Consider the following 144,179-nt stretch of genomic DNA (forward strand, 5'->3'; position numbering starts at 1 on the left):
GATCACAGTGTGTATCCTATATTCGTAAGCAACTGTACTCTGCATCATTCAAAGCCAGATTCTTCTCAGCATGCTGCTATCGGACAGGACGTGCTAGTAAACTGTGTACAGCTCAGTAATGATACTCATCACTTAACACAACCTTGTACTTCCCTTCATGTGTTATTTTTCATGCTCTTAGCAGCAATGACAAGTCTGAAAGGTAAATAACGTGAAGACCCAGGTCTACAGGGAAGGATTACTTGATTCTCATGCAAAATTGGACAAGAAACACCACAAATGTCTTCTGATTTCCACATATATAAGACATTGTTCATGTCACAGTCACGCCAAGCTCAGGAAGATAAAAAATGCTGTTTTCTTTTTAATATGGTACTTGCATTTTCTCTCCCAGGCCACCCATATAGTCCTTAAATATAAACTTCTTTTCAACAAAAGAATCTTTTAAATTCATTAAACATTTCCCTGCCCTTTCTATCTGATTGGAATAACCAGCTATGCTCTTTGGCAGCTTCTCTGAAAATAAATGCTATTCCCTGAACCGTAGTGCCTATAAATGCCTTCTCTGATGAGAGCCCACCATGTGGTGGGAAGAGACTACTTCTTTGAAAGTTGCTGCAGGACTTAGCTCCTTACAAATTCTTAAGGAGACTATACTAAGATTATTTTTCTCTAATTATTTTTACATTTAACATACAACGACGTTGTAAAGACTTGCATATTATTCTGAGATTGCTGTGCAGTGTACTGAATGAATTGTTCATGGTTCCTGTTTCCAGGGCTGCTCCAGGCTGCCAGGCTTGCGTGGGGCTCCCTGACTCGGCTCGGCTCGGCTCCTGCTCTGACTCTGAGGCTCCTGAGCTGGCTTCAGCTCCAGGATTGGAAACCCCTGCGCCGGCACGAGGGGGCTCCCCCTTGCGCTCAGCTCCCACGGGCAATGCAGGTGCAATGCTCTGAAACCACCTGGGACCACTCGCTGGAGCGCAAACACAAGCACAGGTACAAATGCCATGCAGGCATTGTGTTAGAGACCATCATTTCCATATCAGTATATCACTAGCAGGACCCTGATGTCCGAATAAGTAAGGAGAAGTTGCCTCTCATTATTTAGTGGTGACCTCTATATATCCAGCCTCCATTCTGCCCAAGGTAAGGATGTAGATCAAACTTGGATTTGGCAAAATAAAAGATGGATATCTTTTATTTAGGAGGAAATAAAGTGTAAGAAATCCTTAGGCTGTCAGAGTGAGGCAAGAAGACTGCCTTTTATATGGCTGTGAGGCAGTAGAGATACTTAGGAAACTCCGAATAGGTTTCTGGAAGATACTCCTGTTCTGCAAGAAGAATTTTGGGGAAAATTGTGCTTATTCAGACTGTCTTGATTTTATTTCAGAAATAAAGTAATGATTACACAGTCTTCTCATATAAACATTTTATTTATTTTTAAATTATATAAAATATTCATGTTCGCATTCTACACTTATTAATAAAACATTAATGACTCATTTATGCACTTGGTTCAAAACTAACCATTTTTAGAATTTTTTCCTACCCTTTGGAAACTTGGCTTTTCTTTCCAGTTTGTCAGATTTTTTCACCAGAATAAAAATTCCACTTTCCTTCAGTGTTACAAGGTATAGTTTGGCAAAGCAAAATAATGATGATTGATAAAATATTATTCCATTACTTTGATTAAGCCTGTTCGTTTTTATCTACTAACTTAGTCTGAGGAGGTTTGTCTTTCTTCCTGTGGTGTAATTGTTGCTTTTGGTACTGAAACACAAATAATCGAGACTTGTAGATACCAGCTCCAGCTTTTGGAAGCTCCTGTCTGCCTGCTAGTTGAGACAATTATTTCATTAGTAGCACTAGCAGGAGCAGTACAGTTTTCCTTACCCGTGTGGAATGATTTCTTTTTGGCTGGATAGTTTCACTGGTGTAAATAGAATAATGTAAGGAAAAGCAGTATCCAGTAAAAGACTGAAGAATCTGAATGGGTTTGTCCTAGGGCATAACAATTCTAAACTGTTCTCGCCCTGGGCGTCTGGAGGGGGGGGTTTTGAAGGCCTGGCTCTTCAGTGTGCCATTTTAAACAGCTCAACGTTATTGTGTGTTTTGAGCAGATCAGAAAAAAAGTACAACATTTTTAATGGAAGATGAAAATTACTGAAAATGATAATAGGTTTGGTGTGCAAGTTTAAATAATAGTTTGAACATGTCAGTTAAGGTCCAGAAATTTGCTTTGATGCCCTCAGGGGCACATCTTTGCAGTAGCACTACATAGAGATAAGCAAGGTACCATGAGAATGAGCTTGTGCTGCTATACCTACAGTAATTTGGGTTAATTAGGGCAGGCTCTGCACCACCCTGATGCTGAAGAGAAAGTTGCACAGAAATTCAAAGGAACTACCCTGTCAACTTCAGTAAGTTTCTCATCCAAAAGACCTCACTCACAGTCACCTATGGAAAAAAGATACTTGCACAGGCAGGCCATCTTGAAAACATCCAGATCCATGAAAAAATATTTCAGTACTGAAGAAAAGGAGATTTTTAGAACTTCCTGCCAAACCCCCCCTTGTGATGCAGGCAGGGTATGAAGGCTGCTGACAAGCCTGACTGCTGGAGATATGCCTCCCAGGGGACACACCGAGGGTCTCGCAAACCCCGAATTGTCTTGTCTGAATGAGTTTCTCTCACAGAGCAGTCAGGTACTTCACTTCTAGTGTCTCTTCTGCCCAGCACCCAAACCCAGCAGTACCTGAAAGATTAAAAGCTAAGATCTGCCCTTGGTTACGACACTTTCCTCCAGCCCAGCCCAGCGTACACATAACTCTAATGTCCCCTGGGGCTGCCTGAATCATCACTGCAGTACCAGTATCTGACACTTTGCTTTGCAAAGCATTTGCTGTTTAATGCCTGTCTCTGCTCCAGTTCCCAGTTTGTTGAAATGACGAAACCCTGCACAACATCATCCTGACATGGCTCCTTTCTCCTATAGAGGATTCATTTGTTGTATTGACAAAGTTGCCAGGTATGTGGAAGGGGAAGGGCTAGGGCTGTGCTCACATGCTCCAAAGGCAGTTGAGAAACCTGAAAACATGGCACAATATCTGATGTAAACAAACAAGTTCTGCATATTCTCCTTTCCCAAATATTCAGAAGTCTTAAAAGAATTGGGTGTGTAATTGAAAGTAGCCAAAGGCAGCTTTATCCTGCGCTACCAGCACTTACGCAGCCGATCATCCAAAGTTTCACTTGGCAGGATGACAGGGGTTATGCATTTTCACATGGGTGAACAATTCTTTAACAAAGCATTGCAGACTGAATAACACACAAAACCACATCATCTTGTTGCACTGATTTTTATTTCAACAGTCTGGAAGAGAAATTTCCTTTTTGACTTTGCCCCAGCCCTACTGTCAAGCCCCTTGTCTGATACAACAGCTCTCCAGCACCATAAACCTATTATTTTACTGTTTGAATCTCACCTACATTTTCTTTGAGAGGTGATAGAAGTGATCTTTCCTCTATAAAATCCCTTGTGGTCTTTTCCATGTTCTCTGTAGGCAATTTTGAAGCCATCATACTTGATGTCACAGGACCCCACCATCAGGAGGGGATCCTGCAGCAGCATTGTGAAGAATGGAAGTCACTTTATCAGAAAATTTGGCACTTGAAGGGGATGCAATGGTTCTGAGAAATGGAGAACATTTCCCTGTAAACCCAACCACTCTCAGAACTAGTGCTCCAGGGAATAGTGCTGGCACTGATGCCAGAATACCATGTTGGTTTCTTTGCATGCTAAGACCTGTACTTTTCTCTTATGGGCCAGGGAAGAAAATCATTCCATGAGAGAGAGGCTCAGCAGGCAACACGTTACTGAACACACCATTGAAGAAGATGAAGCTTTTCTACTTCTACATTTGAGGAAACAGAAACTTGTCCTTTACACCATGGAAATTCAATAGCTCTCTTCAAAAATTGTGAGTTTCTCATCTTTTGAGAAAAATTGTCACCTCCAGTGGCTTTGTTCCAGGCTAAAAATCAACTTTTTATTGAAATGTGACCGGATAAACAGAAAACCCCAATATACCAGCAGAAACTACATCTATTTCACAATACAAAAATCTTTTGCTTTTTCTACTGCTATCGCCATTTTGACTCATATAGCTACTATTCCCTTCCTACTATACATAATTTAGAAGTACACAAAAGTAGCAGAATAGGTGAAGCTCCTGCGAGCTCCATCCTGGAGAAACCGTGTAGGTGCTGAGCTCAGAGAGAAAGAGTAATTATCCTGGCTAACTTCATAATGAGCTCTCATTTACCTCAAAAAAAAGAGGGGGGAGGAAAGAAAGAAAAGAAAAAGGCTCTTCTCACAGTTGGTTTGTGTTATGCAGAAAAAAAAAAGTGCTTTTCTCAATTGTCACTCTTGTGAGAGACAGAAAAATCCACCTACAATACAAACCATATCATTTACCAAAACCACAAATGAATGCATTTCTGGTTCCTTCTGTGGCAAGCTTTGACGTCGAGTGGCATTCCCAGCAAGGAGACAAATTTATTTATTCATTAATTTAATATATTCAATAAACCAACCAGCACACAGACTTATTCTTTACAAGTAATTAGAATGTATTACAAGCATACAAATGTGCCTAAGATTGAGAACTTGGGTTATAATCTAATGAAAATATTGTCGCTGAATTAATTTCCTATGTGGTGCCAGAGCCATGGAATAAAAAGTATATTGAAAGTCTTCAGAGACCTACTGTCAACAGCCTAGCACTACCTCTATTTGCAGTTGGAGAAGATTAGATTTCAAAAGCCTGTTCTTTTTCATGCATGTTCTAGTTGTCTTACAGGAATCTTCCAAGCTTGAAAGGCCTCTCAAAAGTTTGAGAGATTAAGAAAGTGAAGAAACAGGCAATTTCTGCTACACGTCATTAAAATGCATTAGGCTCACAGAAATGCAATTCAAATGTGGATTTTTCAGGAACTTGAAGCATTTGGTCCTCTCTGTGCCAAGTTGCATTCTATTAATTGTTGCAGATTGCATCATCGCAGTGATTGATAATTATACTGTGTCTCACTACTCTTGGCTGTACATGCATTCTCTTTTTTATCAGAACTGCAGCAGTATAATGCACCAGCTGTATAGGGAAGGTCACTGCTGCCTCAGTTCTTCTAAAAATGACCACAATTCATACTTGCCTAGCATTTTCATATATATTTTCGTATATATTTTTAAGAATGGGACACGTAATTGCAATAACTCAAAACATATAAAAAATTTTGGAGCGAACTGGGACAATGACAAAGACTATGTTTGCTGGTGTTTTCAGGAGAATAATTGCAAACTGGAGGAAGAAGCAATCATGAATTACAGCAGTTGAGGCTCATCCTTTCTCTTGCCATTGGAAGCTGGACAGACAGACAGATGAACTACAACCAGGATATTGGTTCTGTCTTTCTAGTTCAATTCACTGATTTAGACGGTCAAGAGAGCCAAGCAGAAATAGCCCTGTCTGGGTACATGGATTTCGGATACAGGCTGTATCACAGGATGAAGCAATGTTTCCAATGTATCCCTGGATTTGTCAGCCTATTAGCTACCGCCTTCAAACCTGCTTTTGTGTCTTTCCACCTAGTGTAGAGGTCTTGGCACTTCTCCCTCTTTAATAGTAATGAACAAAGGAGATCGGGTTATCCAGGTCGTCTGATTAATTTTTTTAATCACACATTGCCTGCTTCAGTAAGCAGTGGCTTTCCATTGCTGTGTCCTTCATGAGAGACTGTTGCCACTGGGAGTGTAATTATCTGGTTCCTCCACTCAGTCCTAAAGGAAAAGGTTTTAGCATAGCGCTAAGGTGTAAGGAAAGATCAAGGGAACATGCACAGGTCCCTGGGAGCGCTTCTGTGCAGTGCTTATCAGCAGCGCCTTATCGACGGCAATCTGACAACACAGGTGTGGGGAATGCCACAGCTGGTGCGAATCGCTGCTAATCTGATCGGTAGTAACTCATTGTGCTGTGCTGGACACCAGCTACTTGTTACAGGTTGAACAAAGGCACAAATTAACAGTGTTGGTGACAAGGAAGGTGTGGAGGGGAGCCTAGGAGGGAGCCTTCACTGTCTGTAGGTGTGCTGCTAATGATGGTTGCTCAACACCCACAGACACACTTCCCTGCGGGGGAGAGGGCACCGTAATTATGGCATGGGTGTTTGAAAGGAAAAGGCATTTCATATGCCATGTTCCTCATTTTAATAATACAGACTGCTGCGTTGTGAAACAGCTTCCTTAGGAAAGCATTAAGCGCTCTGATCCCCGTCCTTGTCTGCAGCAGCGAGCATGCCGGCCGAACCAGGATGGCGCCACACGAGCATGCCCGGGGATGCAAACTGGGCTGTCCCCAGGGCTGGGGGAGGCCAGCTTATGTGTGCAAGGGTCAGTGTCAGCCTGGGGCCGGACAGCAGAGCAGAGGGTGTCCTGCAGCCGCAGGCAGCGGGGTACCTGCCGCTGCTGCTGGCGCTGGGGCAACGTGCCCAGCAGCGTGCTCCCTCCTGGCCACCGTGCCGGCTCCTCAGAGCCAGCCCCACCAGCAGCCCCAGCCTCCAGGGCCACGCGCCTGGTCCCGGGGCTGAGCTGACCCCCCAACACTGGCATGGCACTGCACGTTTCCCTTTCCTTGTATCCTTGGTGGTTTCTCTCTTAACGTGCCTCTGCATCAAGGCCTCTGCCATCCTGATCCTCTTCGCAGCCGAACCGCTCTCCGTCCCCCTCTCCATCCCAGTCCTCATCTGCTCCAGCAGCCCCAGGCGAGACCCAGTGATCGTGTCCATCTGCTGCTGTGGCACGTCCGGCCGGGCAGCGCGTCCAGCTGGCCAGTCCTGGGCCTTTCCGCCTGCTCCGCACCTAGCCCTTCCCCTCCCGCAGTCTCCGCGGCCACCCCCAGCCACCCGAGGCGGCTTCAGGCCGCCCCCCAGCCATCCCTTGTTCTCCGAAGCCCCAGCATGGAGGATGCCCGCGCCTGGATTTCCAGCCTCACGGCGCCCCGTCTGCCAGGCACGGCCCTTTTACCTCACGCCCCAACCTCACTTTTTTGCCCCCATCACCTCGGTTTCCAAACTGGCACCTTGAACGCTGACATGAAGCAGTGACGGAGCTAGAAGTACTTTCAGAAAGCAGTGTCTTGAGGCTGTCATAGTCCTGAACCACTGAAAGGAAGGGGATTGCTTGTGCAAGAAATAATATTTCAGGTGGAAAAACCTAAGCAATACCTCAGCACATATTACCCTTTTCTATAGCAACTCCTATGAAAAAACAGACCAACACTGGCAAAACCACTTTAATTCTGAATAAGCCTTTTTATAAGCAAAGTGTAGCAGCATACAGAAAGATTTATGATGTGGAAGGGGAGGGACAGACCAGCAGGAGACAATGAGAAAACCAGTGTGTCCCGACAGAAAGCACCACAGAGAGGCGCGAGTGCTGGAGCCAGGCCCCCAGCCGCCGCTTGAGCCCCGCCGCCGCCTTGTGCCTCGCGCCGCCTGGTGAACGCTCGTTGGAAGGGCCTTGCCTTCACCTGCCCCTTGAAACCCTCTTTCCTGGTGCTGTGCCCCGACTGTGCCAGCGTCAAATCAGGCCGCGTCACCGGCCGCCGGGCGCGGGGTGGGTGTGCAAGGCCGCCTCGTGTGCGCAGCGGCCAGCTGGCAGGGTGGCGGGCCGACCTCTGGGTGCGCGGGTATCGCCTCAGTTCCCTGAGCACGCCTGGCGGCACACGCCAGCCAAAGACATACAAAAAATGTCACTCCACTGCCTCTTTTTGGGATAAAGAAGAGAGAATTTAATGCTCTCTAATAAGTAAAGGTCAAAGTAGCATCACTTAATGTCAACTCAGAGGATAGAGATGAGCAAAAAGGAAATAAATATTCTATCATCACTGGCCATTAAAATACCCGTTGCTCTAATTCCTGTGGTGTTTTATGTCATGCTCCACTCAGTATTACTCTCTTTCCTCTGCGAGCAGACGCACATTCTCTGCGCTGCTGGTAGCGTGCTCCTCAGAGAGCCCGCGACGGGCAGCCGCAGCACGGCCGGGCGCGGGGCTCGGTGCGGCGCTCGGCGAGCCGGCAGTGAGGGCTGGACTCAGAGCAGAGGCATGCGCTGGGCACGGGTGGCACGCGCTGCTTGTAGTGTGCCCCTCGGAGAGGCCACGGCGCGGTGCTCAGTGAGCCGGCAGCGAGGGCTGGACCCAACCCCGGGCATTACCGGTGGGAATTATCAGGCCCAGGTAAGGAGCCGTGCAAAGGAGATGATGGGTACAAGTAGATCATTTCTGAACTCAAGGTCTCCCAGGTACAACCCAGGACTTGCTTTCACTTCATCCAAGTAATTCGTATTTAGTTCTCAACATCTGAGAAAAAACAGTCCGAGAATGCAAATAGTGGCTGTTGCATTCGTGAATATTACAAGCCAAATTCATTAGTGGGCTTTCAAAGAGAATTGTTTTGTTTTCCCATCAGGAGTAAACAAAGAAATAGCATTCTTTAGACTCGTGTATCAAAAAGTACCTGCTGGCTCAAGTGATAATTACTGTGTTCCTTCTTTGATGGAAAATAGCCCCAAAGAATGTTAACTGCAAAATTTGGTAGTAAGATAGGAACGGTTTTCTGACAATATAAAAATGTATTTCATTCTTACTGAGTAACTGGTTTGTTCTTTAATATGAATGAGAGGCAGGTATGCTATTTGCTTAATAGCATTTAATGTATGATCATTTTATACAATGGGGCTATATTCATAATGTTTCTCTTATGTTATTAAAAATATTGATAAAGCACTAGACATTCATTAGTTACACCATTTCCAAGTGCACAGAAAAATGAACAAATGTGTTTTCATTATAAGAGGTAATAATAATTAAGAGTGACAGCACCTTATCCTCAGGATCTGCCTCCCAGCAGCAGTTTGGCTGATAAAAAAACAGAAGTTAAGATAAGGCAGCAATTATTAAGACAAATCTTTTGAAGGGCTGTTTGAACTCCTGTGTCCAGCAGATAATCTGATTTTACAAGGTGCTCCGAGGGGGGTAGACTGCATGGGAAGCAGTACCCAGGTGCAGGCCTTTAGCCCTTTGCACCGGCATTTTTACCTCTAGCCATTTCCCTGGTCTCTTCTTCTTTTGTTTGCTACAGCTGTGGCGTATAAATCAGTCTTCATTCTGTGTCTCTGACACCAAAGAGAAACACAACACAAACAATGCAGAACACCAAGCCCCAAATGTATTAATCATCATTTTTTTTTCTTTTTTGCTGATCCCTTTCACCTATCTTTTTGGGGAGATTCAGAAACTGCTATGGGCAACTCAGCAGTAATTCTTCCTTCATAAATATTAGATGCACGCAGAGCATGAATATTTGAGCAGCTAACTCTGACTTAGGTGAAACCGATTGCTAATGGCAATTCATTTTTCCTCAGTGACATTCCACCAATAACAAGCATGGGGGTATAGGATGATGCAATTTGGAGCTGGACAGCAAATCAGAAAGAAGGCACCTGACTGGGAACAAAGAAGCTTTCTTGACCAGGCCTTTAGGTACAACGCTGGAGTGTATCTTCCCTTTGGAGAGAGTTTGAACAGATAGACCAGTGCTCAGCAGTTACGTGGGTATCCTTAGGGACAAATTAGCAAATATTAAAAAAAAATGTTAAATACTTAAGACTGTGATTTTTATCATGTCATTGAGCTACCACCTCTTGCCATATAATGCCTTGCATGGCATTGCACACATTATGTGCAAATGGCAAAGGGAAAGACAGCAGTTCTCAAATGTCCTGGGGCATATCACAGCTCTGCTGGTAAGTCTGTGGCTTGCCATGGGCAGAGACAGGTTGGTTTGCCTCAGTACAGTCCCAGTTCCCCTGTGCATTCCTCTTCCCTCAGTGACTTACAGCTTAAGTCAGATTAACCAGCTGTTCGGGGGGAAACATTTTCATTTTGGTCCATCATGAACCGTTTTTTTGAGCTAGATGAAGTCATCCTGCTGCATGATTGCTGCAAAAGAAATGCTGATACTATGACTGGTGGGGTATGGGAGGGAGGAAATGGGGCTGTCCCTTTTGGTGATACCAGGTTAGGTGTGAAACTACACCTTTTCATTTTTAAAAGAAATTGCAACTTTATGCTGAGGCATAGAAAAATGTAGTGTCTCCAGACCCAGGGAATGGCAATTAGCAATCAGATGTGACCAAATCAAACCTCAGCTGAAGTTTATGTTTACATTCCCCAAGAGACACCGGCATTTATCTATCATTTTATATTTGTCCCAAATTTGCCATTACTAAGAGAATACCTTATAATCCATGGGTAATATGTATATATGCTTGCCTGTTTTGGAACATGGCTCTCTTTGCACACATTTTGCCCCAAGAGAAGATCCCGTTAGATCTCTCTGGGATCATTACAACCTCCTCTCTCTATTTTCCTACATATGGTCTTAGGGGTTCTGTCATGTAAATCCACATCTAGGCATTGCTGATGATAGGGATTTTCAGTACAATAGATTCTCCTGGCTTGCAATCCAGCCTGAGAACAGTCTGTAACTTACAGATAAATGCCCTGAAAGCACCTGGGTTGGCCTGTCTATCCACTGCATGTGTGTGTCACTCTCAAGCCTTGCTTGGCAAAACAAGCAGGCTAACCATTTCAGCTTTGGTACAGGGCCTCGCTTCTCATTCCAGATAGATCTGCTTTTATTCATTCATTGGAAATACCATTGAGAATACCGAGCGCAGCTTTAGCAGGAGCCTGTAAAGCAGCATGTGAAGAGAGGATCATTTCTGAGGAATGCAAATACAAAAATGTACCTCTTTGGACACTTGTGTTGAAATTCTCTGGGGTTGCTGGCTGTGCTCCTGCCATTCTTCCTGGCAAACCTCGCTGACCGCACAGACTTTCTGATAGTACAAGACAACATGGAGCTACCTGGGATGCTCAGGGGACCCACAGGCACGCGGTCCTTGGATAGGGCTGTAATGCTTGGCTGGTCCCTGTGCGCTGCCTGTACATACCAGAAAAAACTGGCAGCAGAGAGGAGGTTCTGAGTCCAAATATCGAGGATACTAGTACTCTGTTTTCCAATATGAACACTCCACGGCAGGAACTAGCACAGCAGCACGTTTTTGTCTGCCAAGAAAGGTTAGGCGAGTGCTGTTTGAGTTGGCTCTCTTTCCCCACGCACAGCAAGCTTGAGGAGCAAAACCTGCTCAGGAAACTGGCCAAGAGTCCCGGGCAATATCGTGCTGGACTGTTGGGTTTTCCTCATTCCCCTGCAGCTCTGCTCCTCTCTTGTGCACCTCCGAGTCAGCAATACTGCTTGTTTTTCACATGGTTAGGCATTGGTTAGGATAATAAAAAAAATAACTACATAGCCACTTCCATGTCACTTAAGCAGAGAAAAAGAGGTTAAAAACCTTGGTCCAGATTATCCAGCTGCCTAATTCTGGAGCTGATTCATGTACCATGCCTGCATTTGCTCTGCTTTCCCTCCCTTTAAAGAATCTCTCTCTCTCAGAAAATGTTCTTTTCTCAGAATTTCTCTTGATAAACTAGCAGATTTTGGTCAGAAATTTTCCATATGAGACATTTTAGTGCTCTCAAAAATCAAAACTTTCTCTGGAAAACTGAGTATATGCTTTCTGTGGGTGAAAAACAGCTTTTACCTGGAAATCTTAATTCTCAGTTTAAAAATAATTTCAATGAAAAACTTTCGAGGGAGCCTATTAACAGTGTCTAACCTGCCTTACAACAGAAGTGGCCAGATAAGACCGTATCATGTCTCACAAAGCAAGTATCCCATTGGTGCCTGTTGCCAGTAGCGAAAGAGCACAGGCACAGCATCTGTACAGAATAATCCCGCGACAGACCGCCAAACAGCAGGACAGTGGGAGGCTGCAGTTAGAGCATGGTCGTTGACAGCAACAAATAGACCTTACCTCCACAAGCTTGTCTGACTCATGGACATCCGTTTAGGCTGGTGGTCTCCACAGCATACAGTGGTGGTAAATACCGAAGTCTTCCCCTGCAGCAGTTCATGCAACCACGGAACCGCTGTGAATCCTCCAGCCCTCTGCTAACCAGCAGATGAAATGGAGGGCCAGTGAGCTGCTGTGCTCTTGGTGTGAGCTGTGTTACTGTAATGAGCAGATAGTTCTCCTTCTTCTGTAGCTGCACCTGTGGCTGGTGGCAGCGAAGGTGCATCTAGGTTTGTCATGATCCCAATACACTACCAGACTTAGTGCAGTGACTGGTCATATTCATGTGCTTGAGAATACGTACTGGAAAGCTAGAAACAGGCTAGCTGGAAGGGGGGGGGAGAGAACATGTTAGTGAATGGGCAAGAGCTTGTTTCTGCTCCTTCTGGCACTACCAGGAGCAAGCAGTGCCTCCCACACGCACACTCCTTGGTCCTGACAGCTACAGCAGCGCATGCAGTTTGGCTGCACCACCTTTAATTCTTACAGACCTCTCCTATCCTAAGACAGGCCATGCCAAAATGGCTGAGGGCCACGATGAGACTGTCTCCACCCTACAGAAGAGAACTCAATCTATGGGGGCCAAGAAACAGTCTGAAAGGACAGCCTGTCATTTCCTTTGCTGCATCTCCCCTTGGAAGAAAGGAGGGCAGCCACTGACGGTCTTGGCTACTGTTTTTCATTGCTAAAAAAAAAAAAAAAAATTAATGCTCTGCTCAGTTGTCAAGATCCCCTGGATTTCCTGCCTGAGAAAACAGTGGTGCCATCCCCCAGCATGCAAAAGCACACACTTTGTCTGCAAAGGCAGAGAAACAACTGCACACTGAAAGAAGTTCCTGCTTTGTTTACAGGTTGCTTTTATTTACAAATATACTGAAGTGTAATCTCTCTCTCTCTCTCTCTCTTTTTTTTTTTTTTCCTGTTTCTATTTTTGGTGGGGGGTGTGTGTGTGTGTGTGTGTGTGTGTGTGTGTGTGTGTGTGTGTGTGTTTATGTGTTTCACGTGCACTTGGGAAGAAGCATAATGTATGAGAATCTCGTGTATCTTAGCTGCCAGGCAATGGTGGCAGGAAAAAAAAATGCAGTGAAATGAAATTTAAAAACACTAATAAATAATTTAACAATGACAAGTAATTAAATTAAAAAAAAAAAATCCAATCTACATACATTATGGTGGTTTGCTACCAACACAGAGGGAAAGGGGCATGAAATCTACTGTGAAAGGCAGATGGTTAAGTATGAGAGAGCATATTCATATTTTTTTACAAGTTAAACAAATTGTAACAGACAGCTACAAAATACTACATTTTGATAACATAAATACAGAATATATAAATATACAAGTAATACAGCCATACACAGCTAAAAAATAGGGCGTTCACTTAAAAACAGAGAGTTCCCAATGCAAAATATCTGGCAGTCCCTTCACAGTCACTGCTAAAACAGAACAACAGTGTGCAGAACCAAGAGGACCCAGGCTGTATCCTTTAGGAAGGCAATAGTCATCAGTTTATTCAGGTAGGCCTCAAATGAGCAAGAGAGTGTGTAAATCCCACTCAAGTCAACAGACTTTAGGTACTTGCTAAAAGTTAAGCAAGCACTTAAGTACCTGCCTAACAGGACCAAATACAAACCTGAAGCCCTAGCTACATGGTCGTGGGTGTGCTGGTCAGTTGTCCGGTGCTACAGGGGCCACAGGAGGAGGGAGGGTGGGCGAGAGGCAGACTGGCACGGCGCCTGCTGCTCATGAATGCATGAGGGGTTTGGGCATGGGCTTGTGTGAAGCTCTACCCTGAGCACTTGGGACTTTGAGTATTGTGGCACCAGCTTCCACAGCTTTGATGTGCTTTAATATGCTCGCTTTCCTTTCACTGTTGCAACAAAACTTTGGGTTTGTAAGGATCCTTCCCTTCCTCCTTTATTCTGTTGTTAATTTTTAGTGAGTTTTTGGGACAAACAGAATTATTGAGACATGGTTCAAAGGAGGTGCTCTCACAAACACCATCTTACCCAGCCAACAGGAGCGCAGGATTCCCTGGGGCACTGGGGAAGTGGTTTGGGATTTCCTCTGATCATTAGGAACCTGGAAGGGAGTCCTGAGCACAGTAGGAAGAGGTAACTGGGTTCGCATTAGCCCTGGAAGGTTTGCCAGCATGGAGGACCTTCCCCATGCAATGACAGCACAGCGAGGTGGCCGAGTTGCTGCTGACAGAGTGGCAATGACCTCCTTAAAAGACCTGGAAACATTCATCAGACATGCAGGGTGAGTCTGAAGATCCACTCAGCAGCCATTGCGAAGCCAATATGTGGGCCAAGTCTTGGGCATGGTTAGCAGCAACTGAGCCATGTGATCTGCATGTCATTGATGACAGCGGTTAAAGAAGAAAACAAGATCAAAAGTCCCAGGATGATGCTTCAATCTTAGTGATGGCAACCAGCATATTTTACTTACAGCAACATAATTATCTTCCACACACTGTCTGTACACCCACCACTGACTGCTTAGAATATAGGTCTTAATCCATAGTACTGTAGTAAACACGGGGCTGAGGAGGGCAGTACATGGTGGGAGTCCTTCCCTTAACAGCCAGCCAGGCAATGGAAACAAACATGCTACTGCTCAGCCAAGAGCCGGTCAGGCTGTTTAGTGACCACTCTCCTCAGCAACCATTTCCAAATGCAGGAAAATCTCTGTGTGCTTCCATTGCTTTTGCAAACAGACCTGGTAATTGCACAATAAAGACCTCTGAGGAAGCTGTTACTTAGCATATTCATTCTGAACTCACAGTCATCTTTTTTTGAACATTATTGAGCAAACACTGAAACCCAATCAATCATCTTTTACTTAATTGCATCTTGTCACCACTTTAGCTTAACATGTATTCCTTGCTTAGGCAAAACAAGATGATGGAAACACTGTGAAGAGCTCACTTGATGCATTTATATTAGAATGGGGTTAATTTCCTAGGGAAAATGATCACTGTAAGGTGCATGTAATAAACTGCTGTCATGACCTCTAGCCTCCAAGCTCCCATATGTGCAATCATTGTTTGTGGTTTCTGTGGAAGTGCCAGATGCTAAGAATTTTTGGCAAGAGTATATCAATTTGACTCAGTGTAAGATATTACTGTGATATGGCCCATTAAACATTTTACTTTCACCTGATTGGTGACATTTCCCTTGACAATAGAAGAGTAAAGCAGAAATCAAAAAGGTCAGAGGTTGCTATATAATCTTTTACTGCAGGTCCCAGGTTAAAACCACAATGATCACACTCCAGTGGGATAATTCATTCGACAAAAAAAGTGACATTTATTTTACTTTAATGAACTTTGGCCTTTGCCAGATATAACGGGTCCGCTGGAAGTCATTGGCTATGCATTCCTTCCCTTGATCAGCAGCAACCCACAGTGGCATGGGAAATGCTGTTAAGCATGCCAGAGGGCTTGACTGTGTAGTGCACATGGCACCAAAGTCAGTAGAATATGGGGGAACAAACAGCTAAGGCATCATCATACAACACACCAAGGGAAGAGGTGAAGGTATGTACAAGTACATTATGATACAAAAAAAAAAAAAAAGAAAAAAAAAGAAAAAAAAAGTGGCAAACAGACATCCAAAGAACAGCAAAAGATTATGGATACTTCAGCTACAAAATGGAGTATCTGATTCTTTCCTTAGAAAGAGGTAGAGTTGCGGCAAGGCAGTTCTCCAAACTGTGGGTCACATTACAGTTCTCATATAAGTCCCTGTATGCACTAAATATGCCATTTTGATCCTGCCAGCAATGACGAAGGAGGCAAGGCTGTGACTCTGCAAACCTGGTATGTTTGAGATGGTGAAGATGATACTTTTCTATGACTAAAGTAGCACAGAAAAAAAAAGTGGGGGGTGGATGAATCCCTTAAGATTGGAGGTTAAAAGTGTTTTTAACGTGCCATATGAAATGTGCGTGCCTTCTGCCCTGCATGCAGTACAGCTCACCTGAGTTCTTTATAGAGATTTGCTATCACGCAGAGGGAAAGGAAATTAATATTTATTTTGGAACACAAGAAAAGGGAAAACTAATTGGGGGAAATGGGTAAGAAAAGAAAATTATTCCGATTGCAGAACATATCCAGGGGTTCACAGCCTTCAACTGAAAAAGCCACACCCTTGTCAGAAAGGAGGAGAATGGTCACTAACAAAAGCATACGGGTGTAATGGACCCATATCCCCAAGCCATGGCTGCGGGGGGCACGACAGCCTGCAATTCAGGCCACGTCCGCCGAGATAAGAGCTGTCAACCTGCTGGGAGGGGAGCATTATCTGGGAATCTGCACAGGGACATTGGTTCCTTCATGCACAAAAGGCTCTGCACAAAGGAGAGAGTCTTTCTGTCACTGTGCAGCAGCAGGAAGGTTTTACCTTGAGGGCTGCATCTCTACGGCCCGCACTGTACAGTCTTCTCTCCCTAGTGCTTCCTCACCTCCACACAGTCAAAATGCACAGGCTTATCTTGCAGATGAAGTTTGATTTCTTAAGAAATCTCTAAAAAGCTAGGTGCATATTTCCATACTGGAGAGGAACATGATTTTATTTTTTCCCTTGGACCTATCATCTGACTCTGGCTGCCCACCCCTCCCTCCAGGACACAGAGGAACTTCCTGCACCAGCCAAGGGGCATGCAATGGCTCTGGAAGCTCCACAGCAGGACCCACCTCTCCTCAGGGACCTCCAGCAGTGCTGCGAGGTGCTCGGCGGAGCTGGCCCCATCTCCAGCGCTCAGGAGAGGCCGAGGTCACCCAAGCCCTACTGCAGCGCTTGCCCCTCAGCCACGTCCTGGAGCCTGGGAGCTGCTCAGGGCTGCAGAAGACTCAGAGCCCCCCGTGCATCTGCAGTGCTGACGCCTGACCAGGCTTCAGCCTGAAGGAGTCAGACTAACCAAAATTTTGAACTTGGTTTTGGTTATTATGGTCAATATATTAAAGGCATTTATTTAAGAAAGGGCCTATCCTGCCAATCTTTCCCCATGAGCTCTATTTTGAACACACCCTATAATTACTGATATTACCCTGGCAAATTTTCCCCATGAAGTTTTCTCTACTAAGAGCCATGACCATACTTGTCTGCCTCTCCACATTATAATGATCACCAGGCAATATTTATAACTACATTATTATTATTTATGATATTTTATGCCCTATGAAAACCTATATGACATGTTCTCAAACTTCAGCATCTGAGATGTTCAGCCTTCAGTTGGGACATTCCCTTCAATTTATGGACTAACAATCTTGTTCTTCTTTCATTTGCACTACTAATAGGTTAGTTGGAGTACTTATCATAAATACAGGTGTCCCATCAGTGTGAAACCTGCAGAATTCAGATTAGACTCCAGTTCAACATTTCTAAACCTCCCATTGTGATTTCTCCTGTGCTTTTTTTCCCAGTTGGTGCACATTTCAGGACTTCTGATGGCTGAGGCTAGAGCTGTATACCATAGATTCTTGCTGAGGCAAGATAATTAACTAAAGGAGTGCTTAATTATTCCAGATGGACAATGGAACATAGCACATTTATGCCTCATGCAAAACATAAATAAACAGAACAGAATGAACAACACATTTGCCAATCATAGTCTAGACTTGAAATTTGGCACTGAAATACTTACAAACAAAAGTAAATGTTTTATTCTCACACTTCAGAAATTAAATAAAACTCTGTCTTGTAAGCACCTTTAGTTTTAATTATTTGAGATCAATACTAACCTAAATGCCTCTGCCCCTAACATGCATCACCTCTCTAGGGTCATAGAGCTTTCCTATTATGAAATCACTGGCTTTCTCCACAAATGTTATTGTTAACCAGTTTCCTCAGTATCATATGTATAAGGGCTATAAACTAATGAGCAGATCTAGGTTATGTAGAAAAAGTGTAGAAAGGAAACAAATGTTGAACGTCACACTTACATTAACTTCTCACAGTTCAAATGGCAATTTGTCCACAACATAGTATGAATCATGCAGTAAGAAAAGGGAGGAATCTCCAGTTTCTTTGATTTATTTGTCATATGGTCGACTGATGTCAGTATCAGTGGCTTTTAAAAAAAAGTTTAAACATCCAAAAGAAAGGACTAGAGAAAGGAGGAAAAGGTCTAGCTTTCTGTAAAATCCATTTCCTTTACAACGATGAGCTCAAACCAAACCAAACCAAACCAAAGGCTGCTGAAGAGCAGGGTCTTCTATTCCTTCCATGCTTGTCTCTTGGTCTGGTGCAAGCTGGGTAATCAAGGGTATGGGACTGGAGGATGGTTTTTTTGTTTATATATATATATATATATATATATATATATGCACGTATGTGTGTGTGTGTATATATATATATGTATGCATTTATATATAATGTGTGTATGTATACACACACACACACACACACACACATATATACACACATAGTCTTCCTAAAAATGCTCTTTGCAGTCCAGAGGCAGCAGGAGTCACTGTGAAGGAAGAGCTGGGCAACATATGGCTGTAGAGTCTGCACTGGAAAAAGTCACTGGCTAAATATACGCCGACTGTTTCTTTTCTTTTATTTTCATGAGGCGAAATATGAGCTCTGCATAGAGTACAGCCTGTCAATGGGGTTTCCTACTCTAGCCTGCATGGAGTTAACTTCGGAAGAGGCAAGAAAACAGTCGCTCAAGCTAGTTAAAGAGGTATCACTGTCGATATCATGAAAAATGGAGTCGTTTCCTGCAAATGAAATGTATATGTTAAGCTGGATTCTGTGCAGCAAGAAGGACACAGTACACAGGGATGCTCATATGTTGCACACTGCAGCAAAAGGGAACAGTTTTCTTTCTGTTTTTACACGCTAACATTATTTCACTCCTAGGGTCTGCTCTCTAAAGAGACAGACTAGCAATCAATTCACAGAGATCCACTGGCAGCAATGCCACTTGGAAGTGTGGAAATCTGCCAGTATTTAATTTATACTCTAGTCATCAGCACAAAAAGAGCGCCTTGGCTGACTGACACAAGTAAACAGTGGCAGGAGAAGGAGCAGGTCCCTTGTGCTTTATGCGCTGGGAGCTGGCGTTTGAGGGGGAACCGCGTGCTGTCCAGGAATGTGGGAGCAAACACCGAGTGCCCAGAATGGGGAAAAGCGATCTGAGACCCATAATAAATAACAGTCTTCATTTACACAAAAGGCGGTAAAAGACGGATCTAAATCCGATGGAGCCCAGGAGGAGGCCCAACTTTCCTGAGCTCAAATGATCTATAGCTGTAAACATGTTTTCATTTTAGAAAATCCCACTCTTTTTGGGCTGGTTTGGAACGGCACCTTTTATTTCCCTTAGCAACTAAAATTTCAACTTATTTCAACTCTTAAGTTACCAGAAGGAGCTCTAGTTCAAGTACTAAGAGCACTAAGAAAGTGTTCCTCTGGTTCTTTTTTATATATCCATTTAAAATGGCTTTGTGTCATATCCTGCGTTGGTTTTGAAACACAGAACATGTCTCCAAAGGAGTTTTGCTTAGAAAGCCAAGCAAACTGTTAGCAACAAAATCACAAGCCATCTAATGCTCATTCGAACTTCAGATATACTCATGAAATACGCTTGAAGCTTCAGCTCCTTACAGCGTTTACCAAGCTGCCCGGAGTGCACCACGGACTTGTAATAGCATAGACTCAAGCCAGATTTCCTGTTGGTCTGTGCATGATGCTCTCGTGAAAGAGATGTATGCATGTAACTCTGCAGTGAAGTGCTCCTGGTCCACAGAAAAGTCTGATGTAACCAGCCCTCGTGGACTACAGCAAGGCCAACAATCACAGTCTGAGAAATCCTCTTAAATTTAATTTAAATGCCACACTGCAATTATCCAGAATGAATTATTAGGCATTTAATGTTTGATATGCACTTGGCGTACCTATCCACTTTATGTTGTGTGATTGGGAAATCATAAAAGCAAACCATCATCTTGATTTTGGGCAGAGTATAAAATCATGCAGGAGAAATGTTCTGTGGTGACACATCTCCCAGTAGCTCAAGAATGGCTCTTTAACAAATCCATGTATCCAATTTGAGGGATCTTAGACGGATGGATATTTATTTTGGAACCAACAGATTACTTCTCTTTATTAGACCACTTTTCAAGGCACTTTTTCCTCAAAGCTTTTAGGAAAAAGGAAAAACTTGTGAGGGAGATAGAGAGAAATTGGTAGTGTTTATTTTTAGATGTCTTGGACAGTAGTTTAAAAACTGGAGCTGGAGCACTGATGTTGCTTGCTTTATCATTTATAAGAATTATACTGTGAAATAGTTCTGAAGGGTGTCCAGAGCCTGGGATGAGCTCTCTTCTACCCACTTATGTGTATATGAAAATACACACATGAAACTGACTGATTCAACATATTACTGGGTACAAATCCCAGAAAATATATTATAAAAGTAAGTCACTCTACTGAGCCTTTGGTGTGTGAACCAGCATACGAATCCTGCTATTTCTGATGTGGCAGAATGATGCATGCCTTACCATAAGGGTTCATGTGGTCGCCTGGCATTTGTGGCGGGGTAAGACCCTGCTGAAACGGGTCTGTGCCATAACTACTTTGATCCATTGCTACAATCTGCTGCTGTGGAGGTGCAAGCGGTGTGTAAGATGTCATCATCCCTTCCATTCGGTTGGACATCACTTCTGCAAAGCAAACAGCAGGGAACGGTCACTGCTTGGCAATGAAGAGGCTGCAGACAGTAGCATCAGTGGCACTTACTGAACCTGAGAGCAGAGCAACTGCAGCTAGGTGTGTCCTGTCATTCAGAGGAGCCCTCCAAACCCTTGTCTGAGAGTACAACCCAGAACAGTAAGCTGAAAAATTTGTGATTTCTGACTATATCATTTCTGGAGCTCCTGGGGGCTGTACCATATCTTCCTAAGGACTGTTTCATGCCTGACATAAGCTCTTATACTCTCCAAGGACTGTTGGTGCCAGCCTAACACTGGCAATGCAGCAACAGTACAGTAATTCCCTAAGGTGGTGTGGACATCCCGTCGAGCAAGCAACAGCTGCTTCCTCGACGGCAGCTCTGCAGGACACAGGGCAGCCCCATGTCCCGCTCACAGACCATGGTCCCGAGGGCCAGGCCAGTTTTTGTGCTCTGGGTGAAGAGGACAATTTGAGGCTGCAAGGCCTTGGGAGGAGGAGAACCTCAACAACACCCGTGGAGCAGAAGGGCAAGCCCTGGCACCCCAGGCAGCTCCTGCCCCTTGCTCCTCGGTCAGCTCCTCTGCACTACACGTTTCCTCTAGGAAGGAGGTGACAGCTTTTGCGTAAGGACCTCCAGGGTCTGGCTGCAGGGCAGAGGTCTGGGATAACCCCAGGATGGGACTTGGACACAGAACCTCTGCGTGTTTCTACTGATTATGGCACACATTATCCACAGACTTGTGGATACCATACGTGGCTGTACGCAGATGTTGTGCACCCATATGGGAATGGCGCTTCCAGAAACCTTACAGATTCCTTTCCCCTTGCTTTGCCTCCATCACAAGTGCCCTACCTTGCCCTAGTCGCTGAGAGTTTTGTTGCTCCTGCTGCTGCTGATGCCTTCGTGCTAGTTTTTTCATCTGAATGAAAGAGGAAGAACAGAAAAATCTCATGGGTCTGAATGGAACAATTCCGTTTCCTTACAAAACTCTCTGCAAACATCAAACCAGTTAATACAGACCATGTATATTCATGCACACACCACTGTGGGTTCAGTTTCATTCCTAAACTTAAACATTCGGGTTTCCAGTTCATATTTGCATGCAAAATCTACTCCCAACCTCATGCTGCTTTGAACACACTAACTTAATGTCTGTGTTTGAAAACAGCCCTTCTCATATGGATGTAGACAGCAGTGCATGCAAAATATGCACAGGAGTGGAGCAAAAATGCATCAGATTTTCTGAAGGTTAGTCCCTGGGATCTTTGTGATACGTACTACATCTAAAGGGAAAGAAAATCTCTGTGCTGGAAGATGATTTGTGTTTTACGTTTGAGAACTTGACAAACAACCTACCTTTGCTCTTTGGTTTTGAAACCAGACCTGGACAACTCGCACACTGAGTCCTGTTTCAGCTGCTAGTGTTTCTCTGACCTACAGGAGGAAATGTTTAATGATGTAACTTTTTTTTTTAAAAAAAAACATCTAACGTTATGTTAAGAGGAAGATGTCTGTACTTACAATAAAATGCGCATGGACAGAATTAGTTTTAAAAATCCCTCAGATTTTTGCAGAGTTTGTGCAAGTTCCACCTTTCATGTCACTACCAGTTTCATAAGTATTGAATAAATAGTCTGAGTTGTGTAATGTAAATGTGTTAATCATTTTATGATTATTTTACCCATAAAACAGGTCTGTGTAAAAAAAATGTGAATTTGCTATGAATAATTTTTATATTTTTCAAATACAATTTCATACTTTAAAAAGGCAAAAAGACACATTATATTGTCCCAATAAATATACTTGCTGCATGGGCAGGTGAATGCCACTTTTTGCAATGATGACAGCTTTCAGGATGAAACTCCATCTCTGTCCACTCAAACTTAGGAAATGGACATCTAGGTTGCTTTACATAAAGATCTGATTTGCACCAGTTTCACCACTGAAGCAATATATTACACCCTTCCTTAGCTTCTATAAATGAGATCAGCACCATGGTCAAGTTTCATAAAAACATGAGACTCATAAAAAATGAGACTTGTCCTTACCACCTCTGTGGCGGGAAGGACGAGAACAGGAAACGCCTGCGCACCAAGGCTCTAAAGGTCAATGACTGCTTTATGTTTTAGAAGAAACAACCAAAGGAATCAGTCACGGAGCTGGTACTATACACAGTGGGCGAACATCCTTGAACATAACATTCAGCAGCTCCCAAGCTACAAGTTGCTCAAGGCTGAGAGAGCATCCAGGAAGGCATCGCCATACGCTGGCCGGGTTCTGGTGTTCAACCCGGGCACCGGTGCTGGCCCGGACACACGACAGGGTCCTGTCTGGACTGGTGGTCTGACCCTTTCACCCTCAAGGCCGGTGTCAGAGCGGACTGCGGGTCCCTGCTGAAGCGCCTACCTTCCTACACGGCTTGGAAGACACTTCAAAGGAAGCTTTGAATGCTCGTCTCTGCTGCGTCGTAAGTATTGTCCTTGGTCGTTTAGGTCTCCTTGGATCCTTCCCATCATCACTTCCTTTTCCTTGGGTTACTTGTCCTTTGGTGGGTTTAACATCCCCATCCTCATCATCACTTTTAACTAGTGAAAGAAAACAGGATATAAAATCATACTTGTTCCACCGAGATAACAGGGTGTTTGAGGACTGCTCCACAGCTGCCAAACTAGTTCACAGGTTCAACTATTATCCTACATCTGTTTGACTAAATTCACCCTCAGCAAGAGGAGATCATCATAGACTTGTGTACGCTGCCTAAACCAAATTCCACGAAAGCATAAAAATGTGTTTAATTTTTAATTGAGAGCATTGGGACAATGTGTCTATATGTGCATGCACGAATTTCTCTTTCTTGTTAAATACATACAAATATGTATGTGCGTGTGTAGAGTAAATAGATCATTTGTATTTTCTACAGTTAGGTTCTGAATAATCTTATCATTTAGTGATATTATGTGCATTAGTACCTTGTACTGGGAAATCTCAATCTCAGCACCAATGTTTGACAAGTAAGTGCATATTTCATTCTGAAAAATAACTTTTCAGCTCATTGTATTTTATTTCACCAGGCTACTGATTTTTCTTTCAGAAAACATTAATATACTATTCTGGAGAACTTTAGCATTAAGAAACACACTGCAATTTTGGTATACTCAAAGGTTACATTTGGGGAATTAGCAAATTAGACTTTTAATTCATTTTAGGGTCTGATTATTATGCACCTAGCAATCTAATCACCTTTTACTTTAATAAGCATCTTTTGCATAATGATTAAAGAGAAGTTCAGTCATTTTAATAACCATGACATTATTAACTTTCCAGCATGCCATTTCTAAGGAAAGGTTTGTGAGGATTAATATTGCTCATTGGAGAGTTACTTTTGTGTCCAGTGGATAAATATTTGATTGGAGAAGGACGCATACTCAGCCAGAGCTATGTGAAATCATTTGCACTCACAAAGGCATTTGGGAGATCTGTGTTTTCACTGTATTAGACAATGGGAGACAAAACATCCCATTTAATTCGTCAACTTGTTTTTCAGGTTTGGGTTTGGCTAAGATAGAGAATAATGAAGAAAAAAAAAAAAAAGAAGCATCTCCAGGAGTAAGAAACTACTCGTGCCAAGGGGAAATGAAATCGAAACCAAGGTTATTTTGTGCTGCTTTGGTAGCTTTCTGCCCAGCTGATCACAAAACACAGGCAGAATCTGGTAGCAAAGGAGAGTGCATCCATGCCAAAAGCAGATCTCAAATACACCTAGCTGGCAAATAGGAACTGCGAGTCCCTGCTGTGGTGAGATTGCTCACCACGGGCCAAGGAAAGCGGGGTGGAGGATCGCCGTGCATGTTGCCGCTGGGTGGCCAAGTGTAAGGATGGGGACAGCCCGCCACACGGGGCTTTTCAAGGAGGTTTGTCTGGATACAGAATGGGTACGGACTGACTGGGGGCTGCTGGAGGTGGTGGTGAGGGGGAGAGTGTGACATGCTGAAGGGCAGAGGGAAAGTCACATGCCCCAGGCAAACTCACAAAGAACCCAAACCCTGTGAGATGAGGTTTACAGAGCAAAGAGGTCCTGCAAATACAGTATGGCAATAAATAATGTCCTGCTCCAAGAAAGGCACGGGAGCTGCACGTCCTGCTGAGTCAGCAGTGACCTTTGTCTTGCCGCATTCTTGACATGAAAATATAAGTTTGAGCAACATGGTGAATATGGCTGTCAGATTAGAGATTAAGGATAATTACCATTCCTAGTTAAACTGGGAATAATATATTTTCCCATAAACCAGAGGTGAACATTCATGTCATTTGTACACTTAATGGAATGGTAATTGTTGATTTTTTTAGATGCTTTCTAGGGAAATAAATGAGCGATTATGATGGCTGGCAGCAATTTTTGTACACACTGTCTCTAGTCCTCGAATCAGTCGTGCACACTGGCAGTACAAGGTCTCCAGCCTCCACGAGTGGATACAGCAAAGGAACGAGGAATCATGTGTCTTCTGGAACTGCAAGAGCTTGTGAGCCTGAAAGGCAGTCCTCACCGTACCCACAGCTACAAGCTCCAGATTTGGGACTGGAAAACCCAGACTCAGGGTGTGATATAACATTTGCTCTGTGCATAGTATATGTTCCCTCCTGGCCCTGGGTGGAGAGCAGGCAGTTTGCTAACCCTCTTTTAAAACTTCCCCTGGAAGTGGGTGGAAGGAAGTATTCTCCTCCACATCACCATGCAGAATTTGGGGGACACACCAGGCAGCTGCTATTGCTTGTGAGGTTCCATCGTCTTCTTTATGAAAGGACAAAAGCTCTACTTATACAGTGTGGTGACTTTGTGCCTGAATTCCCAGGCCAAGCGGTGCACGCTCTTGCAATCATACTGTTCAAGTTGTAGGTCCCGCTGAAGAGGGAGGTGGCATTCACACTGCAGATAAACAGTAGTGCATTTTAGTAAGATATCTAGCCCTGAACCTGCACAGTACGAACCGCTTTAGTTTAATCATCAGGAACAGTGTAGGACCTTCTGAGAAACCCTTAGAGACCTGCAACAGGCCGGGGTGGCCAACCTTGCATGCTTCATGCCTGTACTCTACATAGCACGTGAACCATAGCATGGCTCTCCTTGGGTCCACACCTAGGAGATCTCCCAGGTGTATACCAGGCTGGGGCTCAGATACAAACCAACAGGCCTGCAAGGGCGATGATCAGATACTGGAGCCTTAGCAGCAAGGAAGAGACACTGCCAGAGAGAAGTCTGGGTGAAGTCAGGAGAGTCAAGCTTTGTACCTGGCTTGAAAGCATTAGAGACAGTCTCCACGAAACACCTTGTTCAAGTTACTACTTTTAATTTTTCTTTTTGTGGGAGCCCCCTTGCCTGCCCGAACAGGAGCGGACTTGTGGACAGCCTTGCCAAGCATCCCTGGTGGCTGCTGTGGCTTTCTCTGCACTGCACATGCCATTGCTGGAACGCAAAACCCGTTTTGCCATTTCTGTCAAATTCACACTTGTAGCTTTTCTTAAAGTTACCATTTGTGATTGGCAGAGAGAAACACATTTCAGCATACTCTGGAAAATCATATTACTACTTTGCCCATTTTCCTAGCTCCCTGCTGAAAGCATAGAACTCCCGTACTCAAAGCAAAAAAATACTTAAGTGGATGGAAGAATGCCTATGGAAAACAACACACTTTGATCAAGCCCCAGGTAACCGAAATCAGTCAGATTCGCTCGCTATAATTTTATAGAAAAACATAATCTTGACAGCTTGCAAAAAGTTTTTGTCCTTTACTAAGACAGCAGCAAACTAAGGAAGGGAGTGAAGTTAGGGAGGAGCCTGAAAGCAGGGATTTTAGCTGTGCCTGCTAAGAGCTGTAATTTGCATCGGTGGTGTGTGTACGCAGACAGATGGATGTGCAAGTGGATACACATTCTATAAGAAAGCTCTGCAAACCCTTGTGGCTTTTCTAGTTGAAAGAGGTGTGGGAAAAGCTCACCTGAGTCCGAGTCGTCTGGGCTGACTGAGCTCAACAAATCTTTCTCTTTTTCATAGTCACTTTTGCAGAGCAACTGTCCTTCCTTAAGAACAAATTCGTCCCCTTTCCTCAGCTGTCGTTCACAAACGCAGCAGCAGAAGCAGCTTAAGTGGTAAACACACTCCAGGGCTCTCATCACAAACTCTGTCGGGGCGATCTTCTCCATGCATCCACTGCACTTAGCAGCAAACAGCCTGAAGAGAGAGAGTCAAAGGCAATGTCGGATCATCCACCGCATGTATTTAAAAACAACAAACTGTTTAATTTAACTACCGATCGGCTTGCCATGCACATTGGCACACTGGGAGACTTGCGCCCGGAGTCTCGGAAACATCCAAGGCATGCAATTCATGCAAATCTCAACCCCTTTGGTCTAGAGAGTCCCAAGCCACCTTTGCCTTGACTGGGTAAGAAATACTAAGATTTGTCTCTATCTTGCTGCTTTGTTACTCTTCAAAAGGAGAAACAAAAAGCAGCTCTCAGAGTCTGGATAATGTTGTTCAAAAACAAATTCATTTTAATTCACATTTTAGAGGAAAGGCTGAGTCACAATTTTTTTTATGCAGGCGCTCTGATATCATCACTTAAAACCCGTCCTGAGCAGAGTTCATGACTTTCCCTTCTCAGTATTGTCTGTCTCCGAGGAGGCACAGAAACAAGCAGGGAAACTCAGTGCTGTTGCTGAAGAGAAGATGACACACACATGCAATTGATAGAGAGAGGAGTGGAATAACATGGCTTTTCTTTGGATGGTGAGTTATTCCAGAACAACCTGTCTCTGAAGAGAGTACTGTGCATTTTAAATGGTGTGAAACCTCCTTTGGCAGAGAAAGGCAGTGATACAATCAGCTAAATTACCACTATAATCACAGGCTCTAGAATATACACTATATTACAGACTAGTTCTTATTAAACCTTCATAAACCCCCTCTTTTATCCATCATTAATTTTCTAAGATAAAGTTTGAATGATTTAGATTAATTTTATTTTGCTTTTCTAATGGCAACTGGGAATCTCCCTAAGTGAGATTTTAAGAGGAGTGCTGTTTCAAATAAAGATGAATAGCTAAGTTATGTCCCTGCATCACACAGTGGGCTTGGTGATTTGAAATTCAGTGTCTTTTATGGCAATACATCAAAGTGCAAGGTGCATTAATATTTACATGTTTGCAATGAAAGGAACCCAACTGCACTGCTGTGCCTTTTAGATGGGGTGCTCTGATTTTTTTCATCATCAAAATTATCACCTTTTAGATAAAAGGCAAACATCATCTATTTGAGAAAGTGAAGCCTGTGGTAGCCTGAGTCCTCCAAAGACTCCATTTTGTCTGAGCTGAGAAAATACAGCAAAATGGCAGTCACCTGCTCTTCAGCAAAATGATGGAGTCACAAAATGGGCAGGAGGAAAAGGAAACATTTACGTTTGCATGCTAAATCCAAAGAAAGGCTGAGTGCCCAAGAACTTGTTTTTTTCCGTCTGTATCTTTTGATCTAATAAAAGCGATTTACTCTATTACCCTTGGTGGCTTGGTGCGTGTCTTTGCACCATCCCAGCTACAACATGACAGCTTTGCATTGTACAAGCCGCTCAGGGCAGACTGAGCAGCTCTTTTTTGCGTACATAATGAATTAAGTCTATTAAACGGAAACTGAGGCCCTTGGGGACCTACGGCCACCACTGGTAAACAGGCCATTTTATTTCCAACTGTCTATTGAGTTTGTCTACAACTTTTTTTGCTGTTTTGCAAAATTAACGGAAAGAGAAATATGATTTTTATACTTCAACTAGTAAAGTTCACAAAAATATTACAATGCTTTAGCTAGCAAATTCCTATGCAGTAAATATTTTTATGCATACATAATAACATATCTGATAGGATTAAAACACAAAGGGGAAAAAAAGAGCAAACATTTTAACCACATTGAAATGTTGTTTCTATTTAACTGCTTAAACCTATCTGAATAAGTTTAATTAAGCTTGTATCTTTTGTCTAAAGAGTGTTGTTATGATGTAGCACACTTAAAGAAGCTGAAGATTAGCAAGTCTGGTGTGAAGGCATCCGTCTCCCCTAACCGGCATCAGTTCATTTACACTAGTGTGACAGTTAACCTGTGTACGCTTCAGTAAAACTCAATTGATGGCTATCAGGAGGGACAGGACGAGCCCTCCGTGCGGCAGCAGCGCTGATGGGCTGCAGATGTAGCAGCCGGGCTGGGAAAAGCCGCTGCGGCTTCTGCTCCTGCAGCCTCCAGGTCCCTGGCTTCATCTGCATTTCAAATCAATGCTGCTCTTCAGAAAAATCCTAAAAAGAAACTTCAGAAAGGGACCGTGATCCTGCAGCTACTGGGACTGAGATGCTTCTAAAAAATCTTCGTGGTACTGCTGTGGCAATAATGATAAAAATGCCGTGGTTGTGCTGTTAATAAAAATGGAGCTGTGAACGATCAGCGTACTTCATACTGTTTTTTTCCACAGAAAGAGTTAACGTGGGAGGCCCGTTCCACCAAACCTCTCTGCAGTCAGACCGCAGAACCAAGCTGGACAGGCCCCGAGAGCACAGGGACCCTTTTCCCTTTGAAAAGAGGATCCAGCAGGGATGCTGGCTCCACGAGGCTGTGCATGAAGCCTGTCTGAACCAAACCCGTCCATACTGCAAACCAGCTGATGCAGCACCCAGCTTCACAAGAGGAGCCGCTGCAGGATCCCCGGGGCAAAAGCAGTAGATGGGCAGGTCCCTCCACCCTTGCGGAAGAGGAAGGGGAGTTTTCCCTGGAAACGGTGCTGGAGCCAGGCTGGCAAGGGCTCGCTACAGACTTTTTGCAAAGGGGATGGCACATAGGTACTTGTGGGCCTCTGAAAAAAATGGGACTGATACTGCACAAACGGTGCATTGCATTAGGTAAGACCATAAAGTCTTCTCCCAGGCAGAACCATCTACAAGCAAACCACAAAATCTGCCATCAGCCAGTGAAAGTAAAAACACAAATGTAATATGGTTAAAATAGGAAAGCATATACCTTCCCCACTTTCATATTTCTTCAACTGGGACTAAGAACAATCTACTTTCTTTCTCCTATTCTTGTGCTATGGAGTGTAGTGTTTACCTGAGTAGTCCCTTCTATGCCATATTGCTTTATCAAGTGCTTTTTTCTCTTTTTCTTCAAAATAAAAGATGTTCAACATAAATAGAAAATAATACATGTTATTTAATGGCAATTGAATATAGCCAGAAAGATGGTGCTTTCATAGTAATGCTACCAAAGGCAGTCTTTTAGTTATAAAGAATTATGTTGCCATCAATGTAGTATTAACTCATTCAAATTAGCAGTTATATTTCTGACAATACTGCATGAACTTCCTGTCTTTAATTTGTCCTTTGTCAACATAATAAAATCCCATAATCTGCACTCAGATACTCTCAGCATTATAACATGCACTTACACCACACACAGATTGCACTGTGTAGGATTTAATTTTGAGATTATGAAATCTTCATTAAATTTATCTTATAAAGTGTTTATACTTTCTTTTTCAGCTTCCAGAGAGTAACCCAGGGTTATGCACTTTTTTTGCACAAGGCAATCTCACAACAGGAAACTAATCTTGACAAATGACCAGACTTTGATATCTGTGATCTAAAACACTGCTCATTAGACTGTTCATTTTATAAACGAATGGTAATAAACCTGTTGAGAAGTGTAGGATAGCAGGAATACTTTACAGATCACCCCTTTACAGGTTTCCATCAAAGCAATAAATTTGAAGGGGAGCATGCAGATATTCTGTGCTGAGACAAAGACTCTGTCCCACACCAACCACATTTAAAGAAATATTTCTTTTGCTTTCTATACGTTTTACAAATAATTTGCATAACTCTGCCTTTTTACCCCTATGGCTGATTATCTCCAGCTCTCTTAAGTTAATGTCAAACCTCAAAATCCTTGGACTTGTTAAAGTATGCAGAGAGTGGAAATCAAATGCCTTTATTAGAAGCCCCGGGAAATCTCCGACTCCTAAGCACAACGAAAACATTCCAAAGAAAATTGTTCAAAGAGGACAAAGGAGAAAAGCAGAACAAGAAAACCTTGTTTTGAATCAATGATTGCAAGAGTTTTATAAATAAATTCTGTTGCCTGGACAATTCTGAAAGACAACTCAATAGGTTTAGGGGTTTTTAAGTGTGTTTGCCTCTATGCCTGAAACACTTAGCGGATTCAGCTGAGCTAAAGCTTGGAACAATGGGCTGCTTTGTTCATTTGAGTATTTGTAATAATCACTGTGAAGCAACTTTACAGTACTAGATAGCAAAAAATATGCACCACTTAAAAATGGGTGAAATTACCAAATTATTTTTGCATATATTTTAGGGGCAATGAAATCACTAAGACATGTGGTCCTGTCTTTAAACAGTAGATGAAAATGTTCGCTAGCGGAAGAGGCCATAAAGATTTTATTTGTTAGGATATCCCTGTGAAGTCAGGCTGAATCAGTAATCCTTACAAACACAACCACAGTTACATGATCCATTGTGCCTTCCTGCATGGGCACAACCATCTGGTGTTTAATACGTACTACTGATTTATTATCTCTAGCGCAGTTATCTTGCTGTAAGTTTGACCCTGCTCTGCTCCTGAGAATCACTGTTCTGCTGTTTACTCTTATAATGTCCTGACAACCCGCCCTTTACCTTTCTGCTGCTCACCCAGGTCCTTCATTTCCTCCTGTTTGTAGGCAAATAGATTCTAATTGTTTTATTATAACTAATTTAATCTGTGCTGAGAGATCTCAATGTGCAGTGTGAAATTTGCTGTTCATATTAAGTGTGGTTCAAGAGGTTTGTTATACAGGACAGAGGTATAAAAATAGACTAATTCAGTCCATTTGTTTATTTACTGGACTTCTGCAGTGAAACAGTAAATAGGAAGTTATTAAGCCATGTTTGATATATGCTAGAGGACAGATGCTGCTGTCTAACTATCAGAGATGTTCAATCACGTTCTTCTCTGTGCAATTCTGACATGTTGGAAGAAACCACAGCAGATACCTGGCTTTTCTTTATGTACTAAATATGCAAAGATGGTGGTCACCAGCTTTGGAAAATATTGTAGGCAGTCTTTAGGTCTGATACTTTTCTTTCTGACACTAGCCCGTATATGACATCCTTATCGGGCCTATACATCCAGCAGGGAGTTCGCTTGGCACTCACATAGTACGAAGTATGTTAGAACTGAAATAAAATATATTATGCTTTTCACACAACTGAATTTTATTAAAAAAAGAAATTAAATTACTAACGAATGACATCTGTTGCTTGTTCTTCAGGAGAAATTTTGATACTTCCATGTTCTTTAGATGACATAGAATGGGGAAAACACTATGCATGCTTTTTTTTTCCAATATAGGACTTTTACATTTTTGCAGTGTTTTACAGCTCATGGGTGCATATAAAAAAGAAAAACTGTTGCTTGGTTACACTAAATTCTGAACATTCAAAATATCTCAAATGCACCAAAGCGAAACAGAAATATTATAATTTTATGGTTTGAAAAAAAGAAACCCTAAAATAAGAAACAATCCATTTTAAATATTTTCCCTGCAGAAAAAATAATTACATACTTTATTAAAGCCAATTTTATAGCTGAAACTTCAGTAAAAGAAAGCTAATTCCCTTTCACAGAGTGGTAATAAAACATGCATGAAAATTAAAAGTTTCTATAAAAAATGGAATATTTAGAGCGAAAGTAAAACAAAGGAAACCTCTTTCTACAACGAGAACTAAGGAAAACATTTATTAATGCCTGCACACAGGTACTGCAATAAGAATGCCAGCGGCCGGCCAACGCTTGCACCAGGCGGCACGCGCCCGGACTGGAAGACGCAGCACCGCGTGACGTCAAGGCCCTTCTTCCTCCCCGTGAACAGTTTACCTGTTTTCGCGAGAAGCACCGTACGGCCGTGCAACGACAGCCCCATGGACAGGGACGGCACGCTGCCACACGCCGAGAGCGCTCTTGCTCGCGGCTGGCGGGAAAGTTGCCGTCAGGAGGGAGACGAGCGTCGCCGACCGCCTGCGACGGCCACGGCCGCACAACGCTGCCCAGCGATTACGTGGCCTCCTTCCCGCCAGAAGGAGAGAAAAGCCCCACGGCCTCAGGAGGAGGAGGACGACTCGTGCCCCGCGGTGCAGGGACGAGCTCGGCGGGCGCCGGTGCCCGCACGGTGCTCCCGCCGCCCCAGCGGCACCATCCCGGAGCTGCAGACGGCGGGGCCGGGAAGCCTGCTGCCCTACGGCTCGGTTCTCTACACGTAGAGATTCAACAGCGGGAAACCCCGCTGCGGGCAGCGAGCCGATGTCCTCCCGGGCAGAGCTCGGGGTCTGCGCCCCGTTCCCTCGCCAGCCGCCCCATCCCCTCGGCCCCAGGCAGATGAAGAAGGCCCAGCTAACGGGTGCAGTAATGTGCATAAAGACACATATAACCCAAAGCGGCCGTGCTAAGGTAACTTGCTGAAGTGGGGACAGAATGACCTAAAAAGTTATATCTTCCTTAACTATCAAGTAAAACATAAAATGTAAAGTGCAGAGGAGTTTCTTGCTTCAAGCAGAATGTGACAGAATGGATTCTTTTCTTTGCTTAATTTTCAGCCCCTAATTGACCACTTTGTTCAACTGTCTTCCATCACTGCCATGCAGTTCTATTTTATAGCATTTTTCCTCACAACACTTTGATGGAAAAATTTATGAAGAATCGAATTATTGCTGTTAGAAGGGAATTAAAACAATTTTTCATTTACAAAGTCACTGATATTGCTCTACTGTGCTCCACCTTTGGGAATCCAATTGCTCTTCCCAGCTACTCCCATTCCTCTTTATAGCACGGCAATTGCACTATACAGATTATGGCTGCAATTTTCTCCTAATCTGTTCTGGAGCACAGAAACTGTTATAGAAGTTAAGGGCTCCAATTGAATTGATAAAGTCAGGGCTGCAATTAGGAAGTCTAATGAATTAACAAAATACTACTATTTTGTTAGAATTATATGTTTAGGCCCTGTAAACATTTGGGAAATAATGTTATTTTGTCCATAAATTAAAACAAAAGGGGAGGGGGAACAAGCTTCTACTGTTGTGGCTTTTGTATTGCTTTAAATTACATCCAAGTTTCATAAAACCATAACACATGATGGGCAGTTTGCACTTCTGCTGCTGAAACTCTGCTGAGCAAGTTTACTCCATTACTGAAAACTTTTTTTTTTTTCATTTCTCTTTCTTTGCATTTGTATCCAGTTATTTACACATATTAAACTAAATCCATCTTTATTTTCTACCTCTACAACCCCAGTGATTCCAGGTGGGTTAAGTGGCTCATACCCTGTGTAGCACGGGGCGCCTTATTTCATAAACCAGATCGCCTGGGTAAGGATTGCCTTTCTTCAGTGTGTTGAATATTCACTGGTCTGATGAGAAACCTTATCTTTCTTGTTCACTAAGTGGCATACTGAATTTACAGTTGCCTTTGACTTTATGTTGTCAACAACTCAGTGAAATTCTTCTAATATAATTTTTATATGAAAATTCACCTTAAAGGAACTATAAGCGGGGAAACTGTACGGTTTGTAATTCACTGCTTTGGACTTCACTTTTAAAGAAAAAAAAAAATAACCATGTGTCAAAGCAATTCAAATGTAATTTCTAGGTTATTTCTTGGCTGGCAAGAATGACTTAGGGAAAGAATTTATACAGGGCCTTTCCTCTCAACTGAGAACATTAAGAAGAAGAAACATTATTTGCCAGTATAAAACAAAATAACTTCCTGTGCCTGCTGCAGTCATGCTGTACAAGAGCCTGTGCCCAAACCCATCAGCACAGCCAATTTAGCAACTGATTTGCAAGGAAAAGATACCTTAGTCCTGTGGTGTTAATGTCTTTACAGTGGGGGGTCTATTGCCAGCTTCTCCAAACTCATCAACACAATCTATTATTAATACCCAGAAAGGCTTTATAGTATCTTTATTGCACAAGGCAATGAAAGCTCTGTGGTGTAATCTGTTATCTATATTGCAAAAACATGTGAAATAAAACAAAACATAGACACTTCATAAACAAAATGTTTCATCTGTTACATCTCCCTGTCTCTCCTATATATAAAGCAGTAGGGTGCAGGAAAAGCATTCAGAGAGATTTGCTGTTAGATATGGGACTGCCTTCTTTTTTAATTTTATTTGTAATGTGACAAACTTTAAACTGGGAATGAGAATTTCTGCTGCTTTTCACAGAGGTGAAAAAGTTTGGGTCTTTGCATAATTAGGCCACATTTAATTTGTACAGCAAAGGCGTTTAGCAGCAAAACATACCATCTAAAAGTCCCAAAGGTTAGCTCTTAATGAAACACCGATAAGCACAGGTTAAGCATACTGCTCAGCGGTGGGACCGCCGCTGCAGTCACAGCTCCTGCGGGGCTGAGCACAGTGCCCGAGCGCAGGTGGGACCAGGTATCCGTCTGGGCATTGCCGGGCTGAGAAATGGAGAATTTGTCTTCCAGTGAACAGCAGCAAATACAAGCACCCACTGGCATTTTCCTGAAGGCAGTTATTTCTTTGAAAATCATTCAAGAACAGAGCTGGATCTTTTCTTCCATTACTGATCTAAAAGCCAATACTTCATATGAAAAACCCCAAATTGCCCTACACTTAGTCCCTAGGAATAGACACCATTACAAATATGACTTAATAGTGAATAAACAAACACACATTTTAAAACCCAAGCTGATTTTGTTTTGAATAAACTGATTACAGCAAAGGTGGAAGTGAGAAGGGGTAAAGAGAACAGAGTTTTGTATAAAACTTGAAGCGTATGTTTGCAGTACAGCCAGAATCAAAAAAAAAAAAAAAAATGTTAACACACTGGCCTGTGTCTTATTTCCCAAATGCCCTTTTATTTTCTTTGCCTGTTGAAAATAAATTGTTCTTTTGTAGTGTTTCTCTTTTCAGTCAGACTGTCAGCTATTATTTTTCTATTTCCTCTTTTTGTCACTTTGCATTATTTTTGGTGCTGTAATTCCCATTTGTTCCCACTCCTATCTTCCTGTCTCCCATTGTTCCATTTTTTAATCCCCAGTTTTACTCTTCTTCGGCTCTTTTTTGGCCCATTCTCAGTAGGGTTTGAGAGAATACCCAGGCGTGACTCCCTGCTATAGCAACCACACCTCCCCAGGAAAGCCACAACAATCTCCTCGGGACCAGGAAGGTCTTTCACAAGCTGGCAGCAAAAGTAAATCCTTCTTCAAGGAACAAGGAGGATTAGCAGAGAGCAGTGGGCTGCAGACTTAACCCTACCCCTCATTTCTTTAGAGCACCAGTCACTCAGAACCCCGCTGTGATGTACAATTAAACAGAACTAAAAAAAATCCTGAATGACACAAGAGCTGGATTGTGTAAAGGTTTAATTCCACTTTAATACCTTTCCAAGTTCAGGACTCAAAGATAGCAATTTAACCCAAGAATCCCCATCTGAGCATGAAAGTTGTTTGTCTTACAAAAGTCCCTGCTATATTCTGCTCTAAATCATGGTCTATTAGCCTGACTTTTAATGGATGAAAACTTCTTTTTTTCCCCAATCATCTCACATAGTTTCTCTTTACTGTCCTTCCCCTACAAAGTTCACTCTTCTTGCAAGACAGAAGAGTCTTATCAGAGGCACAGAGTTTGGGAGAAATCTGTGGGTAATGCTAGACTTAGCAGAAAAAGGAACACTGAAACAAATGAGAGCAAGAGAAACTCCGGCAACTGAAGGAGTGATCAGCAATGTCAAAGAATGATCAATTATTCTTGTAAGGTGGATGTTAATGTCAATGTTATTAGCATCATGTCAATTATATATTACTAATACTATGATGCACAATAAATAGCTCTTTTTATATAGACTTCTTTGAAGACTCCAAACATCTGATTCATCCTTATGTTAATGACCAGACTAGAATATTTATTCTTGTGTGGACAGATATGATATTTGCTCTATAAATTGAATTCTTAGATTAATGGGGAAATGCCAAAATCTGTAAACTTCAGTAAGGCCAAATATGGATGATAGAGTGTTAAAGACTTAGCTATCAGCATTCATGTTTGCATTCAGGATTTGGTAAACTAAACCCATAAAGATTTATCAACAAGCAAGGCCCTATAGCATGTCCAGACCCTCCTTTTGCCTGGAACATTAGCATAGGTTTTAAGTTATTTCAGCAGTTAAACATATATCACACAAGACACTTCCACATGTGTGAAAATGAAATCCCATTAGACACCAACAATATTATTAGGCATGCAAAGAGGATTATTCCCTTAAGCTCACAAGACTGAAAGGTTTGTCTAAACATTTTATTAACTTTTTCAGACTTTTTTTTAATTAAATGAAAACTTGTAAGTACGTCAAAGCTGGAAAATACTACTTACTTTTTGGCTATATATGTGTATATATATTTTATATGCATACGCACACACACAGAAAAAATAGAGATGCCTGTTGGAGAGAGAGTGTAGAAAATCCTCAGCACATCATATCAATACATCATTTCTTACTTTTGATAAGAAAATTTCTACTGCTTGATATTGTTCTATAAAAGCACAGAAATATCCCATGGTATTCCTGATGGTTGCATAAACATTTCCAAAAATCAGGTGTGTTGTTTAATGTCTGGCTGAAAAAAATCCTGCTCTGACTATACTGCCCTTTCTTCAAAGTTCACGGAGCACTTTGCTTGTTTTTTACAGATGGTATAAGAATACTTGCTGAAATAGAATGAAGTTTGCTCACCAGTTCTGAGGTTCATAAGATCTTCTGCTAAAATAAATACAGGAGGAGAAGCTGTGTCAGTTTTTGCTTCAGATAAGTAAAATGAAGAACTCCCTTCATACCAGCTGGAATAGGATTGGGCCCTTGTTCACAGATAAGAACACTTAAAAATGCCTGGCTCCCTTGAGACTTCTGTCCTAAATCTATTTTCTACTATTCTACTTAAGGATCCCCACCTCAGACATTTAAAGTGGTGTCAGCAGTTTCTCAATTTCCTGTTGAAAGCAAAATAATTCCTTTCTGGATCTCACAGCAACCCAACATATCACAATTCAGAGCAGTGTGCATTGCAAGTTTTGGACATGGCATAGACAATGCTCCAACACATGGCTCGCATGCACTACCTGCTAATTGTGGTGGGCAAGTCAGGTGGTCAAACGTAAGGGACATGGTTAATTTATGCATTTCTCTTGTTCTCATTTCACTTACAATAGGCATTAAAATATTTAACATTGCTTCTAGCACTGCACAAACCGGGCAGGAAATGTAGAAGCTTGGGTGTACAAGTTAATGAAATATGGTTGGGTGAACATAAGCTCTTCATTTAGACAATAACAGTTACTGCTGCAGTTTCTTTGTACCCACTTTATGAAAGTCATAAACTCTCCAAAGAATGGCGTGAGCTATTTTACCCTGATGGTCTTTGACTCTCTCTCACTACCTGCTGGTGCAGTTAGAAAGTATGAACTGCCTTTGAACAGATTAGGACCAAGTTAAAGTGTGACAACATCTTAAGCTTTCTCCACATGTTGCCAATGATTTCCAACTAAAGATGTTACCCTCATCACTTCTGCCACAGTGATAAGAATCTATAGCCCACTCACTTGAGGAGATAAAAGCGGTTTAGCTGGAAGTATAAAGTGCTCTGACTTGCTAAGCTGAGTGGCTGGCTGTCCCAACCTAGCTGAATTTTTCCTCTACAAAGCACAAAATCCTTATCATTAGGGACTTAAGCTGCTTTTTATTTTGAGACAAAAAGAATACTGTTTATTGGCATCCAACTCAAACCAGCTGTAAACAGTTGCTTTGATGAAGAAGCAGCTACAACTTCAATATGCCTGAAGGCACATACCCACTGAGTGTCAATCATTAAAGGAAGAATGTAAGGTGTATACAGGGTCAAAAGGAGGCCAAGGGACATTTAAAAGACCTCAGGGATCCTGGATAGCCCTGTTTTCCTTTTAGAACCAAAAGAAGTTTTTTCAAGCTATTCTGCTGCATGACCTTTATCACAAGAGGCACTTCTGTGGCTAGGCTCAACCCCGAGTTTGCTCACAGAAGCAGGAGAGCTGTAGCATTAAGTTTTTCTCCCTAACATGACCGGGAAGTGGCACAATGTACTTTGATTTGACAGACCCTAAATGGCTCGAGAACGCTGCACTTTGTTACATACTCTTACATACTCCGGAGCAGCACAAAAGAGTTTGACAGCAGAAGTCCTGTTGGTTTCTATAGATATTTGAGTCACAGATGTGCAGGGGGATCTGAGTAATTTTTACTTTTTGTATTATTTTTATTTATATTTTGTAATCTTTCATCAAGAATCCCTTTACTGCCTGTAATTACCATTTAAGTTAGGGATGCCCTACCAGCTATTTTGGTGTTAGAAGTATAAGGTTGCTATGGAACTAAAGATGAAACAGCAGGAAGATAAAAATAATAAAAAAAGGAATTAAAAATGAATTTGAGAACCAACAACAATAGCTTTGTCTTGAAACGTGTCTCTACATTATAAACCCTATTGTAATCAGATATGTGCCAGGAAAAAGCCCAAACCTGAGGACAAGAGTCTTGACAGTGCCTGGACAATTCATGGATTCTGTCTGGAAAATAGGAGCTCTTGAATATGGACTTGGAAATGGTTCATGGTCCTCAGGAGAAAGCAAATTGTCCCATTTTTGTCACATGGCTCACTCTTAAAGTGCCATCTCTTTTCTGTGCCCTGGAGTGGGCTATTCCATATACATTACTACTGCAATCAGATTTAGATTAGGTCTTGGGCAAATAAAAACACCAATGGTTAGGGTTTCTTAAATATCTCTGTTTGTTCATATTACATTTTAATGTCTTTAGTTGGACCTACCAAACACTTTCTAAATACAGAGAAAATATACAAATCCTGGCCTCAGAAATGTAAGTTTAAGAGAAAGAAGCAGCCAGTGGCTTGAGAGGTGAAATGGCTCAATTGTTGATGGGCCCTTAACTTTTCGGTTGCAAAACTGAAAAGAAAAAAAAAAAGAAAAAAAAAAAAAAGCACATTTCCCACAGACGCTCCGTGGTGAAGGTCACACCGTCTCATCCATACCATTTTCTAGGACACAGGACAATGCTCTTACACCTCTGCCAATACAAAATGCTCCGGTTTGCCTTGGCATGAAGGGCAGAGATTTGTCCAAGAAGGGGTAAAGGGAAGAGGAGATGCTCCATCAGGAAGTTCCTCCGACAGCACTTGCTGTAGAAGAGTGTTCCCTATTTGAAACCACCAGCTTGAAAGAAGATGCAGTTGACTGTAGAGACATTATGCACTGATGGGGTGGTGAAAGGACACGCTGTGAGCCAGGACAGGTTCAGCAGCACACAGAGCAGGTAATAATTTGCAAGCTCTCAGCCCAGACTTGCATGGACAGGCAGGAGCAATGGGTCAGTGCACGATCTGGCCAGTCCTTGCAGTGCTCCAACTCGGCCGCTGTCCTGACTGCAAGAAAAACCTGCCTGCACCTGGAAAGCCAAGCTTGTGGTCACCAGCGCAGCACCTGCAGCACCCAGTAGCTGCCATTCAAGAAAAGCAAGTGACCTCTTCGTTTACAGGGAAAAGAGCTTTTCAAATCCAGATCAAAAGAGTACATAAAGCTCCTGCCCCAAACCTCCTCGGGTTTCCTTGAAGAATCTGAAGTTTGTATGTATTTAGGGCCAGGTGGTTCAAACAGCTCCAGGCATTGTTTAGTTGTCAAGTGCCTGTTCTCCACCCAAAGGTGACATTTTCAGAGCAATCTTAATTCCAACTGGTTCTAATGTTTCTAAGTGACCTGAATGTGGAAAAGAGCATCTTCCACCAGGAATATCAGGAGGGAAGATCAGGTACCCACTATATTAGACCCAAATATATTAAAAGACCTTCCTGCCCCAAATGCCTAAACTTGAAACAGAAGGAGGAAATATTCTCATCTGCATTTGAAAGCTGATTTTGGAAACACAGAAAAAGAGCTTGAACCGAGTTCTTAAAATCAGTTAAAAGCCTTGCATTTACCTCAGTGGTTTGTATTACCCCTAGAACCCCAAAGGTTCTTAGAAGTCAAAATCCTAATGATCTCAGCCTCTCTATAGCTTTGAGGTTTCGGACTTAGGAGTCTTGCCGTAATTCACACTGGCATCAGTGACAGAGTCAAGAACTGCACCTCCTCAGCCCCAGCACAAGCCATGACGCAGGACCAGCCCCTGCTCCGTGCATGGGGTCCTTTCTCAGTGCGGAAGTCCTTCCTAGGGGAACCTGAATCCTCATCACTGAACTTCCACAGATACCCTCTCTAGCTGTCATGTTCGTGCTAGCAATCACCAGGTGGCTGCACGGTGCACTTTTGCGATCAGCACAAACATCAGGCCCCTGCACACGGACAGAGCCTCATGGATGGGGGCTCCCTCAGGCCCCCAGCGCTCCCCGACCTGCAGCGGCTGACGTGGTCGCTGCCCCCAGACGTCCCCCAGCCTCATCCCTCAGGTTGCCACCCCCCCCTAGCAGGAACAGCAGCAGGTATCTGACCCACAGCCCCCTCAGTTTGTGGGCCCACATGTTAACCTAAAATTAGTAGCATTTACCCTAAAATGCTGGTCCAAAACATGCACCCATTGCTCCTGCATGGCAGCAAGCTGCTGGATGAGGGTCAGCACCTGTGGAGGAGACACAGGGCTTGGGTCCCACCATGGCCTTCACGTAGCTGTCCAGGGTCAGCTGGTTGAATTGCCACTGGTGACTGGTGCACTGCGGTTGGATTAGATACTGAGGTTGACCTGAGGTCCCTTTCATGGAAAACTCCCCCTGAGACTCCCAAGGACCCTTTTTTATAATATTTAAGCAGAAAGACACAGTTCTCTGTCATCCCATCCCCAGTCTAGTGCTGAAACTGTCTGAAAGCTGATTTCACATTTTGGGCTCAGCCTCCTCAGCAAGGTGACACGTACAAGAGGCACATCTTGTTCAAGCAAGGAATAAAGGCAAAACTGAAGAAGAGGACAACCTAGGTGCCCTGCAGAGCATGGACAAGCCCAGCACACCCAGTGCAAGGCCCCTGCTCAGGACTGCGCTTTGCACTGCGGCAGCACATAGCTGGGATGGCCTTAGGGCTGTTGGTACCTTGGTTCTTCATTGCTGCAAGGCTGCATGAGCCCCTGATGTGGCTCCACTTGCAGCCCTGCTTGTCCTGCATGGGTGCCTGCAGTCTCCCACCACTCATGCAACTCCTTCCCCTACGGGAACTGCGCTAACGCTTGCAGCCTGCACATGTGCAAGAGACCCACGGCCCATGCCTGCACACATGCCAGCCTCACTGCTCCCATGGCCAAGGAGCATGGAGGCCCCAAGGCCTGTCCTGAGCTCCATGGCCTGTCTCCTGCAGTAGAAGGGAAACACAATGCCTGCTCCATAGCATGCCAGAGAGGACTCAAATAGCTATGTATTTTATATGAAAGTGTTAATACTGTAGTAAGCACTGGTGCCACTGGAGATGTGGCTCCTCCAGGCATGGGCTCAGCACCTCCTCCAACAGCTCAGAAGATGCACACCAGCATGACCAGCTGCTCCGGCAAGTCCAGGTACATCTTTCTGCCCACATCCTCACAGGTACCCCGTTTGTGAGATTCAGCTCAGAACTGCCCTCCCTGCTTGAAGCTCCTTCCAGACTTGCTCCGGCCAATCCCACAGCCTCTGCCGGCTCCGACCTCACCCATCGTCCTGGCAGTGCCGGCTCTGTCCCGGCACCTCACTGGCCTTGCATGCGGACGTGTCGCTGTTCTTCATTGCGCTCCTACCACCCTGCCCTGGCTTTGAGCTTCATGCTATATCTCTGCTCCTCCCCAATACACCTCAACTGCTTTAATTACATATATTATTTTGGGTTATAGTTTGCATGACAGACAAAAGACAACAGAAAGTTTGTGGGGCTGTAAGATTATACAACATATGAACAACACTTAAATACATAGTATGAAAAATGCATCTTCGCAATTTATTCTGTTAAGAAATTTTCCTGCATAAAGCCTCATAAAATCTTTTTAAAAAGAGACAGTAGTTCATCTTTATTGTCACACTGATATCTTTATAAACTTACTCTAGTGATCTATAGGAAAAGCAAACCAGACAACTCCATATTTATGGGCATATTTAAAAAGCCTCTTATATTTAACAACTGCATTTAGCTGCGTTAACTGCAAGTTGCAGTAATAAAGGCTCTGCACACTTCGATGCTAAATTAAAAAAAGTTCTGCTGTTCAATAATACATAGATGCTGTTTTTTTCATTACTCTTTAATATCATTTCCATTTAGTTTATAAATAATTGTAGCTAGCTAATGAAACGAAATAAAACCTGCCTGCAACCCATTCCCTAGAGCAAACTAAACTCCTCTTTTTAAAGCTTCTTAATCACCGCCCAGTTCTTACAAAATTAGCATAGTAATGGGCTTTAAATTGAGCCTCTTTGTTTTTTAATTAAGCTCCCAGCAGGTAAAAATAAAACAGATTATTGAAGAATATGCCAACACTAATAGCCTGAAACTCTTTTGACAATTAAAAAGATCCCATGTTAACCCTTTTGAGGAAACCTACATGCTAATTAGTCACTCTGAGGCCCAAATCCATCAATATTCCATCTAGAAACCTTGTAAAGTTGAAATGGTGCAACTGATGTGTGTCATACCTGCTACCATTTCAACAGAAAGGTGAAGCATAAACTCTGTATGGTGCCGGCACTGCTGTACAGGACAGCAATCACGGATCTGCAAACGACAGCCTCCTAGCAGCTAAAGCAGCAGTTTCTGTGCCTAAAATACGTGGGGAAGCGTCTGCAGAAACTGCAGCCGGGAACGCCACCGGATGATGCATGCTTTGATGTCATCAGCTGAATTCCCACTGCTGGCGGGGTTTGCACAGGCAGGACAGAGGCTGGAAAATCACTGCTGCGGAGGTGGGCACGAGCCAGCGGCTCGGTGTCGCCCGGCTGCTCCGACGGCTCCCGCCATCCCCGCTCCGGGAGTGTCGCCGGGTGCCGGCGTCGCCCGGCTGCTCCCGCCATCCCCACTCCGGGAGCGTCGCCGGGTCCCAGCGTCGGACACGGCCACCCGGCACCTGCAGCGCTGTCGCCCTGGGCGCTCCCCCGGGGCCCTGGCTCGGCGACAGCTCTGCGGTGCCGCACAAAGAGCCCCCTTTCATCCTTTTAGCTCCAGGGCTCACTGTGTGGTGATGCCTCCCGGGAGCCTCCACTGCATTTCTTACAAAAAAAATTAACTGAATGCCAGAGTTAGCAGCCCTGGTCGGCATTTCAGCCTCTGACACTTATTTGAAGTGTCTGCCTAGCAGCCTGAATGCAACGAGTATCCCAAACATGCCTGAAAGACAACTATTCTTTTTTGCTTAGCAACATCAAGCTGCCCCGGAGGCAAAGGTAAATCTTAAGCAGAACAAGAAGGTTAGGAAAGAGTAACGCTGAAGCCATGTCATGGACAGCAGTGATTCTCTGGGAAAATTTAGTAGATAGTGCTGGCAGGCTGGAGATGAGCACAGAGTATCATTGGTTAGTTTTCTGTCAAATATTTGGAAACCACTTTCCAAGTCCCACACTTTATTTTCAGCATCTGACTCAAGAGGCAGAGTGTGAAGTGCTGGCTGCAAGCTGCTTGCATCCAGCCAGGACCATTAATCCCTCACTTTCAGGAGTGCTGTGTCCATCCAGAAAAATGAAATAAACAACATGAAAAGGCCATTCATTTCCAAGAATGCTGATCACTCTGCAACCTTCAGAGACTAGCAATAAATGGTATTGAATGCTCTTGTGTGCTCAGTAGAAAGCTGCCAACTCTTAGGCAGCTGCAGTAACTACTGTCAGTTGCTGCTTTATATCTCACCTTATACCGTAGGGGTCAGTGATGGGATCAGAGAACGCGATGGGACTTAAGGCCAGACTCCAGCCATGAACATCTCCCACCTTCTTTCACAGAAGCATTTGGGAACCTGGTGACATGTCTCTTAGGTTTTCATTTCTGAACATAAATGATGTTTCTTGTGTCTCAGTTCTAACTGAGAAAAGATAATTGGGGAAAGGAGGACACACTTTGCTTGTATTAGGATATAAATTCATTAGGTGAAGACCACCGTTTACCCTCTGTGCAGTTACAGACTTCACGGGGCGTCTCTGGTCTGCACCCTAGTACAAATAAATATCACCAGCAGAATCATTCAGAACAATGTAAATCCATCCCAGATGAATTATCTTCCCTTGAAATACCCCAGAGTAGATCAGGTATAATTTATATAGGAATCAGAGATGTTGGGCTGCAAGAGGGTGAAGATGACGCCGTTAGTTTCTCAGACGGCTCCTCAGTTTGACAGTCTCTTCTGGCAGTGCCTCTGCTGGGCCTGAAGGAGAGACAGCATATGTACGGAAATGACAATTCCTTCTGGGACTGCTTCAATTATGGTGACCTCTCCAGGAATATCTTTTCTTCAAAGCAGAAAGCTGCAATGCTGAGAACAAGCTTGGGACGCTTTCAGCACATCTGGCTCAGAACAGCTGGAGAGGCAGCATTCAGTACAAACTTCTTTATCTCTGAGGTTTGTCAGCTCTTGGTGGGGCTCCAGGGGGCTGGAGGAGAGCTCAGCAACGTGTGAACGAGGCGTTTGTCAAATCGCCTCAGAACCAACTTCAGAGAACACAAAATCAACTCCTTCAATACTTCCAACACATTTCACACCAAAAACTTCCCTGCAAACTGAAGATTAACAATTCCCTGCTCCTATTAGCTTTTTACTACAGATGCCAAGTTGGAAAGCATGCATACATTTTACATTACATACCTTGTGCTATGTCACATGAAGCAAGCTATTCTATGAAACTTTGCTAGCGTAACGGTTTTAAACGCATGCATTCATCATAGTGCATCCTGAGAACATGGAAATACAAAACCATCTTGGCACAATGGGGCATTGAAAAACACTTCTCCCATTTTTGACAGTTTTTACCAGTCCCCGAGGCATTCCTTACTATACGAATAATCTCTCTCCCATCATGGAGTCAGTTAGAATAGAAGAAACTTTTTCTTACATCTAACCCCAGATGGTTTTCAGCTATCGCTGCAGACAGAACTGCAATGAACCTACCAACTCCTGCTCTGTGTACACAGGCTGATATCTCCACCAGCGTCTGACCTTTTACAAATGTGATCCAAGGTGACCTTTTACTATTATTGCAGCAGTAAATGCAGTTTTTCAAGGAATTCTCACTAGAGCATGTTTTACATTAGCAGTTGGTATGCATCAGAAAATCCACCTTCTCTGCTGTGTAGGGTTTATTAATGCAGCTATCTCTATAGAGATGTACAATTTTATATGAACCTCATACGAAACCAGAATTATTATCACCAAGCCCCTGTCAGGCAGCACCTTTCAGCGGGCAGTGCAGCTGTCCAAACAGTGCCTGTTGTACCTGGGCGGCAGATAGGTACTTGTTTACCCTCTTCCAGCAGAATACACAGAGGTAATTCTTCTGGATTTCATCACTATCCCTTGTTTTATGCTTTATATTCAACCTCTCAGGAAATCAGAGAAAGGTATTATTTCCTAACAAAAATATCTGTCATCTGATCACCGCTGGCAGCTTCCACTTTTTCTTCTTTTCCAAGTGAGTGCTTTTGTTTAATGTCTCCTCAGCGGGAGTGTGTTTTACACTAGCAAAGTGTAATATGGTTTCTTTTGGATAAAGAATATCCAGCCATTGCTTGTTGAAAGCTCACACCATCCTTTGTCTCATAATGAAGCTGAACTTAATGGCTGCTCAATATATAAAAATAAAAGGCTGCACATGGATTTTCCATTTGCAAATTAGACATTCAACACATCAAAATGTCAGTCCAGAACCAACTCTCCTGACCAGGCAAGGGGCTCTCTAATAACTTGGAAGCCCATTCAGGAGCTACCAAGCCCAAATAATAAAAACAACATGAAAATAATGATGTTCGGATCCTAAAAGGCTTTCCAGAATTCAGGTATTGGGAAAAATATATCTAAAACAGACCATGATCAGAAATCAGATAACGGTGCCACAGATTTCACTTTTTCACCACATCCTTCCTCTTGAACCTATTTTGTTCACTAAAAAAAATGTGTCCATGCTAATCCACATACTCAAAGAGGGGCAGAGAATTTATTTCTTCACCGTGCATGTTTTTTATTGCTTCTGGACACCAGCTGTGAAGCCTGGTGGGACCCCAGAAATGCTAGCACTGCTTTGCTTTATGCCTGCTCCACCAACCACAGGTGACAAAAGCTATCTCACACGCCACATGGGGGCAATCGGATTTCCCCGGGTTTGGAGGGGGTTTGAAGACTGGTTGCTGGGTATGTGCCTGCTGCAGCCTACACATGCTGCTGCAAATAACTAGCAGGTAAGAGATATCCTACACCTTCAGCAACTGCAACTCATTTTCTCACCCAGAAATAAATGAAACTTGACAGCAGCAAGGACACAGACCGGTCGGGGCTGGCTTCGAGCTGGCTGTATTTGCTCTTGCCAGTCTTTTCCAGCGCAAACTCGGTGTCCCTGGCCCCCCCTCATCTGGATAGTGATGGCTCTAATGCTGCTTAGCTGGTGGGATCCCGTACATCTCCCATTCTGGCATGGGTGCTGGCCCGTGCACCATTCGTGCTTAACACAGAAGGGAAATAAAACTCAGAGGCTGATAAAGTTCTGGTAGGGATGACCCCTGCGTTCCCAGTTTAAAAGCCACCTCTGCGTAGATACAAAAAGCAGCAAAGATAAGTCAGGGACCTGGGGCTGTCAGGAGACAGTGGTTGCATTGTGAGGGACTGAGGTGGGGTTACGCAAGGGAACAGATAGTGGTACTTTGGAGATTATCTGTGCGAGGACTAGTGGGGCTGACGATTTCATGATCCCCAAGTGTCTACTTTGCTGGAAGACAGGACAGCTGGTGATGATGCAGCTTCCTGCTTCGAACACCCAAACATATTGATGGAACCTCCCTCCAGCTCATCTTCAGCGTATTCCACAATAAAACACAGACATGTCCAAGGAACAGCCATGGGAAAAGGTGCAAATTCTTTTGGCCAGGAAGACATTGTCTCATAGTTGTGCACTAGGAAAGCCTGTGTTTGCTGATGGAAGCAACAGCAGAATTTCACTGTTGACTAAATTTATGAGCTTTGATGAAATCTTTGTTGTCATATGGGAAAATCCATACAATCAAAAGAATTTGGCAAGAAAATGCTAAGAACAAACACTATCAGCCACTCTTCCCCACTCTTTGAGACGACAGATCTGTCAAACCACTAAAGTTTCAAGCTCATTTAGAAAACACACACGCATTTCTATTTGCAAATTCTGACAGAATGTGCAACAGCTGTACTAAGGGAAAGACTGTGCAAGTTCAGGAGTCAGTAGCACAGCAGAAATCACCATTTTCCCCATGCAAGAGATGTTGAAAGACAAAGACTATGCACAACAGTCACCTGCACAGCAGCTCCGAGATTGTTCAGGGAAAGTTCATATGCCTTTGTGAATAAATAGTGTGAATAGATTAACAGTGTGCCTTTCTGAATGTGCCCTTATTGACAAACATTATTGAATTTAAGAGAAGAATACCCTGAAAGCTACAAACAAACCCATCAGCAATAAAATCGAATTGTTCAATACATACTGAGAAACCTTGTTGATTATCCTGGCAGAACACAGACTGGACTGAATTTAAGAAGGGGGGCACCTGACTGCCATCTCATGAAGATGCAAGCAGCTCAACACAGCTCAGCAGATCTGCACTCTAAAGTTGGTGCATGCAAGATAACAGCTTGTTTCTATTCATTTGTAGATTCATGAAAGATTAGCAAAAGTTTTTCAATAAATTTCAACAAATTTTTTTTAACAAAAGCCCTAGCCTTTCTTGATAAGGTTCTGCTCCCAAGGTTGTTAAATCATGTTATAGTAGGATTAGCAGTATGAATGCAAAAAGGTGCAAAGCAGAGTGGCTTCTCTGGAAACGAAGGGATGCGGAGGTTAATCCCATGGAGCTGCTGGTGCTCTGCTTCCTTGCAGTACACGCATGGTCTGGAGTAGGAAGATGGCACCAGCGCACAGCCTCTATATACAGGAAAACTAAAACTGGAACAGTTCTGCTATGCTACAATTACATTGTACAAGGCTAAAAGTGTGACTTTTTAAATTTCTGCTGCATAACTGTTCAGAAGAAATCTTAAACTCCTTATTGCCACATCATACTTTCTCTTTCCACTATTTCCACTACTGTGTCCTCTCCCCTTTCCTTTCCAGCTATGCTCCAGCCCATAAAACACTGTGACACTAATGCAGTATTTGCCTCCAGTTCGCTGCACACTCTTTTCCTTAGCCTTTCCCAGCATTTCCATGCATACTGCAAGTTTTTTGTGGCAACGACTTTCTGCTTTCCTGTGTTGTACAGCACCTAGCACAGCAAGCTAGAGCAGTCAGCGGACACTCGTAATAAACCTGACCAACACTACTGATCTAACCAAGCAGTGATCATGAGAAACCAAGGCTAAGGAAATGCAATTGCTGCCTCTGTGTTTAGAAAAGCATCTGGAGCTCACTGCAGTGATGGACTGGCAGCTGTGCAGGGGCTGGCTCGCTGGCTTCTTCGGGCAGGGACGCCTGCGCCGAGCCTTGTGCTGCTCTGCAGCCGTGTCCTGCCGAGAGTCACGCAAAGAGGCAGTGCTAAGGCTCCCATGTTTTTCTCCTGTTATATAATCTGACTTTGGTAACCAGCTGCCAAATGGCTGAAACGGAATGGGATAAATCTCCATGGAGTTGAGCACACAAGTCCAGAACTGTCATTTAGCCCTATGGGGTTTTTTTTGCTCCCAAGCACACTTCAGTATTTGACATTTCACAGAGTATATCGGTCAAAACTATCACCTAATTGCAGTAATGATCTCTTGGTTAAGAGTCAACTCTTGGCAAAGCTTCAAGCCCTAATCATTTCAACTGAGTCTAACCGCAAGAAAACAACCACCATTAAAACTGTCATTTCTTATAGCCACCCCATGAAGCACACATGCCACATCCTCCAAGTCCATCCTCCGGTTGACCCACATCAGCTCCTCGGAATTCCAGTGATTCTGTGATTTCCATAAAAAGCACAAACTCTGGACAGTTCAGCACATGAGGCAGGCTTGTAGTTGGCAGCAACTCAGCACAGAGTTTTTAACTTAGCAAATAATTTTGTAAAGGTGAAAAGGTAATTAAATAAAAGGTAGCAAAATACGCTTCCTGCTCTCAAGGCCTTTTTCTTCAATGATCCTCTCACTATTTGTGAAGCAATATTTTCCAAGTTAATTTTTGTCTGTCTTAAATTATCTGAAAGGAGGATAAGTTTCCTATGAATATTTTATTAGAATTTACATTATGCAAATCAGAAAAGTTCACACTTAACCATAAATTAGCTCTCACCCCGCTGGAGGACTGCTCACGCATCTCCCACCCTCCATGTTCTTCTGCGCCGGAAGAGCCGAATGCGGTTCCCGCCCCAAGCCCGAAGGGACAGAGAGAGATACGCCAAGGCTGTCAGAGCCAGCCTGCAGAGCAGACCTCCTTCGGCTGTTGATGGAAGCGTAATTATCTTTAAAAACCTTTCAATGCAAGGGACATAGCGAAAAGTGGTATGAACGCTATTTCTATGACTTTCACATTCTGAAATGATAATTCTGATTGGGCTAATAGCCCTGTGGCGGTTTACTTCAGCAGCTCTGCTCGCTCATCTCACAATAAAATAGGAAAATTTGTAATTAAAGTCAGACTGAAATGCTGAACTCAAAGTCTTCTGACCTACCTGTTCCTCCCCTGCTATTTATGCGAATGCGAATTAGGGCACCTAAGTGCAAGTACAGCCCTGCAATAACCAGCTAAATATCTCTCTGGATCCAAAAGTGAAAGGAACAAGAAAGTATTTTTTAGGGAACTTATTAAATGATTATTGGTTGCAGCACTCAGTTTATTTGCAAATACCAAACACTCCAGGCTGGATGAATCTCCAAGCTCTTCTTTTTGTTACCCACCAGAATTAGAAGTATGATATGCTTAATATAAACCATATTTCTCAAACCTCTAAGTGGTCTAACAGAGCTGAAAAGCTTGTCATCCTTTAGAAAACAATTTTATGTCATTTTTTTTCTATCAAAATTCACAAGCTCTAATAAACAAACTGAAAAATAAGTTACAAATGTGTTCTTGGTAACACATACATTCTCCCTTTAATACACATTTTCTGAAGCCCATGGCAGACTTTCTATACAGCACATTTACAGAGTAGCGAGATGTATTTGCTACAGGTATGTAACTTAAAACTGTTTGTAAGAAACATCCTAAACTTGTCCCTTGCTGTAAATGTGACATCTTTACAGCACATGCTTAGTAAATGAAAGCCCTGGGAAAAGGAGGAAAGTCAGGATACCTCCCATATAACTGATTGTAAATTCTTGGGCACCAGGTTTATATTCTTAATAACCTACTAGTTAGACTTAGTGTGTCTGTTCCATCTAAGTCAATTTAAATGAGGTGTACCAGATACAGTACATAAAGTGTTTCATACTTGTGGAGATATGTTTAACTATTGTTTCTTTAGGAAAATCTAATAGCTAGCTCCATTTAATCACTGTCAGATGTTCTACATGTTGCAAGTGGTAACTTCCTTGACACAAACTGCTTTTAATCAGGAATCTCTAGCATATCTTGCATACATCTCAGGCTGACTTTTGTGATACATTAAAATGTTTTTACAGTATTTATTTTTTGGTCATGTTACCCTGGTTTACTTTTTGCTTTCCTGGGTACTTTAAGAAAAATTCTACAAGGTAACTTTTTCTTCTTCTGAAAAAGTCCATGTTTTCCATGGAGTTTTATTAAAAAAAAAAAAAAAAAAAAGCAGCCCCCTTCCCTTCCCCACAGTAAAGCTGAAAGCTCTTCTGCAGTAACTTGGAGTCTAGATTAATAAAGCCAATTTTGCCAGATGGGTGCAGAACCAGCCTCGGGTTCAGCACAGCGTTACCGCACTCCCTGATCTGAACGCTGGTTTGTAAATGCCCGGATGGAGCAACGATCATAAGAGCCTTCAGACTATGTTCTTTAACTTTTCTGACTCTAAAAAGGCAATCAAAGCCACCCCCCAATGTGTGATTAAATATACGCAGGGGATAATCCTGCCTCCGAAAAGCTGGAGAAAAGGTGGTGTCGAGACTGGTTTGAAGTGGCCTCCTTAATAGAAAAGGACGGTCCCTTTCTGTGTACATCGTGATTTGCTTTGGGATTTCTGTTGTGCCCCGTAAGCCTACAGGATATTACAGCAGCTTTTGTGTCGCTGGTGACCCAGCTGTTCATTATTGAAAAATTCCACTGCTTGATGCGGAGGGCAGGAAGGCTGACCCCTCATCTTACGGACGTTACTATCTTTCAAAAGATACAGGATTAAAGGGCTGGGCAAAATCTGGAGGAAAGCTATGTCTGGTTTTCTGTGTTTTCGTTGTCTTTCGCTATATTGGCCCAGAGAGGGATGTTTGTACAGGATTTAATTAGTTGGAATCAGGCTGAGATTATTGTTGAGACTATTTACTCAGCAAATCTCCAGTCTGAGCCAGAGCTCAAAATGAGTCTGAATAAGAAAATCGAGGAGTGCTCAGCCTCGCTGCTCGTATTCTGCAGCAAGAGGCGGCCGCGCAGGCCGACCCGCGAGGTGCCGAATGCCCGCCGTTCCCACTGGGATCAGCACCACGTGGGGGGACTCTCCTTATGTCACATGGTTGAACCTTAATCAGCTATAAATAGCAACTAAGAAGATCACAAAAGCCCCGGGGTTTAGGCAGAAATCTTGCTGCGTTGTCTTGGGGAGCATGGCTCTAAAACCAGGGCAAGGTGCAGCACAAAAGGCAGTAAAATGCACGTTGTTATCACTACTACTGTTGTGGGGATCCAGTCGTTCTGTATAGATCACCTTTTTATACCAAAAAGGCGAAGAGGAGAATACCCTTCACATATTTCTTTTTTTAATTAAAGCATCAAGATTTGGACACCAGACTTTGGACCCACCTACTTCAGCAGAAAAGAATACATTGCATTTCTAGCTACACTAAGGTGTCACGAGCTTCTGGAGCTGCCTGCTGACCTTTCCTTGGAGAGGGGCTCCCACCAAGATTGCAAATAGCTGCTTGCAGAAGCAGGTGGTCATTGTCCAGCGTATTGGAGGAGGCATTAAGATTGCCAGAGAGGAGAAAAACGTGTGGGGTCAATTCCTCTTAACCAGGCGCAATCCCCATCAAAAAATTACTCCCTATGATTTATTAGGCTTGAAGTGTTGACGATGCCCCAGAGCCAGCTGCCAGGATCTCACGTGCTGAACACTAAACAAGCCCAACAGTATTACCGCAGCGACATCCCACCAAGAGACAAGGGCACACGGAAGCCAGAAGGTTTCTGCCACATAGGAAGATTTTTAAGGTGAGACGGCTGTTGCTCCGGCTGCGACGGTTACTATGGCATTAACCTGGCTGCGCCAGGGAGGCAACGGGAGCTCTCCGAGCACGTTGGCCTGCAGATGTTACCGTTCATGAAACCACTTTCTGCGGGAGGGAGAAGCCCTTCCTGGAGGCACGAGGCCCCTTGTTGCCTGGCTGCACCACTTCAGTCCAAATAATATTGTTTTAAAGTCACACTCACCAGACTAAAGAGTAACAGATATAGAGAAAGCAAACACACGAGCTCGAACAGATCTGCACCCATCAGACACCAGGGCCTGACCGTTTCAAGAGACAAACACGCACTCCCTGACCCAGGTCTCGCAGCAAAAGGCACCAAATGTCTCCTCAACTACTGGAAGATTAAAACAGAGCAAAAAGTAGAGAAAAACTCTGTGTAGCTCTCAGATTCCAGCTTTGACTTTTTACCAGTTTTGAGCGAACTCCTGGCGCCGGCTCAAAAGGCTCTTTGTGAGCAAGCATGTTGTCAGCATTTTTCCTTTAAAGACATATAACCTAAAGAAAAAGAATAAAGCCAGATTAAGATTTACGCTTTTTTTTTTCTTTTTTTGGTAATTTTCTGATGTTGGCATGCTCGCCTGTGCTGCCAGCTGTGGGCACGCGAGTTCGAAGGCAGAGGCCGACACTGCCAGGGTGGCCGGCAGGATGGACCTCTCCAGGCCGGCGGCGCGGAGCCTGCAGCCGCGCAGGGGAGAGGTGCCCGGTCCGCTCCACAGCTCCGTGCAGTGCCAGGAACCTCCCCAGACCTCTGCCAGCCACTCCCAACGCGCCTGAGTGATCGCAGGCCCTGGCGAAGTTACTGCCATAGATGTTACAGGGCTACAGGATCTGCTTGCAGAAGCCACAGTCCTCTGGTGGTCTCAGGCTCATCAACTACAGAGCCGAAGAACAGGACAGGGGATCTGAATAACAGCGAGATGCAGAAGACAAAGAGAAAAATCTCTTAAATATTTCACTGGTGATGCTGTACGAAATAGCAAGTATGAATTCTTCCCCAAAATGCACTACTAGCTTTGGTAAATGAAGATTCTTCTGAAATTAAGATGTTCTCCCATTTCTCTTTCTTTCCACAAAGAGCGCGGACAGCTGAAACGCTCCGGTCCGATTGCACCGTCCGAGCCGCACTGCACCTCGAGGGTCGACATCGAGCTGTCGACAGCGTGGTTTCCCTATCGGTTCATCCGCCCATGGAGAGCCACCAGGGCCAACGTTTTTGGTGATTTATAAAGAAAACTGTTTTCACAGACAGAACATGAAAGACACAAGCTCTAGATTACTACTAAGATTAGCATGCAAAAATGTATTTGAATTTCTGATCAGCAGGAGGCTTCAAAGGGACCAAGAGCAGATTAGCAGGTGTTACGTGAAAAAAGAGAGAGAGCTTTTGTGCTACAAAGTTGCGCTAGCAAAACAAATATGTCTTTCACTTTGAAGAGCTGGGGAGGAATTTGTGGCCATTGCCATGGAAACCCAACGGGCCTTACGCTGCAAAGCCAGATTTTGGAGACAGAAGTGCTGTTATGTCTGTATGCTGCCGAATACAGCGTGTCTTTATCAGGGGACCAGTAGGGAAAGTTGAATGACAATTGTGACATGATTACGAGACCTTTGTTTATTTCAGCCAAATTTCCATTATTTGACCAAGGAAAGAGCACAGCAGGCACTTGCTTTCAAGAATGGGCTCCCAGAAATTACATTAATCTGGAGAAACATTTGTAAGCTCCAGAGGACCCCAAATATCATCAAAATCTAGCTAAGTTTTCTGGACTGATATGATCTCCCCTTGACATCCTGTATGGTCAGTCTTTGGCTACTTGTTCTTAGATTTTTGCAGTTTCTTTTTTCAGCCATCTTATTTCTGCGTCGCGACCGATGGGTGTCGGTGTAAACGCCAGGCCCCGATGAGCTCGCAGCGATTTCCAGCTCCTCGGAGCGGGGCAGAGCCGCCCCCACGCCCGCGGTGACCGTGCTCCAGCAGCTGCAGCCCACCTCCTCGCGCCCTCCTCGCCGGTGTCTTGCCCCACTGCTGACGGTCAACGCCGGCGACCGCCGCAGCCTCGCGGCACGCTCCCCCAGCACCGGCCCTGGCACCGAACGCAGCCAAAACATTCCCCCAAGGGCCGCGAGGCAGATCCTCCTCCTCGGGCAGGGAGCCCCGAGGAGCAGACCGAGGGCAGAGGTGGCCAGAAGACAACGCAGCCGGCTCGGACACTGCAGACCGCTCGCGGAGCTCCTCGTGGGGCCTCAGCCGCCCGGCCGGGTGCGGATGTGCCTCCAGCAGCAGAGCACACCGCTGCCTGCCGGTCGGTCCACCGCTGGGCTAGATCGCCGCCGTCTGCACGCATGGAACAGCACCAGCTAACCCACGCCAAGATACCCTGCTCGAAGGCCATGGCATCCCAGTGCCCTCGCGCTGCTGAGCCCTGGCTTGCCGGCCTGGCAGCGCCGCTGGACCGACCGCGGGTCTGCGCCGGGGGAGCCTGCTCGCCGGCCGCCAGCGAGACCAGGCCTGAGGCCAGGAGCTGCAGTGAGGTAACGGCTGGAGCTGCTGAGTTTTCACCGTTTGGGGTCCTCCACGGGGAGGACGCAAGGGACTCGACCACGCCACTGCTGCACAACTGCCCGTCCTGCGGGCGAGAGCCGCCAGGGCTCAACGCTTCCAGTCACCTTTCCAGTGCTTCAAATGGGGCACAAAACGTAAAAGAGACAAAGGCTAGCAAAGACGGTGGCTGTTTAAGAGTTAGATATTATCTCCAGGCACTTCCCTGAAACATACTCAAACTTCTGTACAATCTTTCTAGTGAATATTTTATTTTACAGGTTCCCTGGAGACTTTCTAGTATTTGGATCAAAAGCATCTGGAGGACAATAACTGTTGGTTTTGCTGTACTTACAACTAGCCTTCCCGGGAACCCTGGACCAAAGGGATCCTGGCACTGTTTTGGGAATGAGACAGTGCTCAGGATGCTCTCGTTAAACTAAACCGGATTCCTAGTTCTCAGACGAGTGTCAGATGCAACCTTCTTAGACACACCATTTTTCAATTAGTTTTCTTCCGGTTGGAAAACTGAACTGCTGTTTAAAAAAAAAATCTCTACTAGGGCTAGAGTAAGAGTGAGCCTTACATAACACCTTGAAGCGCCCTACTGCATTGAAGTAAAAATATATTGTGTAGAAAGTACAAGCAGTGGCACTGTCCAGACATTAGATATCAGCTGCCAGTGAAAAGAAATGAGTATAACAATAGTCACTGGGAGCGTTTGAAACCCAGTATACTTGCTAAAACATGTATTCCCTGCCTTAGATCTCATTTTTAACTTCCACAACTACTTGCATAAGAATACAGACTTCCTTTCCAGCTCAACTTACCTTAGCCTACTTCATTCATATTTGCAAGTATGTATTTTGCCCCCAAGAAATCTGGCAAAAACGAAAGTGCTGTCCTTTTCTGCTTGTTGGATACTTATGAAAAAACTCACAGTACTAAAACCTAAGGAACTGGTTCCACAGAATTCCACTGAGATAAAACACAGAATTTGCTGCAGATACGGACTGAATTTCAGTATCATTCGCATTCAGTTTAGAGGGAGAAAAGGTTATTTTTTTAATCGCTAACTAGTCATACGCCTGTATACAAACAGTAAAAGGCAAATGACACCTGCAAGTGAAAAGAAGCATGTTTTAAAACAACACTCTTTGAAGGATATTTCACATGGGCCATACATTTTTAAACAAATTAGTCACATCCAGGTAATTTGGGGAAGTTAGATAGTGAATATTGAGTTGTTTCTCCATGCCATGGGTTTCTGAAAGGCTACTCCTTCAAGTGTAAGCATACATGAAACAAAAACATGGTTTATTTAAATGCAATAAAAGTGTCCTTATGTCCATAGCTTGTTTACATTCCTAGTATAAACATATTTAAATTTACATTTAATTCTAAGACAGATATGACACAATAAAGACAATCAACTCAAAACAAATGCGTATCATTTTAAAGCATGGGTTGGAAATGCCCAGCCAAGATTATTCTGAACAAACGAAGAAAGAGATTTTATGACATAGTTCTGGAAATTGGGGGAATAACTTACAGTCAAATGCCAAGGTTTTACACTGTCAGTTATGTAAAACAGCATAAGACAAGGCAGCTGAATTTGTAACTCACAAAACCCAGACAAGTGTGGTCAATCTCCTGAAAGCATTAATTTATTATCAGAAATGTCACGCCTACACAATAGCCTTATTGTTGATTCATTAGGTAATTTCCCTTGAAGACCAGCTGTTTCTAGCGTGGTGGGATGAATAATGAGGAAGACGCTCAATGCTGAGGGTGCAAAGGACAGGCATAAGGAGGCTGCGGCCCAGCGGCGGGGGGGGAAAGGTCCCGCGCTCCCGCTTGCCCAGGCGCCCCCAGGTGCCGGCTTTGCTGGGGGCAGCCGGCACCCCCGAGGGGGCCAGGAGCCCTCAGCGGCCCCGGGCTGTTCGTCGCCCCCGCTGCCATTGACGTGCCCCAGGGCGGACCCGTCCCCTCCCGCAGACCCCATCTATTCCCAGGTGCTCGAGCATGTGTCTGGCCACCAGCACAGCTTGCAAAAGACAGCCCTGACGGCTGTGCTCCAGGCAAGCTTTTATCCTATTTTCCAGAAGTGCCTCTTTTTTAACCTTAAGCCAAGTACTATCTAGATAATAATTATTAAACTATAATTTACTACAGCAGATTATCTGCTAGTCTTTTTTTTTTTTTAATTTTACACAAATACATTATTCCTCCCTCAAATGATCCCTCTGAGGGCTACATCTCCATCACGTAAGTAACACTGCAATTAAAGTGAGTTAAATTCACCAATAAGCAGACAAGCACCATGTGCTGTATGGTTGGTGTTCATTATGTTCAGTACATTAATGCTAATAGTTTGTCAAGCCTTTTCATGCTACAGCCACCTAAGCTGCCCTTACTAGAAAAAAAAAAAAAGGAAAACTTGTTTAAAGCCTGCCATTTGATCGGCCCTTTAAAACATATCCTGAATGCAAAATTCAGGTGGAACTGATTCTTTGCCATTCGTGTGGCAACACAAACGTGTATCGAGCTGGTGTGTCCCAGGCAGAAGCACTAATGTGACACTGCCCAGAGCAGGAGTCGATTAGAGTCGTCTCCGCTTTTGTTGCGTTTCTAAAGGCTGCAGCAGGATGGAAGTCTGGACACTGACAGTCACCTCTATTGTAGATTCAATCAACCCAACTGGTGAGCTGGTGCTCATGGGCTGACAGAAGGCATGAAATTTTCATTTAGATTTGGAAAAGGAAAAAAAAAAGAAAAAAGAAAGAAAAAAGACCTCTCTACTTTGCCTAGTGATTGCTCAGGCTTTGAGATGAGGAAAGAATAATTCCAGGTCTAATAGACTGTCATTTGCAATAGTTCCTATTCCTGCTATAATTCCCTTTAAGTTGCAATTATATTAACACTTTTAATTAGAATTGGCTTCATGAAAACCAAAAAAAAGTTGATGAATATTCCTTAAACAATATTTTCTATGGTAAGATGCACCTACATGGCACTCAAGGTAATTTGATATTAGAACTGCTAATGGTAAATAAAATATACTGTTTTTTTTTAGGGGGGCCTCATGCAGAGTAAATAATTTAGTAAGTATTTGCTGCTGAAATCTTACTTGATAGAACACTGCAGCTGAGATCAAAACCAAGACATTGTCCTTACCTACCTATGGAAAAAAAGGTGTGTACTGAAAACCTGGAGTCACAGTTAATTACACCTGCTAACTTGGTGAATTTTGTGTGCATTTAAGCATTGCACCATAGCCAAATGACTTCAGCACCTTCAGACATTGTAATAGGCGTTCTCCACAGCCACACTATAGTAATTCTGTTGATTTTAAAAACTACACACCTTTACACTTCAATTTAAAAACAAAGCAAAGAGATAGTTATCAGAAGAAACGATGTGTGAAGACACTTTTCCCCCCCAACACTAATGCTTAACGTGAGTGCCCTGTCCTGTGCTCCCAGTCGCAGCCCGTGAGCGACAGCCCTTGCCCTGGGTGTCCTGGCCAGGCTGGGGAGCTTTCCTCCACACTGGAAGTCTCCAAATATTAGGAGTGGTTTCCAATGGTTATTCAAGTATCTGAGCAGTTCACAGCCCTATCCTCTTCTCCCTAACAGAAGTTTAAGTTTGAAGCCACTCCTGCAGCTCCTGTCACAGTATGATCCCGGCACAGTTAGCATTAAATTGCGTACTTTTTTCTATCAGAGAAAGAATAGCCCCTGGACACACGTGATCACTGGACATCCAACCGTGGGAATCCCCTTGCCCTTCGGAGAAGCTGCTCCCGCAGCCGGAGCAGTCGTGCCGCGTCGCTGTGCGACTCTCCCCGTGAGCTACGGTGCGTATTGCATGAAGGTCAGCACACCTTGACAACAGCTAAGAGTTTACAAAACCTTTTCAACTTTTAATTGAAGAAGCATTAGAAATAAAACCCAATACAAGTCAAACAAACACAGATTGCAGCAAGGAGGAAAGCAGCATCCTAGCGCCGAGGGAAATGACTTTTCCCTGGCCCCGGGGCCAAGCAGCGCTGCCGAGATGCAGCCGCTCCACCAGCCACCGCAAGACCCCGCAGTGCCCCGGGAGGAGGGAACCCCACTTCTCGTTTCTGGCCTATCAGATCTCCCAATCCAAATGGAAAACATGCTCAGCACCATTTCTCCACAAAGAAAATGTAGAACGGCCCTGCTGTGGAGAATTCTGCCTGCAGAAGCGTTTTCACAATTAACAAAATCTTGTCCATGGTTTAGTTTCAGAATCTGATTATTGTTCTACATTTATCTTAAGCAAAGTAGCTGACAAATAACTGCAAAATAATGTGATAAAAACCATTTATAATGCCAGCTTATTCTGGGTCTTTCTCCCTAACTAGTTATGACAAGGTAATAATGCTGGTTATGCATTTGTCTGACTTTAAATTGGTTACTTATAGCCATGATGGATGAGGGGAAAGATCGCCTTATTTTGAAAAGCAGCTCTTGATTTCTGATCTCATTTTTGCAGATAATGAATTATATCTAATTAGTAGGTTCCAAATCTAATCAAGAGGTTGAGATGTTGACCCAGAGAAAGCAAAAGAGGGTGAGGAGGCCTGCTTTTATATGTTTTTTGTTTATCTTAAATAAAGAATGCTTCATAAGTACAGTCTTCAAGAGTGTCCTGACTACACTGGTAAAGATGGAACCAATTTTAAAATTCACTGTCTGTTTCAGTTAACAGTTTAATGAAACTCATCTCCACAGATGTATTCTTTCCATTGGGAATGTAAACTCCCTATTCACCATTATGGTCTATTTATTTTATTTTTTAGGAAGAGTATGGAAAATTATTTTTGCTGTGAGTGAATCAGGCTCTGAGTGAAAGACATTACCCCCAGTGAAATGAAAAAATTCTGTGAGTTAAGAAAAATTTCCATCAGAATTCTTGAAACCTCAAGGAGCCAGAGTGGAAAAAATAGTACAAGAGATAGATAAATAAATGTTTTTCAACTTTACATGGCAGTAGCTGCTAAGTCAAACAAACAGAAAAGCTACATCTCTAATCACACTTTGCTATTACTTAAGTGCAATTTTTCCCACCAGAGCAATCAGAGTAAAGTGAGTATCTGAGCACAAAATCCACCTCAGGAACCAGTAAATTAGCTGGTCTTGTTTGTTATTCTTTGTCCTTCGCCCTAGACCCAGAGCCATTGTGCCTTTACCTAAAAAGATTCAAAAGTATCCTTGCAATTTTAATAGATGCAGTTAGAATGCATCATCTTGTAATCTGCACGATTCGACATGTCTCCAAGCGATTACAGACCGCAGGAGGTTTGACCACTGCTGCAATAACTCACACCTGAAACCAATTCACCAGCATGCAGAAAGACCTTCTTCCCCAACTCCTCTCTTCTTTTCCCTGTATGGTTACTTTTAAAATTTACATTAAGATCTCCTTTTAAGGAAAAGTAGTGCGGGTTATCAAAATAAGATGTCTGCTTTAAAGACAAAAAATAATCTTCTAAATTAGTAATGAGGACCTGTGCCACACAGTTTATGTTCATAATAAAAGACAATACATTATACAAATTTCTGAGATGCTATAACCAAAGAATTAATCCCTTATTTCTAACTAAAGTCCTAAAAGTGCTAACACTCCTAAAGTTCTCTTGAACATTCGTAAAATATTCATCCATTTTGTCTAGCTAAAATTTGCACAATGCCCAAGTCTATGGAAGAGATAAAATCCCAGCCCCTCACTTGTGACTGCCGGGTCCATCCCCGTCCACAGAGAGCACTGGTGGATGCAATCGCAGGACACCGACCCCTGTGACCGCTCACCCACCTGCCCCAACGTCCACCACTGCCGCCGCTCGCCTGGCACCCTGGTGCACGCATGTTTAGCAGCGAGACCGGAGGCGAGTTATTTTCTAGAAAGTATAATGGCATCGGGAACCCCCCTGGACGTTCAGCTGTGCCCAGTGCTTTGAACCGGGCTGGTGTACCAGGGACCGACGTCCATGCCGGTCATCTGCTCCGCGAACCGAAGCGCCCGAGCAGCAGACCAACCACGCCAGCCGCGCGGTGCCTGTGCTGCCTGATCCCGCGGCCCCCGTCGAGGCCGCCTGCGCACGGGCAGCTTGGGACGGTGTCTGCTGTGCCACCCGGAGAAGCTTGACTCTGCTCAGCCAAGGCCTCCTCGTTTCTCAAGGGCCTTTTGCTGTGTGGGTGAAGCTGCGGGAATAACTTCTGAGTCAGTAAAACTAAACTTTCCCGTGGTGACGCAGAGCTGCACTCAGAGGCCTTGGAGCATTGAGTCCCCCCATGCACATGTCCCTGCGGGCACACGCGCGCCGGAGGACAAACTCCCCGTGTGACCCATGCAGACTGCACGTGCCCCTCTGAAAACTGCTGCTTTGCAGGAGCAAGCAGAATCTCATGTGATTTACTGAAAGTGAAATAATCACCTGTCTTCTGGTATTTTTACCTGCCAGAGTCACGACTTGACTTGCTTCTTGTTTTGATCATAAATTGAGAGTCTTTTCTGTGTTTGACACACACCATTCAGATCACCGCCCTTCCCAAGGACGCTCTGCCAAACCAAAACCTGGCCTCACGCAGTCAAACTCTATGCAAAGAGGTCTTTAAAGCCCGAAAGACTTCAGAGGGAGCACTGGGCTGAATAAACCAGAGCCATCCAGCATCCTGCTTGTGCTTATTATTGCTTTTAATAGATGCAAGAGCAGTTGCACAGTTCAGGACAGCCTGTTCCAGACCCTACCCAATTTTCCCAAAGATATACTGTCTGAGGACTTTCTTAAGTCATCTTTAAGGGAAGATGTCCCTACTGGCAGACTGGGCAAATTACTTCAGAATGTTTCATATCCTTTCGTCCCGTTTTGTCAGCTCAGACTTCACTATCATTTCACCATAGATGGTAAAAGTGGGGAAACAATCAATCTTACAGTATTTGGTGTTTTCCTTGGAGTCACTGATACTCCTGTCAGACTGCAGGAGGAGTAAGATTTGATCTGCTTTTCTCTGAAGTATCATATTTAGCACGTGGGCATGGAGAAGAACTTGAAAACATGAAATACACTTCTACCTCAAAGGCTAGAGTGGAGAAAAAGTCACTATTAATTGCTTTTTTATGTTTTTTTTGTTTAATCTCATGATTTCTAAGCCAATTTTCTGAAGGAAGGGAGAGAAAGAAGAGGCCACCTTTTGGTTGGTATGCTACTGAAAGGAGCAGTACTATGTTTCTGGATGGTACGGTACCCTGAAAACTGTTGGTACTTCCCTTGAATTTGCCAAGTGCAAAAAGGGAGGAAAGAACACGCTCTTTTTCAATATATCGGTAAGACATCTGGGTCAGAAAGTCCCTAGGCTGCATATTTACTGAAAGGGGAAAGTATACTTGGCTATACTTGCTTCATTACATGCCTGTCCTGCTCTTGCACTCCTCCCAAGCCAGTCTGCACCAGCTGCCGTGCGGGCCAGGGTACCTAAGAGATGAACCTTTAGCCTGGCCTGGAGCAGCCACGCTCATACTTAGCAGCTGAAACAGAGTCAAAAGACCTGCATTTTATTCTGGGCTCTGTCCCTTCTTTTAAGTCATGTCAGGAGCGTCTCCTGTATAATGCGTTTAAGGTCTTCTCCAGCAGCTGTGTAGATATTTCAAGGCTTGCTATGCTACTACTTGTCAAGTACTTCAGACCCTATGGTAGAAAGTGTGATGAAGGAACATTGCTATAATTTATAAGCATGTCCTGTATTGCAATAGCAGCTAAGACTTCATTTACTGCGATTTCTTAACTAAGCAAACAGCTTAACAGAACTTTACAGCATCATGGATAAAGCAACAACAGCTTTCCTGTCATGAACCTTAATTTTGCAAGATTTATAACTGGGCTGCAAAAACTATTGTTGGCTTAAGTCCTTTTATACAAGGTCTGAGCATGGAAACTTTCTCAAGCATCTGAAAAATATGGTAAAAGATGGCTATAACAGAAGCTCTGTTAGGCTAAAAAGGACATTTTGAAAAGCAAAAAAACCCCCCAAAACCCAACAACAACAACAAAAACCCTTTAGTAAAGTCTGTCAGATAATGGTCTTTTCAGCTCCCTCTTTTCTGCCTTTCACAGTTACTTCGAGAATTGCTAGATAAAGTGAATATTCCCCCCAAAAAGGATTCAAACATCCTTCCAGCTTTGTTTCTAATACCAAGTTTGTTTTGTTCCTGAAGAGTAACTTCGTTCTAGGCTTCTCCACCTCCTTCTCCTGCCCAAATGTGTTAAGCCCTGGCTAATGCTGCTTTGCAAGAAGCGCAGTTCTGGTCCCAAAGCCTCTGTCACAGCAGATTTCACAGCAGATTTCACCTTCACATGTGCAAGGTGGGCGGCTGCCCTGAGCCCAGAGACCCTGCGCAGGCCACGATGTGTGCGCTCATCCACCCGACGCGCATGTCCACATCTTGTCCGGTGCTGGGTTTGCGGCTTGAAGCAGATCTGAAAAGCAGCGCCTGAGCCGTGGACACATGAAGACAGAAGCTGAGGCTATTCCCAGGGGACATGGTCCCGTTTGCAGACATGTCGCTGCTGCACCACGGGCCGTGCAGCATCTGCATGGTCACCCAGGCAGCGGCGAGGACATGGCACCTCCCCGCACCACCTTACTAACGCCACCTCTGGTTTTAAAACAGATGTTGCTGTTTCACTAAAATCTGCTCAGCTCTGCGTGTGTCCCTTCACTTACAGGGGAAAATCTGCTCCACCTACCACTGTTCTGTGATTGGTACCGGGCTTGGATTTGATTTCTGACTGCTGTTTTATCAGACAGCACGGATGGGCTTGTAAAGTCACACGGATAGGAGAAGTGGAGTCTTTGGGCAGGAACGTGGAAGAGTGAACTCCCTGACATTAAGCGCATAAATGAACGTGCGTAAACGGCACTGGCTAATGTCACTGCGGAGGGTTTTCAAGGAATTAAAATGAAGGAATGTCACTACAAAGGAATTCCAGTTACATGGCTGGGAACACTCAGCTTTTTAATAACTTGATAGATTTTTTTTTTTTTTAAATAATGTATCTTTATCAGGAATATTCCTAAAACTTTACAAACAGTCCAGTGTTCAACTCCTGGAACCAACCAGCCATGGCAGGACTCCCAGGTGTTAGCTGTGCACAGCTCACCCTGCTGCCGGGCTCTGCAAACGGTCACATGAAGAGACGTTTATGATGATCAACGTGAAGAAACGTTCACGAAGAGCAGCATTTGCTTCCCAGGCAGAATAGTGAAATGATGGTTTTGTACAACTGTGTCTTTCATCTAAAGAGGTTAAGTGACCAAGTCCAACTATGCCTGTTTCTCAGGCAATACCAGTTTTAAGGAGCTCATTTTTAAAGCCAGACAGCTCTGTTTGGTGCATTTATCTATTTATTTATGCATTTCCAAAGATCACCACAATATTTACTCTCTGTTATTAAACTCCATGTGTCAGGCACTAATGGCCTGTAATTATCTTTGAAACTGGATTTGATGTTTCAAAGTTACATAGTGCAGACAAGCATCTTAATGATGAATGTCAGTGTCAGGACTGCTGTTAGGATTTCACCATGAGAAACATCTTTCTGCTCCTGCAGTTTACTTAGAAAACACACCTGCCATGTAGATTCACAAAAACAGATCAACAGCAAGTGTCGTTTAAAATTCAAACCAAACCCCAAACATCCCAAACCTATATGTAAATCAATTTCAAAATATCCTAGAAGAATAATGTAGAAAAGAACTGTTGTTAATAATGCTTATATTCAGCAGCTCATACTGAACTGCACTGGTCTACATGAAGCATTACAGCTTTTTCTTTTTCAACAAAATAATTTACTACATAATTCCACAAAATTAGCATAAAATCAAATGTTCATGAGTGGTATTTCCTTTGTTCCCCTCGAATTTGGCCAAAACAGCATGTTCGGTGTCATTCTTTTTGTGAACAAATGGCTGAGAGCTATCGTTGCCAATTCCCCATTATTTCCCTTTGCCCTCACTCATTCTGTCTTCATAGAGACCAGAAACCCCCCTAGCAGCAGGAACACACTGTCATTAATTCAGTTACCCAGGGAATTTCACACCTTTGCCAGGCCCTTTACGGTTCTCATTTTAGTGCAACCTAATCTCAAATGGATGCAGAAAGCTGTGAAGAAGGGCAGCTCAAGCTGAAGGCTGCAATTAAATGATAATTAGGGCTTTACTTCATCTTGTGATTGATAGAGGCTTACTGGGCCCAAACTGCATCTTGTCATATACTAATAGGCTAGACAAGATACTCCACTCGAGTCTGAAGGATTTTGTCTTATCTCAAGAGAGATAATCTACTCAACAAGTAATCTCCTGCCTGTGGTAAAGTGAAGCTGTATTTACAGGCCAGTATTCTTTATGGTCCAGCTCTGAATGTGCCCTAGGACTTCCTTTGGAGCCGTGAACGGCTGGGGGTTTTCTTTTGCGTTTTCAGGCTTTTGGGCATCTCTTCCAACCCAACCACCAACGGGGAACTAGTTGCTTCGTTTCTGATTTTCACCCTCTCTGCTAAGCACAGTCCCTTCCCAGCACAGACACTCGCGAAAGCCATCACCTTAGCATCTCGGAAATGAAAAACTCTTGCACTATTTTTAATCGCTTGCTATTCCCGAGTCCTAATTAACTGCATCAAAAAGATGAAATCCAGCGTCAGAACCACCCAAAACCACCCAAATGCAACCTGGGCAGCCAGTGGCAGAAGTGCCGGTTGGGAAGCAGCTAGCTAGTGCACCGAGCTGGGGCTGCAGTTCCCTGCATTTCTAAGCTTGTGTACTCGTCAGTGTCATTTGGGCCTTTGTAGATCCAATTACTTATTATAAACAATTCAGTTTATCTTTATCAGAATCATTATCTAAATTGGCTACATGACACATACTGTTTTCCTAACTGCACCCTTGGGAAAATCTGCTATAAAATCTGTGATTTTGTACTTTGTAATTATCCCTCTATGGGCTATAAAACATTACACTTGTGTTTAAAATAGGTATAGCTAGCATTTTCCACTGCTCGAAATGGAACGTTTACTCCACCTCAGAAGTGAAATGCAGCAAGACGCTTGCTTGGCGCAGCCAGAGCAGAGTTTCTGCCGCAGCCATGTTGCAGCTGCCGATCAGATTCCAGGCGCAAAGGGGTTTCTCATGATGTGCTCCACTTTTATTGTAGTGTTTTGAGCTTGTTTGATGTTGCTTTTTCTCTGCGTAAAGCAAAGATGACCTAAGTTAGTGTCAAGTGAAACACGGCCTTAGCTGGCATTTTAGTCTGGAAATGATGAGGTGTCAACAATAACAGCTAACAGAATCATACTCCCAGTGTCATTAATTTTCTCTTTTCAGTATCCTCCACATTTCCTGTTGTAAAAATGCTGGCCAAATCTTCCCTGTTGCTGACTTTTGTTTTCCTTACTGTTTTGAGAAATTCCTCCTTCCTCAGGATTTCTAAATCCATTTCACACAGTGCCAAGCCAGCAGCTCTCCCCATGATTAAAACAAAACACTTTAGTTCTAAAGAGCAGAGACCTAACCTCCCATCTCGCACAACATGAGGCGTCCCTGGCCTCCCTTTTGAGCTGATTCTGCTTGCTTGACGTACTTTCAGAAGTTCAGTAACTAGCAGCGGAGGGGTCATGTTTGCCCTCAAGTTGCTGCTTTTCATGCTTGACATGTTTTTCTACTGTCCGGTCCCTTAGCTGCAGCAGGGTCACGGGGATGGAGAAAAGGGTGGGGGTTACAGAAAGGGTATTGTATTACACAAACCCCAAAAGGCTTCGGTTACAGAATGTATATTGTCCATGCCTATTGGGCTTGCGGAGAAGTATCAAGTTCACCACATTCTCATTTGGGGACTTTGATCCTTTCTGTTAAAAAGAAGCTGCTTAGAATTACGCTGCAGAGCAAAGAAATGAATCAGTTGTACTCACTCACCCAGCACTAAGGAATGCCAATATTTCTGTTAGCCAGCCCAATCCTAGGGAGATTTACCCAGCTGCAGAGAGGCTGGAAGGGGCTTAAGTCTATCAACACAACCACAGGCTTCCCCCGCTCTTCAGAAGGGTCCAAGCACCTTTTATGTTGCCTGGCTTTCAATGATGTGGAGCCCCTCTACACTACTCTGGAAATGTAAATAATGTCACTCTGGTCTTGAATATTTTTATGCTCCTTTGGAACCTCCTTTCTGTAGCTAAAGCAGCAGCAGGAACTGCAACAACATACCTTGTCCATGCCTCCTCTCCCTCATCTCTTATTTCTCTGGGTTACCCGTGATCAGTCAGGTATTCAGGCTCGTGTACTTTATCAGACAGATAAATTTATCTGGAGGATCACTGTAGCAGTTGTTTCTATCACTAACTTTCCCATCCCACTGAGAAGGGCTGGCATGTCTCCGAGAACTTTTATTATCCCATATGAAGTACCAGATCCCTTAACTGTCTTTTCCTATAGGAGCCCCTATATTTGCTGCCTGGAATTTATTTAAAGAATGCATTTTGGAATATGCATTTTTTTTCCACAGTCACAGTGCCTTTACTCAGTAATCTTCATAAAATAATTTTTATGGCCCGATGAGCCCTGATGTGCATACTAGCATATTCTTTCCCATTGCTAAATCAGGAAGGGTTTATACATAAATCTTGCTTGTTGTAGTTTATCAAAGAGTAGAGAGACTCAAAGGCAGCAGGTATTGATGGTCCCATATTTAAGCTTTTATCATGATCACAGCAACTAGCCATAATCCAGACTGGGCCCTTGGAAGCTGCTATAACACAAATAGCAGCAGGAATGATGGAAACTGGCTTTCCTTTTGCTGTGTAACCTGTATTTTTTTATTTAATGACTGCCAGCCTAACTCCCTGATACTGCAGGTCAACTCCTAATGTGAAGGTCAGTATTTTGCCAACACAATATAAAACTGCATAACACAGCACAAAATAAAGCACATTACAACACCAGCTGCGGTTTCTACTCTTGCCATGGTAGCTCAGGTGACCGGCTCACTGCTGGCTGAACGGCCAGAAGACGCCCGTGCACAGCATGCGCCGACAGCCGCCAAGGACCCTAAGAGCACCGACGGTCCCGCGGTCTTTCCTGCAGGCTGCCCCAGCCAGGAGACCGGATCGAGCATCGCTGGGGAGCAGCGATCCCCGATGCACCTTTTGTTGAGTGAGCTGCAGCCAGAGCAGCTTTTTAGCATTTCCTCCTGCTGCAAAGCACCCGATCCCAGGGAGAGCCCAGGGAAACGGCTGCCGCACGAACCAAACAGCTCCAGCGAGCCACAACGGTGCCGGGGGGAAGGGCTGCTCCCTGTGAATGGGGTCAAAAGTGACCCGGAAGGTATAATGAAGCGTTAGCTGATTTTTCAAGGGGCTCTGTTTTGTTGCATTAGCAATTTTCTACAGCATTAAGCAGTTTCATGGTATGTTGTACTGTGCTGCCTGCAACGGTGTACAGACTACCCTCGGCCCAAGCTGCTGGACTATGCGCATCTTAAACATGCCGCTAGGCAAGGAGCCTAGAGTAACAAAACACCAGTGACCCAGCACAGGCTTTCTAGGGCAGCATAACAGGTCCAGGAGGACCTGCCCGGTACCACAGCCCCCTCGGAAGCCCTGCTCCAGCCCACAGCAAGCCCTCTGCATCACAGCTCCTGAGAAGGAGCCCACATCTCCATCAGTCGCTCTCTGTCCAATCTAACCTGTATTCCCACCCTCCTCCCTCCTTTTTCTTTCTCCCTTCTTCCCTTCCTCCCTCCCTTTTCTCTTTGAACAATCTTCTCTTCTTCCTACTCTTTTTCACAATGAAACTGTCTGGAGACAATAATCAGCACACTGATCTCAGAGCAGTTTAAATAACATTGGGGTCAAAAACAGTCTTTTTACACAGGATATGCAAAATACATATTCCAATGACTATTTTCCCTTTAATTTAGATCTCTACTTTTCCCTTCCAGTTACACAAGAGAAACAGAAGATTGTTGGCCTGTCCACAGTGAGAGGGGCTGTACATTAAGTGTCCTAGGATGGCCACACTAATTTTTTCCAAAGTAAGGAAATGGGGAAAAGGCCACATGTAAGGCGAACACACCGGAAAGAGGCTAGATGCTACACAAGCTGCATGCCATAAGCGGTACTCTTGGCTTCTAAGATACAAACCGTGCCACATCAGTCATTGCATTTTAAGAGTGCCATAGTCAGAGCAGCAGTGATGTGTTATGGCAAATACAACACATCTGGGCTCTGCTACACAGGGACCCTGCTGCGCCTCTTTGAGGTCATGGTCACAGAGGAGAATTTGCAAGTATCTGCTGCTTGAAGGGAGACCAGGAGGACCAGGTGGCTACAGGGGTCTTTATTCTTTATTCAGGTTCTCTTCTTCTGCAACCACACAGCATTTCTAACACCACCACTTTCTTTTGCTGTTTGAGTTCCAGTGGTTGAGACAGGTTGGAATCAAGGTCTTCGCAGAACATTTTATGGATTTTTTCATCGGCAATCTCTTTTTTATTTACTATTATAATCCTAAGATCATGGCCAGCTCACGCTAGGAAAGTAAAAGAGCAAAACACTGTAAAGACGATCTGGAAAAAAAGGAGAGCTTTCATTTATTACAGGGTGTTCTATCCCACTTAAATTTTCATGAATATTATAAAAAATTACACTAATGCATTTGTCACTGGAATATTTCTCCTTAACTATTAAATTTGATTTCATAGCTCAAACTACATGTAGTCTTCAAAGCAATCCCCCAAAATAAAGCCCAAACAAAAAGCCCAGCACCCTCCACACACGCCACTGAGGGATCCGGCCCGTGACCTCTACAGTGGAGTGGAGGGCGCCCGGAAGGAGCTGTGCTGGCACCAGCCAGAGCTCCGTGCCCTGGTTGTGCCCCATCCAGCGTGCTTTCCACCCAAGGGTTTAGCTAATTCCCCAGGTGCGCTTTCTCTGGAAACTCTTGGCTGCTGCACGGAGGAAGCCAAGGAGCTCATGCAGCCCGTGGCCTTCTCGCGGCACCCTGCCCCATGCCATTACAGCCCCCGCGTGCCCTCCGCAATCCAAACCACGCTGGCAAAAGCAATTGGGGGGCTCCAATTAAACAGCAACAAGACTGGATGTTGTTTCTGGGCTCTCCTGTCCTAGATATTTATTCCAACCTGCACTTCACTTAATACTGCTGCTGCTGCTTTTTCTCTCAATTTCTCCCTAAGATGTAGAACTTCTATACACCTAAAGAGAACAAATTCTCCATTTCTTGTAATCTTGTACAAAGCAACTTAACTGTAAATCTAATTAACCAAAACCTAACTTCCATTGCAGATGATCAGAAGGCTGTTATTTATTGCTAATCTACATAAATTCTTACAGAAGGGGCATTTTTAATAAGCAGCCTACTCTTCTCAGCAAGATAAAGTTTGAGCACAAGAACGCACTGAAAGGAATACAAAAGTGCATATACGAATGAAGAGCTGTTCGCTGGGAACAGCCGCAGATAAAAATCCCTGGAAATGTCATCATGCACTGTTTGTAGATACAGCTGTACCCATATCTCTAAATTACAAATGATAATGAGGTGTAAAGATTTTATCAGATACCTAGCCTCCTTGAAAGGCCTTTGTGTGCTGGCTGGTGTAGTCTCATATTAGGTGGTAGGAATTTTGTTTTCTTTTCTAAGTGGAACATCAGATTACACAGGTCTTATTTCACTGCTGATTGCAGTCGTCCACTTAACATCTTGACAGATATTCCAGCGTGGAGCAAGGCTGGTGGCGCTGCTGGTGAGGCGCACATTCATCTATCATCTGCTAACAGATCACTTGGAGGGTTTGGCCTTATGTCATTAGCTTGCCTCACTCCAGAACTTGGTGGCTTTCTTAACTCCCGCTAACTAGGTTTCTCGACAATTTTGCGGCAGAATGTTAGCTTTAGTTGCTACAAACAAAAATTTCAACTGAAAAACCTTGTGACTGTCTTTCTCATAGGCCAGAGCTTGAAAAACATGGTAGTTTCCTGATGTGTTTGCTGGAGAGGTACAGTTGTTTGATGTGTTGGCCTATTTCCAGCAAGGACTGCCACCGTACAGTCTGCGTGCTGCAGAGTGCTCTTCAAATGCTGCAGGCTGTTTATTTTTCCACAGCAGCATGACTCATGCTGCAGTGCTGTGACTGCCTATTGCAGAGCCCGCATGCAGCACTGCCAGCGAGCTGCTGCAGCCCCAGCGCAGAAGACAGGCTCTGAGTTAACAAGGACAGAGCCCCGGGTTGTGCTTTTGAGAGCCAGCCTGGCTGATCTTACGGGGTAAAAAGGGTTACTTTGGGGTCTGACCCCGCACAGATGAACCATGGGAACCAGCTTAGGGGTGTGAATAACTAACTGGGACCAAACACAAACATCTTTTTTAGGTAAATCTTCTCTAGGTAAAATTTCTTTGGTGGACTCTTAATAGCAGAAAGAGTTGTGCGAGCGGTTACCAATACGATCCGCGTTTGTTGCTGTTACCAAACAGGGATGCTGCAGGAATGTCCAGACTGCTGAGCCTGAAGCAGCACTGTGGATCTGTAGGGAAATACGAATCGTGTCCGGAAAGCAAACCGGCCCTCAAACCCAGCACAGCCGCTAAGATCTGTGCGAACAAAGCCAATTGTTCCACTCTTCCACCTCCATTCATTAGCGCTTTTGGCACCTCGCTCAGTTTCCTTTATCACTTCTTATTTTTGTCAGCTTTTCTACTTGGTTACATTAAATGAGGAACTCTCTTGAACCTCTTTAATCTTCTTAAACTCATAAACCACAAAGCATGCTCTATTTCTGGCAGTCTGTAAGATTTATTACACTAACTGGCCTGGTGTTCGCACCTCTGTTGAAAGACAGAAACAAACTCTTCAGCAGTCAAGAAGCAGAACCTTTGCTTGCCAACATGTCACTGTATAGTCTGACTTTTACTGGACGTAGGAGGAAAATAAGATCTCTTTCTAGCTGTGTTGTCTGTAAAACAGTCCTTCAGAAGAAGCAATGAATACAGAAACGTGAAGCTACCTGTATATGTGGAATAGTTGCCATCCTGCCTGCCTTCATGCAGTGCTCAGTGGAAGAATACATTTGCTTCTATTTGGAAAACACTCACTAAAATCATTAAAAGCTATGGATGAAACCCTATAAAATAGATTTGTGTTTCCTTGTCTCAGCGTACTCCATCTAATGAAGGGCATATACTTCTTAATGTAAATAGATCACACTTACAAAACACTATTCTAAATAAATCTGGGGCTAATGTAGTTTATGAGATACACTGAGGAGGTTAAATTGTTTCTGACTAGGTGGTTAATTAAAGGATTTATTTTGCAATTGCAGAGGACCCATAACTCATGAGTTACTGCACAATAAAAGCATTGTAGATGTGTAAAATAACACCAGGATTAACTCCCCCAAGCCACCTAGCCCCATGAAGTTCTGATGTGCCCCTTGTTTGTGCCAACAGCCAAAATTCAAGAAATTCTACCAAAATGTGGCTTAAAAAAAAAAAAGAGAGAGAAATGGATGCATCTGATGAAGTGGCTGGCTCAGGGCTTCTGCAAGCTGTGTCTGAAGAAAATATATGGAGGATTAATTATCAAGTAAAAGTGGTCTGGCACAGAAAAGAGAAAGTCTGATAAGACTTTTTTTTAATAGATGGTTCTCATTCTGTTTCTCTGTCAAAGACTCCTGAGGATCTTTGAGCTCCACAGTGAAGCCTACATCAGAAGACTTATTGTGTTTGTATTTGGCTTGGCAAGGTCTAGTATTTGTTTTGCCATTTCCTCAAAGTAATCTTAATGTTTAATGGAAAGTGACAAAGAGGAAGTGTGAAAAAAATAGAACATGGATTTCCTTTTAGTTAAAACTCAGATTGTTTTGGTCCTTATTAAAAAAATGATTTTCCTATATATTTAGCCCTCTAAAATCCATGCCATCCGGCTACCAGCATTAATGATGTTAGGGTGAATTATAAAGAGAAATCAAATTTTCCATAGCATTTGAACGCCATTAAAATGCCAAACAATAAACTACCAGACTGCAAATTAGATCAGTGGAAATATCAAACACATTGCGGTATAAAATCCATAATTGCATTTAGCGCTTTGGCTCCCAGGGGACAGGCTGCTAAAGATCATCACTGTGCCACATATGAGAAGCTATTGACAGAACGATAAAAATCGACAGGCTAACCAAATAAACACTGCAGGCTTCATTAAATATTCAGCAACTGAAATTTGACTATCACGCGCCTTTTCCCCCGCTAGACGGGCCGCAGTGCGGCGCAGGGACGGTCCCCGCGACACCGGGGCGCACGGCGGTGCCTGCAGGCGGGCTCCGCGGCGCGCGGCAGGACGCGGTCAGCGCCGCCGGCTCCCGGCCATCAATAACCGCTGCCGTGCAGACAGCGCGATCCTTCTCCTGCATACGTTATTAGCCTCGGCCCCGGGAATATCTGACTCCGAAGGCTTTAATTAGAGAAAGTGTAATTTCTGCAGAAGTTTAACAGTTTTCCTATGAGGACGCGAGCATCCTGTCCCCCAACTGGACATGGTTTTAAGGAGTTGCGTGCTAAACCACCCTGTGTCCCTCCTACTCGAGCGAGGCGCCGCGTGATCCTGCGCCCGGACAGGCCAGGGCAGGCTGCCTTGCGCTAGCCGATGCTCAGAGGCGGCGTGTGTTTGAAGAGCTGCCGCGTACGGGCCGTGAGGACGGCTCTGAAACACGGGCTGGGGCAACCAGAGCGCCTGGTGCATTAGGTGCCGGGATGCTCCGCTTCAGCACAGCTCTGGCTTGTACAGCCCAAAAGCCTGACACAAAGGGATGAGCATCCCTGCAAAAGACAGAGTGGTGCCAATTCTGAATTTTATTTACTGCTTATTTCTTGCCACTCTCCGGATTAAGCTGCTGTCAGGACAGGAGCGCCTGTGACTCATGCAGCCGCTCTTCTGGGGCACAGGGAGGAAAGTGGAGACGCCACAGAGCTTGGTGCAGGTGGAGGGCATGTCTTTAGCTCCAGTGCCATGCAAAGTGCTTGCAGAAGAAAAACCTAAGCAAAGAAACTATATGCTGGGGAGGCCTGGTTCCTGCAAACGGGACTTGCCATTAAGGGACCAGACCTGGCAAAAAGGACAAGAGACAGACCGGGCAGAGTTTAGGCATCCTCCTTTTATTTTTTAAACAATATATGGGCATATTTCTTAAAATTTCCGATCCCAGGAATAATTCCTGATATCCTCTCTAGATACCCTTAGTCTGCTTGTATGATCACGCATGTAGACTGTCACACTTACTGCTACAATAGGAGAAGCAACAACGAAAAGTCTGCACGTTTCCTCTCCCTGTTCCTACAGGCCTCAAGTCTGAAATTAGAGCAAATAAAATGTATAATGCATGCTCTGGAAGCACCCAATAGGGTTATAAGCAGCCATTCCCTCTTCATGGAGAAAAAGTTTATGTAAATGACTGATGACAGTGTTATTGTGTGAGGAATATCAATGGAGTAATTACAGTTACATAGCTTGCTGCTGCACTGCTGCTCTAAGCCTGTGTTAATTTTTCACACCACTCCCTTGGGAAAGATCTGAGTGTGCTCCTAAGAGCAGAGCTAATAATCGGAGCTCTGAGCCACTGCCGCTGAAACTAGCCCCAAGGTCTTTCCGAGCAGACTGCTAAACACTGACTGTCTCCCCAGAGAGAAGAGAACAGAGATAAAATGATTAAAAACTGCCAAATTGGACTGGCAATCACTTGGCTATACTGTCAGCCCAAGACAAGACAAATCTCAGTTATTTTTTCTTTTGTGAGCTGGAGAACTAGGCGAGCACAAAGCGGGGTGGCTGCAAACAGAGCAGCAGGCTGCCTGCGTTCGGGTCCTCGCGAGTGCTGTGTCAATGTCTGCCGACACAAACGCCGGGTCGGTGGCTGGATTTAACACCAAAATCAGAATCTGAGAAAACAAATTTCTATTTAGGCCTTCTGAGACCCTTATTATTATGAGTCAATTCCACTTGTTTGATCACAGAAATAATTTTAGGATTCCTCAGATCACAGACTCAATAATATGTCTTATTTTAGATTAGCAGTCCCTATAGGTTAGATACTTCTGGTACTGTTTGTCCTAAAATTTTGGACGTACAACAGTCTGATCAGTCCTATATGGTGAAAGGCAGCACAAGGATTAAGTAACAGAACACATCTAAAACTTTGTCCAACATATGGCATCAAAAAAGTACTTTTAAGAAGCCAGCTGAGAGATATACACCTCATGTGAACACCTTGAGGATATCCCAAGCAACATCTGATGATCAGTAAAGCAAAGTACCACTTCCTATTGGGTTGGAAGAAATACCCCAAATCAAAACAGAAAAGCATGCCACAATTAGCCTACCAGCTAGCAAACAGCAGCCCACAGGAAAGCGAGTGGTGTTGCCATAAACCACTTCAAAAAAAGCGTACATCAACATTTCCTGGTGAGGGGATGCAGAAGTAGAACAGTCCAAGATGGCCATGGACCTCCCCATCGACCTGATGCACAACCTTGTCCCCTCGCGCTGGCTACGTCTCCTGTGCATGTCCCACCAACACCAGTGCTGACACAGCTCTGACCCCGTAAAGGGACAAAGGGTGTCAGCTATAGATCTCTTCTGCCTTCCAATAACAATGTTTTAACTTGAATCAACTATGTGAAATCCTGGGTGCAAGAGTCAGCATTTGCTTAACTGCCTCTCCAAGCAATCTGGCAAGATCAAACCCTGGCAGCTGGCTGGCATAAAGCTGGGCTACGCAAGGCAACTTGCTCTAATAAATCCTATAGTTTCCCAGTTTGCAGCAGAACATTCATTGCCATGTCTGCTCCCTAAATCTCGTTTACAGGACAGCTACTGGAAGCCTCTGCTGGAGTTTCACAGGGATTAAGGTGATGATCTCAGCTCTGACTCTTTCTGTATAGGTTCGCACCAGTCTCCGCTGCACAGAGCTGCCTGGGGACAGCAGAGCCTCCTGCCCCCCATGCGGCACCCGCACCTCCGGGGACGGTGAGTTGCTCCCTTTACACGATACCTGCCAACCCTGTAAAACCCTGCCCAGGAACAGTGCACAAAACCAGCCTCCTTGCATAAGCGATGGGCAAGAGAGAACAGGTTTGGTCTTTCTGATCCTAACAGAGATCTGGCTTTTGGAAGCAGGATACTTCTGGAAGCATGTATGCGAAGGGGAGAGTGAAGGAGGGAGGGAAACAAAGCAGCCCCAATGCTAGAACCGTTTTACTTTGTCTCCACCTCAAGACAGCCCTGTTTTAGCAGGTCTGCTCTCAGCTCCGCACCTCATATGAAGCAGGCAGAAGGGGTTAGTACCTGAGCCAGGGGATCTGCATGGGAAGTCCTGCAGCAACCTGGGCCCCCTCCATCCTGCAGAGGCGGAAAGCAGCCCGGAAAGGACCAGACCAGCTGGGGACTGTGGCCCAAAATGCCTCCGCCTGGGACAACGGGGGAGACATGCACTGCTGGGCTCCCAAGTGCCTCCTCAAGTCTTCAGCAGGAAGACCCTGGATGCTGAACTAAAGCCACATCTAAGGCAGAGCATGCTACAGTGATGTAATAAGCTTTAATTTATTTCACTGATGTCTCATTTTTAGCAGACTCCTTTTATCTGTCTTGGTGTCTTGTGTGACATGTTCTGCAGCTTAAGACCCTGCAGGACCACCCCGGCGTTATCAGGCTGTGTTGAAAGGCACCATCCACGCTTAAACCCTATGGCTTTTGCTTTTCATCAGAATATGACAACCACAATCCTTTCCGCCTATTTCAAAACTGATCTCACACAAAGAAATAGCAGAATCATGACAGAGCTCTGAAAAGTCCTGTTTATTCCATCCCAGTTATCTACCAGTTAAAACTAGTGTTTCCTGCTTGTAAAAGAAGTTGTTAGGGTAAGCCTCTAACTGAAATTCAGGAATGCTATGGCCATACCTACAATCCCTTTCTACTCAGCCAGGCACTCAGACATACTTGCATCCAAGTTACTCAGTTAAAAGAGTCTAAATGGGCCATATGTGCATCCTGGGAAGGTTTAAGTGACTAGAACCCTCTCCTATGGTAAATGCGGGAATGGGAACACTTCAGGCTGCTACAGCTCAGATGCAGCAGGTCTGGCCTGCATGGCTGTGACATGGCTTTGCTGGACAGCCCTATCTCATGTTTTCAACATAACTATATATATAGACAGTCATCTTTCTAGATGACTGACCTTCTGCACTGAAAACATGGGTTCTGCTTACTGGATTTGTTTTGCCATTTCAAGCCTAAAAAAGATCCACTAGAACTTTAATAACTTTCACACAAAATATTCCCTTTTCACACACTGAATATATAGAATCTATGTGCACACACACAAGACATGCACTTATCACACGCTTAAAGAACATTCTCATGAGCAGAGAGTTATACTGTAAACAGAAAAACAACTTTCCACTTCAGCTGCTACAGATCCAGATGCTTTCTCTGTTCTGCAACACTCCAGACACATATGATTAAAAAGAACATACCAGGTATTACAACTATTAAACTGTTAGATACAATTTACAATGGCAATAACCCGCTTGTCATTGGTCTTTGCTAAAGTTAACCAGAGGTTTGTCAGATATTTAACAGCCTGCGGAATGAACTGGGTTCGTGACTTGTTGCACAAGAGTTTGCTCAGTTATTTCTTACACTTGTAAGCTTTTCTTTTAACTTGGTTTGCTCAATGTAAGAACAACGTGAGGCTAACCGGCATGGGGCTTTAATTTGCTCCATTTTATACTAACTGTCCCATTTCATTCACATTCAGAGAAGCTTGGACCCAGTTACAGATCTGTTTTTGTAGAGTTGGGGACTGCAAACCTCCCAGTGCAGAGTGACGAATTGCACCAGAGCAGTGCCAGGAAGCCAGGTGTGCGGAGCGCCCCAAAGCCACACAGCAAAGGACTCGGATCAGGAGAATAACGGCCCGTGCGCCTCCAGGGCTGCGGCTCCCACGCGCCCCTCCTGGGACTGCTTTGGGAGCGCCCCGACGAGCCGCTCGGGCAGAAAGCGATGCCTGGTGGGCCCTTCCCTGAAATGGCGCGGGGAGATGCCCAGCGTGTCTGATCCCACGGTGGTGGGACCTGCCAGAGATGGGCACGAGCATCTAGCAGTGTCCTGTTTTGTGGGAAATTGTATTGCATTCGGTAGAGATATGAAATAGGATAGCTACCAGGGCTCATTCACTGTGAGTAACGAGGTCTGAAGGATTTTCCTCGAGGATTACGGGACACTGGCTCCTCTGCTCATCAGGAGCAAGATGCTGTCTGCCCGTATGTCTGTCTGTCCCTCAAAATCCAAATGATCTAAACATGTGAGAGCATGCATGAGTGACCACAGTGTCCCCCCCTGGGGCTGGCATTGCCAACACGTGCCCACCGGTCAGCCCGATCCCAGAGTGCCCGCTGGCAAGAGGCAGCGCTGGGAAGAACCGGCAGGAGGCAAAGACAGCACAACGCCAGGACGAAGGTCTTACAACTGCAAATCCCCAGACTCAGCTTGTTGCCTGCTAACGCTGGCTAAATTCACACAGAATTTAGCCCCAAACTTCCCTGGGCAAGTAACTCCACCAGATGAGCAGAACAGTTTACAAAATGTCTCAGCTTTCTGAGTTTACTTCTGGAGCGCTGATGATCTGGGGCCTGACACCTCGCGCAGGTGCTGCCCGAGCGGGACGAGCCACACGGGGAGGCGCCTGGGTCACGGCTCGCAGCCGATGCGCTCCTGCCCATCATCGGCACCATCCCACAACCACTCCTCGTCCCCGACTTGCTCTTTCGGTGGCAAAAGTGCTGTCAGTGCACGAGCTTTTTATTTTTCGCTTTGCTTCTGAGGGAACAAACGGGGAGGTGCAGATTTTATCACGCTAAAGAAACAGGAGCACAACAGCCCTCTGCAGCGTGCACGCCAGAGTCTGGGGCAGCGCTAAAAGCTTCTCCCACAGGAAAAACAGATACAAGGCTGGCTTTGAAAGTGGGCGTCTTCTACACTAAGCACCGCAGTGTCAGGAAACCACAGCTGCCTGCCACATGAGCAAGCTCCAACGCAGCCGCGCCAGGGTGTGCTGACAGCGCCGGGCCCACAATGCAGCGCGCCCGGGCGCTCTCCCGCACCGCCGCCACCGCTGCTCCGCGCGGCCTCGGACACACGGCACGCGCAGGGCCGCGAGGATGGCACCCGGAGCCCGAGCTTCCCCGCTCGCCCGCCCAGACCCGTCGCCGCGGTGCAGGACACCCCTCCGTGCCTTTCCAACCGCATTTATTTGCGCTTCTTTTTGACTTTTCTGTATGCAACACCTCTCTCATTGGTGCGTGTCTTGCAGCACGCCACCCATATCTGCCTGCAGCGTAACTCTCCGGCTGCGAACCTGCCTGTTCCCTGCTGGGTGTCCTGGCTTTGCGCAGCTCCTTGCCCTGCCATGCTTCTACAGCACATGCAGAACGGCTTGGGTCTTCCAGAAAAAAAATGTCATTATTAAAATGAGTTTAGTAAGCAATAATCATAGGAATAGTTAATAAGCACAGCCCTTCTGTGTTAAGTAGGAAATTAGATCCACTGCCCCATTACTGTTTTGAGCGAGAAAGCAACGATGCCTTTAATTATGCATAGTCTGCTTTATTTGAACTGTGTTGGCTGTTGTGAGGGAAATAATCAATGCAAACGCCTCCTGAGGTCGCTCCTGAGGCAGACGTGAAATGAACTAAGTGAGCAGAGCAGTGCCTATAATCATATCAAGCAAATCCCCAGGTACCAGCCCTAGAATCACACATACATATGATTTATACACTCTCAACAACTCAACACTGACACCCCGAGCCATTTTAACAGCAGAGCTTGCATATTGCTTTAAATTCTTATCTCCACATGACAAGTCAAATTTTTGAAGTTGGAATGAATTCTGTACATCTTTAAAATTAATATAACCTACACTAAACTCAGTGGGAATCTTGCTTGATTATAGATCACAAAATTCAGCCCATTTTTTAAAGATAGTTCCTGTTCTATGGTTTTTAAACAGAACTCCCAGAAGCAGTTCTTCAGACTAAAGATAATCTTCAGTAGAAGGTCAACATGAAAAAGAAGTTTAGAATCAAACCAGTCTTTGATGAGATGCAAGAACCAGTCTGGAGGTATTTTCTTTTAATTTCTATATTGCTATAGTAATTATCTAATAATCTTTGATCTGAATTTGTTCACAAAGCTATCCAGCTTTTTGTTATTTTTTCAAATTTTGACTACAAATAAACAAAAATAAATATTCATACTTAAAGTCAGTGTGAATTGCCAGCATGTGTGTTAAAACTAGGAGGAGAGAATATAACATCTGAACAAGGCTTTGTCAGGTTTTTTTTTTTTTAAACCAAGTCATCTTTTAGTAACTCAATTATTACAGCAATGTCACAGCTCACCTTTACATGTATGTTTTATCGCTGCAGGAAGACTTCACCAAGATTTTTTTTTTTTTTAAATGAAGATTTGTTTTGCGATTTAAAGAAACAGTTCAGCTGCTACAGCTTCTAGGAAAAAATGCAATGTGCAAAACACAGCCCTGGAATAACTTCAGTAAAGTTTCTTCCAGCTTTGTTAGGAAGGAATTTGCTCTGGAACTCCTCAAAAACCGACCTATCCTTTGCAGGACCTCAGTTACTCTTTAGCACCAGGGCTGCAGGATGCACCAGGACAGCCAAACTGCTGCCGCTGGCCTTGCCAGAGGTAAGGGGCAAGTAGCAAGTCATTCATGTGACTTAGTTTTGGGACTACCAGAAGAGCTATGTGCAGCAAGAAAAACACTGCATATTTAAAAGGCATCTGCAACAGCGACAAGGAGACCCCGTCCTCCCCCGCGAGCGAGGCCGCCCTGCGGCACTGCAGTCCTGGCTCTGCTGGAGGCTCTGCGACAGCAGCACTGCCCCGAGGCCCTGCCGCCACCGCGACCATGCACACACCGCCGGCAGCGAGAGAAAGTCAGCTATGGATCAGGGAGGGACAAATCCTGACTGATTTACATCCACGTGAACCTAATTGCTTCAGTTTGCAGCCTGTAAATCATACCTGCCAGTGAAATAATCCTGCCACTCCCTTGCACACAGCCCAGGTCTATGATGGATTTGGCAACAAGACGCAGGTATCAAGTCCCGGGTCAGCACATCCATCATTTATTGGAGATGGCACACCAGTCCTGCACAAAGCCATTTTTCATAGCTGCTTGCTGCACGAATTCTTTAGGTTAACCCTGAGGAGCTAGTTTTCTCCCAACCCATCTGCCACAGCCGTGAAAGCAGGATGTTGCACCTGTGACATTACCTTCATTGCCATGGAGACAGGCAAGGTCCTCAGCTAGACCAAGGGCCTTCTTAAAATGCAAATTTCTGTAAAGCAGAAAGTACCTGCGAACGCTGCTCTGAATGCACACGGATTGAACCTGCATGACTGACCGGAGCTGGGTCTCACAGCTGTGTCTATGTTCTCTTTCTGAACAGGAATGGCCATTTCAGAGAAAGCCTGGCCAGTCCGATCTCTGTGGGATGGACTGCAGCATACAGGAGAGGTCTTCACCACCCCGCGTGCGCATGGCACAAGACGCTTGCTATCGCAGCACTTATCTACTGCTTACACCGCCTATCTCCCGGGGGCTGCCCTTCACTGACCAGCAGGCGTGCAAAGCAAAGAGGCTTCTGCCCTGTTGCATGTTTTCCTTCAGTGACAACTGCATCCCCAAACAGTTTAGAAACTGCTGAACTGCAAAGTTTGCATAAATTTCTTTCCACAAAAAACTTCCTAAGCTGTCCCATGCAAGACTTTCCGCTCTGAAATGCACAGTAGGAAGGTTTTTTGCTCACAGCTGAACTACCATCATGTTTGTTCTGCAAGTTTTCTGAAATCGAGTCACTGCTAGTGAAGGTACCATACCATGCTTAGAAAGAAGTTCCTTAGTACATGTCTCGGATGTTTGTGCATGGACATCTGCTCTCCACTCCAAATGCAAGATTTCTGCAGGTCCTTCATCCATCTGTTAAGGGGAGTTTGATCTTCCACAGAGACACGCACTGGCGTGAACTTCACCCTAAGGAGTTAAATCAGCTTTTGCTATGGAAACTCTCATGATAAAAATAGATCCTCCTGGTCTCAAGGATTTGTACAGTGCATGATTTAAGGGGGCTTATTGAACTGTTCTGTGCAGTTTGTTTTGTTGCACAGAAAAAATATTTATCAAAAATTTCCTTCTTTCGCCAAGATTCATTTGAATAGGCTCTGCTCTACTGGCGACATTATGGAAAATTACTAGTGTCTCCTTTTTGTACTGAAAAGGCAAGCTTGTACTTCACATTTTTGCTAAAAATAAAAAGTTACCTGTACTAAGAGCATATGGTGATCTATAATTACTGTACAGAATCTCTCAACCTATCCCTAAGCATGTTACCATAAATCTTTAACAGTAAGTAAGTCTGAATAGAGGTATCTAGGATCAGGAAGAAGAGGTATTTCATGCGACTTCAGACTTTTCAATTCTACAAGCCAAACAGCTAGCTCCAAACCATGCCAAGAAATCCAACAATAGACTGTGGCTATTGCCTGTGTTCGTTGCTGGATTTGACTATTTAATGCTCTTGAAACTGAAGTGCTGTAAACCTGATGCTAGAAAAATACATTCATCACCATGATTTCTGTGAGTTGGGCAGAGAGAGCTGGCTCTCAGGGAGTTTATTTTAAGATTATTTGAATGTAGAAACACTACTGTGTTAATTGACATTTAAGAAGGCTGTTCTGGTCACCTGAAAACAAATTGCAAGTAGGAAGGCACACCAAGTCACCATGGGCTTGGCAGGCCTGGAAAAAGGTGACTGGTGCCAGGTCTGAGTAAATGGGTGAAGCACACAGCAGCAGCCACATCAGCAGCAACCTCACCACCTGCCTGGGTGGCGCAAGTGCAAGCGCCGAGGATGCAATCCTTCCAATCGGGAGGTACCGTTTCCAATTCCAATTTCTCTACATAAATTGTACCTTGTGGAAAAGTATTTTCAGCAATTCACGAAGCATGAGCACCAGTAGAGCGATGCATCTCCTCACATGCAAGGCTCTGGCTCGTTTGCCAGGAGGGCTGTAATGATGGGCTTTGTCAGCGCGAGCAGCCACCAAACGTGGAGATGCTCCAGCTCTGAACAGGCGCCTCTGCCACAGACACAGCTGGAACGACCTGATGTTCCGGCACCCTCCCCTCACCCCAAAATGGCACGAGGCGAGCGAAGGAGGCCGCCAGGCCGCAGTGGTCCCGACGGCCAGCCCACAGCAGTGTGCTGCAGCCCTCGCCTACAGGTCTGCGCCGCTGACCGCGCAGCGGGCATCTCCGCACGCTCACAGTCAGGCAGGACCGGAGTTTGCACAGCCACACACACATGTGCACACAAGCACATCTGCACATGCTCACGTCTTCCAGTCCCGTAAAGAAAATAAAGAATTTCACAAACGTCATGCATATTTTAAGCTGAAACACTGGGGGATTCTCAGACCAAAAATGCCTTAATCAGAAAACTTTGTATTCTCCTTGCTCTCAAAAACTCAGAAGAATTCATATACAAACGATGACAAATACTTCATTCAAAGAGCCAGTTACTCCCCAAGCAGAGGGAAGAGGGCCAGCGTGAGCAGTCAGAGCGGCTGCATGCAGCTAGCCCCTCTGCTTTGAGACCACAGGAATTGTTTATCACTGAGACTCTCCCAGGCTAATTGAAACCAGCCCTGACTTTTGAACCTGCAAGCACTAAAGAAACTTTAAGTGTTTTCTCCTACTGAGATTTGGCCTATGGGGACTGCTCATTGCTCACCCCTCAGTCATTTTCAGTTCATTTTATTTCCACCTTGAAGGAATCCTTAGTCTAAAAGACGCTTTAGTAATTCTCTGGTAAAACACTGTATTTATAGGACAATGACATTCTGAGATTCTGTTGCCCATGTTGCATCCTTCTAAGGATATTGATACTAAATAAGTTTGAATCTATACTTCAACACCCCATATTGTAAGAACTTTCAAATAGTATCTTGGTGGTTTACACTTGTAACATGTAACTTAGTGACATTAGCAACGCACCGCGTGCTCTCACTTAGGATTTTCACAATCTCTTAGAAATAGGAATTTGCACAAGGAATTGGAAAGAGAGAGGCCAGCTCAGCCCTGAGTTGGTTTAACATTTACAAGAACTAACCTGCAAAACATGACTGCCTAAAGTCCAACTTCCCTAATGGTCCATGCTGTACTAGACAGGTATGCTGGCCTGCCCTATGCATCAGCACGAAATGTTTTTGCAGTGCACATCTTCATGTGGATGCTGCGACAGGACACCAATATATAATATCTCTCTACAACAGAACGGGTTGGAAAAGCACGGCAACCATAACAGACAACTGCCAACATACAACCCAGAGCCGCCTCATGATGGGGCGGCCGATACAGGTCACATTGCCAGGGCCTGGCAGCCTGACACCCCAAGCTCTCCTCTAGCCCCCCAAATCCCCCCAGGACACCGCTCAGTGCATCACAGATTAAGTCAGGACAAGCAGGCAGGCAGCAGCACATTTATCTTCTCTGCAAACATCAGTTCCAGGAGAGATTCCACAGATAAGACAAGTTCATTCAAATTCATTCATCTGAGAATAGAAACCTGAGCCAAAACTAACATACATTTTATGCTTATTTACAGACCACCAGAGACTAAAGGATTCACCAAGAAACTCACAGGTACCTTCTCTGCGGCGGCAGCGAAATGCCAGAGACTCCTTGTCCTGGGAGGTTTCTCTGTGCTCCGGCCTGAAGCCCAGCTCCGTCCTGGGGCTCTCATCCCTCTCCGGTCCTGCCTGCACCATCCGTCACGCTGCGGACCAGCGCTGGTCACGTAGAAGTAAGGAAGACACTACAAGCCTATCGCTGCCTGGACAGATGATTCATCACATTGTAAGAGCAGTCAAATAACTACCAGCTTGCAGGCCATAAGAAACGCTCACAGCTTGATCACAAAAAAATCTTCTCTGTATTCCCAGAGCTCAGCACATTCATCTGGCTAGAAGCTCTTGGCATGCTGAGGAGCAGTCCCATTCCAACCTTACCACCCAGCACCCCATGGAGACAGTCCCTCCTCCTCCACAGAGGAGCTGGGGTGGGCAGGCCTCCATTTTCAAACTTCTGGAGAGCACCATGTGACACTACTGACGAGGAGCTACGGCCCTCACCTGCGCCTCCTGGGAGGAGAGGGGCAGCAGCTCAGGAGAGGGCTAAAAGGGTTTGGAAGTTTGTCTCAAGGATGGCCCCAAGGTGCAGTGCTGATAAACTGCATCTCTGCTGCTATGGTCCCAGCAAGGATCAGCTCCTTCTCCAGCATCTTCTATATCTACATATATGTATATGCAGCCACAAGTTGTTTCTGTCAAAGTTTATGGAATACAATCTATGGTTTGAAAAAAGAGGCTTTTAACTTTACATGGTGCTGTCTGCAGAACCCAGTGTTTTGATACTGTTGGCTTATGGACAGGCAGCCATCAGGTCATGCCACATGTGAATAAGATAGTGGTGATATTCATGAGCAAAAGAGAGGAAAGAAGAAAGGACTCACTCAGTGAGCCTGTGCAATGAACCCCTCTTGACAGAAAGGACTGACCCAGACTTCTCCTTTTCTACTTCAAACGCAATACACTTTTTCTCAGCCTTGCCTCTTCTGAGTGCCCAGCCCAGTCTGGTCCCAGACCCCTCCAAAGGGCCCAGACGGCTGTGCCTCTCCCTGCAGGAAGGACATGGGAGGGCAAACTGCACGTGACAGGTGCGAGTCTGAGTGCTTACACACAGCTAGATGTTCGGGTCTCCAAATGCTGAGACATCTAACTAGGAAGATCAGGTGGGCGAGGGGATCATGTGCCTTGGAGCCCTGCATGCCCGGAGCCTCAGAGGCCCCAGGGCGAGTGCTGGAGGAGGTGCCGTGCTGCAGAGAGCACGGCCCCGCAGGTTAGTGGGGTTCACTCAAGAGGGGTGCAGCAGCCTTGCTGCATGGGTGCAGACACGGCTGAGCCGGTGCAAGTGCGCAGACAGCCACAGTCCCCTCGCAGGCACATGCACGGAGACAGTGAGGCCGACAGCTGTCCCCATCACCCCCCCGGGGCCTCTCCCAATGGGCTGCTGGCAATGCTGCTGTGCTCCATCTTCAGCAATAGCTTCCAGGAGCTCCGCAGGCCACAGCACCAATACCTTCCGCACACGCCAATGCTCCCAAACTGTGGGCACTCCCTCTTGATGGGATGCAGGAATGCTTGGGGGCTTTGGATCAGCTCCTGGAACTGGAAGAGCCGTGTCAGCACGGCACTGTGCCCAGGCTGAGAAAGGAGGGGGCGTAGGAGTCAAGTTCACCTGGAAGTAGGACAAGGAGTAAAACAGCTTGGGAAATGCTGACAGAGGCTGGTCGACACCAAGCCTGTCCTGAGGAGCCTCACGAAGCCTTCTCGCTCGGTATCGGGCAGGATCAGCCTGGCAGGTGCACGTGTGCATGCCGGTCGTTGCCCTGGGACTGAAGCACCGGCAGCACATCCAGTCACCCCACATGCAGGAGCAGTCCCAGCGCGAGTGTTGATGCAGTGGAGAGTCACCCCGCTCGCACAAGGCCAGCCTTGCTCCTCACCCTCAGGAAGGGAAACGTCCACTGCGCACATCCGTGCCCAAGCATGTGGACATGTGTACGTGCCAGCTTACGATCTGCAGCAAACCAGAGCTTCCTCCACCAAGAGGAGGTTGCCCTTGTACCCAGAGCTGGCGGTGGTGCCCGTCCTGAGAAGAGGCAGGTGGAAGCTGTGACTGCTCGTGCCATTCCTCTGCTCTGAGCTGCTGCAGACAGCCGAGACGCCCCACGCAGAGTGACTTTGCTGGTGGAGCCTGAGGACGTCCTTGCAGCTGTGGAGGGCTGCACAGGACCCCACGGCTGCCTCTGTGGGACAAACACCGACGTGTGCGCAGAAGGTAACCAGGACTCGGCTACACTGTGCTGGGCAGAGGCCTTCACCTGTGAGCGGTGAATTTGGGGTTGTGGGCCACAAGTTCCTGGGCGAAGGAGGTGGAAAGGTCGGTTCAGTTCTCTCGCTGGCGGGAGGGGACTCGCACGGACGCCTCCCGCCACCCGGGCGAACGCCCTCTCCCGCGCGGTGTCGGGGCAGGTCCCATCCCCACCGTCCGGCAGGTCCATTCCACCGCGCCGAGGAGGCGTCACCGGGCGAGGTCCGAGCGCAGTCCGAGCGCCCTGGTGGGACCGGCAGTGCAGGCACCCACCTGGGGGCAGCAGGTGCCACCTGAGCAGGGCCCGGCGTTCCCGGCGGGAGCAGGACGCCCCGCGCCCGGCTGCTGCGGAGGGCGAAGCACGGCCTCCTCCTCCTCCTCCTCCTCTGGCAGCGCTTTCAGAGGAAGCGTTGGCTGCCGCCGCACTTTGTGCGAAACCCGATCTCGTCGGCGTGCGAGGCAGCTCTCGCTCTCGGCGTGCCGTGCCGTGCCGTGCCCTGCCGTGCCGGCCGCGGGGAGCGGAAGAGCCCCCGCTCCGGGTCCCGCCAGCCTCGGCGCGGGGAGCCCTGCGTGGGGCAGGGCGCCGCAGCGCCCGCAGAGGGGCTCCCGGCGCGGACACCGCGCCGCGCGGAAGACCTGCTCTCCGCGCCCGGCTTGCTCCGGACCTGGCCAAAATCGCTGTGTCACGCGGCGGTTCGGCTGCAGGTGGCAGGTGGGATCCGTCCCTTTCCCAAGCGGCGCGGGAAGCGTTATTGCCCGGCCGTCCCCCGCCGCTCCGGAGCAAGCCGCTTCCCGCGTGCCGGCCGCGGCCGCCCTGCGCTCTGTGAGGGAGTCAAGTAAGTCCCCCCGCCTTCAAAATGGAAGCACAAACCCGGTTTCTATTAATTTAGAACAACCAGATGCTTTAATTATAGCTATTAAAAGCTGCTCTGTATTTATACTTAACAACATCATCTTTACTGGGGCCTTAAAGAGTTCACACTCATCCGGCAGCCGTTTTCCAGAAGATCTGCGCTAGACGGAGTTGCATAAACTTTACACGTTTTGCCTTCAGTGGAAGTATTGTAGATTTACACTGACGTGAGACAAAAATTCAGCTATAAAATATGAAATTATGAATCTAACCTCTACAAAGTCCCAGCATAACACAAACCAAATTCAAACACCAGACACAAAATATTTTCTTTTGAAAATTCTTGCATTTTTTAAGCTCAAATTCATTCCAGTCCATGTGGGACTAGCTGGCAGCCAGCTTAGTACTGCTCCCTACTGTCAGTACTAAAACAAACAGAAATTTACAGCCTTTTCTCCTTTCAGAATTGTCACAGAGCAAACTACTCAAAACAAATAATATATCTGTTGATTTATACCCTTCCTGCAGGTCAGAGGGTTCTCAGTCTATTCACTATGGGTACTCATAGCACACGTACCTCTTCGTAACCTCTCTTCCTGATAAAACTTTTCTATATCCTTTTCTTGCACATTTTCTGTATTCTAACCCCAACATTTGTACTGTGTTTATTATCTAGTATAAGTCACAGCATGCTGCATCCATACCTTGCTCTGGACAACTTCTGTTCCTAGCCATCACGGCATTACTGAACACACACCATAAAACTCATTCTGAAGAATAAACAAGAGTTAATTTATTTGGTTTGTTTTTCACAAACATTTGTACAAGTAAAGTTTAGTTGCCATGTCTGTTCAGAGATGAGTTGCAAAACCATAAACAACAGCTTCAAAATAAAAAGTCAAGGGAAATGTTTCTCACCCTCCTCTACCCAGAGCAAACAGCAAAAGGGACACTAATGCGCCCATGGTGGGTGCTGAACAACATCACCGCCTCTGCTCACCTGCTGTCTTGAGTAGCAAGTCCTTTACTTTTCTGAAAGAATAGAGAAAGTGAGAGAAAAAGAGATAACGGCAGCAAAGGTGATGCACTTTAGTGCAATGGCCAAAAATTTATGCTCACAACTTCCTGCTGAAAATCTCAACAATACGAGAAGAAACACAGATTTTTTCAGAGAGGAATATTCAGTTATTTCCCACTTCTTGGTACAACAACTGGCTGAATGTTGCACTGTCCTGAAGGTGCAGTCACTTCTGCTTATCAGCTAATATTAATGATACATCTTTTTGGTGGGAAATGTAGGTTCAAGATTTTTTTTTCCCCCCAACAAGCAATTATGGTGTTTCAACAGTGTCCCAGACCCCAGTTTCCTCTCTGGTCATCCTGGCAGGAATGCTACCACACATAAAACAAAGGACGGCACTGATTCTGAACAGAAACTGACCCCTAATTGATAGTCCTGCTTTTTTATGGAGTATTAGTTCATAAAAGATTCTGCAGATCCACCTAAAGCTCTTTCCTCTCTGAATTTCCTCGTGATGCAATTCACTGAAGTTTCAGGATGGCCTTTATTACAGCATGTGCTGAGGCTTCAAATGTGAAGCAACATTTTGAAAGGCAGCATCTGTCTCCGCAGGCAGGAAAACCCTTTTGTTAGCATATTGAACTGTTGCACATAGTAAGAGGTTCAGTTCGAGCCGTAAACTCTTGATCTTCCCTAGAAAGTCTCTACTTTCACTTATCAGCCTGACATCTCACAGTGGGGCCACCTGAGCAGACCACGGGGCTGGCTCCAGGGCTCGCGGACTGGAACCAGACCTCGGAGGGAGCACGGGCGGACGGAGGTGGCCAGCTCCCCGGGACCCTCCAGCACAGTTCAAAGTGACATGTTTCAAACAGTCCTCTCCTCCGTACCCCATCGCCTTCAAAGCACACACAGCTTTATTGCCTGGAGCATGTCGAGTATTCATCCAGGGATGCACGGCAGTTGCTCTTAGCTGAGGACAGAGTGCAGCTTTGCAGATACATTAGCATCCTGCGCTCCTCTCTGATTTTTTTAAGAGGAGTTTAAAGCTGGTTCCGTTGCTCTGGTCCATTCTTTGATTTTTACCATCCTACTTCTGCCTGATCCTTGCAAGTCCCGTGTCAGAGCTCACACACAAGTAATTTTAAGCAGAAATACAGCAACCCAGAAAATAAAAAAGGAAAGAAAAGCTCCCCAGCAATTGGACTCCGAAGCATAAGACAAAACTTCTCTGAACTAGAAAATGAGTTAACACATAATTAGGGGGTTTCCCAAGGAGACTGAATAATTTATGGAAAGTTACTGACATGTTCCTGACATGTTTAGTCCAGTTACGCCTTTGTACAATATTAGACTGTGACATCACAGCACTAGAAGACAATGTTTTCAAAAGAAAAATCAGTTATTGTGAAGCCAACGGAGTAGAAGCTCCAGAAACTGCTAAACTTAGAGCATTTTCCTAAATCATTATTTTATAAAAGGAAAAGGAAAACATTCCTGGCTGTGTGCAATGTGTGCTGAAGTCACAGGATCCCACTTGTAACAACTTTCCTTCCCCTTGTCACAGCTGAAATTAACTGCACTCACAAGGAGGCAAATGAACAGAACCAGAGCGCTCCGCCAAAGCCATTCAGCAATTTGTTACCAAAACTATTCACTGAGCAAAGACCTTCCTTGCCAATGGTCAAAAGGAGCAATTCTAAATCTGAATAAATAAGTTTTCTAAATTGATAAATGGATTAATGGAGTGCATATTTTGCAGAGAGCTGTAAGAAAACAACTGTTCTTAAACAAAGAGAGGGTGCTTCTTTCTGTGTGAAGATACAGACACTGTTTATCTAATGGTTGGAAAGTTTACAAGAAAACAGCAAACTTCGTGCTGTGGTTGTTGAACTGAAGTAGTACTTTACTAGAACCAGGTTTTTTTGGTAATTTTGCGGTTGTAACAACTATTTTCTTTACATACTGCTATAGAAAAGGGACTCTTTTTAACTTAATTGAAGACACTATCAAGAGTAAATATACTGGGGCTTTTAATAAAAACAGTATGAGGAGAACATTCAAAGCTAAATAATCAGAAGCAATTTGTGTTCATGAGCAGAATGATGTGTCATTTTTTTCCCTTGCAACGCTCTGTACTGGATCAGTTTTGAGACTGTGGCAAACTTTAAACCTATCTTAAAATAATGAACAGCAGTGAGGGTTGAAGATAGTTTGAAAAATACGCTGGAAAGAGAAAACATATGCCACAGAGTGTGGTGCAAAAGTCATATTTCATGCATGACTTTAGAGAATGTTAATAAGGATTAGAACCATACTTCACCAGAATAACAATCAGTCAAAGAAGTGTAATTAATTTTTCTTTAGATCTCTGTTAGACAAAAATACAGGAGAGATAGCATTGTTGCCTATAGATTTCACTCTTGCTTAAGAAATATAGCCCTTAAATACATGTCATAATTGTACACTATAACTGGAGTGTAGTACATGACTCATTTGCTTTATAGTTGTTGGTTTTATAATATTATGAATCCAAAAATATTTTAAACTTCAATTTTTTGCTTTGGCCAATAAATATGATTAAGATAATACATCCAAAAACATATGTAAGCTGTGTATGTGGGACATATGGAAAGCAGATGTGTTCTTAATTTACATATGACCTAAAAAAATCAGCTGATTACCAGAGATGGTACTTTGTGAAGCCGTTTTGGGCTCAGAAGTATTGTTGCTAGCTCAGCACCATTTTAAAGTAGGCAGTTTGCTTCTCTTGTGCCTGAAACCCCAAACACGACGCTGCACAGAGACTGCATCCCTGGAGCAGCGTCGTTTGGCTTCACACGAATCTGCCCAGAAATGGAAAACCAAAATCATTTGTTTCTAAATACAATTGTTATTGAAAACTTTTCTTTAATATTTTAAGTGTATGTTCCAGCATATATTTACAAAGCTGGAGTTGCACCCTGGCAAACGCTCTTTCAGCCGTAGCGACAGTAAAGGCCGTGCTCAGTTTCCGCTGTGAGCCCAACACTGAGCTCCAGAGTCAAAAGGCAAAGTTATATCAGTCTCGCTGGTGAGAAATCCTGCTGAGGTGGTAGTCATTTCTTTTCCAAAATCAAAACAGATCAGGCGAGAGTTTTCTTAATTATAACCCCTCAAGATAGAGGTTCTCCAGAGACCGTGTTCTGGTTTCTTCTTCTTTTTTTTTTTTAAATTATAACTGATAAGAAAACAATAACTTAACACTGCATGTGAAAGGTGATGAAAAGCTTAGTTTACAAGGCTCCTTTGGTGGAGTATACAACCAAGGAGCAAAATAAGCATTTTAGTTAGTAATGCCAGAAGAAGTCAAAACTGGGCTGCAAAGCGGGGCACCACAGAAATAATGGATTCCTAAATTTTTTTGAAAAGGAAAGAATAATTTTCTAGCCTTTTGCTGAGAAGAGGTGGTTCAAATCACAGGGGAGAGCGTCAGAGGGACAAGATAGCTGTTCCAAAACATGCAGCTAATTGAACAAAACGTTTGTAAATAAAGACACAGTTTTTTTCAGGCAGACATTTGCCACAGCTAGGAAATCCCGCCTCTCCTGCCAGGCTCCAGCTGGCAGCGGCCCCGGGAAGGGCTCCAGCCCGCGTCCCCACGCTGCGACGGCAGCGCGTAGAGCGGCTGCCGCGCGGGACCCCTCGGTGCTCGCGGCCCATCGCAGCCCACCGCCCCCGTAAAACCTTTATCCTCTCCCCTCCCTGCTGACGCGCAGTCGCTGGCCGCTCTGGAGCGCTGGCCGCGCCAGCAAGTCGCTGGCCGGCCGCACTCCCCTCCTGCTGACCCCCGCGGCGCACATCTCGCAACGGACCCGCCAGGGAGAAGTCAAAATCTCGCCCTACTTTGCAAATCTATCGAGTAGGACAAATAGGTCCTTCTGTGATAAATCCTAAAAACTTAATCCTGTGAGATGTGGCATCACTGTATCAAGGAAAAGAAAGAAAGAAACACAGAAAAGAAGCCAGCCTGCGGGCTGTGGGCGCATTTTCTCATCCTCATCAGAGACCTCGTGATCTGAAACATCTGCATGGTCTTACGCTGGCCATCAAGACCCACTGTCCCTCTGAACTCCAAATGTTTCCCTTCGCCGCCGCTCGATGCCTCCCTGGGTCACAGGCCCTTGCACACAAATCATCTCAGCCTTGGGAGGGGGCTGAGGGAAAGGCAGGAGGCTCTGAAATTCAATCCCCCAAGGTTTTTTTCTTTTTTTCCTCTTTGGTCCAAACAAAAGTTATTTTTCTTTCGATGAGCACACGTTAGCATCAGCTGCTGCTAATGCAGAGCACCGCCGGCTCCCGCAGGCGGAGCGCGGCTTCCCTGTTTGCTGACCCGCACTCGGAGCGGGGCAGGACGCGTCCAGCGGACCTGCCGTGCCGCTGGAGAAGGGCTCAAGGCACGTCCCCGAGCGTCAGGTTTGGCTGCCTCCGAACGAGGCAGAACACGCTGCTTTGCCTGGCTCCTAATAAAACAGACCTGTTAGTTTATACTATATGATATCCTGCCTGGGAACCTATTTTTAACTGAGTTATTGCCTTCTACACACAAATAGGAGCAGTGAAGAGCCCCTAAGTTTCGAAACGTTAAACCCACGAGATTAACAGGCTCCCAGATTGTTTTCAGAAGTCATTTTCTCTGAAATACTCACAGCCTCTTATTGGATTGGTTTGGTTTGCATTTAACATTTCTGGTATGTTAAAATACAGTCCCATTCTTGCATTCAAGTCAGGATTTCTTTGAAAATCTGATGTTTTCAGGGCTCTTTACAATTTTCCAAAACCTCGTCCCTGATCACGCTCTGACATCACACTGCCTGCCACAATTCAGCTATTAGTTAGCTGACCTTAAAAGTTTACAGATATTTTATAGACACCCCTTTACCAGCCTCGTGGATCATCTGGATATTTAAAACTGTCTTTAGTTCACTTTATCCAGTCCTGTCCTTACTGTAGAGACTGTAGCCAAACTGAAAATGATTTTGGGATTGAGATTTGAGCAGAACTGTGTGCCTAAAGAAAACGTGCTTGGCTAAAGGAAAGCGCCGTTACCTGGCATATTCGTTCAATTGCTTGGGTTTGTTGACGTTCCACAGCGTTTATTTTCACTTGTTCACGCTACATGACTGCAGACACCGATGTTTAAGGTGGAAAAAACAAATCCCGGGGACGCAGCAGCTAACAGGTCTGCGTACACCAGATGTGAGAGCTTTCCCATATGGACTCCCGGTGCAGCCCAGGTCCGCGGGAGCCCTGGGAAACCGGGTCCCAGGGACGAGGGAGCTGGACAGGCCCCAGCCTGCAGCAATCCTGGGCATGTTGCTTCGAGAGGGACTTTGATATCTGCCGAGGAAAGTGCCACGGGAGATGCAAACATCTTCCGTAGACTAGACGTGTGCTCACACCAGGGAGCGAGTGCAAGGTCGCCAGGAGCCTGGGTGGGGGACGGGGAGGGGAAAGGGGAATTCCTGAAAGATAATTTCTTAAAACATTTAATTAGCACCGACTTCTAACATTAAAATTACTAAAAAAAAAAAAAAAGTACATAAAGATGAAAAATACAGAAGATCTGGACACACCTGAAACCAGGACTGGTGAGTAGTGCTGATTAAGCTGGCTTGTAGAAAATTACTTTAAGGAAGTTTTAGGCAGTATCGCTACCAATAATGCCAGCCTGGATAAAAGGAAAAAAATCTTAAAACTTTCCCCTTCCCTTGCTTTTGATTACAGCTTGAAAACATATTTAACATGAGAAAAAAATAATTAGTCTATCTCCCAGAATGCAGCATTCTTTTACAATTGCCCAGACTTCTGTTTTGAAAATTGGAGCAACCAGTATAAACTTCACAAATCCACTGAGGAGGCAACTCCTCAAATACCTGTGGTTTCCCGCATTTTCCAAGAAAAATTAAAAGATTTATAGTTTCTGATGTTGAATCTGAGAGGCTAAACTTTGAGAGACATACTTGCCCACCTGCTGCATGTGTATTAGTTCTAGCTGAAGAGAAGTCAATAAAAATGGAGAAAGAAGAATTTGCAGGGCTGGTTAAAGTAATAAGATTTGTTTCAGAGCATCTGATCTTTAGACTAACAGACTTCCAAACAGTTGGACAAGTAAATAAAGCACCGCAGGGAACCGCTAGTTGAAATAGGTTACCGCAGGGATACGCACAAAGGAATTCCTGCAACTAAGAAAGGGCTGGAGCTATGAAACTATAATACCAACTGTTGGGATGAATGGTTGACTTCTACAACACTTAAGAGCAAATTCTATAGGTATCCAGTCTTTGAGGACTACATAAAGTTCTGTTCTGACCTTCGGAAAATATTAAACCCATTAATAATTACCATTGAACAACAACAATATTTTGCACTTCATGGTGATCCTACGCTTCTGAAAAGATGGTTTGTTTTTAGTTCCACTTGCTCCATTTTATGGATGGAAGGTTTGAAAAAACCTAGTGATATATCTCACTACATAGTGCAATACACATGAAGCAAAAGGAAATACCTGTTTTAAAAATCTTATTATTTTCTTTAGAGAAATAAAACAAGAATTCAAACAAAAGCAGTTAACCTACGAATCCTTCTATCCCTTCCCTGGGATTTCTCTGCACCAAATATACAACTTCCCCTGGATGGAAGCAGGACAGCAAATGCAAGTTATTTACAGCTGTGCAAGGTAGGGTACACCAAAAATATACAAAAATCACAGCTTCCAGCAATCAAGAGCGGGGATGTGCATACAGTAGGCAGCAGCTTTCTGCTCTAGCAGAGCAAAGCACGGACCACGAACAAAGCGGGAGATGTCCCATGTTCATCCAGCTACCAGGGGGTGGAGGTGACACTGTTGTAAGGTGCCATCTGATCAGGACTTCTTTTCTGTGCTTGACATGAATAAGGGGATTAGGATGGCAAGTTTCCGTGAGCTCACTCCATCGGACAAAGGGCCCCGAGGTTTAGTGTCACACTGCCTGATAAAAGTACAGGAGGCTGTCAATCAGGGGCTTCTAGGTACTTGTGTCGGTGACATAATCTTATTAGAAGATAAACCAGCGAAATCCTTTTCATGATGAAAAGTTACATTTAATTGCTCCTTTGCTCTTCTTTTCTTTCTCTTGTTCATTTGTCCATTTAACTTTGTTAATGTTAGCTATTACAGCAACATAACAGCACAAAGATGCAAGCCGTCTAAACTGTGCCTATGTTCATAACGAATAAACGACTTTACGGGTGCTGAAGGATCGTTGTGCCTGTGCAGAAAAAGAGTCACTTGTGATCTTTTAAATGGAGGGTCAAAAGAGTTACTGAATTAATTAGCAGGCGTTCTCATGCACAAGGATAAAGTTAAATATGTCAGTTGTTTTAATGCATAAGTAAGCTGACAAAAAGACTAAAAAATTGCCAAGCTCAGTCTCTGTGCAACAAACAAAAGGGGGATTTTTAATATCCTGTTAAGGGAGCAAATCCATATTAGCCCCAGAAATGTGATTGTTTCACTTTCGGCTAATTTCAGGTTTGTTTCTTTTCTGTTTCACAAAACAGCCGCTGATGCCGACAGCATGAACCGCTGCACGCTGCCTTGGAGCCACCCGGGAGAAATCTCACCAGAGCTGGTGGTGGGAGCCGGGGGCCGGCGGCTCTGCAGTGCCTGCTTCCCGCTGCGGTGCCCGGGGAAGCAGCTCAGCTCTCGGCTCCGGCGGGGATCCAGCTGGGCCACAACAGCTGGGCGAACGCAGGAGCCCCGGGGAGTATGCTGCTCCCACGCCTGGGGAGGCTTGGGAAGAAGGGAGCAAGGCTGGCACGATGCTGTGCTCCGGGACAGAGGAACGTGTCAGGAGACCCTGGACACCCGGACAAGAGCGGCCCTGCTCCCGGTGCCTGGGACATCCTCCAGCAGGATGCTGCGCCTGTGGGCGCAGGGTGCCACGGCGAGCGCCCCGCGCACACGCGCCGCACACATGCACGCATGCATGCATGCACACATCTGCACACACGTGCATGTGTCCAGCCGGAGCATGTGCACACGTGCCCACGCAGAGCAGTGCCATGGCTTCGGCCAGGCCACCGGGCAAGTGGGATTGGCACCCAGCCCTGCTGCGGCTTGGCCTCTGTGCACTGTCCTCCCTTGCTTCCCAAGCCCGATATTTAAATCGTCACAGATAAGCCGGGGCGATGGCTCTGCTTGCTGCCATCGGTGCTAGGGCAGTAAGTGCCCTGAAACGCCTGCGGTGCCACGGATGGCTCTGTCCACGCGGGATCAGCCGTTGCGGAGTGGCAGCTCCAATGCCCCAGCAGACTGGCAGGAAGCTGTGAAAAGTTTTAAAGCTATTTTCCAAATATTTTCAGTTTGGGAAAGAAAGTTTGGATTCAATCTTGTTTCAACAGGATGGATCCAACAAAGGCTAAATTTAAGGTCAAGAAATCTGTCCTGCAAAAATCAGAACGGACATAAAGATTGGCCAAGTCTCTGTCATTAGCAGTAGAGGAGAGCTGCTCAGGTGACAGTGGCTGAGATTGTCCCAGAAAATGCCCCAGGGAAGTGAATTAGCATTTGCCCTGCAATTTAGTTACCCTAAGGTTCTGTGTTAGATTCTAGAGACTCCAATTACTAAATTGAGAAAATGAGTCAAAAATATTTGCATACAGGTTACCTGCTGTGAACCCAAATTTCCACTGAATTTCTTCTGAAATCAACACAAGATGTGGAACAAAATTAGACCCAAGCTCAGCTCTTGGCTCGGACAACTGTACTAGTCATCACCATCTGCCATGTTGCACCCACCAGGCTGATCAGCGACACAGAACTATTATAAACCAGAGTTTAAAAGATTTCAAAACAGCAGTGAGAAAAGAACAATGGGTGAGCAAAATACGAAAATTTATTTTTACTGATCAAACTTACTCAAATCCAAGAAGCCATTAGGAAGTGCTGTCAACTACCGCTTGAAATCTAAGAAAGTAGCCATTCAAAGCACAGTAGGCCCTTATAAACAGTTAATCCACGCAGCTGCAGTAGTTAAAGCAAACACACTACCCTTCACTGCCCCATCAATTACACCTTCCCAGAAAAAATTACACAAACTTTGTAGGATTTTTCAGAGAGAAGATGGATTCTTTTGGAGACTTGAGGTCAAGACTGGGCTGTTTAAAGTATATTATTAACAAATAAACATTTATTGCAAAAAAACCCTATAGGCCTTTGGGGAGGAAAATGATGTTATTTTTGGCATCAAATGACACAAGCCATTTATGACATGAATGGCTATCACCATCAGACTGATGAAATGGCAAATGTCTCCCACTTAACTTCCCCTGGCTTCCTGAATAAACTTTTTCAAACACTTTTTTCCTTCTGAAATGGCAATAAACTCCATGTAATTTTGGTTTTCTCTCTGTTCTAGTTATTTCAAGATCCGTAGCTGGAAAGGGTTGAAGGTACTTCCAGATGGAAGCTGAAGACTCCCCGAAGACCGGTCGGGCGATGAAAATCACATTGTTAGGATCCAGGCTATGTACGGCCCTTGTTTATGTGTATTCTTGCTTGAGTGACAACTCGCAATTGGCTTTCAAATGGCTGGGTGAAAAAGCTGAGGTTTAATTGTGGCATCCAGCAAATTGAATGTTATAGCTCTTGTCATTGAATGCATCCGCTATGCGCTCAGACAGACCCGTGCCAAAGTATGAGCTGAATTTTTAAGTTAAAAAAAAAGCCAGAAATGGAGCAGGCTTCAGTTACACTAGACACCCACATTCGCAGGACGCGTAGGGAACGAAGACAGCTGCTTGCCGTGAGCTCGGTTTGCAGCCTGGCTGCCGGCGAGCGCAGGAGCCGGTGCCGCCTCCGACCAGACCGTCCTCTTCCCTGCCGCGCTGACGGCCTCGGCCGCCCGGGGAAGGAGAGCAGGGCAGGGCGGCAGCCGGGCTGGGCAAGGCTGCTCTCCGGGTAATTGCCCTGGGATCTCCGGGGATTCTCCCACGTGAAATTAATGCAGGCGCCGTCGAGGCTCATTTATTCCACACCCACAAAACCATGCTGGGGAACTGGCCCAGGCGCGGGCGGCGAGGCTGTGGCAGCCTGACGCCGGGGATGGGGCTTGCCGGAGCTGCCGAGCTGGTGGGGCTGCTGCCTTGCGCTCGGGACGCCCCCGGCCCCGGCACTGGCCCCAGCCCTGGGGAAGGGCAGCGAGCCCCTCCGGCCCCCGCGTGCACGCCTCCGCCACGGCCCCCAGCCCCAGCCTTGCCGGGTCGGGCCCGGGCGCCTGACCGTGCAGCGAGCGCTGCAGCGTCGTTCTTCAGGCACTTTCGTTAATGAACTACCCATGACCCGTCACGCTTTCCCCTTCTGCGAGTGGCATCGCTGCTTGTTGCGCGCTCCGACCCCAAGGGCTGGCAGGCGCAGACCCACAACACCAAGCAGTAATACCCTCGTTGCGACGCTTCACGCTCCGCTTATTCCCTCAAATAGTTTTACTTTGTCTGTAGTTTTGCAACGTTTCATATATTGCTCTAAATTATAACCTGTCTTTTGTACCACAAATACTCCCATCCTAGTCTCCCATTTGTAAAAAAACAGAGCATTGCTGGTCTTTTTACAAACACACTGACAAACCAAAATGCACATTCAGGACACAGTGCAAATACCAGTGCTCATGGCAGTGCCAGAATCAGCACAACAGCACGTGGCTACCGCAGTGCTACCGTCACCCGCTCATGATGTTCGAAGGACAAACGTGTGGACAGCTTTCCTTGCAGGTCAGGAAAATGCTGATAGACGCAGTAATGAAGTAAAACTTCTTATACATGTGTGTAAATAAAAGCAAGGAAGCCTCCAGACTTCACAAAGCTTCCGCACGGTTGGTTCAGAAGAAGTGAATCCTTAAGAGAGTAAAACATCCCCGGGGCAAAGCGACACCCAGGAAGATGGGAGCCGTTCCTTTGGCGGCCTCGGGCAGAAACGCAGGGCAGGGGGCGGCGAGGCCATCCACGTGCCTCCTGCCGCCCGCGAGCCGCCGGCCCTCGGCCGCCCTTCCGTCCCTCCCAGCCCGCAGAGGCGGTACCAGCCGGCAGCCGCCGCCACGCACGCTTCCCCACCGGACAGCGGCCCCGGTGCCAGCCCCGGGGTTCCCGCACCTCTCCCTTCCCAGCAGCACAGGCACATTCTGTGTGCAGGGTAGTTTGGGGGCTTTCTCCTTCTTCGTCTGGCTTTCGTTCACCGCCTCTCACTGAGCCTTCCTTAATCGCTTTCTATTACTGTTACAAAGCAGAGAGTTTAAGAATCAAAATCCAAAAGCTAAAAAAAGATCATTAAAAATATGAAAAGGCATATATTCTCCTGAGTGCTGAGTCTCCTGTTTGCATGTAATAAAAAACAGACTTTGACATGCAATAAAATTAATAACAATAGAATCACCCCAGAATTTTTTCTTCGAAGATTTCAAGAGACCTACTCACAGTACACAACACTCGTACACTGGGACTTAGGACACCCTGGCTTTGCACTGCCCTCTGCACAGAAGAAGGTTTTGCTCACTGTTTGTTTCCTTGTTTCTTTCTTTTTCCTCTTCTTTCCTCACTCTGGACTCCAATTATTAAGTATCAGAAGCTGACTGTGAAGGAGTAAACTTAAAATATTTGCATTTCCCCAGCGCAGTCACAAGCGCAGGGAACCCAAGCGGCTCGCAAAGGACCACAGAGCTGTCGGCGGAGTGAGGAGCACGTGCTTGTTTGCTCCAGAAGGTTTAATGAAGGAAAAGGATTTCTGAAGCCTGCCTGCAGGTACTAGTGCTCATGTAGGGCCCCATCACGCTTTCCTCATCGACTCGGCGCGAGTGGGAACTGACCCATGGGGTCAGGCTCCACATGTGCAACTTTACTGTCATCAGATGAAGCCCACGGCAAGATCCAACTGAGAAGACAACTCAACATGTTAAACTGCAACTCGCATTTAGGGTGGTTGAGCCCGTGAGGAGCCCTGTCCCTGCACACTGCAGAGAACAGCTCCACCGAGCTCTCTCTAGACATTTGCTATCATGTAAGTAAATTGACCTTGCATGACACCGCAAGCCACGGCATGCCAGGGAAATTGGCTTCAATGGCATTACTCATGGGAGCCGTGTGAGTGAGGATTTGCCGGCTCAGGCCCTAACCAGGGCCAATGAGCTGGCAGCGGCGCGGCCCCGCGCGGGGAGGGTTTCCTAGGCTGATGACTGCTATATAAGGAATGCGCTGCTAACCTCAGGGAGAACTCGCTGTGTGCCAGGCGGCTGGAGACTGCTCGCCGAAGTTATTAAAGATAGTCCTGACTCAAGCCTGCATGCGCGTACAGACCTTCGTGCAAGACGGCTCAGTCTGCAAACCACGACTGCTAACGCACCAGGGGTGGCGGGGTGGGAATCACCTCGTTCTTTCATGGAAAGTCAGGAATACAAACCTCCTCGTGACCAGGCAGACCCATCCGAGCAGATAACCACATCCCACACGAGCACGGTGAGCACCGGTCCTGCTGCCCCACGCCAGCCCCACTCACCCACCAGGGCCGGCAGTAGCCGGCGTGCGGCTCCTGCCGGCTCCCGAGCGGCTCGAGCAGGCCCCCAACACCCTGACTGCGTCACGGGGCTGGCGAGGAGGATGCAGCAGGTGATCCAGATCCCCGGGAGCAAACCGGGTGGAAACGGGCTGTGGCGGCGGGACCCCGGGCAGCCGTAGCCGTAGCCGTAGCCATAGCCGTAGCCGTGGGCATCCCTCCCTGCAAGGCGTCTCCCTGTGCACCACTCCCGCGGCTCCCGCAGCACCCGGCCTCGCCTCCGTGGCCCGGAGCAGGGGGAGGCCTTGCTGCAAGGTTCACCAGCGCGGGAGGGTGGCCTCTGCCTGGCCAAGATCTGCCGCAGGACTGAGGGCACTAAACAAATCATGCGATAAGTCAAGAGCTGTTGGGCTAGAGATCGCCTAACATAGACCATTGACTGCAAAGAAATGTTTGCAGAAGAACCTGAGTATTTATGGATAAGGTTGGGGCCACTCTGTCATGAACAGCTGTACTTTATTGTAACAAAGTTTTCCCCAAACTGAAGGTAGGTTGTCTTTTCTGTGGTCGTTTCAGTTTTGTTTTGGGTTTTCTGTCTTTTGTGATTCACTTAGTTTCACGATTTCCTACATTGCTTTACTGTGATTTCTAATAAACCTGTTTCCTTGTATGATACAGAATTAAATATTTGCCTCCCTTCACATGCATTATCTAAAGAAACCTCAGCAAACACACAAATCCCCATAACTTTGGATTAAAATTGTGACATAAGAGAGAAAGTTAGAAATCACAGAAGCTGCTTCCAGTGGGGAGCTGCAGGAACAGACTGCATCAGGTGATACAGAACTGCTGCTGTAGGTGAGCCGATTATGTCAGAGGCTAGGATCCCACAGGTTGAAAACAACTATTCTGTGGAGTGGCTGCTAATGAGAAGGGCAACCCTTCTTGCTAGCGAGTTTTGGTAGGAGTTGCGCTGCAGCCTGCGGGTCCGGGGACCCAGTGCTGGCCGTGGGGCGGCAGTGCCCTGCTCCCCAGAGCTGGCCCGGGAGCCGCGCTCGGCCGAGGCGCAGCGCCTGCTGCTCCCGCCTGCGGTCACGCACGCGCTGCACACCAAACGTGCCTTCTTGCTAACACACAAGGACAGCGAGGACATTTCACTCAGTCTGAGAGAACAGCGAGTAACCGCTGGATCCACTAAGAAATGCTTCAAAAGAATATTAATCGTTTCTTTTTGCAAATTCAAATTTGCTTGTTTGCTATCATAAAAATAACCTGTCAAAAAAGTTACAAATACAAAAAATATTATCCATCTAGACTCTTACTTAAAGACCTTTACTCATTGGTTTGGTTTTGGTTTTGTAATCAGTGGATGCTGATTCAGGTTATGCGAAGGCACAAACACATGAAAGTAAGCTTCTAACAGCTACTGGGAGGATTTGGTCCTCACCATGTGCACATAAATTCCATTAGTTCTTACTGGGAGAGTGCATGTGCACTCTTGTACATTATAAATAATACACTGATTGCAGTAAAATCAAGAGCCAAATTCTATCCTTTGATGAGCAAGGATGGCTCTCATTGAAGTCAATAGGAATTGCATGTTCACAAGTTCATGTCAACATTTGCAGGGGACGATTTTGTGCATATTAAAAAGCACAGTATGTTTTGAGCAAAGTAAATGACCCCCATGACAAGTGTTCTCTGTAAATGTATTGGCTTGTTATAGAAGTGTCAGAGTACAAACCTTCAAAAAAGTCCTAAGAAATATGTTATTCCTTTTTTTGTTATGTTGATCTTAAAGTGTATTTAATCAATTTGTGCAGTAACAGTTCTGCCATATCTATACTGAAGATCACTGTACAATTTCAAGACCAACAAAATACCAAACTAGAATTAATCATATTAACAATTCCTTTACTGCAATACAACCTTGCAAATGTCTACTTGTTCAGTTGCCCACGGCAAATAGTTTTTGAAAGGGGAGTAAAATACCCTAAGTTCTGTGTGAGCATCACGATAAGAAGCACACAGGTAGGTTTTAGCCAGCTGGTAGATTCCCATCTCAATCCTGAAAAGCTGTTGAAACAGATCCTAGGTTCCCCTGGTAATACTGATCTGAACGTTTTATCTTCTAAAGACACTGTATACTTAATGTTGCATACATTCATTTTGAGCATTTTACTTCTACATAATCTGCATTAAAATTGCATAATTTGCCACACATGGTGCTTTCTACTTATCAGGTATATTGACAACATATTTAGCATCCAATAAATGGCAACGGTAACGCATATAGTCTGTGTATGTGTTGTTCACATACAAGGAGAAAATACTTGTTATCATTAATTTGTTCAGTAACAACTAGCACCTAAGTTGCAAAATGGCTGTTTTGAGAACTGCTTGTTCACTTCCAGGAACGGAAGCCCCCGTCTGCTCCCCACATCACTCTCACCATAATAACCTGCCCTTACTTTTCATAACGCTCTCTGATGCCAATGGCTGGCTGTGCCTCTCTGTGACTGCATTAGTCATAGTGATTGGACAAGTTTGTCAAGATATCTTCAAAGCAATTTCAGACATACCAAAAAGTAAAACAATATTTCATGTGCGGAATATCAGTCTAGCCAAAGCAAGTCCAGGAACTTAAAGTAAATGTAAGGTTAGTAAATAATAATAAAAAAAGACGATGTCAAAGATCTGCCTCAATTTTATCTTGAATTTAAAGAAGCATCTAGAAACAGTGAATAATTTGCCTGAACAAGGCAAGCAAGATTTAGATCTATATTAGCATGCAGGTTATAAACACCAAAGAGCATTATATCTAAACCCAAAAGTCAACTTGTTCTACCTTCAAAGTGTGCTCTGTGTGCTTGTTCTTTCTTATGCTCTATGTGCTTGAACTCAGAATTCTAACTTTACTTTCAACATGTATCTTAATTGGATATGAAGTTATTCACATGATTTTTACATAGTTAGTAATGGAGAAAAGTGGTATTTTCTCCTTTCCTCAATGTTATCAATGTTGTTACAGCTCCCACTGTTGTAAAATAATCTTATTTCCCATTAAATCTTTAAAAAACCTTAATTCAGAAAACACTTCTGCTTTCTACAAAATTTGACTACATTTTTATCAAACAAAGATCAGTTTTAGTTAATAGTTTTAGATACAGCATACCACAATTATATAGTTTGCAAGGTCAATATTCAATAATCATTCCCTGCCCACTTGATATATTTATTCCAGTTCAGTTAAAGAAAGGAAATGTCCATTCTTAATCGCACCCATCTAAATCCAGTAACTCGCTTGATTTCAGAATCTGGCTGCCAGCTAACTTAGCTGTCAAGGTTGATGTCACATTGTTATATATAACTAATCTTATTCTCTGTTTCAGAATAAATGTGGGGGTTTTATATTTTGTAATGAACAAAAAACTGTCATTTCATTATGAGTCAATCTTTGCCTCATGAGTAATGCAGTCATCCCCAAATCATGCCAAAAAACCTTTCTACCACACTAAATCGTCCAAGAGTAATACTTGGTTTGTTTACCTTTACTGGAGATTACTGTACAATTCACTTCAGAGGTTTTTTTATTTATTTACTTGCTTTCTTACCTCACTTGAGCAGTAACATGACATATCATACAAAAGAGAAAAAAGCGTGGTCAAAAAATAAGTGTTTACCTCGGTTGTTGCGCAAATACATCTTTTGACCTGATATACCCATAATGGAGGATATCATTATATTCTTTTTCCGTTATTCACTGGAGATTAAAATTCACAGCCTTTTTTGTGAGTTTGCATTTTATGCAACTCGTGAAATGGTCAAAGTCAGCCCAAGCAATAGAAAATCACTTTCTAATATTATCACGAAATATTATTATTATATTTACACACCACATTCTTACAAAACTGCCATGAAAACTGAACTGCACAAGGATTGTGCAAACTAGACACAAAATGTACTTGCCTATTTTTCAGCCTTATAATGATAAGAAAAAATAAAGTATTTAACTAAACCTCTCTTTCCCCCCCAAACTACTCCACGGAGCATGTCAGCAGAAGTCTATGAGTTTCTTTGTGTATGTGTATTGGGGTAGGAGAGGTGTGCGTGCGACTGGGTGCGTGTCTGTGCCCCTAAATGCACATGTATACTCATTTCACAGTGTAGGACAGCAAGCGTGTTTGTTTTTAAGTATGTATTTCATTATATCGATGGAAGGCCCCGTCCTCTTTTCTCGTGCACTCAAACCTCCCACTGGCTTGCACAGGGAGTATGTAGGGAGCTCAAGCTCATGCCTAGTAATTTACAATATCTGCTGTATTCTTCACTCCAGTAGAAGGAGATATTAAATAAATTGAAGTAAATTCTTGTCACAACAAAAAGTACAGCAGTGAAGAAAAGCAGATTTAGTATAAATTGCAGTCCTGTGAATTTTGTCTGGGCTGAAAAATAAAAATTTTCATTTCAATTTGAGTCACAGCTGCATTACAAAAAGCATATTCCTTTTTCTCCTCCTGAACATTTCTTCCCAACTATCTGACTAAATTATGTCAGCCCCCAATTATTACTAAATATCCCCCAATTTTCAAGCCCACAATGGTAGTAAGCATTTTAAGATGTATCATGCTTTACAAGCTGCTCCACATAAAAAGCAAGCAAGAGGGGTACATATTTACAATTGAAATACACTAATAATATAATTAGTCTAAGTAGATACATTAGAATTCATCCATTTTATCACAAAACATTATTTTTAGCAGAAAAAAATGTGATGTATGCTTTTGAACTGGTTCAAAAGTTTAGGCCAAGAAATAATAAACATGGTTTCCTAACAGAATACAAAATGTTCCTGTTCTTTATAGATTTCAGTAAATAATATTTTCACAGCATATTTCATATTTATTGGTTATTCTTTCTAAGGTTGGTAGTTAAGGATTATAAATTATCCTCATATTAATATAATTGCATATTGTCTACATTGCGTAAAAGTCCTCCCTATCATTTTCTGTCATGGATTAGTGTAAATTATATTTTACTATTGTAATTATTTTGTCCAACCAGGTTACCATGAATCTTGCAGAAAATCAAAAGGTTTCCTCAAATTCTTAAAACATTTTCCAGTCTAGGTCTCTGCTGGCGTTCACTGAGGCTAACTGCCTAGCGAGCTCGGTCTGCGCTGGCTCTGCCGGTGCCGCGCGTTGCAGAGCTCATGCAGCTATCTCCTCCGCAACCGTCCCTACGTGCTGCGGGAGACGAATTCCTGCTGACACGGCGGGGACCCGAGGGGGGTCCGCCTGATCGCTGGCTATTCTGCTGACGTCATCCGCAGAAATAACAGTCACATTTCCTTAACGCTCCGGCTTAAGGAATTGTTTCGAGGTGCTGTTAAAGCCTGATTTTGCAAAAAATTTTTAATCTATCTGATGTGTCTGATAATGCAGGGCTGTGTAGATTTTCAGCAAAAAATGCCAGAGTATTTCAGACACTTTTAAGAGCATTTTTAGTGGATGACATAACTTTAATCATTACTCCATGTCCTGGGCATGTGCTTATGCTACTCCTCATCTCTGAGTTTCAGGCAGTTTTTATGCTATTTCCTAATGACACATTCACGAGGACTAGTGCCAGTCTAATACAGGAGGCAAATGAAATGGAGCAGGGCACCACTGCTCTGCAAGATTTTACCCAGTTCAGATGATGACCAATTGTACCGATAGGCACAACAGTAAGAGTGATGCTCCTCAGTTTAAAAAAATTTTAAACTGAAAACAAACAGAAGCTTCCTGTTAGTAAGGAGCTATGGTCTGTTCTGCGGGCAGCAGAATCCGAGCGCTCAAGTCGCCTCTTGCACACGATTCTGCCTACATTCCACAGCCTGCTCTCACGGCAGAAATGTTCTCTCTCCCTGGAAAAAAAAATATTCACCAAAATTACGCACATTTACTAATAGGAAGCTTTTGTTTTGTTTTGAGTATAAAACCTAACTGAACTGAGAAACGTCAGTCAGTATTTTACTGATGTGAAAGAATTTCCAAAATCTGAAGAGGCTAAAATTTTCATATTGCAACAAGGCTTCACAGCATTTCATTTGCTTTTTGTTAGGTACATGCTGCTCCTTGTTGATTTCATGTAAAAAGTTCAATCACTGACAAGATAAGGCTCAAAGATCAGGAACAGTGTAAACAAATACCAGAAATACATGGAAACTTATTGTTCATAGCATGCAATAATGATGCTAAAACAATGCCTGATGTATCATGAAGCTTTTAACAAAAATCTAAATATTTCTCTTTCTTACCCTAAGCAAAACTTAAAATCAATTAATGAAAAATTATGAAATATTAACTGTGATTCGTTGCTGTCTTATTCCTTGAATAAATGATCTCTTTTATAGCCTTTATTTTTAAAGCTACAATAAGAATATAGATCTTTCTACAAATCTCTTATATATGAAATATGTAACCTGAAACAGTTATCATTCACAGCATATATTTTTTTAAATATCAGCAAGAACTAAGGCAAATGGTTATGTAACACTGAGTAGTCAGATAAAAACAAAGCAGAAAAGCACAATCACAAAAAAAAAAAAAGAGAATATACAAATGGGAAAGAAAAGTAGTATTTGTAGTTACTAATGTTTTATACCAGGAAATACTGCTTAGAGTGGTACAGTAAAAAAACTCATTTAAGCAAATAACCTGAATGTAACTACTGCAAAACCCCTATTTTTGATAAGCATTCATTCAAAAGGTTTCGGTTCGTCAGAAAGAAAACTTCTTTCAAAGAAGAAAGTGCAAGTGTAAGGTGCCAAATGTGCACCAGTCCTGCAATTTGGCAAAACCCTCATTAAAGTCAAAGAGACTCTGTCTGAGTTAGGCTTGCAAGATTCAGTTTCCTGATGCCGTTGTGTTACACAACTGTTCTTTCCTTTAAAACCTTGCAATCAAATATACCTGTGACCCTCAATATCAACAATTTTAGCAAAAGAAATTCTTTGCATTAAGTCAAAAGATCAGTATGTTCTTGCACAAAGATTTGTTGAACTGCCTTGTATAACAAGAGTCTAAAATTCATGCATAGCATAGATGTTGGTCCCACTGATGTAGCAATGATATTTTTGTGATAAATTGCATTTATCAGGCACCTCTGACTACTTCAAACTGAGCTTGGGTCACTAATCCATCTCCCCCAAGATTTATTCTAACATTCCAAGCATAAGACTAGCTTCAAACAGCCAACATTTTTATTAAAAAAAAAAATAGAAAAATGTTTTCACCCTTCCCCCTAATGTGAAATGCCCTCATCCGAGGATGGGCAGTAATCATTCCTGACCCAGTGAAAGGTTTAAGGTCTGATATCTGACCCATCAGAAGCTTGCTTTCATTAGAAAGACGAGACATCAGTTTTCCAAAGATATACACACAGCGCTTGATTATAGTCCTGGGAGTTCTGGAGAAATCTGACCTTTAAATTACATTACTACATACAGAAAAACCTATTTAAAGCAAATTTCAGTAACTAAGATATTTAAGTAATATTCTGAAATCTCCCTGTTATTTTTTTTTCAGAGATCTGGACCCATGATAACAAAAAAGCATCTAATTTTACTGATACTGGTCTTCATTCTGTACTGAAACTGTTCCATCTCTGAATTCAAAGCACACTTACTTAGCATACAGGCATTTTACATCATGGTACGTTACAGTGTGGGACGATGGTTGTACTAGCATGCTGGAAAAGACTTGCACAACTTGGTCATGGCTTCTTCTCTCCACACTCTTACTGATAAAACTGATCCCCTGCATTGTATATGTATGCATAGCTATTTTATACTTTAGCTATCATAAAGGAATATTTAAGTCCAAAACACAGCGGACAGGGAAAGAACACAAACAATGCCAGCTTAGTTTCACGTGTTTTCTCTTTCAGGTTAATAAAATTTCAAAGAAAACAAATTTTGATTTACCGTGCCTTCCCTCCCCTTTCCATGAGCTACTTCTGCTGTCAGTCCTTAGGGGCACACACAGCAGGTTACCATGTAATGTCACACTAGGTGCTGGGATTCAACAAAGGCTAACATGTTGATATCTTTTTATTGCTAGTCAGCCTGGTTACCCCATTTCCCCCCTATACAATTGGACACCTTTGATAATACGGAAAGTTCTGAAGAGGTTACATTTCTATTCTGAGTCAGAAAAGTATTTATTTTTTTACAAAGCAATAGGCTATTATCTTGCCTTTTAAGACAGAACAGGGCTTCCTTTATTTTACAGAAACTGAAGAGACCACTTAAGTGGTACATGTATTTATAAAAGATGTAAATATTTACAATTCCAAATAATGGTTTTTAGGTATCCTAAATACTATTCTAAATCCTTTCATAATTAACCAAAAAATCTTGATAACAAAAATATCTAAGGTAATATTATCTATTCAAGCAGAAGTTTCATTGATCTACAACTATAACTACTGAAGGGGGATTTATTTTATGTAGAAGTAAAACATGAAGTATGTGAAAATGCTCCATACACTGGAGTATGTGAGAAAACACAAATACTGTTAAAACTTCAGCCCCCACAATGGCAGGATCGCAGCAACCCAGTGAAGACGTACTCACATTTATTTTCATGTGAAGTACCCAGGCCCGTGGAAGATTCCTTAATAGCATGCTGGTCAGGGCTGCAGTATGAAATAACACGTTTTGTTGTAATTCCTAAACAGGGGGACATTTATCTAGGCCACTTATACAAGAGTTATAACCCTAACAATATTTATACTCAGCATGTCATGTTAGCATTTACTACCAGTTTCCATGGAGATGGATTTTCATGCTGTAGCTATGAAATGCACATTGTTGCCACTAAGCCACTTCAGGCCTTTCTGGAAGCCTGCTGAATGCCTGACAAAAGTTGATGCAAACCAATAGTTGTTGTTCTTTGTTTGTTGCCAGACTTCTAGCAGAGCCATATTATGTCCTAGTGATTGAAGTGCCCATGTTCGCCCCCCTCCCGGCACAAAAAGGATCCTCAATTTCGGTGACAAGCATGAAGTGGGCTTCTGCAGGGGAGGACAAACACCACGCAGGGCAGGAGCTCTGTCTCCGCACAAGGACACGGCGCGGCGGGGGGCTGCTTTCCCGACAAAGCCTGACATTTTAGGGATAAAGCGTAAATAAAATAAAGCGCCGGGAGTGCCCAGGCCCAGGAGGGAAAGAGTTAGCGCCGGGCTCCGCCGGCCGCGGAGGCACGGCCGGCGCCGGGCCCCTTCGGCAGGGCCCCACGGGCACGGCCGCGGCTGCCCGCGCACCCTCCGCGCCCGCCGGCTGGGGAGCGCTGCGCGGCCGCGGCGGCCGCGCCGCCCGCGGGAGCAGCCTGCGCGGGCGCGCACCGCCGGCGGCCCGGCCCGGCCCGGCCCGGCCCGGCCCTACACGCCGGCCCGCAACGCGCCGCTCCGCGCGGCCGCCCGCCTGCAGCACCGCGGGCGCGGACGGTGCGCGGGCAGCCGCGCAAGGGGCCGCCGCTCTGCGCGGGCCGGCTCCCTCGGCGCTGTCGCCGCACTTCTCCGGGGCTGCGGGCGGCGGCGGGACGCGGCTCCCCGAGCACAAGGGCCTCGGGCCCGGCCCGAGCACGGCCGTGCCGGCACCGCCGGCGCCGCGAAAGCCGCGGCGGAACGAGCCGCTCCGCTCCGGGCCGGGCCGGGCCGGGCCGCCGCCCCCCGACGGCGCTGCAGGACCCCGGCCCCGGCGAGCTCCTGCGCTGCGGGCCCGGCGGCGGCAGCTCGCTATTTTGGAAGGACATTTCGACCCTCAACACTACGTCGCTCTCGCGCCCTGCAACGTTAATTCCAGCCAGCCGCTCCACCCGCTACCGGGGTCCCACCAGCCGGGGCCACCAGCGCGGCAGCCCCCGGGCCCCCTGCGCGGGTGTTTTCCCCACCCTCCCGCGACGGTTTGGGCATTTGCACTTTCGCAGTGGGCAGCTGCCAAAACCGCCCCGCTCAGAAACGCGCTCCGAGGCTCGCAGCGTGTCTCCGAGCCGAGCCGAGCCGCGCTGACAGCGCTTCCCCCGCTGCCGGGGGCCCGGACCGGGCCGAGCCGGGCCGGGCCGGGCAGCGCCGAGCCGGGCAGCGCGGCGCGGAGCGCGGCCGAGCGGGGCAGCGGCGCGGCCGGGCCGGGCCGGGCGGGCCGAGCGGGGCCGGCGGCGCACCGAGGTGCTCTTACTGTTGGTAGTCCTGTTTGCAGTACAGCTTTCGGTCCCGGAAGTAGCAGCTGGTGGTGAGGGCTTGTTGACACACCGCGCACTGCAAACACTCTTCGTGCCAGGACGACTCGTTCACTCTCATCAGAAAGCGATCCGAGATGGGCCGCTGGCAGCCTTCGCACACGGCCTGGTGCTGACAGTCCGAGCCTGGGAACGGCAAAGAGGCGGTGAGCGGCGGCACGGGGCCCGCCGCCTCCCCCGGCCCGGCCCCGCTCCCGGCCCCGCTCCCGCTCCCGGCCCCGCTCCGCTCCCCGACCCCGCCGGCACCGCGCCGCCGAGCGCCCCGGGCCGGCACCGCGGCGGCGGGGCCGCGGGCGCGGAGGCAGCGCGGCGCCGGCCCCGCGTTTCGGCAGGACGAGCTTTACGGTGGTTTCCAAGCCTGCGCCCCGCAAATGTCAGTTAGGAAAGTTCCGCGCCCGCCCGGCTGCCCGGGGCGAGAGGCGCAGCCCAGCGCGCAGGCTGCTCGGGCTCCGTCCGGGAGAGCCGCCGCGGGCACCGAGCGCAGCGAGGGCAGCACAAAGCTTCGCTTTTTGGCATAGCCGAGAAACGAGCAGCAACTCACCCAGTAACACTCCTAACGTAGCCGGACCCGAGCGCAGAGGGTGATCTTCCATTTTAATACCGTCCAGCATCTTTGAGCAGTCCGACTGGCCCCGCGTAAAGCACCTTTCCAAGGACTCGGGACCTGTTGCAATATCCATGGGGCAGGCGGCGGCGCTGCCCGGCGGCTCCCGCGGCGGCCGGGGACGGGCTGCCGGGCGGCGGGGCTCGCTCAGCCCCGCGCCTGGCCGAGCTCTGGGACACTCTGCTGCTGGGAGGAGGGAGTCGCTTTTATTTTTATCTGGGAGACATGAGGAGCGTTTCCTGCCTGAACTTCCAGAGACGGGGGGCAGAGGAAGGAGCCGGCGCCGCTGCCCATGGGGGCAGTCCGTGCTACACAGGCGCGCACATGCTGCGCACACGGCGCAGGGCAGCCCGCGTTGTCACCTGCTCGCCGAGGAGCGCCGGCGCCCCACGCCCTGCGCGCGGGGCCCTCCCGGGGCCGGGGCCGTGGCCGGGGCCGGGCCAGGCCGGGCCGGGCCGGGCCGGGCGGAGCGGCGGGGCCGGGCCGGGCCGGGCAGGCGGCGGGGCTCCCCGGCGCTCCGCAGCCGCTGTGCCATGCGGCGTCCCGAGGAGCCGCGCCGTTTAGAGCAGGGGCCGCGGCGGAGGAACACACCCCCCGGCACCTCACCCCTCCTCAAACTTGCTGACATTTGAACTCCATTGGTGCGCGCCGTATCGCTGCGCCGCGGTGATCCGTCTCCTCGACGTCAAATAGTGCCCTGGCCCCGGCGGGCCCCCGCAGCCCCCGGAGCGCGGAGGCGCCCGCGGCGCGGGGCGGGCGGGCGGGCGCGTCGGGGCGGCCCCGGCCCCGGCCCCGGCCCGCGGCAGCGCCCCCGGCCGCGCCGCCCCGCTCCGCTCCGCTCCGCTCCGCGCCGCCCGGGCAGGGCGAGGGGCGCGGGGCCCGCGGCGAGCGGAGCGGCTCGGAGCGCAGCGCAGCGCAGCCCCGATCCGCTGCCCGCAGCGGGGCCCCGATCCGCACCCGCCCCGTCCCGGGCGGCGGCGGCCCTGGCCCGACGGCGGCTCCTGGCTCCCGCCCCGGGGTACGTAGCTGCGCCGCTTCCCCGCCGCGCTCGCGGCCCGCCGCCCGGGCGCGGGCAGGTGGCGGCGGCGCCCGCGCCCGCGGAGCCGGCCCGCGCGGCTCGCCTTTGTCCCGCGCCCGACGGCGCGGCCGCCGGCACCTGGTGCGGCCGCCGAGGGGGCGCCGGGGCCGGGGCCGGGGTCGGGCCGCGCTGCCGGCGCGGCGCGGCGCAGCGGGGCTGCCCGGCCGGCGGAGCCCTGCGCGCCCGCGGGCCCCGCGCTGGAGCAGCCCCGGGGGCGCGTCCGGCGGCTCCGCGCTCCCTGCGGGGTCGCCGCCCCGGCGGCCGAGTCGCGGTGCGCGGGAGCTCCGCGCGCTGCCCGGGGGGCGCTCGGCGCGCACCGCTGTGGACCCTTTACGTGCTTTCTAAACACCGCTGAACGCGAATGATTGCGGAGAGGTTTAGATGTGTTGTATGGTTTCGTAGCCCTAAATGCAAATGTATTCGAACAGGTAGATGCTCTATGTGTGTGTGTGTATGTGTGTGTATATATATATGCGCAATATGCATGTGCAGAAGTATACATATTTGAATATGTGGCGCTCTTTTATTTCCTTGTTAGGAAACAAAACAAAACAAAAAAAGCGATACCCACCGATCTCCAAATGCTCGAACCAGAACGCCTGAAATCCCGTGTTTCAGTCTTTCCTTTCGTTTCTCTTTTCTTGCCGATACCGTTCAAAATCTAAATCTAGAGAAATAAAAATCTGGAAATGATTCAGTGCGGAGTTTCTTAATGTGACCCATGATATGCTGTGACCGTGCCGAAGGAAGGAGTTTATTTTGTAGTGCTCCCAAAATATTGATACTTAATACACAGGACAAGTGTTAACTTGAATTACTTAATGCTACTTTTTCTAGGTCTTAAAATAAAGCTTTATTTCAATACCGTTTTCATACCGAAACACCTCTGAAAGAAATTCATGATTATGTTTTAGTTAAATATTTTGGAAAGGGTTTTCAGTGATAGAGCTTATTCGTTTTTTGTTCTGGACCATATAATACTGAAATCCTTTGTAGCTAATACTGAAAAAATAATATATGATTATTTAATTCTGAGATCAAGATAAAAACTGCTTAGATTTCAGAGTTCAATCAGTGGAGAAAAGGCTTCTCGTTTGCATTAATGTTTTATGTTTCTTTCCTATTTTCGTGTAAGGATTCAGTGTACTCCATCACACAGGACTTCCGTCAAATTATCTTCTACAATTGCGAGGAAAATTAGATCCCCTCTTTCCTCGCTGCAATAGTTTTCGTAACTTCTCATTAGAAAAAAAAAAAAAAAAAAGGCAATCCTGTGCGGCGGGACAGTTGAGGAAAACGGGAATGCTCCCAAACTCGCACCCACAGCAATAATTCAATCTTTGTTCGTGGGCTTTTACTCACAAATATCACACCAAAATTTGTTGCTTTTTGCCATGTGTGTGTATGAACACTGCACCGGATAATTATTATTCCTGCCTGTTATCCCGAGAACAATTCGATGAGGTGTTATAGTCAGTTTATAAAATGCTTTTAACGAAAAGCAAAATACAATTAAAACACCCACGCGCAAAACCATCACAGAAATAAAACCAAAGCAAGACTAACGCAACCCCACCTCCCCGTGGCTTGGTTCTAATTCTGTGATTATTTGCAAGACAAGTCTTTTTGTTTTGAGGTGTTTTGTTTTAATTTTGAGATTTGAGCAAAATGCAGCCAGTCAAAATTCTGCATATCCTAACCGATGCAAGGAAGAATGAAGCAGTGGAATAAATAATACATGTTTGAATCCGCCTAAGGAGCCTTCACGGCTGGTGAAGTTGTGCATGTATGTTCGCATAGAACCTCTTGCTGAGGATGAAGGAGCGACTGTGCACGGGAGAGGAGCCCCGGTCCGTTGTCCGTGTCGGTGTGTCCGGCTCGCTGTGTGTGCATCGTGTGCCAGGAGCTCCGGGGAGCACGGCGGGGGCTCGGCTGTGAGAGCCCCCTCCTCCGTGGGTTTGTAGACATGTGCGTGGCAGAATCTCCCCACTCCATGTGTGTGTGTGTGCGTGCTCGGGACAGCGAGGGGCCCCGATCTGCTCGAAAGAGAAAAGAGAGGAACTCCTCGCTTTCTGCGCGTAAGCGTGTAGTCCCTGTTCTGGGTGTACGGGTGTGTGCATCTCCGACTGTGTGCATGCGTGTGAACCCTGTCTCTGCTCAGGTGGGTGCATTCCCGGCTGGGTGCATGAATGCAGCCCTTACTGTGTGCACTGTGTGCTCTCCTCGAGGTACATACGTGCAGTCCCTCTGGGTGCAGTATATGCAGCCTGTGTTCCACTGAATTCAGTGTGTGCACGCCTGTTGGGTTCAGCGTATTGTGACCCCTGGGTACTGTATCTGAAGCCCCGCGGGGTGCGCTGTTCGCTCCCCGGACGCGGTGCGTGCATCCCTGCCGGGTGTAGTAGTGCAAGCAGCTCCAGGTGTGCGCAGTGTGCATCCCCGCTGGGTGCCGCGTGTGCTCCCCTAGGTGTAGTGCGTGCAGCGGCGGGTGTGCAGTGGCTGTATTCCCGCGGGGAGCAGTGCACTGCCCCGGGTGCAATGTGCGCAGACCCGCTGGGTGCGGCGTGTGGTCCCCCGGTTGCAACGTGCGCAGACCCGCTGAGCGCGGCGTGTGCTCCCCTGTGCACAGCGTGCGCCCCCCCGGAGGCGGTGTTTGCTCCCCTGCGCGCAGCGCGTGCAGCCCGAGTGGGCAGTGTGTGCTCCCCTGGATGCAGTGCGCGCTCCCCTGCGTGCACGGCGCGCTCCCCTGCATGCAGTGTGTGCAGCCTCACTGGGTGCAGTGTACCCCGGCTGCGGTACCCGCTCGGCTGGCTGCAGGCGCGCAGCCCCGGCGGTGCCGGCGCGGCGGAGCGCGGCGGCCTCGGGCGCAGCCTGCCCCCTGCCGGCGCGCGGCGGCACGGCCGGGGAGCCGCGGGCGCGCCGGGACCGCGCCGGGAGCGGGCCGGGGTCAGGCGGGGCGAGCAGCGCCCGCGGGGCCGGGGGCCCTCGGCCGAGCCGCGGCCGGAGCCGGGGCCGGGGCCGGGTGGCGCCGCGGCTCCGGAGGGCAGCGGGGCCGGGGGCGGCGGGAGTGCTGTCTCGCGGGGAGCAGCCGCGCCGCCCGGCCCGGGGCAGGGGCGGGGGGAGCCTGCCGCCCCCCATGCACACCGGCCCCGGGCGCCGCGGCCGCCTGCTCCCGGCCCCGTCCCCGCCTGCGGCGTCCGGCAGCGGGGGCGCGCGGGGAGCGCCGCGGAGCCGCGCCCCGACGCGCAGCCGTCGGGGCACCGGCTCAGCTTGTCCTGTTTTTCCTCCATCCACAGCTCGACTCTGCGACTCGGCTTCTCCGCAGAGGCCGCGGCTGTTCCCGTTCGCCAGCGACCGAAACGAAACAAGCGCTGCTCGGGGACCAGCCCGCGACGGCCCCGGGACCCGGCTCAGAGCGCCGCGACCCGCCCCCGGAGGAGAGAGGGCCGGTCTGGGCCGGGCACAGCGACGGCGACCGAGATCGGCGGCCTCGCTGCAGGAGACCCGCGCAGCCCGGCCCTGCGCTCCACGGCCGCTCTCCCTCCGACGGGCGCCGCAGCCCCCCACTCTCCGACTGAGGCCCGCGGCATCGCCCGCCCGTCGGTGCCATCCCCCGTGCCGGTCCCCGCTGCAGCCGCACCGGGCCGGGCCGGGTCGGGCCGGGCTGACGTGCGGGAGCGGTTCCGCGCCCGGCGCCGCGCGGGAGAGCTGCTGTCGGGTGCGCTCGGCGATGAATGATTCAGCCCGCGCTCTCCCTCCCTCGGAAGGACAAATGTAAGCGAGCTGCAAAGTGTAGTTACTAATAACAATAACAATAAATTATTGGGCTGTTGTTCAGTAGCGCAAACAAACGATCGCGGCGAACCGCGCGGTGCCTCCCCGCGCCTCGGAGCCGCCCCCGGCCGCGGCCCCGGCCGGTCCCCGCGGGCGGGCGGCCAGGCCGCCGGGGCTCGGCCGCGGCGCAGGTGGCCGGCCGCGCCGGGGCCGGTGGCAGCGCAGCGAGGCCGCGGAGGTGCCCGGCCGGCGCGGCCGTCGGTGGGTGGCGCGGGCCGGCGCTGCGCTGCGCTCCGGGGCCGCCGCCCTCGGGGCCGGCGCGGCCTTTCAAAGGGCCCGAGCGCCGCCCGGGAGCCCGGGAACCACCGCGCTGTCCCGGGGGGAGCGGGCCTGCAGACCGCGGTCGGAGGCCGTGCCGCGTGGAAGGCGGCGAGCACCGAACCGGTATTTTAATTAAGCAGGGTCTCTTTGATATAGGCAGCCTGATGCTATCTCTGTGCGCTGTTCCCTTCACGGCAGCTTTTGGGAAGGAAAATTGCTGAGAAAGCTGGATCACATGGACCGTCTGAGCTGCTCAGAGCAGCGCCAGAAAGCCCGGGGGAAGGCAGCGGGGTGCGTGTGTGAATGTGCGCGGCGCGCTGGGAGTTCCAGCTCTACTGTGGTGCGGTGCGCACTGTGTATATTTTCGGGGGGCCTGGAGGAACTAGAGTCAATTTACCATGATTAAAGGCACAAGCAAGGAGGCGCCACACATTTGCATGCGCCTTCATCTTTTTAAAGTGGATTTTTGAGGGCAGAGCGGCAGACAGAATTGGACTCCGCGTCCCCTCTCCGCCGGCGGAGCGCCCCGCCGCGCAGTGCCGCGGAGCGAAGGTCTCCGACCCCTCCCCGCGGCCGAGGGGCGAGGGAGCCGCGGACGGCCCTCGGCGCCGGGCCCCCCGTCGGGCTTTGCTGGCCCGGAGCGGTGCCGCTCCGCCGCCGCGGCCCGCCCTGCCGGCGCGGCACGGCCCCGCGGAGGCGCCGAGCCAGGCCCCGCGCGCCGGGATCGGCGCAGCACGGACAAGGCTGCGCAGGCGGCGCGCACCCGGCGCCGCTCCGCGGAGCCGCCCTGCGCGCCGCGGGGAGTTCCGCGGCTCCGCTCTCCGCTGCCGCGCGGAGCCGCGCGGGCCCCGGCCGCCGCCGAGGCGGCTCGCCGCAGCTCGCCTTCACAGCCCGGCACAGGTTTTGCCCTTCCAGGCCCTGTGCATCCCCGCTCCGCTTCCCCTCCGAGCCCCTGGGCGCGGGCCCCTTCCCCGGGCACGGTCCGTACTTGGACCGCCCCCGCTGTCGGAGGGGCCGCCGCGCCTGGCCCGGCGGAGCGGGCAGGGGACCGCGACCCCACGGGGCGGCGGTGCTGGACACGGCGGTCGGGTCCAAGCCTTCGCGGTCTCCCCGGCTCCGGCTCCAGTCTGGGTTAAGCTCACTCTCAGGCCTTCGCCCGGCGACCAGCGCCCCTCGCCCGTGAAACTGCACTCCCGCTTTGCCCTCCTGGTGCTGTGTGCGAGGCGCTGTACACACGGGCCGGGGGGAGCAGAGCAGGCAGGGCCTGCGCCGCGGGAGCACCGTGTGCGCCCTGCTGGGCACGGGCAGGACACGGGCCCGGGCAGGACACGGGCCCGGCTGAACCCCGCTCCGCCGAGGGGGCGGCCGGGGCAGGCCGCGCTGCCGCGGACCGCTGGGCTGGCAGCAGCGTGGCGCACACATGTGTCCCCGGCGGCGGCCCCGGTGCCAGGTGCAGGGCTGGGGGCAGAGTTTACCGCCAGGCTCTGATGGCTCCGCGGGTTTCCCAGCCCGGTGGGGGCGGGAGTCCTTTTCCCAGTTCAGGGCAAATACCTTCATTTCACTGGGAAATTTAACCTCTCCTTGGAGTTGGATCCATTATACGGGTTTAATATCCGCTCTTTTACAGCTCAGTGTTGTAAAGGCAGCAGCCAGGTCTGTGAACTCTGACATGTGCACCCGCGGGGGGGTGGGGGCTCGGGACCTGCCGGCGCAGGGCGAGCCTGCGAGCGCAGCCTTTCATCTGCGGGGCCGCGGCACCGGGCCCCGCCGGCCGGCAGCGGGGGGGCCGCGGCTGCTCCCCCACCCGTGCTGCAGGGCTGGGCCCGACGTGCCCGCACTCCCGCTCGCCCCTCCGGGCACCCGCCCCGGCCCCGGGGCTCCCGCAGCCCCGGAGCCGCCCCGACCGTGGCCGCCGCGCAGCGCCGGGAGGTGCTGGCGCGGCCCGGCGGCTCCGGCGGCTCCGGCGGCTCCTGCGGGCGCGGCGCGGCCGGGCCCCGCTCGGCGGCCTCCTCCGCGCGGGGACGCGGCCGGTGCCCCGGGCGCCCCCGCGAGCCGCACCGTGCGCCGACCCTGGCGCTGCGAGAGCTGCCGGAGCTGTCTTTCCTGAAGGTTTCCCTCTCGGAGGGATGCGCTCCGCAGGTATCCGGTCATTTACAGGGCGGCCGCCTGCGCAGAGCTGTAAACCGGGATCCCGCTCCAGAGAGCCGACCCTCCTGCACGGGCGCGAATTACCGGGCGCTCGGCGGGGCGGTCCGTCGCAGAGACGGGAGGGACAAGGTGACACTGAATCTTCCTCTTTTCTCCCGCAAATCGGCAGGTGTGTGGGGCCAGCCCGGGAGGGGGCATCGGGCCAGCGCTGACCGCGGGCCGCGCCGGGGCCGGGCGTCGGGCGCCGCGCTGCCAGCGCGTCGTGGGTGCGCAGGGCCGGGCCGGGCCCGGCCCTCGGGCCGCGTTAGCCGGGCAGTCGCGACCCGCGGCCGCGGGGAGGACCGGTCCGGCCCGGCGCCACCGAGAGCCCGCTCTGCCGGGGGCGCGGCGACGCCGAGGCTCCTGGCAGGCGCTCGGCCCCGGCGGGGGCGGCGGCCGCACACTGCGGCAGTGCCCGGCCCCGCTCCGCGATCTGCCTGCGCCGGGCACTGGCCCTCTCAGCCGCGGAGGCGGTGCTGCGGACCCGTCGGTCTCGGCCGCCGCGGGAGCGCGTGTGCGTCCGCCGACGGCTGCGCGGCCGAGCGCGCAGGGAAGCTGGCTGTGGAAGGCAGGATGGAGCCGCCCGCTTCTCCGCTTTGCGCCCGCGCTGCGGCATCATTTCTACAAATTTAATCGAGAGATCACAATAAAGCTCGATTTGCAGGAATAAACCTTCCAAAGCCGAGAAATCACCTCCTCGGGCTGGGCAGCTGCTCGTTTGAGACCAGCGTCTCCCCCGCCGCTACCCGAGTGCTCGCAGCGCGCTCGGGAGCCAGCCCCGGCCTCAGCGAACCGGGCGCGGGGCGCGGGCAAGACGGCGCCGGGCCCCGCTGACACCGGCTCCGTCGGCCGCCCGGCTGCCGGGGCTGCCCCGCGCCTTCCGGGCCTCGCCGCCGCAGGTCTCCTCGGCCCCCCGAGCTCGGTCGGCGCCGCTTCCAGCCCCGCGCGGAGCCGCGCGCCCCTCCAGGACGGCCCGTGCCCGGGAGCGGGGCGCGGCGGCGCAGCGCAGCCACCGCCGTCCGCCCTGGCGAACACGGTCCGGAGCCCCCCGGGGCCGGCGGGGCGAGCAGGGCTCCGTGCCCGGCCCGGCGGGAGCCGGCGCCACCCTGCGCCCTTTGCGCACCCCGTGCGCACCAGCGCAGCGTCCCTGCGCCCGGGCTCCCCCTGTGCTGCTCGGAGCCCCAAGGAGACGGGGCCGGGCTGCGGCCTCTCCGCGGAGCCCGTCCCGTCGCGGGAGGCGGCCGGGGCGCAGCGAGCACCCGGCTCCCGGGGGCCCCAGCGGGCGGAGGCCCCGGATGCAGCGCCCCGGCCCGGGAGGGGCTCGGGGACCCGCGATGCGGCGGCCCCAGGGCGGCGGGGAAGGGCCGCCCCGGCGATGGGCCCGCGGCCGTGCACCCTGCAGCCCCCCGGGCTTCCCCGGTCCCACCGGGTCGCCGTCCCCAGCTAGCGGCTCGTTAAGGGCCGCTGCCGAGAGCTCGTTCCCGCTGCCGGAGTTGTACCGAAATGGACGGGACTCCCCTTTTACGCGGTCACAACCGACGCTCTCGCGGTTTGCGTGCTCCGTCTGTTGCTTCGTAAAGGGAGAAAGGAAAAATAAAGACAGAGTTTTGGAGAGAAAAGGGAGAGGGCTTTGCGTGCAAAACGGTAAAACTTTTTTACTTATTAATAGTAACAAGAAAATATAGTCGGTAGGTAATTGTGCTATATTATCTGCTTGGATTCTATCCTCTGTGGCTCTCCTTAATTACCTTTGTAAATAGGAAATATCATGAAATAAGAAAATAACAGAAATTGTACAAATAAAGAAATAATGCTGTGAACCTTGCCGGTGAGTGCTCTCTTGAAGAGCAGAGCCGAGTGCTCCTTTCTGTTTTGTATTAGTGATTATTGCACTGTCATTAAAGAATGCAGGAGTGGAAGCATTTGCTTCAGGACCCTAGGCACACGCAGTACAGCAAGCGGGAAGCAGAAGGCTGCAATGTGCACGCAGCACAGAACGCAAAATAATGATAAAGCAAAAACCGACAGTACCCCCAAAGCAAGAGGAGAACCTGTGTGGGGAGGACCTGTCGTTCCCTGTTGCACTGTACAGTTCCTGAACTCCTCTGGACTCCTCCTGCCTCTCAGTCCCGTTTTGCTTACAGACTTCTATTTCCAAACTCCATAACACACATGGCTTGCCTGGCAATTTGTCATGAAGAGTGGTTGTGTGATGTAATTCCACAACATGACATGTTCTCACCTGATGCCAGCTGATCACTTTAAAGATGCACACGAAGCTGCAGGCTCTTCTGGCAGCATTTCCTTGTCCTCTTTCTCCCTTGCACGTCTGTGTTTTTATCTGACATGCTGGATGCTGGCAAGACATGACTTGGAGCAGCTCTTGGAGGTCTTTATGAGGAGTAAGGGCTTTGATCACCGAGTAGCAGGACTACTCTTTATTGAAACCAACTGTCCTTGCCATATTCCTCACAACTGTCTACCCCAAATTCTGTCCTACTCTGGGCAACCACGAGGCATGGGAGAACATGGTTATTTTTTCTTCCATTATCAATAAGCTCAAAGCTTACTATTTCTCGTTATCTCAGAATGTAAGCATATATAAGCTCAGCTGTGGCAGCTGATTAAAGAGCAATCCCTTCTAAAGGTGTTTTCCTTAAAGAAATCCTCTGATCCCAGGGCTCAAAGGTTATCAGGAACAATAAACACTTTCACCTTTAGCCTCATTTAGACAATGACAGATGAGCCAATTTGACACTCCTTCCTGCACTACAGATTTGTTCCTCTAATTATTTTATCATTCTTATTTTTGGTCAGAATGAAGGAATGCCTGGGACTTGCATTGCTTTTGGCAGAGTTGTGGTGCCCTGATTTCGACTCCATTGTATGCTCTGCTGTCTCAGAGTTTCGCTTGTGGAAAACTGAGGAGAACAGTCAAAGCAGTGACAGAGCTGGTTTGACCGCTTCTAGCCTAAGTCGCACTTTCACTGTTCCTAGACACAAGTGTTCCCCTAGAAATTTCTTGGATGTTTTTAAAATTCAATGTTTGGATAAAACTTGGGGAAAGATCAATGAAGTCAGGTCATTTGATAAATGTGTTTCAAAGCAGTCACATTGACCACAAGTCTGGAACATCCTTTCAACCTGGGTCAAACAGGACTAAAGCAGAGAATTGGAACAGTAGCTGGAGAACTTTAGAGTCTGATTTTCAATGGGATCTCTACAGACATGAATGCATTTTGTTGCAGTCTGGGTCACCTGAAAGCTTGGGTGATAATATGCTATTTTTTTCCAAGTGATGGTATATCACCTCATTAATCGAAGCAGTGGGTTTTGTAGTATCAGTTCTGATATGTTCAGTCAATTGCCCCCATACAGTATAAGAGTTAAATAATGCTATGGATTGTGCAAGAGTTTAAGCAATGTTTGATTAAAAAACAGCCCTGAAAAGCCCATCATATATACTAGTAGGTTTAGGCATTTATATTTATGATTTTGGATACAACATTATCATGGGAGTAATTGGGTTATTACAACTAATGCAGAAAGTCTGTTCCACAAACATAAGTGAGCATTGTATCTTTAAAAGACCTCAGTGCAGGAAAACACTTCACTGCAGCACAGCATTTCAGCCTGTGCTTAAGAGCTGTGCTGAACATGACAGGCTAGAGAAGAAAAAAGAGAAGAAAAGAGCCTTCCGTCTCGCTCCCTTGTGCTGCTTTTGTGAGCTCTTCCAATCCCAGCTACACATTTTTTCCAGCAGAGGCTCCTGATTTGCAGCAGCCTCCAAGAGCCGGTGCTGAGATTGCCCTGAAGTGCAGCACTGGGCAGGCCACCTCCTCCTGGAGCACAAGCCTTGCACAGGTTGTGCTTTTCCTCATTGCTGACCATGAGGACAGTCTTCTGGAATAGATACCTAAGCTCAGATTCTTAAATATCAACAGCACCTGAGTGCCTGAGCCTTATTTTTTATTAGTGTCAAGGAATAAACCCATTGCTCATAAAAATGGGGGTAAGACTGAGTATGTTGATGTGTTGTTATGCCTATATATAATATATATGAAAGATTACAAGATTACTCAGGAGGTTAACACAGTATGTTAAAGGGACTCTCATGTACTGTTTTCCACAGCTGTGAAAGTTGGTGAAGCAATAGGATTAGAGATCATACACATTTAGACTTTTTATCACACGGAAGAGTTTCACAGCAGAATACAAGGAAAGCGCCAAACCTCACTTAGTTGATTTCAAGCTATAGTTATACACTAGTGTGCAATACTTTAATTTTTTGTTCTCTTTTCTTAAAATTCCTTCTCTTTTGCTTTGTGTGGAAAGCAGAAGCTGCAAGTCAAAGATGCTAAAAAAAGTGTGGCTAATTAGTAAAATGTGATACTAAGAAGAGATTAAAATGCTGCTGTTAAAATTAGGAAGAGACAGTTGTGGAGCCTGTAAGAATTTGAACTTTCAAATTCTAGTTGCCAAAGAGAAGATGGAGAAATGCTGCACAACGTTAGCATTTTGTTGTTAAATCCCAAAGCAATCTCTGTTGCCAGATTAGCGACTGCTCACTGAAGCAACTGCTCTTTTTTAGTATTCATGGATCCATCACCTGAGGACAGACACGATGACTTTGGGGACAGATATGACAGCACTGGGGACTCCGATACTTCTGGATGGCACAAAGCCTGTGTGCTGTGGGCACGGATGGGCTGGCTCAAGGACCAGGCTCTGTGCAAGAGGTAGACAGGAAGGTGACAAAGGTGGGCTGAAACTCCCTGAATTTAAACACCAGAAAAAGGCTGGGGATAGGCAGATGCCTATGAAGGGCAAAACATGGGTAAAGACGAAGAGGAATTTTCAGGGTAATATTTTGTTTTCTTCTGGCAGGTGAAAGACACGCAAGGCAGTTATTGATGGCTGAGCAGAGCTCTTGGCACCGAGATACACAGCTGAAGTCATCTGTCCACCAGCAAGCCTGTACACTTCTAAAATATAATTACCTTGGAAAAGCTAGCATTTTCTTTTCAATTACAATTGTTCTATGAGAGACAGATGTGAACTGTTAAAATGTTTATAACATGGTTTAACAGTAAAAAAACAAATATTAATGAAATGTGTTTCACTGATGGGATTTGATTGGCATGCTGTATTAATTACAGGCCTTTCACCTCTGAAACTGCAGTTCTAATCCTGCCATTGCCCAGGGAAAATAATTTAAAACTTGTTTATATATTTTAAAATAATATAGGCATCTTTAAAAAAGTCTGAGTTACAATATTGGTTCCAGTATGGTAAAATATTTTAAAAGGGAGCATCTGCCAACACATACATTCTAGGCACCATCCTGCATTCCCGATACACCTAGAATATCTACAGAGACTACTATGCACAAATAACATCTGTCAGATCCTTAGTTTGCAGTGAAAATTAAAATGGTAACCAAATTTCTTTAGCCTTACTCACCCAAGACCTGCAGATTATTCTCTCTTTACCAGCAGGTGGAGACAAGAACTCTGGAGTCCTTACTACATTAAAAAAAAAAAAAAAAAAAATCAGTGAAGTGCAATTCATTTCAGTATCACTAAGCCCAGGTATTCAAAATCCATAGTTTAGCTTAAAAAATATCACAGGAGTGGTTTAAAAACCACAGGATTCTAAACCAGCCTTTATTTTTATTCCTAGTTGCTGAAGTAGAGGGTAACTTCTGGTCAAACTTAAGTGTTTTTTTTTTTTTTTTTTCCACAGCAGGGAGGACAGACCAGAAAGCTCAAGAACCTTCTTAACCTCAGGAGCAAAGCACTCCTTTGGGATATATGTGCTAGCGAGGGAGAAGCCCAGCTCCCCTCAGCTGAGCATCCACATCACATTAGCGCTGCCAAGGGAGGGGACAGTCAGAAACCCCCCGAGGAGGGAGCCAGGGCGCTCCTGCCCTCGGCAGACTCGCTGCACCCGCTTGGCCACCAGGTCCTGCTCCCACCTGCACCCGTAGGAGCACGCACTGCTCTGCCGCACTGCACAGCACCCACCACTGGCAGAGCACAGGAGAGGACAGCCAAAGGAGACTGCACCGCACGGAGCACTTTAACCCCTTGCACAAGTAGGGAATATGAAACAGAGAGAATAAGCCACTTACTTAGAGCACAGAGACCCTAAGCAAAGAGAAGGCACTTCTGGCTCTCCTTAGCTTCCCTCAAGCTAATGTTAAGGTACCTTACCTAGAATAAAACAGCAAATGAACAAGCACTATTAACTGGCAAGAGAAAAAAAAAAGAGAAAGAAGGAAAAGAAAAGAAAAGAAAGAAAAAAAAAGGCAGCCCTAAATCCTGCAGCACCCCCTCCACAACACCTCAACCCCCTCCCCACCCCCTGGGAGATGGTTCTTATATAACGAAGACAACGCAGGTGACACAGCAGGAGCACGTGGCCCATGATTAGAGCTGCCTGCGGAGAAAGTCAAGGTGGGGCATGAGGTGATTGGCATAACCTGTACATTGATTTAGTTAAAGGAAAATAACCTCTTTGCAGACAATAAGGAAGTATATGCTTTTCTCTGTTATAGGCACACTAACATTTGAAACACAATAACATATTAAGTAACTTAGCCCTTGCATTAAAATGTAAGCAAGAAGAACAAAAAAGATAACCAGCTAATATTTTGAACCATAAAACTTGTTTTAGTCTATTCTACATGGTCTATGGCAGGGCATTTTATGTGATTTGGATGTATCTCCACTAGTACATTAAAGTTTATTGGCCTTGAAATAATGGACACATCACTGATGATAGGAGACTTGGTGTTATACTGTCAATGCATATTTTATTTGATCTCTGTCCTAAATACACTTCAGACCTTGGACTCCATACAGAGTTGGACTTTGGCCTTATCCTGTAATTATTTGGTGTCTTGTTAACATTTTATGAGCATGTCTGCTTAAATAAACTTATTTGATGTGCATTTATTTGGCTATAGCCTGCTGTATAGGATGATGTGCTTTTCTCTTTGTCTTTTAAAGCAAATCAAAATACAGCTGAACAATGGAACTGCAAGGGGTATAAATTTAAATATACAGTTTATTTCATATAAAAACAATACAGTTGAAATCAAATAGACCCAACAACATTGTTTATGAACATTTAATATTTGTTAGTTATGAGCAGACCATTTGGACAATTACAACTGTAAAGCATTGGTATTTTTGCCAGTTGCATTGACTGGTTGTTATATTTCAGCACTACAGGCATAATTTGTTTGCAGTATTGGACTGTGAAAAAGCCTGGGGTTTTAGAGGGCTTTTAAAAACTGCCCTTCTACACCATTTTTATTTGCCTACTTTTAGACAAACAGAATTTCTTATCTATTTGATGAAGAGACATTATTTATTCTGAATCACAAGACCAGTCTCAGCTGGGGACAGACTCAGTTCAGTCTCAGGAGCTGACATGAGCGCAGCAGGGTCGACCCCTCCTCTCAGTGACCTGCACTGAAGCAGTCAGTCCTCAGCCCGTTCCAGGGAATTTGCAAAGAGAAAGAACCTCTGCTTTCTACCCTTCCAACTCCAGAATGTGTGCAACTGAAGGGCCAAACTTGTCCACCCAAAGAACATTTTAATGATTCATTTAACTATATGGACTGTGCATTCTGCATATCTCCTGGAAACATCTGCTTCATCTCTTTCAGACCTGTCAGTACCTTTGATCATACACCAATGGTGTAAAAGTGTGTTGTGTGAAAATTATGACATAACTGCCAACCTTTGTCCTCAAACTTCCCAACTTGTGAGTGATGCTGGCCTTGTCATGTCCTCCACAGACTCCGGAAGGGAGGAAGGCAGGTAATAGCAGAGGAAGCTTGCAATAATGTTGGGATATTTTCCTTCTCTGTCCTCTACATGCATGTGTTCCTGGTAAGGTTTTAAATATTGATCCTGAAAATAAAATAAATACATAAACAACAAAGAATTGTACTAAATAGCATTTTGCCTTTCTTGGTCACCTTGCACCACAGGACACCAACAAGGGCTTAAAATAGACAGAGGTATTTTCACTGACCACTAGAATGCACCAGCTTCCAAAAAAACCAGCAGCTGCATATAGCAACATTCAGCAAGAGCTAAAAATGATTAAAGACATTAAACAAAGAAATATTCCCAGTTTTTTTTGAATCTCAGGGAGGATTTAACACCCTCTCCATTGTCCTTTACTGTTTCAGCTCCAGTAACAACACTCTGCACAAACTGCTGTGGCTTCACCCAAGGGCTCCCCTGCCCTGGCTCTGCGGAGCACCGGGTCGGTCGCGCTGGTGGCACGGGATGGGAGCCCGTGGCGAGGGGATGCTGGGCCGCGGGATCGCGCAGGGCAGGAGCCCAAGGCGAGGGGACGCCAGGCCGCGGGACCTGCACCGCCGTTGTAACGAGGTGCAGCCGAGGGCTGAGCTCAGGCCTCTGTGAGGCCACCAATTAATTTAGTGAATATCCTGCAAAGAAACTAGAGACTGTTGTGAGAACTTAAGGATTTTTTCCCCAGGGCAGAGGCTTTCCATTTCTACCAGCAAGTAAAGTTTTCTTCTACAAACATGGAGATGTTTTGGTGCAAGGAAAATTGTATTTATTCTAACATATGCCTTGAGCAAAATGTTACCATTTTATCGTTTTTCTCAATGAAATAGGTTGACTGTCAATGTGGATGTGGTCTTTTGTTTTGGCATAGCTGTTACTGATGTGCAGTTTGCTCAGGCAGTGTGAAGAAACAAAGTTTGCTCTGTTTTTCTAGCCTCTATAACACAGACCACTACTGGCTCCTAGTCTTCACTTTTCCAAAAGTCACTGTTTTTCACTGGGTGTAGTACTGTCAGAGCTACACATAACTATTCCCTGTATTGCTTTCAAAGCATCAGGAACTAAACAAGGGATTTTTCCTAATCAGGTCAAATCAAGAGCTAAACCTGCATCCTGGGAGAAATGCACACATCTCCTTTCTTTTCTCCCTTAGCTCCATCTACTGATATTACAGCAAATTGCACGTAGTTGCAGAGCTGTGCCACACATACCAGACATGCTGTGTCTTCCACCAGTATTAATTTTAGGGTTATTTCCTCAAGAGGTTAGAAAAAAAGCTGCTATCAAGGGACAGACAAGTCCTTGTGCATGTTTACCCCGGGGGGTTTTACATCACAAGTGTGAAGTGAATTACAGGGTATGATAAACCAGAGGAAAGTTAGCTTCTCACCGGCAAAAAGCATTCTGGAGCCAATTCAATATCCCACCATGAGACCACACATCAGAACCGTGTTTATTTAGGGAGCTAATTGAAATGGAGCCTGTAAGGAGGAGCCCGAGATCAGAGGCAAGATGCAGTTAAGATCTGAGAAAGGGCGGTGTTTGTGGGCAGAAATAGCAAAGAGCGTATTTGAGGCCAAATCTGGTAGCCCTCGCCCAGGCAAAACTCCCACTGAATTGAAGGGGCTGAAGTCACTCGGTGGTTTGCCAGAGAAAGGCTTGTTAGCTCAAGCCAGAGGGTAATTTTCCGCAAGGTGCATGCAGGTTTGCTTGCACGAGTGCTGGCGCTCTGTCTTCCTCTCGGTTCTGCTCAGCCAGTTCTCCATTTTACCAAGAATCCAATTCTCCAGCCAAGATGCGTCCCCCTCTCCAATGGCAACCAATCAAACAGGTGAAATAATTTTATGTTTTGTCTAGTGATATTGCTTAAGTGTCATGATTTTGTTGATCTGTGCAGCAAGACATTCTATGTTTATTTCTGCTAAGGGGGAAAAAAAAGAACATCATATGGGGAAAAAGTCTGTCCTCATTTAAACTTGAACAAACATTTTGGGGCAAAATGCTGAAATGCTTATTCAGCAAAAGATTTAAAGCCAGGCTCTTAAAAATTCTCTTAAAAATTCTCAGTTCTCTTAAAACTGTAAGATCAAGAAAATAATGCTTGAGTTTGTCTCCTGCACTCGAAGCACCAGGAAGCACCAGGAGACTTTTTTTTCTTTGCCGTAACCATGAGGACTAGAATTTCACTTTTTAAAGTCAGCAATAAGAGTCTCATATAGCTCTATGGCTCCTGGAACTGGGGCTTTAAATGCAATGTTGAATCCCATGACACCTGCGATAAAACCCCAGTATTGTACATGGGGTCATATTCACTCATTTAAGAAATGGCTGAATAAAAGCAGAGTGGGATCACAAACAGTTGCATTTTTGCCTTTTATTTTCACTTTGGAGACAGCACTTTGAGAGCTTAGATTTTGCAGAACCCAGTTAGAAAAACGTAGTTGCTTCGGGGGCAAACAGCTTCAATGAGATGCAGACACTGTTGACCTTCCCCTCCACTGTGGTCCCCTTCTCCGAGCGTTGGGCATATACTCCAAGGTGAAACTTGCTCTGCTTATGTTAAACTGATAGCATAAATAGCAAAGTCTTTTCCCTTTTGGTTTAAATGAATCCTTGCCACTTAAGTTCATGTTTATTTTTATAATATGGACTCTATGTCGTTTATTGCTCCCAAAGGGACTCCAAATACCATGATGGTTATGAGTGAACCTGGGAATATGACTTCTGAATTACTTGTGATTTATCCTGCTTCTGATGCACATAATAACACGGCTCTTCCAAAGCCTGCTTAAGGCTTTTAATTATTAATTTCTGTACTTTGTGTGGCATCGTGTGACAGTAATTGCTGCTGTGGGTGGGTATTACTGTATCTGTGCTTTCTGGTAACAGGATTGTCACTGGGAATTTTATATTTCAGGCTGACTGCTGAAAAGCTTTGAAATGGCTTGAACCCAACCCCAGCAATGAAACAAATGTCATTTAAAGCTGGACCCTTTGCAGCATCAACATGGGTTTTAACCACAGCAGGTCCTGAACTCACTCCAAGGAGTGCACGGCTCTAAGGGAAAGATGAGACCGACAGGAACTGTGAAGATGCACAGCGGGAACCGAGAGGGCGATCGGGCCCTTCCCAGCACAGAGGCGAGAGGGGACGCCTGGCAGAGGGCGAGGGTGCGCGCTGGCATGCGCCTTGGGCCGCATTGCTCCGGCAGGGAGGCTGCTCCGACCTCTTACAACAGCAGCTCGGGCAGTTAACGCCAGTGATACTGGGACGTGGATTCATATTCAGAGATTCCTATTTAATAACTGCTATAGCCCAGCCTTGGCAATAGAAGATGACGAGTCTTGATTTCACAGGCCGGAAGGATTTTGCTTTAGCTGCAAGGCCGGTCCCTGGCTGCCTGCGAGGATGGTTCTCGCACGCCTCCGTCCTGCCCTTGCCCAGCGCTGCAGCAGGGTGCCCTGGTGCGTGTTTGCATAGTGCTGCCAGGCTGCTCCTGCGAGATCACCACCTCAGCGTGGTTCAACCTGCTCGCGAGAGGCTGGTCCCCGGCTCCGCTGCCTGCGGCTCGCCCCTGCAGCGCTGCCCCGCACCGCGCTCACGGCAAGGCTGGCGGTGACTCTCCTCTCTCTTTTGGCTGCTCTTTTTTGGCCACAGGTTCTGGCAAACAGGTGCTGCTCCAAATCTCCGTGCTTACTACAGACATATATCTTGCTCTCAAAAAAGGCAACACACCTTGCACACTGCCTTGGCCTTTGCTATAGCTCTTGCTAGAGACAGTGCAAGAGTCGGACGGCTCTAAATGGAGCCAAATCGTTATTTCTTAGTGCACTTGCCAGCAGCTCTAATCCCATGTAACTGAAAAAGCCAGCAGCTCCAAGCCCGTAACGGACGGTCCGTGTCAGTGCATCCGGCCGCCCCAGTGAGCAGCTCTGCAGGGAGCCGCTGCAGCAGCCCGAGGAGCCCTGGCGTCGGGTGGGCGCTCCGTCCCGTCCAGAGCGGTGCGGGATGCCGCTGTGCAGAGCCCGTGCCACTCGGCGCGGCGAGCGGAGCCCGTGGTTTGCGCCAGCCGGTGCTGCGACCGCCGCCGCGCGCGGAGCTCCTCCCCGGAGGGCTGCGGTTGTCTCGCCCCAGCAGCTGCGCTGGGCCTTCTGCAGGGATGCTGCAGAGCCGGGTCCGTCTGGAGACCCTGGGCAGCGACCGGGGCAGGAGCCCTCCCTGCCTCCCCCCCTTCCCTCCCGAGTTACTAAATCTGTTTAAACTAGGGGAGAGGGGTGAGGAAGTGAGACCTTTTGGAGAAGCCACATAGATGTTTGTTTTCCTTGGGGGTTTATATCAACATTGGTCTTGACATTTTGCCTCTTATTATGTGTGGCTCTTTAAAGGGTGAAATAATATTTTCTTTTGCTTGAGAAAAGGACAAAGTTCAGACAAAGCGCTCAACCCAGAATGATTTTCCTCTTTCCCAGCAGTTTACACATTGTCTGCGCTGCGGCCCCGTGCAACGCCGCTCTGCAAACACGCGGACCTGGCGGGAGGCCCCGCTGCCACCGGCCCCTGCGGCCCCCGAGTCGAGTCCACGCGCCGCGGGCTGGCAGGCCGCGTTGGGGGCATTTCCGAGGGGGCGATTTTAATAGTTCCCATAACCGGCAAAAGGGTCTTGGAAGTTTGAAAGTGCTGTTTCTCTCTCTGCCAGTCGCCTGCGTCACCTGGCAGCAGCCTGACGGCAGCCCTGGCTCCAGCCGTGCCCAGCAGCGCTGGTGGCTCCCTGGTCGGAGCAGCTGGAGCAGCGCGGAGGCGTCCCAGCCGTGCGTGCCCGGTGCAGGCGCTTTTGCCCCGGGGCCAGAGCGGGGCTGCAGCAGAGGAGCAAGGGGTCGGGCTGGACCTCCCCACCTTCGAGCAGCACCTGTAGGGTCCAGAGGAAGGTGCCGTAGCACAGTGCCGGTGTTTAATTAGAGGCAGTTGCAGACCGCGCTGCTAGCTCATGTGAGCTGTCGCCTGTGGGGAGAGCAAGAGTTCTTTAAAGCGCTTTCGGTGCTCCTGCGCAGGGCTTCTCCTCTTGCCGAGACGCGAGACCTCCTAGCACAACCCTGGCAAAATGCAGCTGCGACCGTGGGGCTCAAACACAGCCAAGCAGGAAGCCAGGTGAGCAACACGAACGCGCGGGGGGAGGACCAGGCACAGGCAGCACCATGAGCGTGGTGGGCAATTCACGGGAGAGGGACGCAAAGGGCCAAGCCGGAGGCAGTGATGCTGGGAGCAATGCCAACGCCATCGCCAGTGCCAATGCCAACATCAATGCCAATGAGAATGCCAACACCAACACCAACGCCAATGCCAACGCCGCCAGCACCAATGCCAATATTAACGCCAACACCAATGCAATGCCGACACCGTGGGGAAACGCTCAGTGAAGTTACCAGCACGGAGAGCAGCTTCCTTCTCTAACCCGTGGGCGTCAGAGCAGCAGTGTGAGGCACTGGCTCTGCCCCTGCTTTGCCGCTGGCGCTGTGGCTGAGCCAGGGCCTCCTGGCACTGCCGGCGGCGAGCGCGGAGCATCTCCCGGCTGGCACCAAATGCGGCGCCAGCACAAGCGGGGCCCGGCAGGTCCGGCTCAGCAGCGAGAAGCTCCTCACCCACGTCCAGGGGACCAGGAATGGCTCCTGGGGAGGCCCTGCGGCGGGTCGGCAGGACGGGAGGGACGGCAAGATGTGGCGGGGCGGCCGCACCAGCGAGGTTTCTGGTGAAACCGGGTGACTGCAGCTGTAGAGAGGGAACCAAAGCAGGAGAAATCCTGTCCTTGCCATCACTCCTGCAGAGCACGGACCGCCGCCGCTGGCATACCCGTCAGGGCACGCCGTCTCTGTACGACCGAAACCCGGAGAACACCTTTTGCAGGCCCTTTCCCAGGCTTTTAGTGGCATTGCATTTTCTAACTCTACCTGAAACTCAGTGGTGCTGACGCTTAGGGAAGCAAAATATTTTCTAACTTGAAAAGCTTTGGTTGTTTCTTATTAGTGTGAAATTGTCACTCATCTCTGAATTAGGTAAGGCGAGCCACTTCTATCGCCCTTTGTGGACACATTTTATTTTGTGAAAGTTGCTGGAATTTGGATTTGGTTATGTTCATTAGAAAGCTAAATAAAATATTTTAATTGTTATATGCTACTTGCTATAGATACAGAGCATTGTATTATAAACACATTACATTACCCATTTGCAGAATTATTTTACACCAATATTTCACTGTAATTTAGCAAATCTGCATAGTGTGAAATCAAGTGAAAATAGACCCAAATAATAATCTGCAAACTTCTGGTAGTAAAATGGGATTTTTCTGTAACTCATGCATTTCTACTTCAGACACTTTTTTTTATTCACTGTTCTCTTTAGGAATGCGTCTCACAGAGGGACGGTCTTTAAGCAGCACAAGCCAGCAAAGCAGGCATCGACAAAAGCGAGCAAACGTTTTACAATGGCGCACGGCCAGCTGTGATGAGTGGCAGGCGCAGCGGCTGCAGAGGCTCTGCCGCGCGACGTGTGCGCCGCGATGCAGCTGCACCGTGGCTCCCACGTTCGGCCGCACTAGCACCACCGCGGAACAGCTGTCCAAATGCTGTGGGACACGTCGCGGCCCTCCAAGCCGCGGGCGAAGGGGGGACAAACACGAGTTGTAATTCCCCAATTATTTGGGGGCAAAACGCAACACTAGAGTCAGTACTCGCCAATCAGCTTAACAAGTTGGCTGAAACTTTATCTTTCTGCGTGTGCACGACTGGGAAACGGCATGGCTGCCTCATTTCAGGGGAGACCGGTGGCGGGGCGCTGCCTGTGCGCCGCAGGGCTCCCGGGGCCGTGGGGCTCCCAGGGCTCCCAGGGCTCCCGGGGCGCCGGCACGGCAGCGTCTCTCTGTGGAAGAACCCCCCGGCCGCGCGGGAGCCAGGCGCCGTCCCAGCAGTAGCGGCCTGCGGGCGAAGGCTGATGCCTCGTTGAGCTGAGCAGCTCATGGTGAATACAGTGCATGTCGTCAGGACCGGATTTATCCTCTCCTTTCGTTCTAGCAGCTGTTGAATCTGTGTGGTTCTGCTCAACTCGGAGCATAGCAGGAATTTAGCCAGTAAATACAACTGATGATGATTTTCACTTCAGTTTCAAGCATCTGCCCTTTAAATGAAGCCTGATTAAAAATGTAAGAAGATTATTTTTAGTTTTAGAATGTGGCAGAGCCTCACTGTAAAACATGGTGTAAGTCGTGAATAATTAATTAAAAAAGAATTCAAGGTATATCGAGCACCATAAAGCAGGCAAGTGAACCCTCCCCGTAGCGCCGCCTGTGCTGTGATGTGTTCTGCGTGCCGAGCGCGGGTGCCGCAGACCTGCCTCCAGTGCAACGGCCAGCTCGTCCTGTTCCACTGCAATTTCTGCTTGTTTTCTGGTCTCGCTGGCACCGAGTTGCAAGTTAGTGACTCTCCACCCCATGAACAACTACAGTCTGGTATTAGAGGCTGCAAACGCCTTGGAAAGCAATGGAAATGCAAGAGCAGCTCTCCGGGTGGTGGCAGGAGCGGGCAGGGTTGCTGAAAATTCAGTTCTTCTTCTCTCCGTACGGCCCGGTGGCTCCCGTCACGCCTGTACGTGGCGAGCGGGGTCCCCTCCAGGCCGAGCTGGCCGAGGGGATTTGCAGGGCAGGGATGGACAGCGTCCCCCTTCTTTCCCCGCTGTCACAGAGGGCGTGTGAAAAAGGAGCTTTTTTAAGAAACTGCACGGTAGCAAGGACGCCGTTGAACTGAGCCCGGCTTTCGTTCTTGGTCGCTAACACGTCTGTGCTGGAAGTCTGTGGAAACGCTCATGGTCGGGCAAAAGAGAGAGAAAGAAAAGGAAGGGAGGCGACACAGCCGTGATCCCCGACGCCGGTGGCCGCTCTCCTGACTGCCATGCTATTCACTCCTGACTATTTACTATAGAAAAATATAAATAATGAGGATTTGTTGTTTTAGGGGTTCCCTTACTTCTACTAACTTTATAAAACAACCTCCGGCCTCTAGGAAGAAATTGGAATTGACAGGGCTGAATTGCCCGATAATAAATTTATCAAGATGTTAATGATCATCAGCCTCTCTGTGTACTACTTGGCAAAATCACTACAGGTCTTCCTATTAGCTAGAACTGCTACCCATTTAGGGCTTGCTTTGAAATTTTATCTTTCCATCTTGTTTTCTGTTTCCTCCTTTTTTTTTCTTTTTTCAGAGACCTCATCTGTTTGCCAGCATTCTCTGATCAACATCTCTCATGTGTTTCCTATTAAGGGTATGATGTGTCTAGCCATTTTACTTCTCCTGCCCTTTTAAGTGGTGTCAGTCTTTTTGCTTTGCTACTAGCTGCCTTTTATCTCTGCAGTCTCCAATTCTCAGCGCACATCATTACCTAACTCTTGAACTATCCTCTTCTTACTCGCTATGACAAATCTCAAGCCCTCGCCAGGATGTGGAGTCAGCAGCGCCCGGCCGGCCGTCAGGAGAGGTGGCTTTCCCTAAATAGCGAGAAACTCCCCGCTTCTGTGACCGTGCCGCGGACGCGGGCTCTCTCCGGTGGCGTCCGACCCTGCCGCTCCGCTCGCTGGGCGTCGGGGCTGCTCTGCCACGCGGCGGGCAGCTGGGGAGCCCAGGACGCGTCTGGCCGCTGCTGCCGGCACCTCCAGCAAGCCAAAGGCCTCGCTTAGAAGGAAAAGAAATCAAATGTTACCTGTATTGGTCACGGTATTTCCTATGGCTCTGCGTTTGAGCATGAGAATCTGTTGAATCCTAAATATTTTGTGTCCTTTCATGATTATGGTTTTTCTTCCAGGCTCTTCCTGCACAATTTCCCTGCTATTTCCCTGCACAAAGTACTGTAGATGTCTGTGTTAATATCTGAGTTATTTATCTGTATTTCGTGCTGCGTTTAATTCAAAAGTGGGTGTCGCTACTGATCCACAGACGGCAGCACCAGAGCCTCGATCTGTAGCCGGCTGTGGGCAGCTTTATCCTACAGCGTTACCCAGGCTAGCTTCCGATACTCACCCAGACCTCGGGCTCGCGGCCGCCCCGTCCCCGGTGCCGGGCGATGCCTCCTCGCCAGCTGCCGCTGGGCTGCGGGCTCGGCCCGGGCTGGCCGAGGGACGCTGCCTTGCGCCCGCCGCGCCGCGGCTGTCGCGGGTCTCGGCGACGGGCGCTCGCCCAGCCGGCCGTGCTGCTCCTGCGCGTCCGTGGGACGGACCTGCCCCGGCAGCCTGGGCTAGCACTCCCGGTCCCCCGGCCGCGCTGGAGCTGCCCCTCGGCTCAGCATCGCGACCCTGAGCCACCGCAGCAGCTTTTCCCGCGCCCCCGCAGCAGGCGCTGGCGGGATGTGCGGCGCGTGGGGCGGCCCAAGCCGCGGAGTGGGCAGCCCACGCTGCGGAGCCGATGGCCGCGCCACCTCCTTGCCCTGGTGCCCCTTGCAGAAAAGCGCGCCCAAAGCGCTTGTTTTTTCCCCCAACCATTCCCTCAAATGCAGGCACGACCGCTCAGAAACGCTGGCTGGGACACACGTGCCCGCGCACTGCCCGGGCATCGTCCTTGCCCGCTCGCCGGCGAGGCTGCCTGGCACGCCGGCTGCTCCCGCCTCGTGCCGGCTGCTCCCGCCTTGCGCCGGCTGCTCCCGCCTTGTGCCGGCTGCTCCCACCTCGCGCCGGCTGCTCCCGCCTTGTGCCGGCTGCTCCCGCCTCGCTTGATGCAGCTCCCGGGAGGCAAACGAGTGGCTGAACACGAAAGTGAAACCTGCTACAGCTGATGCAATGATTTGCCCATGGTGCGATTCCCTGTCCCAGTAGAGCTCCTCAGGATGGGAAGAAATCAAATCTTTACTTCTCCCTATGTCCAATTTATCCCATGAAAAATATGAATAAATGAAAAATATCCCTATGAAAGTTTCCTTAAAGGTGTGTAAAATAAAGGAGTCAGATTACATCTGATCTGTGTGACTGAAGTATAAAGTTATAGTCTATTCTGGGCTGCTTTCAGCAAAGGCGCTAGATAGCACTTATTAGAACCAGCCAAAATTCAGTCGCAAGAATTATTTCAATTCAAAAAAAAAGAAATATCCATTAGAGTAATCTCAGCATTAAAATATTAATTTTTCTCACACTATGTTATGAATTATTAAAAAAAATCTAAATGTCACAACATCAAAAATTTTAGAACTTTTTCTAAAGAAAACCATAAAAATCCCATGAGAAACAATGTTTTCCACAAATATTTAATTTGAATAAAAATGTTATCAGCAAGGAACGCTTTTGGTATTAAGTGTTTCTAGTAGCTCTGTTCTACATGCGATAGCCAGTTGCAGAAAAAGGAGAGAAAGCGTCCAGTAAACAAGTGCCCTTTTGTGGCTGCACTCGTCTCCTCCTGGCAACAATCAGCGCTTTCCGCTACGGCAGGCGTCGGAGACGGCAGCGTCGGCCCAGCCCGGCCGGGGAGCTGCCTCTCCCTGCCGGAACGCGGCTCCCGAGCCCGAGATCGGGCCTGCGCCTGCGCTTTTCGGCTCACAGGGAGCAAAGCAATAACTGGAGTAAAAGTACACAGGCGCTTTTGCTCCAGCTGGAAAAAAATCTAACCTTTCCTTCTTGAAAAAAATGAAGCTTTCTATTTTTGGAAGAATAAGAGAAAGTGAAGCAGACGGAAGCAAGAGTCTCCCTGTGCTGCTCTCTGGTGGGCGAGTCCTCTCGGTCTCGCCAGGCACCTGCGCGCAAAGCCTCTGGCATTTCTCACAAAATGCCGTGGGAAAGGGGTGCACGGGGACACTGACAACACTGACAAATCGCAAGACAGTCCTCATTTTTCAAGTGCAAAGTGAGTGATAATTGTACAAGAATTCGGCCCTGTACGTTGCAGCAGAAAGGTGTTCCAGCTCAGTTTTCCAGGGGGTATGAAAAGGATTTCCTGCAGTGTGGTTCATTCAACTCACTTTTCATAAGCTAGTTTTCAACAACATCATCCAAAAGCCATTAGTTTCATTGTATGTATCATGCAGAGTTATTTAGGAGGTCAGAAAGAAAATTTAAATGGACAGGTGCTTTAAATTACAAGATGGTGGAGGCGGTTAATAAAAAATACTAGCAAACATTGGTAACCTCATTTTGGGCTTGAAGCGGGTGCTGTAACTGATGGGCAAGCGGCTTGGAGGAACACTGAGGTCCGTCAGAAGTGGTAGGTTCAAACTGCGTCCAGGAAATGGGGCTGCTCCCCGGAGGCCGCAGCGCTGCGCACGCTGCCCAGACGTTATGCACCTTTAAAGCTATTTATTTCCTCTTAGATATTTGCACCATGGGGACAATTAATTATATGACGCAAGTGCCCTCTACGCTGACACAGGGAGAAACCTTGAAGCACGTGTAGCTTGTGTCAGGACCCGGCAGGCGTGAGAGCGGGGCGCTGCCGCGGACGGGCCCCCCCGGCCTCGCGCTGCGGCCGGCAGTGGGAGACGGAGCGGCGCTGGGGAGCGCCGGCACGGCCGGAGCATCGGCACAGCCGGAATGCTGGCACGGCGCAGCCCATCCTGCCCCACGTGCAACAGCTGCTGTCATCTGGAAACCCCTCCGGGGTCGGCGGGACAGCTTGGGAAGGAGGTGCCAGCCCAGAGCAGAAAACACAGGGAGGATTTAATGCGAGATGAACAGGTTTAACTATTTTATACACCGGGGACCGCCGATTGCGGCGCCCGCGGGACGACAGCCGCTCTGCCCGTGCTGGCGATGCGCTCGTGCACAGAGCACGCGCAGGCGAGCCTGGTTGGTGCAAGCATCCCCGAGACCACCGGGTCTCGCCTGATTCTGCTGGCTCAGGTCACGCTGCAAATCTAGCGGGAGTCAGCCGCTATCCAAGATGCCTGATATTTCCTCCACGCTTCATTAACCCTCGTCCTGCAAGGCGTGCTCTGGGCAGTGTGACTTACAGTCACGGCAAATGCCAGCTTTTTTCTTCTTCCTTGGCGTTTTCCCCCATGTGCATAGTTTGCATGCCAGGGGATGATCCTTTTTGCCTGCATGCTTTTCCGGTTGTTTGGTTCGCAGACTCCTTGCGGGCATGAAAAGATTGAACAACTTGTGCCAACGTGCCAAGAAACCTAGTGAAGTAAGTGCTGCAGGCGCAGGTGATATTTCAGACTTCAGCCTGGTCTGGAAAATTTACGTATGTGTGCATACACTGTGGTATAGCACGGCTAGTGTCTTCCTATTTCTAGCAGGATCCAATCTGCAGGATGCCTTTGGTTCACGCCGCGTAGCATCCATGCCACCACGCGGACAAGGCGTACTTTAGAAGCAGGTACTGCATGCTGTCAAAACAGCAGCCAGGTTTCACATCCAAGAACGAAGCCTTTAGCCTGTTCCGGAAGGCCGAATTCCTCTGCTGCCCAGTCATTTGGGTTCCGATGGCCCTGTTAAATATGTCTGAAATCTGAACATATAGTCTAGCGGTAGGATGCTGAATGTAAATTGTGATATAAGGTGCTGCAGTAAGGTGAGAAGGAAATTATTATGCCATTGAGGATTGTATGGTTTTATGTAGTAAACACATTTTTGGAGCCAAACTTATTTGGAGCCAAACTTTTGCTTATTTTATCCCTATTAGAAATCTCCTGAAAAAAAGTGGCATCAAATGTGTTGAGAGAGGCAGAATTTGGCCTGGAATCTGTATTTTGCATCTGAGATTTTTCAAATCAAAGGCACCTAGATACAGTAAAACAAAACCAGGCTTTTTAGATGAAGGAACAACACAGAAAAGCCTTTTCCTTTCCATTTGGTTCCTGATTCAGGCTTCCAGTCTTATCCCAGGAAAAACAGACACGGTCAGTATTGTTAGTAATAAACTGTAATGCAGCCTAGTGCCATATTGCTTATAAAGAAACTTGAAAATAACATTTTCTTCCCAACAATTTAAGGTGAGAAAGAGATCTGCAGAGTTAAGATTTAAAAATTGCTAAGAAGAACTTCCAACTACTTTTCTATTTGCATTCAGAGGTAGAAACATATTTTGGATCCAGCGGAATCATCAGCAATTCAGTGCCTCAGTGGATATCAAAAACCTTAAGAGATGCACACGGAAAACTCGCCATTTCCTAGAGTTTTACAGCGCCCGCTGTAACCCAGCCAGCCCCTCTCTGCGACGGGTCTGCTGGCGGGGCTCGAGCGTGTTCGCAGCCCCGGCCCCCACCTCCGCCGGCCGAGTTCGCGGCGGGGCTCGCCTGGTCGCCTGCGACCGCAGCGGCACCGGGCGGCCACGCGGGCGGACGCGTGCTCTTGGCCCCTTCCGAGCAGCTGCTGGCGGCCAAAGAGCCGTTCCTCCGGGGGATGCCGGGATTTTGCCCCGTGCCGGGACGTCGCTGCTCCGGCAGCAGAGCAGGGCTGGGGCGCGCAGACCTGCGGACCCGCGAGCCGTCCGCCCCGGCCTCGCCGAGCGCCGGCACGAGGGCTGCGCAGGGTTTTCTTAACGCAAGCGTGCGAGACGGAAGCTCAGGGAGGTGACACGTAGACCCAGACATGCCCTGAGCAGCGTCCTGACGTGTCTCAAGCTGAGCCTAAACTAACACGGGATCATACATGTGTTTTAAATGTTTTTGGCATTTCTTTCGCGTGCTCGCAATGTTTGTACTACTAAACCACAGCTTCCTTCTTTGGGGAAAATAAGAAAAGTCAGAGAAATATCTAATAAACACAAGCAGAAAAAGTGAGACATATTTCACATCCTGCTGGTATGCAACTTGAATGCTTAAGCTACCAGGGAAAGCCAAGTTTTGAATATTTGCTTTGGTAGTTGCACTGGTGCCTTTCTGCTAGCAGGAATTCAAGCACATTAGTGAGGAGCCCCCAAGCTTTCCTTGTTTTCTCCCTTTTCCTTTTTTTAAATTTAATTTATCATTTGCATCTGTGCTGGTTTACAGAGGGGAGCACAGTTTACCCCTGCATGTTCCATGAGAACAGGAATAAGATCCAAATCATGCAATTTAAAAAGACATGTGATGATACAGCATTTTTCTTCATGGAAGATGCAGAAAATTTCAGCAAATTAGCCAGTTATTAGAAATATGCTAGCTGCAATTCAGAGATGAAGACAACTGCTGCAGTTTTGTTTCTGCAAGCTGTGTATATTCAATAGCAAATAGTTATTAAGTCTAGGCAGCTTTTTCTCTTTTCTTTTCTTTTCTCTCTAAAAGGAGGGAATGAAAGGTGCTAAGGGCCCAGGTGAAGCGGAGGGCATCGGGTGCTACCTGACACACGGGCAGGAACAGAAGGGTCATTGTTGCCCCACGACAATTGCGAAGCTGAATGGTTCTTCTGTTCATCCCAGGCTCCACTCTGCTGCACATTTGCTGCCACAGCTGCTCTGTCATTAGAGCTTGCTGAAACTATCCATTTTTGCTTGGTATGGATTTGCAGCTGAAAACTGATATTTTCGGTAGCCTTCCTACCTTTGACCAAGGCCAAACCCGACCACTTCCTGCAGCAGAGCAGGTTCCACTAGTGAAGAGAAAATTAGCAAAAAATTAGAAATGATTCAGTTTTGTAAGAAATCATGAATTTTTTGAAACTATTATTTTGAAGGGGGCTTAACCATGAGAAATGAAGTCAAATAAGGCTTCATATGTTAAAATCTGCCGCAGGCATTTTTAGTGGGCAGAAGAAAAAGAAGCAAACCCTCAACCACTACCTTTTCATACACTTTATCATCAGAAAATACCATTGGATAATCTAACTTGAGCTTTTGCTGATTTCTACATTGATCTGCATAAGCAATGCTTGGGACAGAGTGAATCTGTACCTCATCTGGATTTAAAAACTCCCCAGAAGGCAGAGTTCACCCTATCTTTGGTGATCTGCTGTAAAGGTCAGCTAGCGCTTTATTCCTGTTTTGAGTTTGTCTTATTTCAGTGTGCATGGAACTGTCGGTCTCCCAGCTCTATGTGCCAAGCAGAACTTGCTGGAACTTTGGAGGCTTTTTTGTTGTTAAAACACTATATTATTATATTAATTTTATTGCAGGAAAACACTCAGATTTTAATAAAACATTAATCTATTTATAAGTGAATTTAACAACTAACATTGCTTAAACGCTGCAGTCACTTATGTTTTGCATTTTCACACATCCAGTCTCACTTTTATAGTTCGCCCATCCCCTTCCCACACTGTGAAATAGACAACAGAAGCCTCAAATAAGGGAAAATAGATGCAAAAGTGGCTGTTATTTCTCCCATTTTTAAAAGCAGACAAAGAACAAAAAATAATTTTTTCTTCGCTCTTTTTCTCTGGTAAAAAGGAAAGAAAAGAGAGAGGCTTTTTCTCTCAGGTCCACTTCCTTTTTCTAAGCTTCTCTTCCCCTAGTATGAACTCAAAAAGAGGAAAAGAAGTGAAGATACAGTGGAAAAACGAAGTCTCGCACCCATGCGCCCTGCACCCGTGGCAGCAGCAGGGAGGACGCGGCGCCACGATGCCTTGTGCAAAGTATCTGGCAGGGACGGCCGCGTGCCGGCACCGCGGCCGGGCTCCTTCCCGGGGCTGGGATGTGCTGCCAGCGTGGAGG

The 144,179-nt window shown here is 47.0% G+C and overlaps 1 protein-coding gene across 1 annotated transcript; it reads right to left on the reverse strand.

Moving 5' to 3' along the window:
- Positions 1-18,612: 18,612 nt before the first annotated feature.
- On the reverse strand, positions 18,613-113,469 carry LMX1B (LIM homeobox transcription factor 1 beta). The gene is made up of 8 exons (XM_067309029.1): positions 113,331-113,469; positions 112,729-112,915; positions 26,722-26,954; positions 23,135-23,313; positions 22,085-22,162; positions 21,581-21,647; positions 20,556-20,717; positions 18,613-18,770 (listed from the first exon to the last, which is right to left on the reverse strand). The coding sequence occupies exons 1-8, from the start codon at positions 113,467-113,469 to the stop codon at positions 18,613-18,615; spliced, it is 1,203 nt and encodes a 400-aa protein (XP_067165130.1).
- Between the last annotated feature and the right edge of the window lie 30,710 nt (positions 113,470-144,179).

This window comes from Apteryx mantelli, chromosome 21, assembly GCF_036417845.1.
Source record: "Apteryx mantelli isolate bAptMan1 chromosome 21, bAptMan1.hap1, whole genome shotgun sequence".
NCBI lineage: Eukaryota > Metazoa > Chordata > Aves > Apterygiformes > Apterygidae > Apteryx > Apteryx mantelli.

What these genes read in the sequence shown, in the direction of transcription:
- LMX1B (XM_067309029.1), bottom strand. Translation starts at nt 113,469, where the DNA reads ATGGATATTGCAACAGGTCCCGAGTCCTTGGAAAGGTGCTTTACGCGG. An exon ending in CTCTCAGCGACTAGGGCAAG is followed by an intron (nt 20,718 to 21,580) that starts GTAGGGCACTTG and finishes TTTGCTTTGCAG; the next exon opens with AAGTGATGTCCAACCGAATG. An exon ending in CGACCACATGAACCCTTATG is followed by an intron (nt 18,771 to 20,555) that starts GTAAGGCATGCA and finishes TTTCATTTGCAG; the next exon opens with GAAACGACTCCATTTTTCAT.